General features: G+C 36.4%; 13 protein-coding genes, 1 non-coding gene and 5 pseudogenes across 16 annotated transcripts; 7 read left to right on the forward strand and 12 right to left on the reverse strand.

Annotated features, from left to right (window-relative positions):
* Nucleotides 1-259: 259 nt before the first annotated feature.
* LOC114736246 (cyclic nucleotide-gated ion channel 4-like) lies at nt 260-4,863 on the reverse strand (annotated as a pseudogene).
* Nucleotides 4,864-12,551: 7,688 nt separating this feature from the next.
* TRNAF-GAA (transfer RNA phenylalanine (anticodon GAA)) lies at nt 12,552-12,624 on the forward strand. The gene has a single exon. It is a non-coding gene; the product is annotated as a tRNA-Phe (tRNA).
* A 265-nt stretch (nt 12,625-12,889) lies between these two features.
* LOC114736245 (myosin-2) lies at nt 12,890-22,472 on the reverse strand. Of its 2 annotated transcripts, none has more exons than XM_028924032.1 (24): nt 21,416-22,472; nt 20,913-21,014; nt 20,673-20,816; nt 20,440-20,590; nt 20,303-20,330; nt 19,992-20,160; nt 19,733-19,796; nt 19,587-19,600; nt 19,423-19,507; nt 18,771-18,874; nt 18,503-18,641; nt 18,054-18,172; nt 17,813-17,965; nt 17,628-17,717; nt 17,301-17,378; nt 16,935-17,093; nt 16,229-16,423; nt 15,773-15,978; nt 15,562-15,697; nt 15,079-15,208; nt 14,760-14,864; nt 14,558-14,673; nt 14,066-14,278; nt 12,890-13,747 (listed from the first exon to the last, which is right to left on the reverse strand). In XM_028924032.1, exons 1-24 carry the CDS (start codon nt 21,881-21,883, stop codon nt 13,274-13,276), a joined length of 3,642 nt encoding a protein of 1,213 aa, XP_028779865.1. In that variant the 5' UTR covers nt 21,884-22,472; the 3' UTR covers nt 12,890-13,273. The 2 variants fall into 2 exon arrangements, with proteins under 2 accessions (XP_028779865.1, XP_028779864.1); XM_028924031.1 differs by having other exon boundaries at nt 12,890-13,750.
* Nucleotides 22,473-27,048: 4,576 nt separating this feature from the next.
* Nucleotides 27,049-28,657, reverse strand: LOC114736264 (uncharacterized). The gene is made up of 2 exons (XM_028924045.1): nt 27,923-28,657; nt 27,049-27,809 (listed from the first exon to the last, which is right to left on the reverse strand). The coding sequence occupies exons 1-2, from the start codon at nt 28,578-28,580 to the stop codon at nt 27,397-27,399; spliced, it is 1,071 nt and encodes a 356-aa protein (XP_028779878.1). The 5' UTR covers nt 28,581-28,657; the 3' UTR covers nt 27,049-27,396.
* Nucleotides 28,658-32,642: 3,985 nt separating this feature from the next.
* Nucleotides 32,643-38,013, reverse strand: LOC114736262 (ADP-ribosylation factor GTPase-activating protein AGD5-like). Of its 2 annotated transcripts, XM_028924042.1 has the most exons (11): nt 37,759-38,013; nt 36,450-36,508; nt 36,146-36,236; nt 35,381-35,435; nt 35,186-35,276; nt 34,825-35,053; nt 34,394-34,622; nt 34,099-34,283; nt 33,648-33,890; nt 33,503-33,558; nt 32,643-33,175 (listed from the first exon to the last, which is right to left on the reverse strand). In XM_028924042.1, the coding sequence occupies exons 1-11, from the start codon at nt 37,807-37,809 to the stop codon at nt 33,016-33,018; spliced, it is 1,449 nt and encodes a 482-aa protein (XP_028779875.1). In that variant the 5' UTR covers nt 37,810-38,013; the 3' UTR covers nt 32,643-33,015. The 2 variants fall into 2 exon arrangements, with proteins under 2 accessions (XP_028779875.1, XP_028779876.1); XM_028924043.1 differs by lacking the exons at nt 35,186-35,276; nt 36,450-36,508; nt 37,759-38,013 and having other exon boundaries at nt 36,146-36,202.
* A 2,556-nt stretch (nt 38,014-40,569) lies between these two features.
* LOC114736250 (uncharacterized) lies at nt 40,570-44,041 on the forward strand. Its single transcript, XM_028924036.1, has 7 exons — nt 40,570-41,031; nt 41,594-41,671; nt 42,505-42,539; nt 42,648-42,703; nt 43,073-43,168; nt 43,304-43,375; nt 43,741-44,041. The coding sequence occupies exons 1-6, from the start codon at nt 40,612-40,614 to the stop codon at nt 43,357-43,359; spliced, it is 741 nt and encodes a 246-aa protein (XP_028779869.1). The 5' UTR covers nt 40,570-40,611; the 3' UTR covers nt 43,360-43,375; nt 43,741-44,041.
* A 491-nt stretch (nt 44,042-44,532) lies between these two features.
* LOC114736265 (uncharacterized) lies at nt 44,533-46,971 on the reverse strand. The gene is made up of 4 exons (XM_028924046.1): nt 46,714-46,971; nt 46,236-46,306; nt 46,016-46,102; nt 44,533-44,724 (listed from the first exon to the last, which is right to left on the reverse strand). The coding sequence occupies exons 1-4, from the start codon at nt 46,817-46,819 to the stop codon at nt 44,695-44,697; spliced, it is 294 nt and encodes a 97-aa protein (XP_028779879.1). The 5' UTR covers nt 46,820-46,971; the 3' UTR covers nt 44,533-44,694.
* Nucleotides 46,972-47,580: 609 nt separating this feature from the next.
* On the reverse strand, nt 47,581-51,161 carry LOC114736261 (transmembrane protein 184C). The gene is made up of 5 exons (XM_028924041.1): nt 50,931-51,161; nt 49,494-49,789; nt 49,246-49,368; nt 48,429-48,719; nt 47,581-48,032 (listed from the first exon to the last, which is right to left on the reverse strand). The coding sequence occupies exons 2-5, from the start codon at nt 49,740-49,742 to the stop codon at nt 47,823-47,825; spliced, it is 873 nt and encodes a 290-aa protein (XP_028779874.1). The 5' UTR covers nt 49,743-49,789; nt 50,931-51,161; the 3' UTR covers nt 47,581-47,822.
* Nucleotides 51,162-52,262: 1,101 nt separating this feature from the next.
* Nucleotides 52,263-53,066, reverse strand: LOC114736252 (1,4-dihydroxy-2-naphthoyl-CoA thioesterase 1). Its single transcript, XM_028924037.1, has 3 exons — nt 52,923-53,066; nt 52,622-52,813; nt 52,263-52,415 (listed from the first exon to the last, which is right to left on the reverse strand). Exons 1-3 carry the CDS (start codon nt 53,064-53,066, stop codon nt 52,263-52,265), a joined length of 489 nt encoding a protein of 162 aa, XP_028779870.1.
* Nucleotides 53,067-54,480: 1,414 nt separating this feature from the next.
* LOC114736263 (50S ribosomal protein L3, chloroplastic-like) lies at nt 54,481-55,237 on the forward strand (annotated as a pseudogene).
* An 8,178-nt stretch (nt 55,238-63,415) lies between these two features.
* Nucleotides 63,416-64,470, reverse strand: LOC114736256 (1,4-dihydroxy-2-naphthoyl-CoA thioesterase 1-like; annotated as a pseudogene).
* Nucleotides 64,471-65,564: 1,094 nt separating this feature from the next.
* On the forward strand, nt 65,565-71,320 carry LOC114736257 (uncharacterized; annotated as a pseudogene).
* A 2,418-nt stretch (nt 71,321-73,738) lies between these two features.
* On the forward strand, nt 73,739-74,866 carry LOC114736248 (uncharacterized). Its single transcript, XM_028924034.1, has 2 exons — nt 73,739-73,964; nt 74,071-74,866. The coding sequence occupies exons 1-2, from the start codon at nt 73,739-73,741 to the stop codon at nt 74,769-74,771; spliced, it is 927 nt and encodes a 308-aa protein (XP_028779867.1). The 3' UTR covers nt 74,772-74,866.
* Nucleotides 74,867-77,310: 2,444 nt separating this feature from the next.
* On the reverse strand, nt 77,311-77,921 carry LOC114736247 (phytohormone-binding protein CSBP-like). The gene is made up of 2 exons (XM_028924033.1): nt 77,741-77,921; nt 77,311-77,648 (listed from the first exon to the last, which is right to left on the reverse strand). The coding sequence occupies exons 1-2, from the start codon at nt 77,919-77,921 to the stop codon at nt 77,389-77,391; spliced, it is 441 nt and encodes a 146-aa protein (XP_028779866.1). The 3' UTR covers nt 77,311-77,388.
* A 1,460-nt stretch (nt 77,922-79,381) lies between these two features.
* Nucleotides 79,382-79,949, reverse strand: LOC114736255 (phytohormone-binding protein-like). The gene is made up of 2 exons (XM_028924039.1): nt 79,769-79,949; nt 79,382-79,668 (listed from the first exon to the last, which is right to left on the reverse strand). The coding sequence occupies exons 1-2, from the start codon at nt 79,947-79,949 to the stop codon at nt 79,382-79,384; spliced, it is 468 nt and encodes a 155-aa protein (XP_028779872.1).
* A 2,207-nt stretch (nt 79,950-82,156) lies between these two features.
* Nucleotides 82,157-82,748, reverse strand: LOC114736260 (phytohormone-binding protein CSBP-like). Its single transcript, XM_028924040.1, has 2 exons — nt 82,556-82,748; nt 82,157-82,449 (listed from the first exon to the last, which is right to left on the reverse strand). Exons 1-2 carry the CDS (start codon nt 82,746-82,748, stop codon nt 82,157-82,159), a joined length of 486 nt encoding a protein of 161 aa, XP_028779873.1.
* Nucleotides 82,749-85,854: 3,106 nt separating this feature from the next.
* On the forward strand, nt 85,855-86,978 carry LOC114736249 (uncharacterized). The gene is made up of 2 exons (XM_028924035.1): nt 85,855-86,080; nt 86,185-86,978. Exons 1-2 carry the CDS (start codon nt 85,855-85,857, stop codon nt 86,976-86,978), a joined length of 1,020 nt encoding a protein of 339 aa, XP_028779868.1.
* A 2,885-nt stretch (nt 86,979-89,863) lies between these two features.
* LOC114736253 (uncharacterized) lies at nt 89,864-90,987 on the forward strand. The gene is made up of 2 exons (XM_028924038.1): nt 89,864-90,089; nt 90,194-90,987. The coding sequence occupies exons 1-2, from the start codon at nt 89,864-89,866 to the stop codon at nt 90,985-90,987; spliced, it is 1,020 nt and encodes a 339-aa protein (XP_028779871.1).
* A 3,390-nt stretch (nt 90,988-94,377) lies between these two features.
* LOC114736254 (receptor-like protein kinase THESEUS 1) lies at nt 94,378-97,255 on the reverse strand (annotated as a pseudogene).
* Between the last annotated feature and the right edge of the window lie 4,893 nt (nt 97,256-102,148).

A 102,148-nucleotide genomic window follows, 5' to 3' on the forward strand; every position in this document is an offset into this window, starting at 1 on the left:
ACTCTCCAATTATTGGGCTCAAAATGGAAGATGGGCCGGGGGGAAGCGAAGACTATATATATACCTGTCGGACCAGTCCAGCAGAGAAAGATGGTACTTGATGTCCCTTCGGAGGCCCTCCGCAGGTTTCTGATCATCTCGAATTCGTCGACCTCCGCGCGTCGCCGCCCATCGCTGTCCGCTCGTAGTTTCGCACGCGCTGCCGGAACCCAGGAGGAGGTGCCTCTTCCTCATCCACCATTCTATGTTTTCCTCATCTTCAGCTGCATCGCTTGCTTCTTTGATGTGGTCGCTGCAGAAACACCTGCCCCACATTTTTTTTCCCTGTCAATTTTAAATGAACCCCCAAGAAAAAGTTGAAATTTTGAAGCTGGAGTGATGACGGTGCATGACTGTGTGCTCGGTGTTTTTCTCTCACCTTGATGTTCCCAATCAACATGGTGACGAGAATAAGGCCACTGGTCAAAACAATGATGTTGAAAACCACTTCTAGCCATTCTGTTTGTGCTCTCTAGGTTCCCGAAAGTGCTAGTCACATCCAACAAATTAATTAAAGATTGAGTACCATAAAGCAAAGGAATCTCAGTTTCGCTCAAGGGGGAAAAAAATAAAAGATACATCCAAGTGCAAAGTAACATTAATGTACATGTTCATCAGGACAATATAGCTTTCTTCAATTCTTATGTTCACATGCATCATGCACTATGCGACGCTTTTTATATTGACTTTGACTGAATCACAGAGAAATTTCCAGACAGCTACTGTAATATTCTAGTCACCGTGCAACCTGCTTTTACATAATTATGCACACGTCTATATTTACATATTCTATATAAAAAATCAAACAGCTCACTTTTAGTGCCATGATGAATTGTACTGGCGATGATCAAATTAAATAAAGCAACGAGGACCGTGACTGTAGGCATCCAAGAAACAGTGATACAAGTAATTAAGAACATGACATATGCAAGGGTGAAGAGAAGAAGGTATGTATATATACAGATACACACACACACACCTGAGAGTCATGAGGCCCCAAAAGATGGGAAAGAGGATCTTTTCGAGTCGGCTATCGTTGGTGACAAGCTGAACGGTCCATTTATAAGCTCCATAGTCGTAGTTGTCAGAGTATCCAAGCAGGTCGACCTGGCTTGCCTGTTTGCTGCCCACGAGAGTCTCGCCCTATCCCTCACCATCCCACTTGTCCCATAATATATTGGTTCCTTACAAGACAGTATTCTTAATCCACACCCACTTGTTTTCCCACACTGCTCTTTTAGACACTTGGATGCCCTCTGAATCCCTAGCAAGTACCAGCATGCCCCTGCTGCCTGTTTCACGTGCTTCTTTCTTAATTATAACATTAATATATAATTAACCTTCATCATTAGTCATATATTACCAATACGTCATCTATGCGTGTTAATCCCTAATATAATCTTTTAAGTTTGTCGAGCACGTCCTCGTTCCACTGGGAATCTTAATTTAAAGAATAAAATACTACTCACTAACTTGTGCTCTCCGCTCCTTGTCGTCTCTTTTCTTTGGGGTTTTCTTCTGTAGGCGTCATTTAGATAATGACAGATTCCTGCTTTTTTGTTCCTAATATAACCAACCTTATTATTGTGACATATGGCTTCCCACTTTTTGCTGTTTCAAAAGTGGAAATGCAAAGGGAGATATGATTCACGTAACATCTTAAAATTATCATCCCAAAACTACAGGAAAAGGAGAGAAGATGACATATATATATATATATATATATTGTTAACCCAGGGGAGGAAATTTCTCACTTTGTTTGTTTGTCTGGTGACTGGTGAAAAAGAGGATGAGAATAATTGAAGTAACTAAAGAGTGAGACGGACACAGGAGAGCTGGGGTCAGTAACTTACATGGGAGGCCACGAAATAGGCGATCATGTTAAGGGCAATTCCCCACCAAACAGTGCCAAAAATGTAGCCAGAAAGGTTTTGCAAGCGTCGCAAGAGGCAAACAGAGTGATATATCTTTGGAAGATATTGAAACAGAAACATTATTAAGAACACCGTCATCACCAATGTCACTGACCCTTTCTCCAACAGATACGGGATTGTCACCCACAGTACAATCTGCAACCAAAAAAAAACCAGTGTGTTCTTGTACATGAGAACTTGCTTACGGGCATCGCACTGATTTCCTAGAAGTTTCATATTCCGATAACATAAAATATCTGATACATGTCCTTCTTTTGTGTCACTTCTTAGGTCTTTCTATGAATTAACTTTCCTAGCCCCTGGTACACAAAAACAAACAGCACAAAAGTTCATATTTTCTTTTCTTTTAAATTTTAACTGTCCCTCTTTTATTTTAGACCATCCGCCCGTGTTTGAACAAAACTGTGAATATCCGGGTCTATATACGCATTTGATGCGATTTGCTGTTTTCCTCCTCCTTTCATATGGAAAAAATGAAAAATGAGTTCAACAAGGAGTCAAAAACATACATCATTTTCATGTCTGGGATCGGTTTGCTGTAATTTTCAGGATCACAGAAAAGTTACGTTGGATTTTTTTCCCGACGAAAAAAAACTCTACTATATCTGCTATATATATTCGGGGACCACTCTTTCACAAGAGGACGAAGAATCAATTTGGTTGTACCTGAAACGGTGGTTCCCATCATGATTTGACCCATGTTGCTGTCGATTTCAGAGTCATTCGGGGCCAGTTCCACATAATGAATCAATGTATATCGAAACATATTTATATACAATAAAATTTTTTTAATACATTATATTATTTATCAATCATAAGCATAATTTTGGTAAAAAAAATCATAAACATAATCATTTCTTAAAATTTTCAGGCAGCTTGAAAAAAAAACATATTTAATTTTCCCCACATAAGGAAACTCAGCTTGTGCTTAGGTCATTCATCCTTTGTTTTGCAAAATATAGAAGTTTTAAAAGCGTTTTCCAATATTAAATCATGATATATATATAATAAAGTAATTAAGAAAAGAGATCCAGTAATAATTAATTTGCAAGAATAACTGTCTTCTTCTTCTTCTTCTTCTTCTTCTTCTTTTTTAAATAAGCAAGAAAGAATATATGTTCTAGCTTTTGGACGTAATTTTTAATTTTTTTTACCTCCTATATATTTCAACTATTTAAAATAGCTATTGTGAAGTGTGTATATATACACACACACATTGTAAGAAGGAAAAATCTCTCTATAAGCCGCGACAAAATCAGTTTAGGATAGAAGCAGAACTTTTGTTATATATATTGAACTTGATCAATGCAAGTTATTAAGATGAACATTTTTGGGGGGGGGAAAAAAAGAAAGAAAGGAAAAGGAACTGATCCGCTATCAAGAGGGTTATTAGTATCCATCATTAAGAGATAATTTACTTGAATAAAGCAAACAATAAGTAAAAGTAAGACAAGGTCAAAAAAAGAAGTAAAAAGTAAGAAGGCCTGGGTGTGATTTCATGGTAATTAATAGAGGCGACATCAATTGGGAAGGAGGGAATCTTTCCTTATTAAACAAATTACTCCTTTAACTCGTCAGAAGTAGCTCTGCGAAAGAATGTATATATGTATGGCTGAGAAAGGAATGCAATTATTATTGCAGCGTGTCCAGTTTTTTGAAGGATCATATCATCAGAAACATTGATGCACAAATAATGAACATACAGACATGAACAATCACATGCATCCAGTTAGCTTCGTAGCAGGTAACCATCATTTTCTGCATGCATCAAAACAGCATCCTCTCATGCACTTGTCCTCTCCTCCATTCCTTCCCCATGCTAGCCTAGCCACTACCTACCTTATCCCCCCGACTGTTCCCACTACTCCCTCCTCTTCCCTTTTACCCTCCTCTTCACCACAATATTATTTTAATTAATCAACTTAATTATCTTCCCAATGTCCCCTATTCAATTTCCCTTCTCACCCCCCTTCCAAAAAAATATATCCACAATTAATTAGGATAAGACGCTCAAACATGACCCTTCACAGAAACCAATAATAAAGCAATTCCTTCGAATTAGCCAGATTTCTTTTCCATATGAAAGAGCATGGCTTTTTTAAGAGATGGGAGATTGTTACTGTTTACTGTCGTGGGAAAAAACAACGAAGAAGATGGGATAGAGATTGTGACCTGCGGTAGAGGGAGGATGACGAAGAGGTCGAAGAAGAAGCCTGTCTTGACCTTGAGATAGCCAAGAGCCACCAGGCGACGGCTAGTGCTCACGGCCAAGCCGCTTCCGAAGTGGCGCTTCCCCATTTTGAACTGCAGCCACATGTTCCAGAGGTGCAGGGCATCCGTCATGCAGCGGAGCGCCGTGACGGTGACGGCGAACCACCCGTCGACGAACAGGCACATGCACGTCTCGCTCACGGATAGGGCGTAGAAGAAGAGTGGGTCCACGAACAAACCCATCGCGCACACCAGCAGGAACACCCTGTTCCATTCTCGAATCCACTTGGCCCTCGGGTCCAACACCTTCCCGCCATAACCGCAACCTCCGGTCACGCCTTTCCTCCTCCAGCACCACCCGGCCGCCTTGTCGCTGTCGTCTGTTCCGTTGGTCTCCTCTTCTTCATCGGTCTCCTCCTCCGCGTCGTCCATGCTGTCTGTGACGCTGTAATCCTCGTCGTCATCCGTCGTGTGGTGGTTATCGTGCCGGCGAGAAGCACGTGAGTAGTCTAGCTCCGCAGTAGCCATGGAGTTGAGAGAACGAGAGAGGGGCGGAGCTGTTCTGGTGCAGAGGGGTCCGCTTCAGTTTGGATTTTCTCTGGCAGAGGAAGAAGAATTGAAGTTGAAATTGAAATGTGGAGACAAATAATTGAAGAGGTACGTAGGACTGACTAGGAAGTTGGGGCATATGCGTTTATGTCTGGAAAGAGAGAGAGAAGGACGAAATGGGGAATAAGGGAAGCGACAAAGTCTGTTGAATGTACAAGATTGCCCTCCTCTTATCTTCGATTGGGCAGTCGATTTTTTTTTTCAAATTTTTATTTTGTTTTAATTATATTCACGAAATGTATCACTGCTAGTCTCCATCTATAGTCCAGGATATTTTTCAAAAATAATACCATAATGATTGTTGATCAATCATTCAGCGTAATATATATAACATCATTTTTCAAATGTTATGCATTCAAATTTAAATTTTTTAGCACTGTACAGATAATATACGGTTGCTAATAAATTATTTTTTATACTGATTAAATAAAAAAATTAGTAAATATTACTACTCAGGTCTTAAATATAAGACTTTTTTTGTAGTATAAATTATAGTATAAAAAAGATTTTATAATTAGAACTGGAAGAGTATTATAATGTTATCATATATTGTTATATTTATTTAGACCAGTTTATAAACAAAATAATATTGATGCTATTGAAAAGATAATAGCCGGCACCTGGCAATACATACTAGTCTTTAATGCCTTCCTAGATTATGTAACACTTGGACGGTTACACACATGATAGGGGGAATGACACTTAAATCCCAAGAAATCAAATTAATGATGGTAAGGTGTTAAAAAATTCTGAAAAATAAATAAATATCAATTTATCAATACTTTTTTTTTTTACTCAACTGTATATAATTTTTTTTGCGAAACAATTGTTTATGATAGGTTTGAAAGTTTTGGAATGTAAGTATTTGCGTATGTCATCTATATAATTATATTGCTTCTACGTAGAGTCAATATAGATTAGTCCATCAAAAAGCAAAGAAAATTTTTGTATGTTTAAAAAATTATAGTGAAAATTTTTAACACGAAACACATGCATAAACAAAATATTTCTAACCAATGATAAATAAAATACTACCTTTGGTTCTTAATATAAGACCTTGTTTGATTTTTATTTTGATCCTAAATATAAGATTCTAATTTACTTCGTCTCTCATATTTATGAATTTTTTTTTCAAGATAGTCCTTCTAATAATGATAGTTCTAACCAAATACATTTGCTTAACAAGAATATTTTAGAAAATAAAACACCTATTTATTACAAATAATTAACTTAACTTCTTTTCTTAGTCTCCTCAAATTAGTCAACTAGCTCTTATAATTACGATAGGAGGTAGTATTTAGTTTTTTGTTCTTATAAAAAAAAGAGGGGCTAAAAATATAATGCAATGCATATATCACAGGATAATTTAACTATGCTAATGAAAAATTAATGAAACATAAGTCCACGTTTACTTTGACTATTTTACTACATATATTTCTTAATATAAGAGCTAGTTTGATATTGAATTTAGTCTCAAAGATAAAATCTCAATCAACTTTGTTTTTTATATTTATCTATTTTTTTAAGTTAGTTCTTATAATAGTTGTACATATTAAATGCTTTATTAAATGATGGTTTTACGTACTAACGGTAGTTGGTCTGAGTGGTAAGCGGCTCAGTTCCGCCTAAGTAAGGTCTCGAGTTTGATTCCTCATGAATACAAAAAACCCCCACTGGGAGACTCATCCACCATACCCAGGTATGCGACGCAGGTCGGATCCGGACGTAATCAAGGCAAAACTTTGGGGAACTGGGTGGGGAGCCAAAAAAAATGATAGTTTTACGTAATATATTTGATTAATAAAAAGATTTTAGGAAATATAAATAACTAACTCAGTTAATTTTTTTTAATCTACTCAAATTAATTAATTAATTCTTATATTGAATATAATATCATTGTTTTAATAATGATGTTTTTTTTTAAAGGTCGTGCATAAAAAAGATGAGCTAAAAAGAGTGTGCATGGGACTTTATCGAAGGGCCGGAACCGCGGCATCCAGCGCAATCTCGGATATCATCCTCCCTGGCCCCCTCCACTGCACGATTTTTTTTCCTGGTTAAACATTTAATTTCGTCCTGAAAAGTTTTTGTTGTATCAGCAAGATCACAATATAATTAAAAAGAAGCAACATTGCCTTGCACTTTGAGCTCATTTTCTTTTAAAATTTAGTCCTTATGTATATATGTGTGTGTATCTTTTTATTGCATTTATAACTGGTTATCTGAACAAGAAAATAACAGAACCACCCCAAAAAAAAAAAAAAGGTGTCGTCCGCAATATCCCACTCTCACCCAATGTAAAAGCCCTTTTACCGGTTCAGTTTGTTGTCAGTATCGGGAAACAGCTTGATGATACTGTTTAAGTACGTGTTTGGTGGGGCGTCATTCTCGAACATTTTTCACTCCCATTAAAACGCACGCACTTTAAAAAAGATCGATGTTACTACATAATACACACACAGTCTTAAGATGAATATACGTCAATATTGTTATCAGCGCAACATATATGATCCTTGCTAGATTATATATTCATGATTCATTTAATTGTATTTATAGTTTCCTTCACCTTGTGACATTTTTAATTTAGATATATAAAGCATTATATAATAATTATATGGATGAAAGTTTTGCATGACATGCCACGTTGCTTAGAAGGAAAGGGAAAGACGGCTTCGGAACTTCCGCCCGTTAAACTTGCCGTGTGTGAGTGTGTACGTACATATTAATTAATTAAATCCGCCCCTTCTCTCTATTGAAAGGCCAACTTCAACGGACTGCAATGGTTTATCATGCATATTTTACATACTCCTGCTCTTCAATTTCACCCCGAAATCAAACATATTTTACATATTACATTATGAGCAAAATATTAATGATATTATATTGATTTGGAAGCCAAACATAGCATAATAGGTTTTGACTGAGAAAAGAATTATTGCTAAATAAACTACAATATTTGTCTGTGTCATTACATACTCCTGCTCTTCAATTTCACCCCGAAAAAACATTGGCAAAGAAACAAAAATTAAAATAGTCACATTATATTGATGACTAACTAAAGATACATTATTAAACTAAGTTAGATGGCAGTGTTAATAATTGGAACTCAAAATATGATTAGCATTTAACATCGTACCAAAGAAAAGGAGGCATGCATGGAGAGGAAGAAGAGAAAAGAACAGGTTAAAGCCAGTGATCCAGAGAGAGGACACGTGTGTGTGTGTGTGTGTGTGTTATTATTTTTTTGGGGGAGGGGGGTGTGGAAAATGGGCATAATGATGAGAAGAATATTATGGTGGGGGGATGTGAAAAATGAAAGGGGAAGGGAGAGGGAAGAGTGAAAATGATGGTGTGTGAGTCGCAGATGTGTCAAGAGCAGTGGAGGTTCGACGCAGCTTCTTGTGTTGGTCTGTTCCTCCTTCATCAATTCCCAGTTTTTTTTTTGTTTTACCATTTCTGTATCATTGCTGTGGACCCCCACTTTGATTTCAATCCCCACGATTAACACTTTCATTATTGCTCCGTCCCATCGTACTATGTCCTTAATCACTCCCCTTCAGCACTTTCTTTAGTTTAAAGGATAACACTCATTAATGGTCACAAATTATTATCAGTGAAATTAAACTCAATCTCATAAAAAGTTGTTATACTACTGCTTCCCATAGTTAATATAAAAACTATAAACAACTACTTTAAAAATATTTAAAAATTATTTAAGTTTATTATTTGTCACATGATTTTCGTAAACTATTTTATTTAATAATGTGCATCGAAGGATTAGAATTATCCCTTTGGTGGAAATCCTTCGCTTGGGAATCAATAAGGATTTTTGGAAAAAAACATAGAAGACAAATTATATTAAGATATTATATTTATGATCAAATTCAACTTTAATTAATTCTTGTATTAAGCATTCTTTTAGTTCTTAATATAGAACCTAATTATCAAATTAGTTTTGGTTCTAAATATAAAACTTATTTGTCATATTTAACAATTTTTTCTAAATTTTTCTTATTGATACTATATCAACCATAATCTAAAAGAGAGGATATTAAAAAAAGATGATTATGATGTTTTTAAAAAAGTTATATTTTTATAATTAACTAATTTATTTAATTTTTTTAATTTAATTAAATTAGTTAAATAGGTATATCCAGAAACTATTAGGTTTAAGATTATTGGCAAGCGCGTTCATCCTTGATAGCCTCTTTCTTACGCATCCTCATCGTGACCCCGTACGCCCACGATACTTTCCTCCCTGTGATTATGAATCTGTCTTCATAATCAATTATCAAATTTAATTGGACGTGCGGTTTGCCAGTGCAGCTGGTCATCTGCTTAGATGACAAAAGCTATCTACGCAGGTCAGGTGATCAAGATTAATTATATAACCATTATTTATTATTTATGAGCAGTGTCCTCTGTATATTTTTTTATATTTTGTATTTAAATTTCATCTTAAAAACTAATTGACTAATTTATATAGAATCTTTGTAAAAAATGTGTAATTTTTCTAAAATTCAGAGTATTATTGACATGAATTATGCATTATATAAAAATCTACCTGTAAGGGCAGTTAAAGGAAAAAAATGTACAATATTAGATATTGAAGTTTTATTTTCAGAACAAAAACAAACATTTTAATTAATTTTTATATTTAAAACAAAAGCGAGTAAGCTAGATGTGTGGTAAAGCTCTACTCAGCAGAGCGTGGTCCGAGGGGTCACATCTTGAGAACCTCGACCATCAAATTATTCGATATTCGAGTTTTTTAGTACAAAAGAAGAGTTTTATACGAACACCATCTTGCAGAATTTTGATGGGCCAGTGGATCTTGTTCATTTAGACATTATGGGCAAAAGGTCATTTAGCGTCAATTAGGCAATTCCATAAAATCATGCGACAAAAATATACTTTAGCTTGTCACTTTAATTTTGTTTGAGTTAAACAAATAAATTAATCAAACTTTGGATTGTAAAAATTATATAAAATTTATAAATGAAAGCAAATGCTTTTTATTAAAAAATGACAGAAGGTTACATCAATTAAACACGGACCTCTATATACATGTGGGCCAGTCCATGAGGCTTGGTTGGTCTAATTTAGTCTTCATATTATCAATATACATATACATATATATATTCTTTCGATTTTTAATATAAGACTTATTTAACTAATTTGATTAGATTAAAAAAGTTAGGTAAATTAGTTGATTATAAGAAAAGTGACATATTTTTCTTAAAACACCATAATCATCTTTCTTAATACCCCTCTCCCTCTTCTATTTGATTATAGTTGAGAGAGTATCCATAGGGATAATTTAGAGAAAATTGATAAATATAAGAAATTGATCTTATATTTAACACCAAAATCAACTTAATAATTAGGTCCTATATTAAAAACCGGAGGATTATTTATTTATAAATTTGATTTCGCAGTCCATGCACATTCATGTTATTATTCCGTGCTCCAAACTGTTGTTTGCAGAAGCTTGGAACTTGAAATTTCTTGACACGAATTATTTGAATGAATATTTTAGATTCTCTGCACAGAAGATATGAAGCATTTAAAAAGAATGAATATATCAATAGAGAACTGAGTCTTCTCTTCTAAATTAAATTTCATTCTTTTTTTATATTATGAAATATACTGAAGCTGCTAATAGTAAACATGATTTTCATCAACGAAGCAATTAATCGAGCATGTGTGTGGGGTGGCTACGTGGTACTACCTCCGGTCCTTAATATAAGACCCTGTCTGACTTTTATTTTAGTTTTAAATATAAGACCCCAATCTATTTTGTCTCTCATATTTACTCAATTTCTTCCAAGATAATCCTTCTAATAATTATAGTTCTAGTTAATACATTTGATTAGTAAGGATATTTTAGGAAAGACAATACCTATTTAGGACAAACAACTAACTCAACTTACTTCTTTAATTTTTTTAAATTAGTCAATTGGCTCTTATAATTAAGACCGGAAGTAGTATTTAGTTGACGACACAATCAAACAAGGAAATCTGATAAGGTGATGGGTTACCTGAAAAAGGTCGTTATGCTTATCCGATCCGAAGGAGTTCATGTGGCTGGAGGCGACAATTTGTATCTAACAAAATTTGTTTGTGTTTATATTATTCCTTAATAATTGTTCATATGCCAGGATCAGCTTCATGTGGCCGGTTTCGATCTCATAATTCCATCAACTATTTGATTCAGAATATAATATTCATCACCCAGAAGAATACCAGCACTAACTATATGTTGTGATTGATTATATATGGTACGGCTTCTCATCTCAATATCACCGAAAAGCTAATCTCTTATTATTGCTTGCCGTGTAGCTTATATATCTTTAATTAAAATGCCACATTACCGAAAGTTAGTAGGCTCTTTTTTTTTTTTGGGGTCTTGCACTCATTAATATCCAAAAGCAAAAGGTAATACTCCTCCGATCCTTATTATAAGACCCAATCCATTTTGTCTCTTATATTTATGTATTTTTTTCCAAGATAATCCTTCTAATAATGATAGTTTTAGCCAATATACTTAATTAGCAAGGATATTTTAGGAATGACAACAATTATTTATTATAAATAACTAACTTAACTTACTTCCTTAATCTCCTCAAATAAGTCAATTGGGTCTTATAATTAGGACCGGAGGAGTAATTGAGGATCAATATTGCTTCAATTCATTAACAAGGGGTGGGGGAATGCTGCAGTTTTGTGCTTTTACATGATATGTGCTGGATCATTATATAGTGAGAGAGATAACTAATAATACAACCACCATCACCGTCAAACCCTTTTAATTTACCAATATAAAGGTAAAATTTAATATAATCTCCAATCATTAATATAAGATTTGCAAACTAGATATTATATTAAGAACTAAAAGCATTGTTTATAATTAGTCTTTATTATTAAGATTTCTCATCATTTCAAGTTCAAAACTCTAGTTTCTCACTGCCCATGTAATGAAGCCTATTGCAAGACTCAAATATAATAATAACTTCATTCATGTGGGTAGATATTTAAATATGAGTCACATTGTTTATACTTTATAGCTACCAGACAATACGGTAGCCTACTTTAATTACAATTTTTATATGACGCGTAGCATTTGACGCCATTCTCCTTATTTTAAGGAAGCCTCAAAATTAAATCTCATTAGCTACGTTATTGTGGTCTGGATTTGATGGAGTTTAGCGGGATTCCTTTTTAACAATTATGCTATTTTGAGAATTGGGACCGAAGTTATTTTTTTTGTTAGGATGTTTAGTCTTATATAAATATCTATCTGGTCCTATTTATGAGTCACTTCTAACATGTTTTAATTTATACAGACAAAAAAAAAACCTTAAACTTTATTAACTCTAATTTAAAATTTAATAATTTTTCAACTTTATCCCTATTTAATATACATTATCCCTATTTATATAGTGAGCTTATTTGTTTAAGATGAAATTTCATTAAAGTCCGAGTATGTCTCCTCCTAATTGAAATTGTAATCAGGCTCGCCCCGTTTAATAAACAAATTGAACTCAAATATTTTTATATATTAAATAAAAATAATAATTTTGGCTTGAAAACAGGTATCAGGACTTACAAGGATTTATCCCAGCCCATACTTCGAGACTTTTTATCCCCGCCACAAATAGTACTCTATATGAGTAGTCAGGTTGAGAGGGAGGCAAACATCAGTATGTATTTATCGCTTGGATTGAGAAAAAGAAACAGAGGCAACTCGCTCATCAAGCGGGGATAGCTCAGTTGGGAGAGCGTCAGACTGAAGATCTGAAGGTCGCGTGTTCGATCCACGCTCACCGCAAAATTTTTTTCCCCAGCCGCACAGAATCGAGCTGCTCCGAAGACCGAAATGCTGCCGTTTTATAAGAAATTCACGCTTACGGCAGGCACTCAGTAAGGCGGATGCATGGAATGGGGCAGATGGGACGTCGCAGCCTGTCAAATCCTCTGTCCCTTGATAGAAACAGAGCTCATGAGGTAATAACGACTTCAATCTTTACTTGAAGACTAGTAATAGTAATCTGCATTCTAAATGAGATTCTATTTCTTCGACTCCTAACAGAACATATACAATCTGAAAATACGGATTCTTTTACCTCAAGAAGATACCAATTAATGCTTGTTGCCTTCGGGACTGTGATTCACATGCATCATAGGATACAACAACATATACACTAGACTCCTCAATACACTACGCCGTCCTAAAAGCCTATCACTGTTTACAACCTATAATTCCCCCACCATGTAAATAAATAAAACACTGCTAGATTTACAATTCCTTTTCCTTCACCAACTTGTCCTGTGGAAGCACCAAACTTATTTTCGTCTCATAATATGAGGAGGAGAAAGCTCCTGAAAAGGCAGCACACAGTCCATGATACTATTCCTTTTTCCCTTTTCTTGCCTTCAGATTTGTTGTACTTGAGCAAAGAGAGTTTACAGAATATGTGCTATAGTCCTCTTGAGCTTATCTTGCCCCACCAGTTTTGACAACTAATTTCTGCTTCTGGACTGCCTGTCTTAGAAAGCCTGGCTTTTGTTTCCCGTAATCTTCCCTTGTATTCTTTCTTCCATCCTTCAAATCGGCGTTTAAGCTGCCGGAGTTCTTCGCTGGGATTCATGTGAGCTGGTTGCCCTGATCTAGCCGCGAGTAGAGCTTTGGCATCATCATCAAAAGTCTGTTTCCGCTGCTCAAATTCTTTCATCAGATTGCTCACTGCGTTGAAAGTATCAGTAGCCTCTTTCCTTGCTCCATTCGCATAAGGAGTGCTAGGAAACTTGATAGGTGTACTGCCCGCGGGTGTTCTGGATTCCACGGAAGTAGCATCTTCGGAGTCATAGAAGCAAGGTGACATAGCATCGCATCTTCCAGGTTGATCAGTGGAATTCTCAGCAGCAAGGCTCCTCCTAGCAACGGAAAGACTCTTCTGCATTCAAGCAGAAACTGCTTTCTCAGTATCGGTTCTTTTTTTGTATGATCAATGACAAATTTAAAGCTAAAAGCCTTGAATCATCTCATAATCAAAACCAATTCATTATTAGGAATTCTAGTGCACAGGTGTCTTTACAATGACAGGGACGAATGTGCAATTTTATTCGGTGATACAGGGGATGGTGAAAGAGAATCATCATCACAAGTAAAGGTGTGATTAGATTTAAAAAAAAAAAACGCATCCATTTAGACGACGGTATTATGGAAGCGTATGCCAAAACTTGAAGACTTGCATAGGCTTTAAACTTACTTGTAAAGATGTCATCTGTTTTTGCCACATCTGTTCCATTGATTTCATCTTCATCTCGTACTCAATCCACCTCGTCTCAAATTGTTTTAGTTGTTCCTTCAACGCAGTATTTTCCTCTTCCTTTTGCTTCAGAGTTGCTTCGGCTTTGACAACCCGGTTCTGGAGTTCTGTCAAAGTTGATGGCAGATTCTGAACTTGCTCTTTATTCAAATCCTGTCAAACCAATAAGGAGATCTTTTATCAGCTTGAGTAGTCCACAGCTATTTGTAAACCATCATCAACCAGGATATACGATTTGCATAGCCCAGATTCTTTTAAGGGGCCAATGACGAAGACATGATTATGTGAATCTTTTGATTCTTTCCAAGAAAAAGTGGGATAGGTTTGAAAAGGAGATATAAATGTGGACCATAGCTTCATTGAAATTACATCGAAGGAAAAAACCGGAATTTAGTGCATTTTCAGGAAATATAAGAGTGCAGAACAAAGTACCTTCACTTCTGACATCTTAAAACGTGACTTTTGCTTAGCTTTAGCGTTTTTACTATCTTTCTTCAACATATGGAGGAGACTACTAGCACGCCTTCGAACCAACCACCCCCGGATCACTGCGTCAAAACGAAAAGACTGATCATAAAACCATACGCAACCCACTTCCCAATTGTAACTTGAGAATAATCATAACTACACTAACCAGATTGTAAGCGTGTGATTGCCTGCGTCTGCTGAAGCTTTTCAGAAGCAATAGATGCAGACTTCATCGAATGATATGTCTTTCTCACAATCTCTCCACGAACAACTGCAATGTAACCCAATCAGCCATTACAAAGTATAAGCAAGAATGTGGAAAATGCTAAAACGAAAACAGATCAATTGTTTGCAGCAAGAATTTGAGCCATGGATTCAGGCAGAGAGCTTTTAAAGAATAACTAAGGTCTTCAAAAACATCAACCCAGAAATGAACATAAATAATTCTGATCAAAATGAAATTATTGATAATAGACTTTTATTACTTGATTGTAAAGCTATTGCTCCATTCTTGAGGACATGAAAGTTGCGGCGAGCTTGATGACCACGTAACCATTTTTGAACCCCAAGTATTCCCAGTATAATCTGTTTCCTCCTATCCTCCAGGACACCAATCTGCAAATCCAAAAAGCACACAAGAATAGTTAAATGAGGGATGCTGGTACATGAATGAAACTGTTTTGAAATCAAACACATTCATGATTCATAACAGATGCATGATCGGTGAAACAAATAGTTTATAGCTTTTTTGCATCATGTCAAATGGAATGTCAAATCAACCATGATGATCAGCTCATGGTACTCTTTGACTTTCAATTCAACAAAAAGTCTACATATTTATCTCTTAAGAACAATTTTCAGGAGCGACAGCATGAACTTTACATTTTATCGACATGATTCAGGAAAAGTTCATAAAGAGAAAAAGAACAAAGCAGTTCTTCCGACCCACACATAATAATTGGACGTACCTGCCCGGTTCGGAGATACAGTTTTGTGTAGCCGACTTGGTACATTTCAGGAGGGATGTTAAATTGTTGTAAAACGGAAACTGAGATGCTTAATGGATCCTGAGATACGCTGGCCTCGGAAAGCAAAAACCCATACCTACATAAATTCAGGAATGTAAATGCACCTGTCATTTAACATAATCTAGAATACTTAAGGAGGTTTATCCAATACCTTCTGGCAAACTCTTGATGCATCATACGAGTGGGATATCCAGCCCTTGAAATTCTAACAACCTCCAAAACTCCACAACACCTGAGCTGTTGTAAGACAAGGTCCTCATCATATATTCCAGCCAGGTGCTTAGTATTGGGCTTTATGCAGCGAATGAAGTGAGGCGTGGTGCCCTCCAACTGATTCATCAACTTGAATAATTGGCCCTAGGGGAAGAGAGAGAGATTAACGTTATTTTCTTTCCAAAAAGTTGAGAGAGTTTACTTGTTTAGTTTTAATATTCCTAAAATCCTTACAGTAAACGTTTTCAAATGATGTGCAGCATAGACTTCATTTTTTGTTATGATCTCCCACTTTATTAAATGATTGGTGACTTCTGTAATAGGTGGAGACACGATATATAATCTCCTCAAATATTACTGTATATAACCAGCTTAAGGAATACCATAATGCTACCTTGAACTTTGTCCCAACACTCTGCTTTTGTGAACCCGAGGCACCTACGTGGGAGGAATTTGACAGCTTAGATTGATCAATCATTTTGGAGAACAACTGCAGCAGTTGACAATTACATGATGACAGGAGCTTGAGGGAATCTGGAGGCAGCGGATCTCTGTTCTTTTCTAGGAATCCATTTGTGTCGTACGAAACCTAAGTGAGGTCCAGGCGCCAGTAAAGTCATTAAAAATTAGTATAACACTGACTTCCACGGTCCACATTCTACATATATCAACAGGCCCGGGGAAAAAGTAGAGTATATTTACAGTTTGTAAACTTCTCCCACATGTATCAACACGTCAAACATCTAAATATATTTGGGTCCAAATCTCTATGTGTAAGTAACCGTTATTAAAAGAGTCCAAATATTAAGTTATATACAATTCGACTGCCGGTAGGGAGAAAAATAGCAGACAATCGACGTCTTTTGAAGCAGACTCAATAATAACCATGTTCGGGAATAACTGAGTCATTTGCAAAACATGTGCCGCGTAAGATTAGATTTCAGATCACATAACCATTTTACTAATCTTCATATCAAGCAGGCTTGCTCAAATGCATGATATTGTAGTCCTCTATGTGAAAATTTCTAATTTGTTGAACAAAAACTGTACAACTGAAAACGACAATATACAAAGATTCTAAAAATTGAGCAGTAACTAACCTCCCCAGCATAATGACGAACGCGAAAAGCTCTGCCTCTTTCCCCTTTGAAACAAGGATTAGCATTCAGGTGCTGTCTAATTTTGTTGGCGAATGTTTGATCAGTAGCCTTGGGGAAATTTGATTCCTCATCCAACAGAGAGATCAGCCCCAGCGGTTTCTGCACCGTTCACAACAAATAATAACTAATACTAATAACAAACATAATAAGGTAAATTACAGCCAACGTTGGGATCTGAACTCATTTTCGGGAAATAATTTAATTTCTTAAGAGATTAATGCATGGAATTGAAAGTACTCAAAATCATAACAGCTGTTCTCTCCAGTAAAAATGGAGACTTGTGGTAAGATTGAACTGTAGCAGTACCTTCTCAAAAAGATCCAAGCACTCTTGATTGTCCTCAAAATCTACTTTGTTCCAATCAACGCCATCCAATTCATAGTCCTGAAACATAAATTGAAATTTTGCTATAATGTATTGATCAATAATTTTCAAGAACACACCAAACCACATGCTTCACATGCAATCTTAACCTTTTTTCTTAAACAGCTAATTCACAGATGATAAGGCATTGAAAGTAATTTACAACAGTACAGGTGCTATATTCTTATTATCACAATTCGGTATTTAACGTTTCTAGGGCAAATATAGAAGTTGGAAAGAGAAATCTTAAATAATAACACAATTACTTACATCCTGCTCAAGTTTGAACAGATGCCGATTGAAATGTTGTTGAAGCCTCTCATTGGCGTAATTTATACAAAACTGTTCAAAACTGTTTTTCTGAAATGTAAAAACCATTAGAATTTATAACATATGTACAAACGTTTTTTCCCAAAACATCAATAAGCAGTAACACATTTATACAAATCAAATACCTGGAACGACTCAAACCCATAGATGTCAAGGATACTTATGGATCTCCCAGTGCAACGTTTGCCCACTTCAAGTGACTTGTTGATTTGTTCCACAAGCCAGTCAAACAAGCTTGCATATATGAACTTTGCCAATCCATCCCTTGTGTCAGTTGCCTGCACAATAAGAAAAAACTCATGGAATTTAGTGCATGTGGGAGCTGCAGAAACTAGATTCATTGAACTGTATGAGTAATAAACAGACCTGCCACAACGTTAATCTTTTGGAAATAGTATCTTTGCCAGCTTGGATTTTCCGAGTAGATAAAGTTACCATTAAATCCTGGGAACTGCAACCCATTAGCTGGGCAGCATTGGCAACAGCTGCCAGAGCAAACATATAAGCTCATGTCATTTTTTAAATTGTAATTGAGAAATCATATTTATCCCCATATGCTGCATGTTTGTCACAGTCAATATGAAATTATGAACCAATTCAAAAGTTCCCTCCTATAAATTACTGAATTGGACATGATTGAGCCTGTAAAGCATATGGTAGGGTGGGTCTTGAAATTCACCGCAAAGGTTCAAAGAATGATCTAGTTAGCTTTATTCTTAACTAGTCATTGCCACCGTTGGTATAGCAAAGTAAGAGTAGAGCACAAGGTGAAAGAAGTCCATCAATACGCATGATACCAAGACTATGAATCTTACCTTCATCGTCTGCAACCTCAATGTGATTTTCATTGTCAGTTACTCGGAATGATATATTTCCCAGCCACAGTATTGCGGCAATCATCTTGAAGACTATCTCTTGATCCTCTTTGCAAATTCGAACATCATCCAGTGCTTTCTGGGGAAAAAGTATTTGACAAAAAAGTGGGTAGAATGACAAGAGACGTTTGTTTCATATGAAGCTATAAACGAATTAAACAGTAATGTTCAATAAATGAATCGTCAAATGTTACAGTTTATAGTATACCATTAGCTTATGAAACTTCTTAGTATCGTCAATACCATCAATTTTCATGCAGTCACTTTGATTGAGATACTTGTATTCACTAGCACCTTTAAGATTCAGTCTCCCTGCACATAAAAAGATAATTCCGGTTATAAGGGAGTTTATAGCAATTTAAACTAATAAAAAATCATGCAGAAAAGGTTATTTCATTTCTAATTAACATGCAAAAATTTCTGTTGACAAATTTATATATAAAAACAATTCTGCTTTTAAACTCATGCGTCTTTACTCATTGTCAACGATGCAGAAGTCTTTACTCATGATACAGGAACGACCAAACTCACAAGTCAGAAGTTCTATGACTAATTTCTGACAATTTTTATAGCATAAACCTGTCATTTAAAATAGAAAATTATAGTAATAGGTCCCGTTTATAATGGTGAAGTAGGACAAGAAAATGAGAATCCTCAAGCTGAGAACTGGATGTTCAAAACACTGAAGTTCTATCAGTCTAAAAAAAAAAAAAAGACAAAGCAAAACAAAAACATAAGAACACGGGACATTGTTGTTGGGCTTGAGCCACTGGAAACAAAAATAATTCAACTGAATAATAATTATAACTTAAACGCATAAAGTTATACACAATTTAACAGATTGCTTGCAAATACATCACCTTTAAGATCAGGCGAAGAACCAGCACAAAGTTGATAAAAGATATGATACGTCCTCTCTCCGCTGGCCAGTTGAACAACCCTTGACTGCTCAAAGCGTTAAAAATATCTCAGAAGTGACCAAGGCAAATTGTGGTTTAAGTTCAATTAAGGCATCGTGCATTACCTTTTCTAACAGAACTATTAAAGCATGTGGGTTTCAGCAGGTGACAAGCAAAGGGACACAAGGATATCAAGTCAGTAATCACAATGAAAATAAATGTACCAGGATGACACAATTGCATTTAAAATATTTAACTTGAACAGCCTTACAGGTTTGAATTTTGGCCCCACATATCCTCCCCAGCGTGCTGAAATGAATCTCAATCAACTTCCCCTGCACTTAGGGAAAGAATAATTTCAGCCAATTGCTCAGCCTCTAGGATTCATCGACAATGTAATGCTTAGCCTTTAAGAGAGTTAAAATTGCAGTTTATGGGCAGATTTGATAGAAAACCTTACAATGTATTGAAATTTTATACACTAAAAGCTCCAGAAAGTTCAACTACAATGAAAAGAACCACAAACTCACAAATCTGCTAGAGTTGTCATTCCTAGATGTTTTCGCATTCCCAAAAGCTTCTAATATACAATTCGTCTGGAGGACTTCCTTTTCTACCCCGCAGCTGCTGCCACTTAGAGCCGCTAAGTATTTCATGGCAAACTTTGCCGTCTCTGTCTTCCCGGATCCACTCTCGCCACTATAAACAGAAGTCTAACAATCAATATTTTCGATCAAACACGTCATGATATTTTACCTCTGCTATAAGCGTTAAATGCTACTGACTTCAGGAAAATATCTTTTAGATTCGTGAACAAAACAGAAACTGAGACATGGCTGACCTTATAATAATTGATTGGTTCACTTCGTCTGCAGAGTATGAAAAGCAAACAGAAAACATTTAGAAACATATCGTACATTTATAGCATACATATCTCAAAGAAGGAACAAAGAGGAGGGAAGAGATAATTATAATCACCTCTCATCATCTCATTAAAAGCCACATCTGCCATAGCAAAAACGTGTGGACTGTCCGTAGTCTTCTGCCTATAAGCCGAGATATAATCATTTCCATATATCTGGATCTCTTTGAAGGGGTTGAGAGCAATTAAAACCGGTCCTGCCTTATTCTACATGCATAAAGCACCAGTGGCATATGAGAGAAAAGGGGTGATAACACGAGAAGAAGAAGAAGCTAGAATAGACACGTACATATATCATGTCCTGAGAATATCTAAACCGGAGATTATGAAGAACTGAGGGCTCATTTAAGTAACTAAGCTGTATAAGATCATCCACACCCTCTAGAATATCTGGATTAGCTGGTAAAATCTCTGATCTTGCCACCTTCATAATCTACAGTAACAACCCAGTGGCACAAAATGTAAATCATCCTGCCCAAGTTTGTACTAATATTTTCTTTCAAAAAACATAGAAAGCTTAGAAGCTTACATCTCCATGCGAGAGCGAAACAAAAGCTTCTCCTCCTGAAGTTGATTGTATCTGTCCTAGTGCCCACTTTCCACTGGGCGGCCTACACCAAACACTTAGTTTCTGGAAAACAACCAAAAACAGAAAGGAAACTTATCAAATGCACACTCGACTAACAATGTTATCTATGCAAATAATAGATAAAAGCAGGAAATATACATCTTTGGCTCTTCGGTTTGAAGGTAGCATGTGTTAAGAATCTGTACTTTCTTAATGAACTTTTTTTATGCAATCAACATCGTAGTCAGCACATACTGCTGGATTACCCATACAAAAATGGGAGCCTCTTGATAAAAAACACAAAAGCAGAAGGGACATATGAAAGCAGGTATACAGTGGAACCAAACACCAAGAATCGTTAAAATTTTGTTCATGAACCAAGAGATTGCAACGCCATGCATCAAAGTTCGAACGAGAGGTAAATAAATAATAACTATTACAACATCTTTGCAGTGCCAGGTTACCGTTTTTATGTAATAAGCAACGTTGTCATCACCATCCAATTCCTGAATCTTCCCCGATGTTGCTGTGGAAGCAGTAGATGCGGAAACAGGGTCCTCTGATGATGATTGGCTTATATTCTCTTCCGATGTCACGATATAAGGAGATTCCATGTCTTGCTTCATCTTTTTGCTCGCAAAACTTCCTTTTCTCCTATGTCCCACATCCCCTTCTTTCTTCTTGGTCTCTTCTTTTGCCTTTGCATTGGAATTATTTTTGGACCTTGTTGTTGCATTCTGATCACCTTCAATCCTAAATTTATTCGGCAACGACCGTCTCGCTGAGGGAAGCCGTGCTCTCGACGTCGGACGAGTTGGCAATGCTGGCGGCAAGTCCTCCGGCTTCTCTTCTTCTCCTCTCCGCCGGATTGATTCAAGCATTTCTTCCAGCGAGCTCCTCGCTATCGCAGAAGGCGTAGAAGATAACATCATTTTCGGCTCCCAAAGCCCCAAAAATTCCACACGGATATTCCCAGATTCCTGTCTCAAACTCTCATACCGACCTCAATATTCATCCCTCTCTCCTCGTATTCAACCAGTACATTGCCGATGACATGAAAATTTAACCGACCTCTTTTGAGATTTAACGTCGAAATGATAGTCCCCTTCTTTGAGTTGGAGTTACAGATACACCATAGAAGTAATAAAATCAATAGGCTCTAAGGGGGTGAGAAGGAATAGTGTGAATTGGTTTATCTCCTCGATTCAAAACAATCTCCTGGATCGTTTGCCAAATCGAGGAGATGCAGGGGTTTTCAGCGGTAAAAGTTACAGGGTGGAAAGCAAGGGAGAGGGAGGTTTCTGCAGAAAACAAACCTCCTCTCAGAGTCAGAAAAAGAAGGGAAGAGATGAAAACAGAAAGAATTTAGGAAAATTGCAGTTGCAGTGTTTGTTTTCGTTTCTGTTAGACAACAAAGACAAACGATTCTCGTTCTCCTCTGTTCCTCAAAACAAAAACTTGCTTACAAAGAAAAAAATTTTGGTCATCGTCGCAGAGTTGTTTTGCTTTCTCCGTTTTGGCCCGAAAGTTCAAATATTTCAGGAGAGAAGACAAGACGCCATAGGCATTCGTTGTTTAAGAAAACCGTTTGAATATTTTATTGTATAAAGAAACAGTGCAGCCTTCCTTTTGCATGCATGATTATTCTCATGCTATCCTAATATGAATTATATTAATATTGTTAAGTTTCCAACATAAATGGATTATTCTTTTGCAGAAAACGGCAAGACTTTAAAAGAGTATTATGGCCGTATGAGAACGACCACGGGCCATAACGTGGCGGGAAGGGTGACACGGGTTGTATTCAAGAAGCAGGTTGCTCAAATGGCCGTCGTATTTCAAATTATTACAAAACTACCATCCTCCGCTCGTTCGGTCGTTTGCCACCAAACTCAAACCTGCTATTTTTTTAAGTTCTTTTTTTTTTCATGAGATTTATTTCCGGTGCATCAAAAATTTTTATTGTTTCATGAGATTATATTGAAGTAATACTAGTTTTTTTTTGGGAGCAGAGTGAAGAATTAATACAGGGAGTTAATAACGATAATCCCAACTTCATTGTTTTTAACTTTTTCCAATTGTTACTTTCAGTTATTAATATAAGAACTAGTTTGATTTTTAATTTGATTCTAAATATAAGATTCTAATCTATGTTGTCTCACATATTTATCTATTTTTCTCAATATAGTCTTTATACTAGTTGTATATGTTCAATATTCTATTAAATGGTAGTTTTAGTTAATACACATAATTAATAAAGATATTTTAAAGAAATAATACTTATTTATTATAAATAATTAACTTAACTAATTTTTTAATATATTTAAATTAGTTAACTAGTTTTTATATTAAAAACAGAACTAGTATAATTTACATGCGTTCTACTTTCGTCTCTCCTTTCAAAAGTAAAATTATTCATTTAGTGGTTGATATAAGGTCATTGAAGGGGAGGAAAGAAAAATTAATTCCCCCATATTTGACTTGTAATTTTTTTACGAAGTGCATGCCCCCCAAATTCATTCACATCAGATAACACATTATTGTTTCATGAGATTTATTTCCGGTTTATCAAAAATTTATTGTTTCATGAGATTATATTGAAGTAATACCAGTGTTTTTTGGGAGCATAGTGAAGAATTAATACGGGGAGTTAATAGCTGGTCCCAAAAAAAATACAGGGAGTTAATAATGATAATTCCTACTTCATTGTTTTTGACCTTTTCTAATTATTACTTTTGATTCTTAATATAAGAATTAGTTTGACTGTCAATTTGATCTTAAATATAAGGTTCTAATTTATTCTGTCTCTCATATTTTTTTTTTAAAGACAGTCCTTGTACTAATTATATATGTTAAATTTATTAAATAGTAATTCTAGCTATTATACTTAATTAGTAAAAATATTTTAAGAAAAATAATACCTATTTATTGTTAATAACTAAATTAACTATTTTTTAAATATATTTAAATTAATTAACTAACTTTTATATTAAAAACTAAAGCTAGTATAATTTACACGCCTTCTATTTTCCTCTCCCCTTTATTCAGAAGTAAAATTATTCAATATAAGGGTGTTGGAGGGGAGGAAAGAAAAATTAACTCCCCCATATGTGACTTGTAATTTTTTTAAGGAGCGCGCCACACACACATATATATAGGGGGACGAATTTGTTCGCTTGTTTGGCTCAAATTATTTTATGAAAGTGAGAAGAGTTACATCAATAAAATATAATAATTATTAGAGGAAGCATGTTGAAATGGAATATAAATGATGACAAGCATATACATCTAAACCCTTGAAATTAAATTTAGCGAATTAAGTGAATGAATGAGTATGGATGGTGGGTACTACAAATTTATATCAGCGTCCCAAATGGTAAATTCAAACCCGTTCATAATAAATGTATATGTTTGGGGAACACATATCTAATGACAATTGTGAATATATTGACAGGACGTGACACACATATTTTATAATATACTCCTCCGGTCCTTATTATAAGACCCAATTGACTTTTTATTTGGTTCTAATTATAAGACCCATCCATTTTGTCTCTTATATTTATGCATTTTTTTCCAAGATAATCCTTCTAATAATGATAGTTTTAGCCAATATACTTAATTAGCAAGGATATTTTAGGAATGACAACACTTATTTATTATAATAACCAACTTAACTTACTTCCTTAATCTCCTCAAATAAGTCAATTGGGTCTTATAATTAGGACCGGAGGAGTATTACTTTAAATTATGAACCTCATTCACTTGATAGAGAAGGTCCCTACGTGTCCTAATAATCTTTTCAATTCACAAGTCTCTTTCATTTTCTTCTTACTTGTCCTTTTTTCCTTTTCTCTTTGTTAATAGTGAAGTCAAACTTCAGCAGCGATTGGCTCATTAATGCTTTGCAGAGAGTTTTATATGTAATCAAATTGATCATCTTCTCCAATTGAAGGGCCATATATACTTCCAGCAAGTCAGATCGACGAAGCACTATGAGAACCATGCGTATAATATGAAAATGTAGTTATGGTAATTTACATTTACAAATGGATTTATATATCAAATTATAAAGACTGAGTGTCCGTTTTGAATCTCTTTTTTTTGGCTTCCCCGAGATGTTGCTCTCGTCAAAACTCAAAACCGCGTTTTGGGAGAACCAGAACGTAGATTATTTTAAAATACAGCTTTAATCAAAATTATTGTGTAACGGGCATACGTTATTATATATATGTAATTATGTTTTGTGGGTTTTCGAAGATGGCTTTTTAATTATTTTCATGTTCACGTGGGTCTGAAGTAACAAAGAAAACCTAATGAATATGGGTTTTTAATGGTTTTGTTGTTTTCCCGTTAACGTTGCCTTGATTTTGTGCTTTTATGTATGGCTAACGCGATTCTCGATCAAGTGCCGCTTTTCCAAGGCTCTGTTTGTTTGGTCGCACTCAACTGCATTCTGTTCTATTCTTCTTGTTGCCCATTGTCATTTGTCAACATCAATTATTACTTATTCCACCCCCCAGGCTGTGCTTGATTGAGTACCTTCTCAATCAAAAATTACTTTATTCAATCAACATGCCTATTATTTTGCTTCTAAGCTTTGGGGTCATCTCATGTGCTATTGATTAATAAAAAAAAAAAATTAAGTGCCGCCTCCAGTGCTAAACCTAAATATAAAATTTAGTTTTAGGATAAATTATCTTACAAACTAATTTTATATTTAGGACCGGATGAGGTAGTATTATTGGATTTAAGTGGGAAATTTTTTTCCAAGTGTGGTTCCCCCGTGAAGTAATGTCAGTGATTTTAACTTAACCCGACTGACTATTATTGGTTTATGTAACTTCACTAGAGTTGTTAGGACAATTCGTGCTCATATTACAGTACATTTCAAGGAAAAAATTGATGGAAGTAAGCCCCCAATGATGAGGGTTTTAAAAAAGTGTAAAGCGATCTTAGACCTTAGATCTCGGAACTTAAAATGCAGACTCAATCATCAATCTCATAAAGTGGTGATTGGGCATCATTGCCTACTGGGGTTCTAATCATAAGATCAGATCCTTCTTTTCTTCCTTTAAAAAAATGTTAGGCCCATATAAACATGGGCGTGAGTTATGGGCCGAACACGTACTTAATGTAGATCTGGCATGATGCAACAATAATAGTTCCCGCTCTTTGCGAGAAAAGTTAACATTAAAATCACCAGTTAGGATTAGGTTTAGTGGAAAGAACTATTGTCTCACAACATGACAAACTAACATTTAAATTATCATTAGAAGGAGTGCTCACATTTAGTGTCCAACAATACCTTAAATAGGATTGTCTCTTATAGGAGGATATCTTTTATTTAAAAAAAAAAAAACTATCACTATGATGTTGGAGAGGCAGCTTGGTTTGGGTTGGGTTGCTAATAATTCTGCTGAGGAAGGAAGCTTACTAAACAAGAAGCTGAGCAATACTCAAAATGAAGAAATTGACTTTCATGTTTCTTTCAAAATTCCTACGATGCCGAAAGTTGAATTACAATCTTGTCATTGGAAGGACATTGAGAAACAAACCATGTTATAATCTGTCCCCCCCCCCCCCCCGGGGAGGGAGTATCAGTCATGCTTCAACTTCTGAGTCGACAAGCACATTCACTCATAAGTTATAATAATGCCCCACATTCTGAAGAAGATCGTAGCAGCGTTTGACCCCCCCCCTTTACTGTCTTTGCTCCTAGTTCGGCCTAAAAAGGAAGCAACACTGATTTTAACGATTGCTAATCCGATCGAGGATTGGAAGCAATGCCAAACTTTTTTTTTTTTTTAAAGAACGGGTAAAGATGAGCAAATTGTCCCCCCCCCCAATTGCTTGAAGTATACGCAATATGTAGATTTAACGTTACATTTAGTATACTATACCAAAGTCAACCATTGCAGAGAAGGCGGACGCGCAACGGCTCATAAATACAGGAGGGACACTTTCATGCACATGAACAAGTTATCTACTTGAGGAAGCCACTTTAGGATTTATATATAAAAAAAAACGAAGAAAATAAAAAGCGAAAAGGAACTTAGGTGGAGCACTATGATGACAACATGAGAAGATCTTGTTTTGAATGATGTGGAATCTTCTCTAAGCTTCCAAAACAAACGCTTTATCATCCTGCCAAGAAGCCAAAACCTGGTCCCTATCTCAGCTTGCAGCATGAAATTCATTACTTTTTATTGAATTGAAGTAATTTAAATTTTGTACAGATCGAAGACCCACCCTTTGCTAAATTGTGAAACAAGAAGAAATCATAATGTTAGGATGTGTACGTGTAGATGTAGCTATAATTGAGCTTAATATACCATTTGCTGTAAACTGGGAATCGGATTCTTTTACCCAATGAAAAAAAGCAAACTTTACACCCCGAATGATGGATCGTCTACCATTGCCGACCAAATTAGGCAAGCATTTCTCAGTGAGCCCCACGTCTGATCATCTCATGGTACTGTCTCAACGACTCCTGCCTCTGCAACCTCATTTCCTCGTTGAACTTGTTGATGAAAGCCTCCACACGCCGGTTCAACTCGTCCTGGCCCAGCGACGGTTCTTTCTTCAGCTTCCCTGAACCCGAACTCGGTGTTTGGCTCGGAGACTCGTTCTCACCCGGGGCTTTGCTCCTTCCGTTGAAAGTCTCAGATTTCTTCACCGCAGGTGTGCCGTTCTGGTCCGTCCGCGGAGAATTCCGACGCAGCTGCGAGTCCCACGTGTCGGACTTCTTCAGGTGCCTTGCTAACGGCATCGCACGACCCTCCGTTATCATCCTCCACGTGCTCTCTAGAGTGTCCTGCCGCTTCGCCTTCATCACTCCCAGCGCCGCCTTCCCTCCTGGGACCACAGATCCATTCACCGTTCCTTTTCAGATTGTTTTTCCTTTCAAACATCAAATTGAACAACAAAATCGAAAATCAAATTCATATCACAGAGAGAGAGAGATATACCATCAGGACCAGCTTTGACGGCTTTTCGGTGGCCGAATCTGGCAGAAACCGGCGGTTTCTCATTCTCATTTTGAAACGACAAACCCAACGAGTCCATTCTCTGCATGCTTGTCCGCAGCTGAATCTTCGCTTCATCGGAGCCACTCACGACTTCCTTATGATCCTTCAGCTTCGGTGTCTTTGGTTCCTGTACACTTGCATCATAAACTTGTGACTCAGAAACGAGGCCATCGGAGACAGGGTACTCCATCCTCACATCGCGGGTGATCATGATAGGCTCCTGCGTTAGATTCTGAGAAGGCGGAAGGACCACTGTGTTGTACTCCGTCGGCAGGCCCTCAGAGATCTCGACCGGTGCCGTGGTGAGCGTCTGAATAGACGGAAGGAGCACTGGGTCGTCTGGCGAGTGAGTATGATCGAGTTTATGCTGGTGTTGGAGTTTGGAAGAGGCGACGATGCTGATGATGATGCAATTCATGAGTATGTAAAGGTAAGGAGGTCTGAGGCAAGTGAGCATGAAGGTCCAGATCGAAGGGCATTCGGAGACGATGAAATCTGAGACGACCGGAACTGTATGCTTGAGGGCCAGTGCTACAGTTAAAACACCGGTGGAGACTAGTATCATCTTGAGGGTTGAACTTGTCGAGAATGAAGCCATTAAAGTTATTTTCTTCACAAGAAGATAACTGTATAAAAATCCGTATCACACTGCTTTGTATATCTCCGGACCTTACCTTCTCCGGCGATTTCTGTTACCTTTCAGATAGGGGCGTGCCTTGAGAGAGGTATTTATAACGCCGGCTCCAAAAATCAAGTGCGTTTGCGATGAAATGTGGACCCTTAGATGGAGAGCGGGACCCACAGCGGGTGTGATTATTGAATTATTCTGCGTTTTATCCTAACTCGGTAAATGGGATATACTATACTAGTATTTTTGTGAGGAAATTCTTGAGTACACGATAGTATATTTGGACCTTTTATTTACGTAATAGGTATTAAACCCTGACTCGGTGTAAGAACGGGGGGCAAAGCTTCATGAAATTTTTGTTGGTCTAAAAAAATATTTTAGAAAATGTAAAATTTTTAAGATTTAGAGAGTTTGTCGTCAAATCATTCTATGATGTATAAATTGAAAGTCCGAGTAAAGGCTAGGTTAGGTGATAATATTGATTCTTGTTTTTAGGTCTTTAATTACCTTGCTACTGGAGTTTAAAAAAAAAAAGCATCTAGTTACCACCTTGATGCTAATGATGAGAAATTAGTCTTTTCTTAGCATTATTTATAACTATTATATTTTCTTGCTCCATTTTTGAATGAAAAAGTTCCCTTTTCCATGCAAGGATGGTGTGTACTAGCTTTGTACCTTTCATTTTCATTTCACATTACAACTGAATATTTATATATAGTTACATGTCGGGTAAAATTTAGTAAAAATATAAAGACGATAGAACAAGTGGTCGGTGAGAGGAAAATAATTGATAAAACAAGACTTATAATGAGTGAAGAGTATAAAGGAAACATAAATTAAATGAGGATGGGAGGTGTTGTTAGAAACAAGGGTAGAAATATACTCTATGAAATAAGAGGGTGAAGATGGGTGTATATTAAGGTAGTAGCCAGAAATGAATGAAGTCGGCATGGACGGTTTGGTTACAAATGAAGTAAACTATGATTAAAGGTTTGATTATTGGAATTAGGATCCACTGGGCTCGTGCACAATTACTATAAGACGCAACACTCTGCCACTCACTCACTCCATTTGTTTCTGGATCTTCAATTTAAAATGTGCTTTTGACTTGATGATTAGCGTGAAGTGGTGTTGCAGAACTAACAATTATCAAATATGGTAGTAGTAGTATTCTGCTGTCAAGAATAACAAAAACCAGTTCCTTGGGGTTCGTTCGTGGGTGGTGACAGTGAGGAGCAAAGCACATGATGGTTCGTATATTTAAATACCACGATCGTACCATTCCTCAACGGCTATATATTATAGGAGTATTTATATTGTTTATGTGAGCGTTAAACCCGGAGGGTCTCATCCATAATGTTCTGGGTCCTCCGCTCACGCCCCGTTTCGGCTCTTTCGGACCCTCTCTCCACGTGCTCCTTTCCCCATCTCGCAACTTCTCACCGACCCTGAGTTTTATTCCCCAGCAGTATTTACAAGCATGGTCGGATGGAAAACAAAGAGGGAGCAGACAAATTTTTTTTATATACATTACAAAGATGAAAGAAGGAAAGAGTTTCACACTGAAGTATTGGGTGTCTGTAGAAAAGCATACTAACAAATGCAGATGGACCCCCCCCAAAAAAAAACCAAAACAAAAAGTACTCCTCCAGTCATTAATATAAGACCTATTTAACTAATTTGATTAGATTAAGGAAGTTAGATAAGTTAGTTAATTATAAGAAATGTGACACGTTTTTCCTAAAATACCATAATAATCTTTTTAATACCACATCCCCTCTTCTACTGATTATAGTTATGGAGTATCCATAGAGGTAATTTAGAGAAAATTGAAAAAGTGAGTCATAGGACCAAAACCAACTCAATAAGGATCCTATATTAAGAACCGAGGAGTATTAATTTAGTGTTAATTTGAGAAAGAGACCGACGTACGTGAGACTAACGCTATTAGTTAGTTGAAGAAGATTACTCTCCCCGGTTGGGCAATGCAAAGGGATTGGCTCATGATAATGAATGGCTGAAAACACCTTAGCTTCAAATGCCTTTACATTGGAAATTAAAAGAGTACATGATGATGCGTGAGTGACCTCTTCCATCTTCTCTCGTCAAAGGAACTCACAAATGTGTCTTTGAAAATGAATGCTTTTGTATGGCCATTATTTGAGGCAGTGAGATCAACTTGCTCCGGCATGACTCTCCTCTCCCACTTGGCCACACTCATTATTCTCCGTATGGCGGTGTTTGATTGTGGTTTTGTCGTGTCAAGGAAAGGAAGCGCCACCCACAACCTATATTGTTTGAATTTGCAATGATAAGCAGTGTTCAATATATATCAGTTCTGATCTTAATTATAAAATAATAGTTTATATACAAATAATTTTTTATAATTAGGACACGAGTAAGTATATGATGTATGATGATCTTTGTTCAAAAAGTAAGTCAAAGATATAGACATTAACAAATTGAACATGTGTGCGTGAGTGAAAAGGATATCAAAACGCATCACGGAGCGGACCTTATCTGATTATGTTGTTGTTTCTCATCACTGTTTTCTTCCATATGGGCGGCCTATGTCTGGGAATCTTCCAGGTCTGCTCATCCGATTACCAATTTCTAAACGCAGTAGCATCATTACTAACTGTGGTAGCTCCTTTGCACGTTAATCCACAACATATGATTAGCTTACGGTATCTTTCCCTGCAATGTTTTCTTTTCTTTCCTTGTCTTTTGGGTCACTTAATTGGAGTAGGTTCAGCCACAACAAACCCCGCCACATCGTACTTTCTCACTTTTGGGATACTTTGATGGTGACGACAACTGAGAAGTTGCATTATTAACCTTCATTGTTCATACATAAAATTTATGAATGACAAATTAAAATATGTTGTAAAGTTTGACTGCAAATTTAAAAAATGAATACACCAAAAAAATCATAATTTGATAGATAAACTTGATGTTATAAGTTCTATGCTCTTGTCGTGTATTAAAGGCCAAAAAATAAGGTCATTTTTTTTTTGTAACAAAAGAGAGAGAGAGAGAGAGAGGTCCTTTGGAGTTGCAAGGTCCTTTGGAGCTGTTTGCGTATTGGGAGTAGATGATGAATCACAGGAGGTGATAGGCTGGCAGTCAACGAAATGATGAGGATAGGTATAGGATAACAGGAATCATTGCGACGCCACTGGATGGCACCGTCCTCTGCAGCCAAGGTGCGACACGTGTCAACCATGAAAAGGTCACGTCTCCTTTAAATTTCCTGCGACGTCATCTTCTCACCCATACGACCTACCCTGCACTGTTAAAACCTTTGCGTTTTGGACTCAAAGCCTCGTTTACCTCCCCAGAAATTCGCGAGTCGTGAGCAAGTTTGGTGTGGAAAATTCTAGCAAGTCCCACATCGTTTTAACCTAGCGGACCTGAGTTTTGATAATGACGTCAGACTAATCGTGGCTTCTTTTTCTACTAATCATAAGTTTTGAACTCATAAAAAAATATGAAGGAAGATAATTGACGCCAGTTAAGTTATTATAAATTACAAACTGTTTGGAAAGCAGTCCAAGCAAACTTTTGAAGGTAACTTCGTGGTGTCATAAATTATAACTTGGTGTTGTTTGAGACCCGAAATTAACTTTTGAAGATAATCCAAAAACAGATGGAGCTTTTGAGGGGGGGGGGGGTGGAATACCCAATAGCTGTCAAATCTATAAGGACCCCTCCAGTGAACTAAAGTTTAAATTCACGTTAGAATGAGAGAAATATCCATATTTAATAACTGACAGTGCTTTGAATAAAATTGTCTCTAACAGAAAAATACTTATTCTTAACCCAAAAAAAAAAATTTACAACCAAGCATACCCTAAAGTCTTCTGGTATCGGTTTCTCTGCAATTTTAGTTTTGCCAAAATAACATGCAGCAGTATTGGTTCTCGGCAGGCGTAGGAGCACTTTGTTATTTTCAACTGCATTAGCGCAACAAATGTGTTTATTCTCAATAAACTGAAATCGTTCCGCTGAAAGAGCCAAGTAATTCATCTGTGTTTGTATCCCCGAAGACAGGAAGTTACAACATAAAAATAAAATATTTAGCAACATGGTGCACTGTTCACACGACTCGTTTCTTTAATTTCATACAATCCGGAGGCCCACCTAACAAAGATTACATCTGAAGTGAAATATTCATAAATGGAGTGAAGGGGAAAAAGCTAATATCACTAGATTTATTATCATGAATGGACCTACACATCCAAATGAAGCAATCAAACAACACAACAAAAAATGAAATGGCTCTACAAGTGGCTTACAACCGCAGGACAGCTCAGGTGAAATGACAAAAATTAAAGGGCGTATTCTGTAACTTGAACTAATCTTTCTATGTGGTATGTGCTGGCAATGTCTTCCGAAAGACCGATCAGTGTTTCGAAAACATTCCTTGTGTTAGAGAGGAAAAATCATAGTCCTTTCCTGATGACTGTGAAGGGGCTGATGATGCCGGGGCTGCTGGCTGAGGTTTACTCCCTCCACTTGTGGTCGTCCCATTAACTGGAGCGCCTTGTCCCATCATATAGAAACTGCAATAAATGGCAACCAAATTAACACGAGAATCTGAATAGAAGTGGTGTTTCAAGGCCACTGCAAATCATGCAGAAGCAATATGCAATATGGATGCGTTAGATCAGTGAGATCATATCCACGGTTGGAAACAGAAACCCTGGAGAGCCTTTTAGTGCAGCATTTTTACAAGCAATTATCAATTATTTTGAGAACCATGGCGTTTTCTGGTCCATCCAGCATGAATAGATATTATTTCAAAAATTGTTGGACCTTCATTGGTCAAACACACAAGAGTCAAGCAAATTGAACACAATTGGCTTTATTTACGTTAACTAGCGACTTACCCAGACGGATATTGAACAGCACTTCCTGCAGGTTGTGCTGGAGTAATGTTCCCAGTCTACATCATCAGAAGGAAAATAACTAAGTTGGTGGACGGAAGAGAACAGAACAATAAATAATCAAGTAATGTCTTAGTTGAGTCAGAACCTGCATGAGTTTCAATAGCTCAGACTGACCAGGCATTGGCACAGCTCCAGGGATAGGGTAGCCAACACCTGGCCAACTTTGTGCGGCAATATCGGACCCATTCAGTCCAGATTGTTGTAAACTACCGGGATTCTTGGGGTCCCCACTGGCAGATTTAGCTGCAGCGGCCATCAGAAGGGACTGTTGCTGTGCCAGCATGGCAAGTTGTTGTTGGTGCATTGCAAATGGAGACACCATATTGGACTGCACGCATACATTTCACTGTGTCAGATAAATAAACATACATAGAGGACAAAAATAAAATCCACTAGATGCCTTTGTCTGAAACTTGGATCCTAAAATCATAAATGAACTAAAGGTGGCAACGTTTCAAGTAAAACAAAGTCTTTATTTCTATAAATATTAAGTCAATAAAGTAGGACAATGCATAACAAATTTTTTGAGTGCACACCTTCTCAAAGAGGCTCATTATATCATTTTTTAAATCTTTCTGTGGTTTTTCTGGAACTAAGCTTGGTGCCACCGAAGGTGAGGATGAATCCTTAAATAGATCCTCAATTCCAGAAGCTGACGGAGTACTCTCAACTGCTTTTGTGGGACTAGTCTTCTCTGTTGCTGATGCCTCTGTAGCAGCAGCTGAAATTCAAAGTGGACTTAGTTTTCAGAAACATCTTAAACAAACCATGTCCCGCAACAACTGCTCTTGTAAGCTCGGGGAAAATGGAAAAAGGTCATGCAGAACATACACTGAAAACCTGCCCAGTTATTATCATCAGCCGTAGCAGCAGCAGCAGCGCCTGAATCATTTTCACTTGGGCCATCCATAGACAACATGTCGAACAGATCTGTAGCAAAGTCAACTTTTGCAGGGGTACTCTGAGGCGTATCAGTAGATGGCTTTGTTGTCTCAGCTTGAGGTTGTGGTGCCACCGCTTCCACTTTCTCAACATGCTGAGGTTTTATGACAGGTATTGCCTATTCACAAGTTCGCAAGTTCATTAAAGTTAAAGGCACTGATGGACAATTCGCAGAAGTTCCAAAGGTGATGAATGTTCTGTACATTTTATCCTTCTACATCACATTGATTGCGCAAAAAAACATTGAACTAATTCATTACAGGAGAAGAAACAAATGGATTAGTATAAAATAGAATGGCAGTGCAAGGAATAAGATATACCAGCTGAGGTCCTTTTGGGGGAGCGGAAACAGTAAATTTAGCAGCAGGAGTTGTATTTGATGGCTGAATTTTCTTCCTTTCCTCAAAAGTATTCTCAGAAGCAGATGCATGAGAACCGTGCCCACTTCTTTCTGCAGGCCTCTGCCAATGTGAAGAAGATTTATCTCCCTGCAGGCTAGAAGGTGATTTTGGTTTCCCATCCTTCGCCACCCACCTCTTCTCTTCATATCTTGAATCACACAAAATTATTTCAGCCAAGGGAAGGTAATTATCACCAGGTGCTCAAAACAAGAAACATCTAATTCTAACTGTAAGGAGAAAAATATAACCCTGATTGAAGGAATGTATTTTTTTCACATACTTTGCGCGAATGAAATTCTCAATTCCAACTCTATCATAATTTGGGGGTAACTCTGCTTCCCAGTAACTATTTGCTTTCTCATTTCCCATTGCTATGCAAGACAATAAAACCAAATATTTTGAGAACAATATACAACTAATGCAACTAAAAAGTTCTGCTATAGGTGCAAACTAATGACTCATCAAATTCCCTTACATTGAATGAAGGCAACCTGCTCTGGTAGCCAAGTGTCCAAAGTTGCAGACCGCACCTGCAAAAAGCCAATAAGCAAGTAAATAATTGAACAATGCTACTAGTGAATCAACAAGAACTTATATTTAGGCTGTTACGAATCCATGACTAAAGACTACTTTAAGAAATCAAGAGCTGGGTGCAACATTATAGTGATTTGCACATCGTAATTTGCACATCAATGGAATTGATATTAGCATTTGATTTTAGACATAAAAGAACATACGAAAATTAACTATTTGTGAGAGCCAAAATCATAATCAAGAAAAATGTTCTTAGAGGAAGAACAAATTAAAACTGCATACACATCATCAAAGCCACAGTCGGAATTCAGAAGTAAGGAAAGCCCATTCTAACCTATGAAGTGCTGTTTAAACATCTACACTTAACGTTAGCAAATACCTATGGCTTGAAAATCAAAGTCAGAAGGAAAATTATATACTACAGAAGGCATTTTTTCAAACATCTATGTTTATTATCAGCAAGAAGTAGTGCAAGAATCATCACAATACTAAATTTTCTATCAAAAAGTAAGATTTGGTTTAGACTACTGAAAGTTTTTCCCTGTATTCTTCACCATAACACCCAATTTTCCTTTTTTAATTTGTTTTCTGATTAAACTTAGATTAGAATAGCCATAAAGCTAAAACACTTAAAACAGACTCAAACTGCTTCTACTTCTGAGATGTTATGGTAAACTGAATCACTATCCAAAGGAAATAGCATCACCTTTGATATATGTACTCCTAGACTTCGATGTATTCCTGAGCATTGCATGCATATAAAGATGCCTAGGTTCACACTAGCCCATCTCGGTCCTCTGCAAAGCAAGATTACATAAAACAGTCGATTTGTTGAATCAATAGAAAGTAACAAGACAGTTTTCCGTCGTATAAACAAAAAAAAAAAAAAAGTAACAAGACATGTAAGATACAGGACTATCTACTTTTATGGATCAATATGTATCTTTTTTACTTGGTTTCCAAATCTCAAGAGATACTAATCAGAAATTAAGAGGCGACCAGATACATACTTAGCTTTGCAGTCAGCACACTCCCTATTTTCTGGTAATTTAAGAAGTCCTTCCAGTATCTGCATGTTTGAATAAGGAAAAATTATAATCAAATAAAGGAAAGTATAATGTCAAACTAAGAAACACTAATCTAAATTGAACTTCACATGTACAAAAATAAAGAATTGTGAATGCAAATCATAAAACTCACATTAAATTATGGATGCCTCAGACTGAAAAACTTGTTTCCAATCAGCAGAATAGAAAACAGACCAGGTTTACACAGACAAATACCAAACATCCAAAATTCAGGCGAATAGAGATGTATCAAATTGGTCTCTTTGGCCCGAAATATTAGAATATTAAAACATATTACCTCCCGTCTCTAATATAAGATCTTGTTTGCCTTTTATTTTAGTCCTAAATATAAGACCTCAATCCACTTTGTCTCTCATATTTAAGTATTTCTTTCCAAGGTAATTCTTTTAACAATGGTAGTTCTAACTAATACATTTGATTAACAAGGGTATTTTAGAAAAAACAACACTTATTTATTACACATAACTAATTTAACTTATTTCCTTAATCTCTTCAAATTAGTCAACTAACTCTTATAATTAGGATCGGAGGTAGTATATTTGTAAGATCCAAGTAACATCCTCACAATGTCTTTAAGATTCTCACAACAAATCTATTGACTGCCATCCTTTTTATGGATTAAGTTATCCCCGAAATTAGAAAATTAGAACTACTCAGATAGCTTTCCATACACAAAAACTATAGAAACTTGTAAATCAAATCGAGGCAAGCAAAATATGAAATTTTCTGCAGACTAGGACGGATAGTGAGATTAGATAACACAGGCACAATGAAATTAACAATGGGTCCTACAGATCCATTGTAGATCATAAAGCAGGCAATCAACGCAACTCCAAAAAAGAAAAATGCAAGATTTAAATGCATTAAAAAGACCAAGACTACAGAAAAACTATCCTAAATCCCCAGAATTCTTTAGAATAAAAAGATCCACCAACAACCACAACAGCCCATATCAATCAGTAAACATAGCGTAAACAAGCAGATCAAGCTCTCACAAAACAATTATCCGCAACGACATCTCTAAGAGCTAATTGTTCCATAAGCTTACACGCGGTAAAAATAATAATTTGTACCGACGATTAGCTGATATATCATGCGCGCGCGCGCACATAGATACATTAGACTACGATTAATCTCATATCCAATAACTATTCGATCCCAGTATCATCTGACAACGGGTTCGACAAATTTTAAAAATTTCAAATTTAACCAAAAAAAGATGAAAGTTAACCTTTTTATGCTTGGCGTTGAGCTCCTTAGACACGTTAGCCTTCTCGTTCATGGTGGAGCGCAGAAACAACAAAAACGAAGACAATCAAGAAGATAAAAAAGAAAAATCTAAGAGAAGCGAGAGGGGGGAAGATGAAAACGAAATGCAAATGGGTGGTTTTCACCCTTTTCTATTTCCTCTCCCTCCCACTCCTCGGCGTCTGATTATTAAGCGACCAAAAAACAAAACAGGACAACGATGGAGAGAGCCGAGAAATCACAGTGGAGGCACCCCTCCTTGACTTTTATTATCCGCGTTTCCCCCAGTATTTTCTCGCTTTTAGTTTTATTGGCGCCCTCGCTTCTATTTCTATAATTGTTCATTAATTATTTTTAGTTTTTTTCATTCAAACATGTCTTCAACCACACACATATATGTTGATTATATATAAAGGTTTTTTCTTCTGAGAGGAGTGATTAGCTGTGTTAAAGACATGTTTGTGCCTATATAAAATAAGGAAAATAAAGGAAGAAATAGTAAGTGAGTGAATGAATGGGGTACCTAATTCTGTCCTGATGTGGAGCCCATGGATTATGAATTATGAACAAATTTATTATTACAAATACAAATAATGTTAATATTTTTGTTTTCAATCGTCAATAATAATGAAAAACAAAATGAATCAATCATCTTTTTCTTTTGTTAGAATTGTGTTTTCAAACACTACTCGGCCTCTTAATGTTATTTTATTTTTTGAAGTTATCATTTATACGTTACTTATATTGATACGGATGATTGCATCTTAATATTGCATATGTTCTTTACTAAATCATTCATTTACTTTATCTTTCAGAAGCTCTCATCTAGTTACAAAAGTCTTGCGTTGTTCTTTATTATTGGTTAAGGTTTCTAATGTTAAACTGTTTATTAAAAAAAAAAATCTTGATTGTTTCTGTGGATGATGCTGCGAATTAAATTACGTGCGGCTGAAGTTGGAGACAACATAGTCTGTTGACCCTATTATGTCCCTTTTCTATAAGAACATCGATGCATGTATGGTTTGAAGTGAAAGCCAAGAATGAACAAAGCAAAATCTTTATAGTGTATAATTAATTTATTCTTCAAAGTTGAAAATTTACAGTGGCATAAATGATAAAATAATGTTTAAAATTGATAGTTTTATCATGACATATATTATTCAAAGTGGGTTAATACTTAACCAAAATAATGGCCGAATTTACGCGATCTAATGCTGCATGTAAAACGGTTGAAGCTTGAAAATTAGTTTTTTAAAAAACCCAAACACTACTTTATTCTCAGATGTTTAATTAAAATTTAATTAAAAATGACTTTGTTCTTACACAATTATTTAAATTTTTATAACTAAAACATGCCGTTAAAAATGTGATGATAATATAATTTTCCAATAACAGCGTTATAAGTAATGTGATTTTGATTAAGAAAAACGTATACCTATGCATACAAAGACAAACGTGTGTTGAAAAATAAACAGGGGAGTGTCTTTCAGATTAGGAACCAAAATGGGATTTTGATGAACCAAAACGAACGCATTTGGTAGACATGGGGCCTAATTAGACACAAATTGTAAATAAAGAACACATTTGATGGCTTGTAGACATATTAGTGGAGGGGTATGTGATATGATAATGATATGACCCTCACATGTGACAAGATCTGTGTTGGCCTAATGCCATTTGGTTCTATTTGAGGAATAATAGTACAGGGAAAAAAAAATCACAATCATGGAGCTGTTATTGTATAAATTAGATGAGTTTTACAATTGGCCAATGCTTAGCTGGTGTGGCGCGTGCTCTGAGCCTGAGCTCTAATTTAAGCCTCTTTTCAGAGAGTTGGAGGAGCACAAAAATGGGCTTATCATCTTTGCACATGTCCTCTGCTTTGACTTCTGTAAAGTTTCTGATATTTAATTGGCTATATTAAAGTGTTTGAGATCAAACATTCTGAGAAAAAAGGGGCTTTGAATTTTACCTCCGCCAAGATCACCTGATCTAAAAATTCAACAGCCACCGCTGGCAAAAGTTCCGGCCGCCGGTCGGTGCTTTGGCGATTGGTGATGAAGAAGTTAATTTTTTTTATAAAAATAAATATATCATGGTAATTAAGTATGAGAACTTATTTTCACGCAGGAGGTATGATTTTTTTTTTTTGTATTTAGATTTTATTAATGGGGGGCATATAGATTCGACAATAAACAGTGAAACATGAGACCTTAATACTACTTCCTTCCGATTCTTAATATAAGAACTAGTTGACTTATTTAAATATATTTAAAAAGTTTGTTGAATTAATTATTTGTAATAATTACGTGTTGTCTTTCTTAAAATACCTTTACTAATAATGTATTAGTAAAAACTACTATCTGATTGAATTTTTAACATGTATAACTATTATAAGGACTATTTTAAAAAAATGAATAACTATTAAAAACAAAATAAATTGAGATCTTATATTTAAACTAAATTAAAAATCAAACTAATTTTTATATAAGAACAATATTAAAAACATGAAGGAGATCATGGCTTCAAGACAGGGGTATGGAACATCGATGAGTCTTGGCTCGCACTCATCAATTAAAACAGGATCGGAGTACAAGTCACAACTCATGTAGCAATGACCGAAAAAAAATTTATAAGGTTTTTAAATGCCGCCTGATATTTTCCCTTTTTTTTTGTGACTCAATAATCGAATCAAAACGTGTGGCTACAAGAAGGAGGCTCGCTTGATGGTGCCTACGTGGCGGCTGACACATACGCAAGGAGTGCCCAGAATTATATCCTCCCTCGTCTGCAAAGTCGGGTGGCCAGCACTGAATTTCTGGTTTCCTCCTTTCCCATGAGCACACTTTTGCAAACCTCCGTGAAATTGTCAACCTTCAAGTCCTTCTCCCCTCATGACGACTTACACAAGAAGCAGACTTTCGATTTCTCCCCATTAGTAGCAAGGCTTGCTTCTATTCATGACTCTGGTTTCAGTTCAAGAGTGTACGGCGAGAGATGGCGCTTCCTGGGTGAAGCGAGAAGATTCAGAAACGGGGTTTTGGCGGAAGAGAGGATATGCTGGGGGAATAAGAAGAAGAAGAAGAGGACGGTACTGGTGAAGAACAATCAGGGTTTTGGGTTCAACGGTGGTGGTGGTGGAGATGATGGTGCTACTGCGAGGCTTTTGGCCAATATTGGTTTAGCTATTGGCTTAACTTATCTTTCCATGACCGGACAGCTTGGCTGGATATTGGATGCTATTGTCTCCATTTGGGTGATTCTCTCTTCCTAATCTGCTGCTCTGCCTTACCTCTAGAAACGTACACTGATGAAACTGTAGGCAGTATATCATTCTATTTCATCTTTTTTACGAGTAGGCCATTCCATTGAATCCTTCGACTCCTGTGCATGGTTTCAGATTTTGGCATTCTCCCAATCCTCTGATTGAACGTTGTTATCAGTTCAGGTGTATTTCAAAAACTCCAAAAAGCAAGAAAAGGATAGAAATTATTGTAGTAACTGAATAAAAGAAATAGGTGATTGAATTGTTGCTAGTTCTCTTTAAGCATTCAGCTCCACCTTAATGAATTAAAAATTCCATGCCTTTCGTTTGACATCTCATAGAAGACCGAAAAGTGGCCTGATAGAATCCACTTCTGAGTCTATGTTGCGTTATTTTCAGTTTTCTCCGGTCGAAACACTTAAAAGTGAAAACATACGTGGATCAACTTTTATTTCCTCGTTGATGTTATATTTGTGCAGACTTTTTACTCTAAAATCAGTATATGTATTTGGATTTGGGAAGTATAATTTTTCTTTTCTTTTTTCTTTTGCAGATCTTTGCGGTGCTAGTACCAATAGTAGGTATTGGTGCTTTCCTCTGGTGGGCAGGACGAGATATAATGCAAGGCACTGTGAGCCATCTTCAAATTTTCACTTTGAAACTTCATTTGTAAATTCATATTATGCAGGATATATTAAAGATTTAATGCTGTTCTTTTTGGCCGTGTTTATTTTCCCTAGCAAATTACCTGGTCATATGTGATTTTCGAATAATTAACTGCAATGATGAATCAGTTAATGATTATATGATTATACTACTGTTTTGTCGGAAATATTGGCAGCCTCTCTCCTCTGCCTAGGCCCACATAGATGATACGGCTTGAGTTTCAGAGCAGAATCTATTGTCTCCGGACATAAAATGCTGTCCTGTTTTTGTGATTTTGTTCAGAACTTTTCCGGTGTGATCTGATGAATTTTTAGTAGCGATTAGAACGCGGATTTGTTTAGCACGTTTCGGAAAAAGGAATCTGTATCGTCTCATAAGGAATTTCCAGTCTGATGTATGTATGGAGACTCTTAAGAATATTCTGCATTTATCAAGTAAAGGTGATTATCCACAAATGTGACAAATATTATGTATAAGCGACATGTTTCATGGTCTGAGGTCGAACCTGAAAAAACTCTTGGATCTATAATCCCTCTTTTGCAATTCATGTCCCTTTCAAGCCTTTAGACAGTGCATTTTGAACTGTGGTTATTAATGTCATTGTTTCCCAATTGAATAACTGTTAGGAAATTAATTGAAAAGTTAACTTATATAGTGTCTTTTTATCCAAGAAACCTTTTTTATTTTCTCATACCACTTTGCTACTTTCTTACTGTTCAATTGTTATGAATGCTTAGTATGCAGAGACGTAATCTCTGACATCTTCACTGAGTGTTGCTTTTTTTGTTGTATATGCAGTGCCCTAATTGTGGAAATCAATTTCAGGTTTTCAAGTTAAGATTTGCTCAGAACATGCTATTATTTAAGCTTATAAATGATTTTTTTCTTTTTAGTTTCCAATGATCCCTTTGCATTATCGTTTTTTCATTTATCTGTAGCAGATCCACTTTAAATGAAGAGTTGCAGCTGTGTCCTTTCTGCGGTCAACCTTTTTCTGGTAAAAGCCTTCTCTTGGATCTTTTTGCCTTCTCTTGACGGCAATCTTTTCCCTTACAACTGGTGCTTTAACATGCATATAAACATCATTTAGTTCTTTCAGGCTATAGTTTTGAAATTAATTGACCGATATCCTTAATTTCCTCAATTCTTTTATTCACCAAAGGAGAACCCTTTTCATCATTGATTGAGACATCTTTACCAATGTTCGTGATACTTCAACGCTACTTCCATTTGATGGTTTTGAAAGCAGGAAGAACATTAAGACTGCTTAATGCCTAACGTTGTCACATAAATAGAGTAATATTCAATTAATGAATTGAAATATGCATGTTTCTCACTGCTGAATAAACTTACTTTTTGATATCAGTTGTTGGCAATGAGTTTGTGAAGGACTCTGTGAAGTTTTCAAACCAATCTACAACATTTGGACAGGCATTCAAAGACTTCACTCGTTCTAGAAATGGTAGTCTTTCCACCAGTTGCTTTTTAATCTCCTCCAGCACATATTCCGTTATTGTAAACATGCTTTCTCCCCTTTGTCTAGATACTTTCTGATGATTGTTGATAATATCTAGTTTTGCTGTGACTGACGTAACAGGAAAAGATTCTGGTGGAGCGATTGATGTTGAAGCAGAGATAAAAGATGCAGACTAACTCAAGACTTAGAAAGGTGAATACATTTTCGTGTAGGATTTGTTTATCTACTTCGACATGTCTATAAGTCATTCCTCCAGCTCCACAGCACACGCATGGTTAGCAGAACCAGTCTCTGAATTTCAATTGGCAAAGTAATGTCTAGTCCTCACCTAAGATAGGACCACTTAAATATGTTCTGTTTGCAGTGATTTGGAATGAATAACACGGGGCATTTTGGAATTCAGTTCTGACAAATATAGTGATATTCTGGCAATTTGCACGCACATATAAGCATGGCTTGGGCATTAGAAATTGGATTACATTGTGGTTTTGTTTTGGCATTAGAATTTGGTCTCTTTGGCAACTAATAACTTGATGAAATTTATATTTTATTATCACGGTGCATGTAGTGGAGATTTTTGAAATTTTTATACCCCGAAGCGGAAAGGCATCATATTCAGCTAAAAGTGGTGTACATACAAGAGAATGGAATGCAGAGTAGAAGTGCAATTGTCGCAAAAGTTTTTCACACTGATGGTTCTCATTATGTCACTGCTCTGTAAATTATCTTGCTCAGTGATTATTTACTATCTTAGATGTTAGTTTATGTCTTTATGAAGGGAATAGAAATTTGTATCAAAATTGGATATCCTACACAAATAAGCGTGGGAAAATTCACTGCTGACTTTTATATAATTTATCTGGTCCTTATCATTTCACTTTCAAATAATTCACATACCCCTGGAAAGAAAGAATAATAAATGGAAAATGTCTAATGGTTTTTATTCGAATATGATGTGGCTTTCACGTTGTAAATCGTTCATTATTTAACCCTCAGAAATTCCCAATTGAAGAAACATAAATCGGAGCTGAAAAGTTTGTCGGGTTAGATGGATTTTTCGACGCTTTTTTCAATTCACTCATTGAAGGGCACACCCAAAAAAGAGGCAGATATTCCTGTATGCCGTCCCCCCTCATTTTCCCCACCTCAGCTAGCTCGCAAGATTAAAAATTTCAGACTTTGGGAGTTAAAGGAATCAAGGAAAAATGTTCGCATCAGTCTGGAGAATGAAAAGCCTTATTAGAGTTCCAAAGGGATAACTATTTCAAACTTAAGGAGTGTTTGGAAAACTAGAAGTCTGCAAATTTAGACAAACCTTTTTATATATTTACTTGGTATACTGTAAAATCGTTTTCAAAATCATGATTTTGTTCTCACCCAAACACACTCTTGTTACTTTAGCGTCACGTACAACAGAAGCTGCCACACAAAGTGGCGTCACAATACAGAAATATCACAATCCTGAGAGTTGGCGCCTAACAAATAAACTATTTCCAGATGTGATAACAACTTCAGGCTTTGTGTGACGGTTCTCCAGCTTTCTGCAATGAGACATAAAATTTGAAAAGGTAAACAGAATGCCATGCTAAAATTTTCGAGACACAATAAGGCATCCCACATAACTCAAAACTCCAAAATCGCCAAAACATGAAATGACGCACTAAGAATAACTAAATTGTGAAGTTATGGATGACATATACATATATATATATATATATATATTATAGAAAGCATAAGCATGTGGGAATATCAAGCCAATTACATGTTGTGCATTTGATTTTATCATACACGCCCATGACCATTACTAGTACAGGGATGCTCTGTAACACTTCGCTTTTGCATGCATGTGTCTGTTTCGCAACTTGAACATAGCATGGCTCCCCAAACAACCGCTGGAGTAAAATGCTTAACGATTTCATTATAAGAATAGAATTAAGATTTTAGATCATGGAAACGAGTGAAAACTTTGTAGAGATTTTTATGTAGGCAAAAAAAAGAAAAACAATGTTCCAAGCAATTATGAGTTGCCTTTTTAACGATTTACTTGTAGACATTTGGAAATAATATATTGGATGCTATCACATGCTTCATAGAGATATATACCAACATAAGCATGAGATTTGTAAAATTAAAAGATGATAGGGACTTTGTATGGGCAAAGTCCTACATCGGATAGTATGGGCTGCTTGATGGGGTATTTAAACCAATGGCTCTCCCTCCCTAACAGCTAGCTTTTAGGGATTGGCTCTCCAAAGGTTTGGGTACCTATCAATGGTATCAGAGCCGGTGGTCGACGCACCGGAAAGGGCTACTTGCGGAGGGGCTGACCGGCAAGGGCCGAGTGAAGCGTCGTAGAGTGGAGCCGCCGGGACGTCGGCTTTCCGGAGAGGATGTATTGATAAGGACTTTGTATGGGCAAAGTCCCTAAAAAAGCTAGCTGTTAGGGAGGGAGAGCCATTGGTTTAAATACCCCATCAAGCAGCCCATACTACCCGATGTGAGACTTTGCCCATACAAAGTCCCTATCAATACATCCTCCCCGGCTCCACTCTACGACGCTTCACTCGGCCCTTGCCGGTCAGCCCCTCCGCAGGTAGCCCTTTCTGGTGCGTCGACCACCGGCTCTGATACCATTGATAAGTACCCAAACCTTTGGAGAGCCAATCCCCAAAAGCTAGCTGTTAGGGAAGGAGAGCTATTGGTTTAAATACCCCATCAAGCAACCCATACTACCCGATGTAGGACTTTGCCTATACAAAGTCCCTATCAAAAGATAAGAAGAGTATAAGCACAAGACAACAATTGATTTCCTTTAACGGTGGATTTAGGTACCTCTTCCTTCTTGTCATTGCCTCCGGTAAAATACTTGTATCCACCATAGCAGAGTAAGCCGCATCCAGTTAAAGAAACAATGGCAAACTGCAACGGCATAAAACTTGGTGAAATATTCAAGTTTTTACCATGAATAAATCTTGGCAGTCAGTATATCATTGTATTAAATCATGTGGTGATCAAAACACATACGAGAGAGCTTTAAAAATTCTAGACTTACGTGTTCTTCTTTCCACTTAGACGGATGCATTGGGTCCTGCCAAAAATTCACCTTCGGAGTTCCATGGTGATCTGCACCCAGTCAGCGTGATGCCTCAGAAATGCAAAAAGTCCTTCCACTTTATTAGTCATATCACACGCAGCAATAGTTTATTCAATTTTAAACCCCTTTAGAACAAGTTTTGCTCGGTACAGAAGGATGCTAGATTGCAGATAAGGAAGTTGTACGTGTGATCTTAGAATAGAATGTTAAAATATTATATTCATTCCGGAAAATAAAGAAGCGAATCAAGTATCAACGAAACGTTTGGAAAATAAGAAAACCATAGCAGGGTATGTCACCATACTGAAAATAATGCGTTTTGTTCCATAATCACGATGAGTTCATGTATTTTCTTCATCAACTAGGCAAAAAGAATAGAATATAGTAAAGAGAAAGAGGTCGTAAGGGGAGGAAAAATGTAGGAAAATATATATACCGCCGCCACCAGCCAAACCGCGCCGGTGAACAAGAGAAGCCGATCTGGGAGAAGAGAGACGACCAAGATTCAAGGCTTGGCGAGACACAGTTGTCCATGCCGCCATGCTTCTGAGCGTCGGTTCGGAGCGTCGGAAACTAACAGATAGCTGGTAACAGAGATGACTAGACGAAGAAGATGAACGAACATACCAGAGAGCTTTTTATGACTCTCTCTAGGCCATGCTCTTTCCAATCATCACTCACACTATTGTCCCTCCGAGCGCCAAGTGTTCTATGACCGAAACGACGGCGTTAAGTTCACAGCACCATAAGATTATTCAATTGATCGACAGTTCTAAAAATCATGTCATTGGGTTAATGTTTAAAAAAGAATTATTCACATTTTAATAATTTGGTCCTGATAAAATTCCTTTTTTGGCCAACATTTGGTCCCAATAAAATAGGAGTTAACTCATTTTATTCATGGTTATCCAATATTTTATAATTAAATACATGCACATATTTACAAATAAAATAATTTTGACTTTATCAACATATTATTATCTGATTTTTCCCTCTTTAATGAGGTGTGAGAGCCAACAAAATCGGAGTGAAAAAAATTTTTGGGTCTGAATTAGGTTCCTTTGGTATGAGATTGGAAATGAGTAAGAGAAATTTAATTTTTATACTTAACAAAATATGTAAAAAAAAATGAAAAGGTCTAAATACCTTCAGCCAAGAAAAAAAAATTTCCTTGTTTACGAGTAGCTTGCAACAACTCAATTGAGAAAAAAACAAAAAAGAGCCCTAAAATTGATTTCAAAAGATTACTCGCAAGTCGCAAGTCGCAACCCAACAATTGCCCGCGAAATAAAACTTAATCAGATTATATTCAAAATCTTAAACAAAAATCGTATTATATGTAGCATTCACCATATCAAATTTTATATCATTTCTATGTTTTTTTTTTTCAATAAATCAACTTTTACATAATGACTCTCCGCAATCTGACTTGGCTCAAACTGTAAGCCAAACATACCCTTGGCATCTTAACATAGTATGAAATTTTATTCCAACCTGTGACAAAATAAAGCAAAGCAACTTTGGTACATCCAGCTACTGCAAGAATCACTTTGCCTTCTTATCTATAGCTTCACCACTTTTGTTACCATCTTTGTAAGGTGCGGCACTGTACGCATGTTGCTGATAAGCGGAGAAGAAAACCATTTCAATACAGACCAACATGTTTTGGTAGCCTTCCTCTATACGCTCCACATCCAGCCACGAGTAACGGGATCGGATTATTCCCAATTTTGCCAGCATTTCAAGTACTATGCCCTGTATAACCGAACAATCTTTATAGTCAGAATAAATACTTTCATCTTTCATGCATGCACGAACTGAAATTGTGCAGAACCGTTGATGTTAGATTTATAAAAATGTTCAGTTTCATAGTCTGAATCTAGATCCCAGGAGTTCAACAATTTACAGAGCTTTTGGATCCCAGGAAGTTGTGCGTTCAATGAATTTATAGAGCTTGCTGCATAATCATATCAATAAGTATTTAATTTTTTCTTCTTCTTCTTCTTCTTCTTGTTTTTTTTTTTGGGGTTGCCTAATGACGGTAATTATCTCGTATGGGCTGAAAGGATGGTGCATAAACCCAAATATTAGTTACTCCATCAGCAACGATGATTGAGAATAAAGGAAGAGCAGAGGATGATAGGAAAGTACCTGCCAAAAGCAGAAAAAGACGATTCCTTTTATGCATAAAAACTTGGCAAGAGGGTTATGGGGTGCCAGCTCTTTTGAAAACACATGATAGAACACAACAAGAGAATATAGTGCCAGCGTCACTGAAACATTTAGAATGATTGTGAATGTCCAGCTGAGCCAACTGGGATATATTCCAGCATACTGCAGAGCTATCATCACGATGGAGCACACAGGGCGGATCACAACAAATTGCCAAGTCCAATACTTGAGAAGCTTCAGCGAATGCTGGTTCAGACGAGTTGTATGGCGCTGAACATGATGGCAATGATGCATTAAAATTCATATTTATATGTTGACATATTCATGGTAGTAAAATAAAGACTGTGATTAGCTCAATCGGCTAATTGATTCATCAAGTATATCATACAACGGAATGCAGCAGAAAAGGGAAATAGAAATCAAATTGTCAGTGGGTGACTGGTTGTTCTGCATGATGACTTCCAAAGGCCATGAAGGACATTGGCATTAAATGAAAGAGAAAAAATCTGATCTGGTACAAGCGTCATGCTATTGGCATTAATTTGACCTCAAATGTCCAATTATTCGAATGGATCTATACTGGCTGATTATTAGTCACAGACAGCAAAAGGAAAAATTGCCGTCCAATGCACTACAGGATAGAGCGCCCTCTTCCCGTGAAAAATGGTCTACGAGACCATAAATCCACAATTCCCACATTTGTTTTCTTCAGTGCAACCAAACGATGGTCATGACAAAAGGCATAAGAGATCACATTGCTGATCGGAGTGAATAAAGGTTGGTGAGGATCACTCACCACAAAAAGGGTCATTGGAAATGAATGATGAATCTCTCGTCCTTTGATCTCATCTGGCACAACGTTCTTGCTTAAAGATATGTCCAGGTAGCTGTACATTAAGGCCAAGAACTTAGCAATCACCTGTAGGAAACAGAGTGAGATGCAATACTTCAAATTACAAACACCTAAAAAATTTGTGCAAAAATTTAATACCAAATTAAAATCTGGATTTCCCAGAGTAAACAATCCAGGCATAAAAATCTTACCAAAGCCTCATAACACTCTTTGATCGAGTCCAAGATTGTAAAGAATGCCTTGCTTCCAAAAAAGTTTATCAAACCAACATAAGAGTCTACAGCATATATCGGGGCCATAAGGATGATTATTACTATGGCTTTCTGCTCCTTTGCCTTCTTCCAGTTCAGAACATGATCTGCGAGTAGCTTCATTGAAAAGTGTACGGTCAGCATGACACAGATAGTTGATCCCAGCAAAACGAGCTGTGCTGGATCCATTCTTAATTTTCAGCGCTGTTGACCCTGGTGGATTTTTTGATATTGGCCTGCAGAAAGCTGATGAAGCTTGTCGGTTTATGGGAGCTTAACTCAAGGCAATAATTTCTAAAGATTTTAACATGTAAAATCGTTCATAGAGAATATCAAAGTTCTTCCGGAGAATAAATAGCCAGATTACAGGTTTTATGGGCATCTCTGCTTCTATAGGAATTTATTAATCGTTTCCCCCCCATCTCCTTTTTTTTACCAGATTCTGAGTTTAACTCATTGACTTTTTATCATTTTAAAATGAGTGCAAGGGAACTTGCGAATCATCTGATTTAGTTGTCCTTTTTAACCATTGCAAAAGGACAAGTTATCTGCTTCTTTCAGATGCCTATCACAGCATCTTGTAAGGAAACTTTCTCACTTGTCTTGCAGCCATGTGAGCTAAAAACGAAGAAGGGTTAAGAAAATCACTGCCACGTCTAAATAATTTTGATGTATCGTGTCAATTCCTTGGACAACTTTGACCACCAAATTCACTTTTCTTCAGCACTCTCATAATTCTCCCCGCTCTTCCAACATTTCAAGATTGATTGAACTCAACACATGGTCGTGTATCATGACGGTTTTCCCTGTGATCGTGTGTACATTCTCTTCTAAGTTATATCAGTTTACAAATGTGAAAACAATAGAAGAATTCAGTTCAGCAGCCAGATTGAAATTACAATGAGTAATTGCAGATCAAATCTAAGCAGTGCTCCATAAATTATAAGTGAATGGCTAAGGCAGGACTATATAGATTATTGAATATCATTAACCCAGTGAGGAGGCATAAGCTAGGGAAAAAAACAGATGTTCTCAGAGTATACATTGCACTATTATATGAATCAAAACAGAAGGTAATACCAACAGCGATATAAGGATCAAATCGATCAATAGAAATTACACAATAAGCTTCAACTCGAGCACCTAAATCTGAATATATATATATATATAGAGAGAGAGAGAGAGAGAGAGACCATAGTATATGATTCAACTGAGCGAAGGAATGAAAGAATATCGAAGTCTCTTCGTCATAGCAGTAGAATGGGTTAGTGTCATCGTTAACACTTTCTTGTGCTGGCAAGATGGGTCACAGAAATTCTAGAACTTTAAGTCATATTGGTGATAGAGTAGCGGCTTTAGTGAAGCTCAAGAATTTACCTCGCCTATATTTTCTGGGCACCCAACGCAAGGGAAGATATGAGATTGCAAGAGTTAATGTCGGGGGCGGATCCTATCGTTGATAATCGATTCGTTGCTTGTGACAGCTTACAGATAGGAGACAATAGCAGTAAAATGGAAGCTCCAAAGCGCACAAGGATTTGGTCGCCAAAGACAGCGCTCGGAAAGAAATAGACAGCCCCGCTCGGATTTTATTGCCAGAATGATGATTTGGGTCAGGTTAATAGCTCGCGTCATCGAATCTATCAAATCTAATTTTTATGTAGTTTCTATAAAATAATATCATTCCCACGAATTGATTCATGCAATGATAGAATGGATCTTACAATTAACTGCTCTGCTCTGCATTCCTTTTAATAATTACGTACTTATATATCCTTCCAACTTCCAAAGCGAGAACCTCGTGGTCACTGGTCATCCAAAAACTAATGTTTTAATTTTTAAATATGACTAATTTGTAATATAATTTCTAACAAAAATATATATTTAATTATTTGCCGGGCGCAGACTTTTTCACCTGAATTATTAAAGAAGAATTATAATAAAATCCTAAAAAAAAAAAAAAACTACGAAACAAGTTCTAAAAGTCTTTATTCTTAACTCTAAAACTTATATTATTCAGATTGTTATTAGAATTTTTTGGTAATTATTTTTTTTCTTTGAATTCTCCCAACTATCAACAATGCGTGAAATTCTAAAACATATTATTAATGAAGTCATATTTTTCATATTTTATAAATAGTATAAAATTAACATCAATATAAATAAAAATTTATAACAAAATAGCTTACTCATAATAAATAGAGACATATTAAAATAATTGTAAATTTATTTTTTATATATTTATCTAATATTCTCTTCATTTCTAAATGAAAAAAAAATGTAAGCATTAATTAGAGACTCTGTTTTAATCACAAACGTATTCAATCTGAAATTGACGCTTAGTGTCGGCAAAAAAGGAAAAAAAGAAATTGAAGTTTAACGCTAGAATTTTTGTGTTCTCCAAAAATGCCACCTAAGTACGGAGCACCTAAAAGTCACTCTTCAAATGGCTGAGAGTTTTGGCAACTCCGCAAATGCCACCTTACTAAGTTAGCATACTCATCAGTGTTTCCGTGTGTTCATGGATTATGACCTCTTCGCGGTTTTTGTCCGCAGGATTAACAAGAATCCAAAATCATATAATACCTTTGCATGTTTCTTTATCAGAACGTTATTTGCATTTTCTGAAATCAAATATGCCTAGATTATGCATTCTGAGCTTGCTCTTTAACTGAGCATATGCAGAAAATGTAGCCAGAACAGTCAGTTTCACAGCTTTGCATGTTTCTTTACCCTCAGAACGTTAGCTTTTGCATGCTCTGGTACAGGCATGTTGCTTATTACAGTCAATCTAGAAGATGATACCAAGATCCTGTCCGTCGGCTTTGAAGGATCCGTCTTCCATAGTTGCACCTCCCAAACCTGCCCCAATTAAACATCAAACTCTTCATGAACTACTACATTAATCACATAAGAAAATTTAAAGTAAACTTCCTCCCATGTTTACTATCAAATTCTTGAGCGGAAAGACATTTTCATTTTCCCTTCAACATCCATGCGCACCCCTTAGAGAATTTTTTTCACGTATCATAATCTCATTAAAAGAGAGAGGATAGATGAGAAATTGCCTGAATGGTTTTGCCAATACTGACAGGGGTAGCTTCAGCATAGACAAGGTCACCGAATTGAGCAGGTCTTACATGGTTGGTGCTGAGTTGAATTCCAGCTATCCTTTGAAATCCACTTGCCAAGTGAGCTCCAATACTTGCAAGACCCTCTGCTATCATAGCAGAGACACCCCCATGCAAGAACCCGAATCCCTGTACAGTTCGTACATGATTATTAACAAAACTAAGGAAAGAAAGAAACGTTTCAAAGAAAAAAAAACAAAGAAACGGAAAGCACAGCGAAACTCGGCATATTGTTGACCTGACAACACTGGAGGGTGACAGGAAGACGGCCGGTGACCCTGTGAGCTGATAACTCGTCGATCTCGAAGCCAATTGCATGAAGGGGAGCATCTAGATCGGCGGTCTTTGATGATGCGGCCGACGACGACGACTGGTCCTCCATAATCTAATCCAAGAGAGGTGCTTGCTGGGCTAAGTGTCGCAGTGAATTCCGATTCAATCTGACTCGCCCGCGATCGGCATACTTTAGGTCACCCAAGCAAGATGGCAAATTATAAATTTTTTTGAGCAAGCAAATTATGTAATTTAAAACTATTTCTAATATGATAGGTAAAAAAATTCGTTTTCTATAGGCAACAGTATTACTTATATAAAAGGCAATTTTTTTGGGCTGGGGCTGAATAGACAATTTTATTGGCGGATAGTAAATGCAGACAATTTGAATTTTAATTTGTGAAAAAGTAATCCGTTAGATTCAACCTGAGAAACAATGTTTTTTTTTTTTTAAATACAAAAGAGGCGTAAGCCCAAACACAAATTAAAACCTAGGGGAATCAGATCGCATACACTCCCTGGTAACCAAACTTCTCAACTCCAACGGGCAAGAATCCAATGGTTATTTGGTGCATTGGGCATTGGTTCAGAAACTGAACCTAAAGGCTAAGCCCATTTCGTCCGGTGGTCCAATGATCTCCTTTTTTTGTGTTGATCCAAATGATCAAAGAGGCAGTGAAATCAAATCCAACTTCTACCACTTTTCTTTAATAATTTTTCATAACAAAAAAAAAAAGTCACAAAAAAACAAACTCTACTAGCAACCATCACACTGGTGGCTGGCGGTCAGTCGCCGGTAGTGGCCTACCACCAGGAAGGGATTGAACTTTTTTTAAAAAAGAATAAAGAGGCATTTCGTCATTTCTCCTAAATTTTAAAATTCTAATTTGAGAATAACTTCCCTCCTTGTCATTTCTCACCCTTAGCTTTGTAAACTGGGATATCTTAATTTCGGGCTTCTTTATTTGTTATTTTCTCTTAGTTATTTATAATAATATGTGTTGTCTTTAAAATACTTTTGCTAATCATGTACATTAGTTAGAACTACTATTTGATAAAACTTTTAATATGTTCAACTACTAGAAGAACTACCTTAATAAATGAATATATACGAGTAACAAAATAAATTGAAATTTTATATTCAAGACCAAATTAAATGTTAAACTAACTCTTATATAAAAAACTAGATATAGTATCTATTTGTTACTTATAATAAAAAAATAGCTGACAAAAAAAGAAAATTACAATTCCTAAAAATATATCAACAAACTAATTTACTCACTAAATCCACTTTCACCCGCCGTCTTGTTAATGAAATCATTTACTGCAATGCATTTTTTCCGGTAAAATTAGTAGCGGGTCTGGATGGTCCATTTCTCCCGAATGATCCGTTCCGGACGGGTCGTCTTCCAAATCATCTCGAGCTGCTTTATCTGCAGGGACCGGATAAGAATTTGTCTTCCTGTATTCCGCAAGGTCGCAAGCTTCTAACTTTTGAAGTTTACACTCTCTGGTTCCATTTCTCTTCTCTACAGAGCGCCAAAAAAAAAATCGATGGTTTATCTCTAGATTTCAAAATCCCACAGATACAAACAATAATGTCAACCTTGTCAATTTCTTCACCGGTTTCTCCTTTATTTTCTAGCCACAGTGCCGCTTCTACCTCGTACTTAACGTGCTCTCTCAAAATTTCGCCTCGCCAAATCAAGAACCCATTGCTGAAATTGCAAGAACCGCTTCATTCAAAACTTTATGCAGAGACTAAAAGAGGCAAAAGACCAGTGAGAGGTGTGGCGGTTATGAGCGTGGAGGCTGGCGTAGGAGTAATGGGAACAAAATTAGGGATGATGACTTATTTCGAACCCAGCGGCGAAGTCGTTCCATTGACTGTGGTGGGTTTCAAAGAAGGGAATATTGTGACTCAGATTAAGACCGAGGCTACTGATGGCTGCAATGCCGTCCAATTGGGATATGAAAGGGTGAGGGATCGACAACTGACGAAACCATCTTGAGAAGGTGGGTGATATACCCCTGAGGCATCTTCAGGAATTTCGTCTTCAATCTGTGGAAGGGTTCGGGCCTAATCAGCGACTTGTATTGGATGAAATTTTCAAGGAGGGGGATCTTGTTGATGTTTCCGGCATCACCATTGGCAAGGGGTTCCAAGGTTTTGATTCTCTCTCTCCCATTTGCTCTGTGTTCGGCTGGGAATAATTTCAGTTTGATATTATATTTGACAGTTCAGTGATTTCAACATACTATTATATTGCGTTCATATTATAGTAGAGAAAGGAATACACTATGTTAATCTCAGGATTTTGATAGGTGTTCTCAGCTAATCAAGCGTTCCATTTTACGCTTACTAACTCCTAAGATGCTAGCAGAGATGCTAGCAGAGAAGTTTAAGATGGATACAAGTGATAGACCAAGAAAAATCTTAAATTGTATTAATTCTTCATTAAAATATAGCAACTTTTTAATTTTACCTCTATTTAATAAATACTCCTTTCAAAAAAATATAACTATCTACACTATAATAAATAAAGGATAATATGGTAAAAATTTAATAAAGTAACTTATAAATAAGACAAAAAAAAAAATCTTCTCTCTCTGCCTATAAATAGGACCAGAGGAGTATACCTTTAGGAATTTCCCAAGTAGAGAGGGCAGGATGGATGAAATGCAGAATGTGAGGCTATTCATTCAAGGAATTTTCTTTCTTTTTATTTTTTTTGGTGGAATGTCGTATTTGTGTAACCAAGAGGTGTAATTAGCTGCTTTTGAGTATCATTATTAGCATAGATCAGGTGCAGTTATTTGAATATAGTCTTAGTTGTTTTTGTTTACTGACGTCTAATGTTGTGTGTACTATTTTATGCCTCAGCTTTTAGTGTATAAATTCTGTTCAGTAGATATGTTTGGTACGCAGAATCTTTAGGAAGGAAATTGAGAGGGAACGAGAATGTGGTGGAAGTGACTCTTGCATCTCTACATAGAACTATGGGTTCCAAGCCATAATGAACTATTGTTTCTAAGCTATATTTACTGATGAATCCTTTACTAGTATACTTGTATTTGCTTACAAAGTCTAACCTAGCGCAGGAACTCATCTCAGCTTGAAGTGATTGATGACTGATGAGCACTTGGTTTCATATCATTATGTGTGCCAAACAAGGGGAAGAAGATGCCTGGTAGGATGGGAGGAACAAAGACCAAGATCAGAAAGCTCAAGATTGTCAAGATTGATAAAGATCTTAATGTTGTCTTGATCAAAGGTGCTCTCCCTGGTAAGCCTGGAAACCTCATGAGGATTGCTCCTGCCAAGATTGTGGGCAAGAACATTCTCAAGAATTAGGAGATTTCTTTCTTTCTCTATTGCCTTCATTAGTTTAACTGTTTTTTTTTTTTTTTCACACTCTCTCCCGCCTAGGCTAAAAGCTCTATATTGCTATTATTCATGCGCTTGTAATCCAAATTATTGCTAATGAAGTTCTATTTCTTGCATATATTATTTCCCATATGTCATTCATTGACAGTGATTATTTTTTTATAGGCATCGTGCGATCTATATAGCCGATCCCACCTAGTGGGATAAGGTTTGTTATTGTTGTTCTATAATAAGCAACCAATGTCATTATTGAAATTCGTGTCTTTAACCATTGTGATATGTATCTTTTGTTACATGACATTGGTATTTGTTTTGTTAATTCTTGTGAAAATCATTAAACCTTCAGCAAGAGTAAGGGATCAAAATACCCGGAAGGAAAAGGAACAATATTAACAAAATGTAATTAATAATGTAACAGTAGGTGTTTAAACAAATAAGAAAAGCATACTCAGAATAAGGAGGGTTGGAAGAGAGGAGAGGAAAAGGTAGATGTGGAAGTAAAAAAGTGATGGGTGGGATATTTATAGAGGATGGGTTGTAAGTTGTAGCTGTTTTGTAACTTTTGAAACGGCTTCTTGAGTGAATTTTTTTAAAAAAATAAATTGAATTTAGTGATCTGAAAAAATTATGCGTATAACATAAATTGTTGGAAATTTTAATCATTATCACTTTGTCTGAAAGAAGATATTAAAATAAATAGTTAGAAATAATTATAGAAAATTAAAATGTATAGTTGGTAATTAATTTGAAAAATGAATTTAAAATATGTGTGTGTGTGTGTGTGTGAGAAAGACATAGCTAGCAATAGCTAAGTTATAATCTCGTTTAAGGAGGAAATTTTCAAAATTCGCTGGTTATGAGGGGAAAAGAGAGAAAATCTTTTTAAAAAAATTTCTCGCCTCCTAAAAATTTAGCCACCTAACCAAAAAAAAAACTTGGTTGCCTCTGTCACTTCGCGTCTCGTCCCTCATTTCTGCCTTCACACTTTGCCTCTCAGTCTCTTAGGAGGTGTTTGAATAGAATGAAATCATAATTTGAAGAATAATTTCTGAGAAAAAAATTAATTTTTAGAATAATTTTTGAAAAAATAGATTTTATGAAAAAAAATTCTGATAAAATAAGAGTGTCTAGATAATTATTATTAGAAACACTTTTTCTACGTGTAGAAGTTAATATGATAATTACAGAAAAGATAGATTTTATAATGTATTTTTATTTGAAGTAATAAATTTGTTTATAATATATTTTTTTCCACCATAATAAATAATATATAAAAAATGTATTTAGTAAATAATTAATATATGTATATGTATTTATAAAATATAAGATTAAAAACGTTTTTAGAGAAATGATTTTTTTTGGCCAGCAAAAAAAATGTTATCTTATCTTAAAGATTTTAAACATGAAATTTCATAATATTTTTTCACAATTAGTTTTTTTAACAATATACTATCTTTTTAATCTAAGAGCTATTTTGATATTCAATTTGGTATATAAAATGTCATTTCATTTTATTTCTCATATCTATTATTTTTTTAAAGTAGTCTTTGTAGTAGTTACACATGTTAAATATTTTATCAAATAGTACTTTTAGCAAATACACATGATTAGAAAGGGTATTTTAGGAAAAATAATACCTATTTATTACAAATATCTAACTTAACTAATTTTTTTAATCTACTCAAATTAGTCAAAAAACTCTTATATTAAGGACTGAAAATAATATTACAATGTTAAAAGAAAAAAGAAAAAGACCATATTTTCAAAAAGCAACATTGTTTTGCTTTTCATGAACCATGGTTTTGGAAGCAAAAACCTTAGTTTTGGGTCAAACTAAAGTTTTCTGAAAAATCTGTCTGTTTGGATAATGTCTGACCCAAACTATGAGTCTCACTTCGCATGAAACTGGAGAGGCTCACCCTCTGTTTGGATGGAAAGAAAAACTAAGAGAAAAGAAAATGAGATGAGAGAAATTGGAGAGAGAAGAAAACTTGAAAGAAAATATTATCACTCTTCCTATTTTGATGGACAAAATTACAAAAAAAAATAAGAGAAAAGAAAATAAATAAATAAATATATAAATAACTAAAATACTCTTACTTTTATATCAAAATGTGTCATGATTAAATCTGAATTAAATATTATAATGAAAAACCGTGTTGACATTAACATCATCAAATAATTTAAATCAAATTATTTGATCAAGATATATTATCGTGTTATTATATTTTAATATTAAATAATTTATTAAAAAAAGTGTCTTTCTTTTAGAAGAAAAAAAATGACATTTGTGTAATGCCAAAAAGAACAACCAAAGCAACATCTTTACCATTTTTTTTCCTCTTTGGTTTTTCTTTTAAAAGGATTTTTGCAATTTTAGTTATTTTACTGTTCAATCAAACGAATATAGGAAAAATAATAAAATGAATAAATAAATAAATAAATAAATAGCTATTATTTTGTGGAAAAAAAACAAATGCAAGGCTAGAGAGGAAAGATGTGTTTTCTTCTTATTTTCTCTATATTTGTGGAGAGAAAAGTCGAGAGCAAAATAAAGCGTAAGACCCACCTCATTTTTTTCCTAACTTTTCTTTTTTTCCACTTTTCCTTCCTCATCCAAACAGAGAAAAACTAACTTCTCCCTCCATTTTTTTTCCTCTAGTTTTTCTTCTTCCCTCATTTTCTTTCTATCCAAACATAGCATCAAAGTCAGAGGAAAACACCTTAAACCTAGTGCCTGGGGGGAAGATGAAGTGACTTATCGGGTAAGAAAAAGCTTCTCTTTAGAAACACTCTGTCTAGAGGAACTCCTTCAGATGGGCTCCTCTGGAAACTTCTTCTTCTATTCAAAGGTAACACGAAACGTTGACCTCTGCAAAAATCTGTTGTCATAAAATAAAAAAACTACTATAGGCATTTGTGAATGAACAACTTGATATGCATTTTTTGTCTTTGACTGATTCATGCTTACTTGGTGGCCTGTGTATCCTTTTCCTTTCATTACTTCATGCTCTCCTGATGTTTTCTAAGTACATTCTGATAGATGTATAGATCCAGAAATTAGCACAAATCTGTCTAAAGGAAAAGTGACATTCCATGTTCTACTTGCAGTACTTCTGGTTTTTGGCCATTTGATAATATTTATCAGAGGAGCATACTCTAAAAGAGATCATTGACTTAATTATGTCGTCACATACGCTGTATGTCTATTTATGAATCAAGGAACTTGGAGAGATGCTCTATGAATTTTTGATTGTTTTGTTAGAAAGTAGCTACATAAGTAGGTGTGATAAATATGTCATATGTGTAAATATGTAAATAATAAATTCAAATTATTTGACCAGGTCTTAAAGAGGATTAGCAGCTGAGATATTAGGAGAATATATCTGAAGTATTAGATTATTATTTTTTGTTATCAATATCTCCTCCTTTGTAAACCATATATCTTGTATCGATCATATGAATAAAGATTGTATCAACGAAAAAATCATATGAATAAAGATCTCAATTCCATATTAAGAATCAAACCACACGGTATCTAATTATTTAAAAAATTAACTTTAATAAATTTAATTAAAAATAAAATGATATAAAAAGATTTTATAACAAAATATACTAATTATTTCATATAATAAAATCAAATGGGTTGAAGAGAATACAATCTAATTATGTAGCGATGAAGGCTTTTCAGGCGAGGGGGTAATTTTTTATTTTTATTTTTACATTTTAATATTTAATGTTACTAAATAATTATAACTTTTAAGATTCGTTCTAATAAATATTATTTTTTTAAAGTCCCGGACCTAGAAAAAAAAATATTTACTAAAGAAGATCTTAAAAATTTTAACTATTTAGAAGGATCCAGTATGAAATTAAACATTTGAAAATACCAAATTACCCCATAACAAATACCATGCGTATTTTAAATAAACATATTTTGATTAATTGATTTCAACAAATGCAATTAAAGCCTTTATAAATATTGTCTTAAAATTTTCACATTTGTGTAATTTTTTTAAATTGTGAAATTTTTACTTTTAATCCAATATTTTAAAAAATTAAATATGATGTGGTGTGTTATACTAGTGGATTCTCCAAAACATGTAGTATGTGTGATGCGTGATTAGAGAAAATGTGGGGATTTAGATATGGGTAGTTTAATATTTTTTTTAATCAAAACCATCACCATCGTCGTCATCATTACTTGTTGAATATAAATACAACGTCTCTTTGTATAAACCCTTCGCTCACACCCTATTAGTTTTACATTGCTTGTCTTTCTCCTTCCTCCGCTGTAGTTGCATTGTGTGAATCAGAAGGAGGCACCATGGATGGCCGAGGTTTTGTTGGAGGCTGCCGCGATTTTGAAGCCAGGATCGGTCCGCTCTTAATTATTTCATGCATAATGGCTGCCACTGAAGGGTTCTTATTTGGATACGACGCCGGCGTTTTGGGTCCTCTCTCTCCTCAAACTCCGTCCCTTTTCACTCGTCCGCACTCAGTGTTCATCAGGTGATGAGTATCCAGTACTCATCAACTAATGAGCAATTTAAACCGTCCAGATTTTATTATTTTTAAATAATTATTTAAAAATAAAAAAATTATATTTTTAAAGAATGATAGTTAAAAGATTATCTTCATTTTTTATCCTATACCTATTAAAATAATTATTTTTAAAAAAATAAAATTAAAAATAAAATTAAATCTGGACCGTCCAAATCAGATTTAGACGGTCCAGATTTAATGGGTATTGGGTGGTCATCAAAACTGATGAGCGTCCAATACAAATCCTCCTTTTCACTGCCCTTTTAATTTCTTTTCTTCTTTTTTTAATGTTACGTGGGCGAGATTAGAGTATTTTTGGGATCGGGTCACTCTCGACATTTTTTCTTAATTCCTTTTAATGCTAATTGTTATGGTGGAATGGATCAGGTGGAGTGACGTCGTCGGTACTGCTGTACCTGTCGAGTTTGACAGCGACCTTGTTCTTCGCTGCCGGTGCGACCAGAAAGGTGGGACGGACGCTAACCATGTTGATCGCGCACCTCTTCGTTGTCGGAATCGATTTGATTATCAGCGCCGCGGCCGCTCAAAACCCTATCATGCTTATCATTTGTAGAATCCTCATCGGTTGTGGCGTTGGTTGCGCTTACCTGGCGTTAGACTCCCTTATTGGTTTATTTCAGGATTTCAGGAAGACTCGTGAAACTTCTGGATCTAATAATAATAAGGAAAAATAATTTAAAGTCTTAAATTTTATTGGCAGAAAGATTAAAAGCTTTCTCCTGCTATTATTTTTATAGTTTCTTTTCGCTTTTTATCAAGGCCTTGGTGTTTAGCTCTTGTGCCAGACTATTCAAATCGATTATGTAATTGGAGTCTTTTCTTTTATTATATGGCATGCATATGTTTCCTTTTCCTTAGAATTTCATATCCTAGTTTGAGAATTCTTTTCCTTCCTTTTTCTCCTCTTCTTTTTTTTCTTTACTTCTATTTTTATATTAATTTTGAAGGGTGCATATTTACTTATTCAACATACATATGCCACTGTTTTAACACTACAGTATATATAAATGTTGTAAAAATATATTAGGATTTTGAGGGCGGTTAATTTTTTATTTTTCTTATAATTTTTTTCAATATCTTTTCAGTCAAGCTAAGAAACCCTTTTTGGTTTTATTAATGACGGTTTAACTCCAATCTAATTTGACTCCACCATATAAGCAGTTTTTTTGTCCAAATTGAGTTTAGCTGGTCGGATCGTCCAGTCCAATCCGTTTCTTTTCTTTAATCATTGTACACGAGTTAAAATTAAATTAAGATGTAATTGGGCTAAAACTACTAAGGCTAAATGATTATAATAAGGGTTTAGGTACAAAATTGTCATATTTTTTTAGCTTAATGTCACGCTGGAAGGTTATCACTCTAACTATTATCTAGGTTAAGTTTCATCGTTAGTTGACCTATGTGTTGCCAACGTCATTTTCTTTTTTAGGTTAAGTATAAATTATAGCATATTAAGTTTGACTGTTAACTAACCAAATATACTGAGTTGATAGATCCACATATAATTCACTTCATTTTTTCTCCCTTATCCACTTTATTCATGGGTTCATAACCTTAATATCATTTTTCCCACACAAAAATAACTCTTTCCACGCATATATATTATTTCGCCATTCACTATTAATTTAGTACTTTTTTTAGAAAAACAAAAGTATAGCATAAACATATAGTAACCAATATACGTAGAGGATAAACTTATGAAAATTCTTGAAAGATGTAATCAATGAGGTCGATTTCAGGAATAGTCACGGGCTTGAAAAGTATAGAAGCAATAATTTTCCTGAAGTTTACTAAATCCTCACTTTGAAAAAAAATGAAATGGGTCACATGAGGATCTACCAACTCAACATATTTAGTTAATTAATGGTCAGATTTAATTTGGATAACAGCTAGGGCAACATTACTACAATTAAAAAACTTTTAGATACCTCCTAAGTAAAAACTTTCAAGACAAATTGCACTTAACCTAAAAAAGAAAATGACATGTATGACACATGCATATGCCAAGTTAGCATAGTTAGTTAACTAACGGTCAAACTTAATCTAGATAACGGTCAATGTGACCTTGAATCAAAAAATACTTCTGAATACCCAATACTTCTAAGCATAAACTTCCATGACAAATTTGCACATTAACCCATTATAATAACAAGAACAAAAACATTTCGTTTTGGAAAAAAGAATTGGGCAAAGGTGAACATAACCAATCCAACCAATTTTGGTATTTTTTATTTCTACTGATGAATTACGGGGGTCGACTGAGAAAAATTCCTCCTGAATTAGAAGAACAAAACAGAAAACGAAATTCCCAAAATACTTTAAAAGCAAAGAAAAAGTCAATCAGACAGGACACAAGTTTGGGTCACTTGTATAGCACTATCATGTTAGATCTACAAGTGTTAAACACTACCGCTAACAAGGAACTCATGAAGATCCAAGTACAAAAGTAAACCTTGTAGATACTAACTTCACACATCAAGATTTGACTTCAAAAGGCAAAGCCTTCATTGAACCTGTCTGATCAAAAGTTTGGATTGAACTGGAGACGCCGCTCGTAGAAGTTGATCAGCTGGAACAAAAGAACGGACATTAAATCAAGGTATACAAGAAGGACAAGGCATATTTTGAAGTAAAGTGTTAATCCACCAATTGGCAGATTGATATTAAATTACCAGAAGTGGATTGTTAGCCTTAAGATATTTGTTATCCGCCTCAACTTCTGTTCCATCAGACCTGTAAAGCTAATTGCATTAGTATTAACTTCATTGTGTGAAGAACCATGCTGCTCTGGTGCAGGAATGTTGCTTATTACAGTCAATCTAGAAGATGATACCACTATCTTGTCCTTCGGCTTTGAAGGATCTGTCTTCCATAGTTGCACCTCCCAAACCTGCCCCAATTAAACATCAAACTCTTCATGAACTACTACATTAATCACACAGGAAAATTTAAAGTAAGCTTCCTCCCGTGTTTACTATCAAATTCCTGAGTGGAAAAGAAATTTTCATTTTCCCTTCAACATCCATGCGCACCCCTTAGAAAAGTCTTTTTCTCATATCATAATCTCATTAAAAGAGAGAGGATAGATGAGAAATTGCCTGAATGGTTTTGCCAATACCGACAGGGGTAGCTTCAACATAAACAAGGTCACCGAGTTGAGCGCGTCTTACAAAGGTTAGTGCTGAGTTGAATTCCAGCTATCCTTTGAAATCCACTTGCCAAGTGAGTTCCAATACTTGCAAGACCCCTCTGCTATCATAGCTGAGACACCCCCATGTAAGACCCTGAATCCCTGCACAGTTCGTACATGATTATTAGCTAACCTAAGGAAGGAAAGAACCGTTTCAAAAAACAAAAAACAAGAAATGAAAAGCAAAGTGAAACCCGGCATGTTGTTGACTTGATAACATTTGAGGGTGACAGGAAGACGGCCGGTGACCCAATGAGTTGATAACTCGTCGATCTCGAAGCCAATTGAGTGAAGGGGAGCATCTAGATCGACAGTCTTTGATGATACAGCCGATGACAATGGCGACGACAACGTCGACTGGTCTTGCATGATTTAATCCAAGAGAGGTGCTTGCGGGGCTAAGTCTCGCAATGAATTTCGGTTCAATCTGTTCGTCTCATTTTCATCGAGTTCCTTAATTTTTTTGCTTTTTGGGTAATGATGTCTTTGCTCTTAAAAAAATTCGTTTTTTATAAGCAACACTATTACTTATATAAAAGGCAATTTTTTTTTTGGGGGGGCTGAATAGGCAATTTTATTGGCGGATAGAAATACAGACAATTTGAATTTTGATTTGTGAAAAAGTAATCCGTTAGACTCAACCTGTTGAAAAAGTTTTCTTTTTTTCCGGTGCAAAAGAGGGCTAAGCCCAAACACAAAGTAAAACTTAGGGGAATCAGATCGCATACATTCTCTGGTAACCAAACCTTTCAGCTCCCGCGGGCAAGAGTCCAATATTGAAGAGCCTGAAAGCCCAAATTTTGCAAAATAATAAAAAAATATTAAACAAAAATAATCTGTATGTCTTTATTTCGAGAGTACATTTAAAAAATGACAACTGAATAAGACAATAACAAACGTATAATAATTTATCACTGTATGTATTTCTCCCAACCTCATGTGTTCAATTAGCAACTCCCTTGACCCACGTTCGTTTTCCCATTTTTCCCTCTAGATGCCCCCTAGATTCTTTTCATTATCATTTATTATTTTGCATTAAACAAATGACCCACTTTCTATTATTGTTGTTTTCACAGGAAGCTATGCATCATCAACTATCAACTATGCTGCTTGCCATCCCCAGAAGCATGCCCGTCCCAACTGAGAACTGATTTCGCAATCTGTACGTATATCCCGCAAATCCGGCCAATACTTTCTTCAATCCATCTAACACCTTCATGTACCCTTCCATAGCAATAAACTTCATGCATGCTTAGATTCTTTTTTATTCTTCGTTCAATCGGGGAAACCCATGTTCATACTTTGAGTTTGAGCCAACTCTGAATTACATTACAAGTTTGCCCAAGCCTCCTTCACATTTCAGAAGCAACTCCCTTGATGATACCCCTATATAATGCAGGGGCAAGATTAGGTGGTTGCATCATCAACTGTTTCATCCATACTCTGTTAACGGAGAACACAATATGGAGATCGCTAAAGGTAGTTCCATCTTGATTATCCTTCTGGTGTTTGTCTCCGGTTTGATCCAAGCCCACGCTTAATATGCACTTTACTGTGCTCACACAACCAGATGCTCCGGAAAGTACATCAGATGCCCATCTGAATGCCCAAGCAGTGAATCAAATGATCCTCATGCTAAGGTTTGCTTCATTGACTGTGACCAACCTGTTTGCAAGGCTGTCTGCAGAAGTAAGCATTCTTTCATTGCGCAAGCTTGCTTTTAAGATTTTATCACGATCAAACACTCGTCACTAGATTGTTAGCCTAATTGATTTCATGTTTTGATGCTTTAGAACGGAAACCCAAATGCAACGCACCAGGATCAGGATGCTTTGATCTGTGGAATTTTAGGCCCAATACTGATACAGCAACGCACAAAGAAACTGAATGGAAATTTTGTATTACTGAACTAGAGTAATGTACAACACATGGACCCCTCTAACTAAGACTCAAGGCCCGACTCCTATTTATAAGAAGCAAAAGATAAAAATAAACCAAGAAGGTTAAAGAACCTAAATGTCGTATTGAGTAATACGACAGATTATTAAATTACAAATACTCCTATTTTAACACTCCCCCTCAAGTTTGGGGCTGTACAAATCTATAGTCCCTAACTTGACTAATAATTTCCTTTGAACATCTCCCCCAACTGCTTTGGTCAGAATATCAGCCTGTTGATCAGCAGACCTCACGTGTTTTAAATCAATTTGCTTCAGTTCCCACTTTTCTCTGATGAAGTGACAGTCTACCTCTATATGTTTAGTACGCTCATGATAGACTGGATTTGCTGCTATATGTATCGCCGCTTGACTATCATAGAAGATACTCACTGGTTGCTGGTGCTGAATCTTCAGATCCTTAAGCAGTCCCAATGCCCAGACAATCTCAGATGTAGCCATGCTCAATGCTCTGTATTCAGCTTCAGCTGAAGACTTTGAGACTGTGCTTTGCTTCTTTGTCTTCCACATGACTAAAGACCCAGCAAACTTAAGCAAGTATCCAGTAACTGAGCGCCTTGTTAAACTACATGAAGCCCAATCTGAGTGACAGTAACACTCCAATTGGAAAATCCCTTCTGAGCTAAGGAATATCCCAAGTCCAGGTCGTCCCTTTAGATATCTCAATACTCCTCGTGCAGCCCCCATGTGTGCTTTGGTTGGACAATGCATAAATTGACTGAGGGTCTGCACACAAAAGGAAATGTCAGGTCTGGTCATAGTTAGATATATTAACTTACCAACCAACGTTCTGTAGCTTTCTGGGTTCTCCAACAACTCCTCCTCTTTGCTCTTACCCTTTTCATAAGGCATAAGCTTGAGCTTTTGTGGAAAAGGGACTGCTAAGGGCTTGCACCCACTCATTCCTGTTTCAGAAAGTAAATCCAAAACATATTTCCTTTGGGATAACACTATCCCCTTTTTAGATTTAGCCACTTCTATACCAAGGAAATATTTCATTAATCCAAGATCCTTAATTTTGAAAGTATTATGCAGAAAATCTTTTGCTAGTTTAATCCCCTTTTCTGAACTTCCAGTTATTAAAAGATCATCAACATAAACTAGAATCAAAACAATACCATCATCACAGTTCTTAATAAACAAAGAATAGTCATTCCTGCTCTGTTCAAAACCTCCTAATTTTAAAGCCTGTGACAGCTTTTGATTCCACTGTCTATAGGCTTGTTTCAACCCATAGAGAGATTTTCTTAATTTGCACACCATATTCTCCCCCTTAATGTCAAATCCTTCAGGGATTGACATATACACTTCCTCATCAAGGTCTCCATATAAAAAGGCATTATGTACATCCATTTGGAACAAATTCCATTTATTTAAAGCAGCCAATTTCAATACTAACCGAACTGTAAACATTTTAACCACAGGAGAGAAAGTTTCATGATAATCTATCCCTTCCTTTTGATTGTATCCTTTTGCAACTAACCTAGCCTTATATTTATCTATACTCCCATCAGAATTATACTTAATTTTATATATCCATTTGCATCCTATAGGCTTTTTACCCTTAGGCAACAGAACTATATCCCAGGTATGATTGCTCTTAAGAGCCTCTATTTCAATTTTCATTGCCCTTATCCAATTTTCATCTTTTGCGGCTTGCTGGTATTTTGTTGGTTCAGATACAGAGTCAATGGCATTGAGAAAGCATATATAATCGGGAGAAATATTAGAATAAGACAAGTAGTCATGAATAGGATATTTACATTGCTTCTGTCGCTGTTCCTGTTTAGTTCCAGAAGTAAGGAGGGAACAAACATAATCATTTGACCAAATGGGGGGTCTTCTATCCCTAATGGGCCTAATTGGGGTAGATTGATGTTGGTTGTTTATTTCATTTTGCCCATGAATAATATCTGTTTCATTTCTGCTTGTTAGCTCATGGTTCTCACTGTTAGCTTCATTGTTAACTGGAATTCTTGTACTATTTTGTATCTGTATACTTTCTGGTTCAAACCAGAACATTTCTCTTAAGTCTTGATTAACTCCCCTTTGCTCTTTTCTCACAGCATCTTTAAAGGGAAACTTATTCTCAAGAAAGTTTACATGTCTACTTACCAGAACCGTTTTTGTGTTTAAATCAAGGAGAACATAACCCTTTTGATTTTCAGGGTATCCTAGAAAGACACAAGGAATAGCTCTAGGCTGCAATTTGTCAGTAACTCTAAGATCTGTGACATAAGCTAGAGAACCAAAGACTTTCAAATTATTCAGATCTGGTTGGGTTCCATAAACCTTCTCATAGGGTGATTGGTATCCTAATACTTTGGAAGGAATTCTATTCACCAAATAGACAGCCATTTTCACACACTCACCCCAATATTCTACAGGCACATGTGACTCCAACATCAGACTCCTAGTTACTTGCATTATTGTTCTGTGTTTTCTTTCAACCACTCCATTTTGTTCTGGAGTATAGGGACAAGAGGTCTCATGGATAATGCCTTTTTCTTGTAAGAAACTTCTCAATTCATTGTTCTTAAATTCTGATCCATTGTCACTTCTAATTCTTTTAACATTCGTATGAAATTGAGTTGATACATAGGCAGAAAAATTTTTAATATGTGTAACAGATTCAGATTTATTCCTCATTAAAAATATCCAAGTTCCTCTAGAGAAGTCATCGACTATGGTCAGAAAATACTGGTATCCATGATGTGTTGGAGTCCTATATGGACCCCAAACGTCAATATGCAAAAGTTCAAAAATTTGCTTACTTTTTATACAGCTAACAGTAAACGGGAACTTTGTCTGCTTGGATTGAGCACAAACATCACAAACTTTATTCATCAAGGAACTATCCTTTATTACAAAATTTAGATGCTTCATAACAGAAAAAGGGGCATGTCCCAATCTTTGGTGCCAAAGACAAACATCAGAACTATTAACAATTTTATGATCACTTTGAACAGCACTAGCAATATGACCAGATCTAGCAATTTTCAAGTAGTATAATCCACTAATCTCTTTACCAATCATCCTCATCTTCCCATCCTGAAGGCCCTGCATTACACAGAGGTCAGGAAAGAAAGATACAACGCATTTATACTCTTTTGTAAATCTAGAAATTGATATGAGATTGAATTTCAGAAGTGGAGCATGCAGGACATCAGATATAACTATATCATCAGATATTCTAGCCGTTCCTATGTGAGTTACAGGCACACGATTTCCATCAGGTAACCTAATTGATCGAATAGGACCATTATAAATCTTATAATTCTCAAGTAATTCTAGGCTTCCTACCATATGTATTGTAGCTCCAGAATCAAGAATCCAATTGACATAAGCTACATTATAAGAATTAGGAATCGCCAAACCTGTACCGGTCAAGGCGTGAACGGTGGTCTCTGACTCCTTCTTCAGAAGCTCTAGGAGTTTCTGATATTGCTCGTTGGTGAAGCTTGGTGCTACCGTGGTTGCTTCATTTGCATATGCCTCTGGATCATGAGTTGAATCGGACGCAGCTTGTCCCCCCTCTTTGATCTGCTTGGTTCGAATTCCTCTGAAATTGGGAGGATATCCCACTAATTGGTAGCAATTCTCCCTCAGGTGTCCTTTTCTTTTGCAATGTGTACACTCAAGATTACTCTCCCCTCGTCCGCGGCCTCTTCCACGACCACGCCCCCTGGCGGCCATTGCAATTCCTTCTCCTGGGGACGGCCTATCATTACTGGCGATCGATTTCTGAGTCTCATCTTGAATTATCATGGCGTAACCTTCGTTCACTCCTGGCAGAGGGTTCATCAGGAGGATTTGGCTTCTTGCGTGATGATACGAATCACTGAGGCCCATCAAGAACTGAAGAAGCTTCTGTTCTTGAACAATTTGAGCATAGCTTCTTGAGGTCTCGCATGTGCAGGAGGGCAGAGTGACTAGCGCCGACTGTTCCTCCCAAAGTTCCTTTAACTTCGAGAAATATGCGGCGACTGAGAGGGATCCTTGTCTCAGGGAGGTGATTTCTCGGTGAAAGGCGAAAATTCGAGCTCCATTCTTTTTATCAAACCTCTCCTTGAGATCAATCCATACGTGGTGTGCGTTCTGGAAGAATATAACCCCATTGCGCGAGTTCCTTTGAGAGCGAGTTGAGGATCCAGGACAAGACCACGGCATTGCACCGCTCCCACTGGTCGTGCAGTGCCTCGTTGTGGTTTTCTTTCTTGCAAGCTCCAGTGATGAATGCGAGTTTATTCTTCCCCAACAGAGCGATCTTCATTGCTTGACTCCAAACCGTGTAATTCTCTGTGCCGATGAGAACGTGGGAGATGATTGAGGCCCCTTGCGTGTCCGATGGATGGAGGTGCAGGGGATGAGTGAATGGTAGGTTCTCGGTCGCAGTCTTTTCGTCCGCCATGGAAGACTCTGTTCGTGGGGTTGAGAAAGATTGAATCTCGGTTTAGGGAAGAAAACGGGCTTACTATTCGAAGAGAGGGAAAACCCTCGGCTCTGATACCATGTGGAATTTTGGGCCCAATACTGATACAGCAACGCACAAAGAAACTGAATGGAAATTTTGTATTACTGAACTAGAGTAATGTACAACACATGGACCCCTCTAACTAAGACTCAAGGCCCGACTCCTATTTATAAGAAGCAGAAGATAAAAATAAACCAAGAAGGTTAAAGAACCTAAATGTCGTATTGAGTAATACGACAGATTATTAAATTACAAATACTCCTATTTTAACATGATCCTCGATTCATAGGCGGGGACGGCAGAGTGTTCTACTTCCTCGGAAAGAGCAACCAACACTTCGCCTGGTCTCCGACTCCGACCTCCAGATCAACGCTCGCTTCATAGGACACAGACCTGCCGGCTGAAGCCGAGACTATGCTTGGATGCAAGCCCTCGGTATCCTCTCCAAGTCTCAGACTTTCTCACTCGAAGCCAGCAAGGAGGCACAATCGAACGACGACGTCGACCTTCTCAAGTTCAGCTACAATGGCAACGATGTTGTCCTCCCAGAAGGCTCGCCCTCCAAGTCCACTCTCCAGAACAAGACAACAAGGTGGAGAGAGTGGCTAATAAGAACAGCGTGATGGTTACAATCAAGGACGTGGCGGAAATTATGGTGAACGTGGTGCCGGTGACGAAGGAAGATGACAGGATTCACAACTACCAGCTGCCTTCAGATGACTGCTTTGCCCACTTGGAAGTTCAGTTCAGGTTCACCAAGTTGTCTGATATTTTCTCCTTCAGATGACTGCTACCGTCGGCTTCTGATATTTTCTCCTTCTGATAACTCTCCCCGGATCCCCCTAGTGGTTGTGAACAACAATTAAATATCAAAATTAACTTAATTCATATTCACACCATGCATTTGCAGACTTGTTTATTACTTACAGGAGGAAGGAATGAGTGATGAGACAAGGATCGTGCCAGCGCGTCCGTCTCCTTCAATATCTTCCACAGCTTTCACCTCTGAGAATTTCTTTTCATCAAAATATATTAGGTCACCCTTGCAAAATAGTAAATCTCTTAATTTAAAATTATTTTAATATGACATCAAAAACTGTTTATTTTACACTAAAGTAGAGTTTCCGGTCAAACCTTGGGTTAAAATAAAAACACTGAACACAACACTAAGCCCACTTTGTATTTGTATTAGATGTTTTTGGATAAGCATTTGTATTAGATGTTGATTGTTGAGTTCGCGATCAACCCGACCTAGGCTTGGCAAATGGGCATGATTTTTTTTGTTTTGGGCCAGAATGGACAGATTCATATACAGCATATTTCGTAATTATCACAAAAATACTCATTTGAACCAATAAGTGTAGAGAATTAAACACCTTAAACATTATAGCTTAAGTTCAATCCTTAGGATGATGTATATAGAAAAAAACATCATTAGAAGGGGTCTCCGTTACGGTGCTTGACAGTGCCCTAAAAGATTAGTCTCTTATCATTTGGGTAAAAGGATAATCTGGGAAAAAAAAAAGCTCATTTGAACCACTTAGACTAATTTTAATCTTAGATGGTTCAAATTTAATTTAAATTTTTATATGTTTTAAATATTTTTTATTTTAATAGATACAAAATTTGAAATAAAAATAGTCTTATGACTAACACTTTTTAAAAAATATAAATTTATTATTAAAAGAACTTAAATTACCAGCATTAACATGGCAAATATTAACATATAATTTTGAAAAAAAAACATGATAAAAAATAAATAATTTAAATATGAAAATAAATAAATACATAAATGAAGGACAAAAGTAATTTTGTAAATAAAAACAATGCATGATAAACAAGAAGTTTAATTTATTTTTCCTTCTAACTTTTTTGGGCTTCTCGGCGCCCGTGTCATGAGTTCAATCGGCAACACCCTCTGACCCATGTTCTTCCTTTTTTCTCTCTACACGCCTCCCATAATTTACGTTAAACAAAGGACACACGTTCTATTAAAAGTCAATGTCGGTTTCATCACAGTAATTTCATCAAATCTCAACCCTCAACTGTTCAAACTTAATATGAACAATCAAAATGTAATTTTATATTTTCTACGGCCCTATTTATAAGGTTCAAATTAGAGAAGAAGTATAGTCTATTTTATGAGCTTCACTTTAGATTCGTCTTAACATTTAATGTATTTTTTTAATATTATTCTTAATTATTTCAGAACTAGTTTCGGTACTCTAAATTTATTAGATTTGGATCATCCATATTTTATTTAAATGGTTTAGATTTGGTTTTTTATTTATTTATTCAAAAAAATTATTTTATTATGTATAGAATATAAAATAGAGATAATCTCTTAACCATCATTTTTTTCAAAAAATATTTTTTTATTTAAAAATAATTAATTAAATATTTTTAATCTAGGCCGTTCAAATCAGATATACACATTTCAGATCTGATAAGTTTAGAGTACTCATCAAGGCGATGAGCACTGAAACTAGTTCCAATTATTTCTCTTTTGTCACATTTTTTTTACACATATTCTCTTTTATTTTTTTCTCATTTATTATAAGGCATATTTAGAAACAAAAGTATTTTTCTACCCTATTTATTATTTTAAACTAATTATTCATTATCTATGAATTAGTTATTTGAAACTTATAATAGGAATGGGAAGGAATATATTTTTGTTTTTTTAAAAATGTTTTCTGTTTAAAAGTTATTAGCTGGAAAATTTACACCCTTATACCATTAAAACTATATCTCAATGATGTAGATTTCACCGGTCCGTTCTATTATTGTTGTTTTCATGCTAAGCTAGGTCTCATCAACCATAGCTGCTTGCCATCCCCATAAGCATGCGTGTCCCAACTAAGAACTGATTTGGCAAGCAGCGTGTATCCCGCGAATCATGGCAATACTGCTTCAATCCATCGAATAACATCACCTTCACCGTGTACCCTTCTACAAGAATGAACTGCATGCATGTATCCAATATCCAATATCCTTTTTAATTCTTCATTCAATCAGGGAATCCCATGTTCATACTTCCAGTTTGAGCCAACAATGAATCACGTCACAAGTTTGCAAAAGCTTCCTTCACAATTCAGAAGCAACCCACTTGATGATTTTTCCTCTATATAATGCAGGGCAAGTTTGGGACACCCCCATCATCATCAACTGTTTCTTCATATATTATTCGCAGGGAACATACGATATGGAGATCGCTAAAGGCAGTTCCATCCTGATTATCAGTCTGGTGTTGGTCTCAAGTTTGATCCAAGCCCAGGCCTATTATGCACTCTACTGTGGCCACAAAACCAGATGCTCTGGAAAGTACATCAGATGCCCATCCGAATGCCCAACCAGCGAATCCACTGATCCTCAGGCTAAGGTCTGCTTCATTGACTGTGACCAACCTGTTTGCAAGGCTGTCTGCAGAAGTAAGCTCTCTTTCATTTCGCAAGCTTACTTTTAAGATTCTATCTTGGTATCGAACACCCATCACTAGATTATTAGCTTAATTGATTTCATGTTTTGATGATTTAGAACGGAAACCCAACTGCAACGCACCAGGATCTGGATGCTACGATCCTCGATTCATCGGCGGAGATGGCAGGGTGTTCTACTTCCACGGAAAGAGCTTCGAACACTTCGCCTTGGTCTCGGACTCTGATCTCCAGATCAACGCCCGCTTCATCGGACACAGACCAGCCGGTCGAAGCCGAGACTATACTTGGATCCAAGCCCTCGGCATCCTGTCCAAGTCTCAGACTTTCTCTCTCGAAGCCAGCAAGACTGCACAGTGGAACGACGACGTCGACCATCTCAGGTTCACCTACAATGGCAATGATGTGGTCCTCCCAGAAGGCTCGCTCTCCAAATGGAACTCTCCGAAACAAGACATCAAGGTGGAGAGAGTGGCTAATAAGAACAGCGTGATGGTGACAATCCAGGACGTGGCTGAAATCATGGTGAACGTGGTGCCGGTGACGAAGGAAGACGACAGGATTCACAACTACCAATTGCCTTCAGATGACTGCTTCGCCCACTTGGAAGTTCAGTTCAGGTTCACCAAGTTGTCTTCTGATGTTGACGGTGTGCTGGGAAAGACCTATAGGCCGGATTTTGAGAACCCTGCGAAGCCGGGAGTGGCTATGCCGGTGGTGGGTGGCGAGGACAAGTATAGAACTGCATCATTGCTTTCTGCAAGGTGTGAGTCATGCCTTTTTAAGAAAAAATATGAATAACGCCTTGAGAAAACAATAAAGTCCAGAGCTGGGTAAACGTCAAATATTGCGATCTCTTCTTACAAAATAATATTCAATGGTTGCTGTTTCTTTACTATTCGCACTACGTTGATGTAACTTTTCAATTTGATTTGTTATGTGAGAGTCATACTTTCACTGTATGAGTAAGAATTAAGTTTATTTGAATAAAATATTTCCATGTTTTTTTTATCATTAGGGCTTCCGGCTTCCGCATCTCTATGAATAGCCAATTCGAGATTATTGGCGCCAAACAATACGGAACCAGTTTCTTTCTTTTTATTAACCGAGCCGCGTAGTCAGATATTCTATCCGTGTATGTATCATGTAGTGACAAAAAATAGAAATTAAAGCCTCCCGCATATCACTTCTTCTGTTCTACACATAAATAAAATTGATTTGTACAATAAAATTAAAATCTTTTTAAAGACGATATTATCTCCAGTCCTAATTATAAGAACTACTTGACTAATTTGATGATATTAAAGAAATAAGTTAAGTTAGTTATTTGTAATAAATAAGTATTATATTTTCTAAAATATTCTTGCTAATCAAATGTATTGGCCAGAACTACTATTATTAGAAGGACTACTTTGAAAAAAAATACATAAATATGAAAGACAAAATGGATTGGGATTTTATATTTAAAATTAAAATAAAAATAAAATAAGGTCTTGTATTAAGGACCGGAGGTAGTACTATTATTTTTATACTATATATATAATATGAAACAAAGAAAATTCAAAATACTCTCCCAATTAGGAATGGGATAGTTGGATGCTGAGTCTAGAGCTGGTAATATGGGTTGAACCCGCAGGTTCAACCCGCCAACCCGCCAAAAATGGCGGGTTAGGGTTGGCCAAAAACCAACCCGCCAATAAACGAGCCTTTTTAACCCGCACCGCAAGGCCCGCAACCCGCCGCGGGTTAGCCCGCCAACCCGCGGGCTAACCCGCATTTATTTTTTTTATTTTTAAAATTTTTTTTAATTATTATAATTATATTATTATATAGTATATCCTATCTAAAAAAATATTAAAAAATACTTATATAATTTATTTGGTACTTTTAATCAAATATTTCAAGAAAAAACAAAAAATTTATTATTATTTTTAAATATTATATAAGAAAAATATATTAAAAAGTAAAAAAAATATTTTAAAAAATAAATAAATAAATGTTGGCGGGTTGGCGGGCCAACCCACCAACCCATCTTGGCGGGTTAGGGTTGGCTAAAAGCCAACCCGCCTTCAAACGAGCCTTTTCAGCCCGACCCGCCATGGGTTCAACCCGCCACAGGCCAACCCGCAACCCGCGGGTTGGCCCGTATTACCAGTCCTAGCTGAGTCTCTGTCACTAACAGTAATGGATTGTGTGGAATGCTCAATTTCAGTATAAAGTAAAATGCTTGAACTTTGTAATATAGGTATATTACGATGGGGGCATCTTGACCTAACTAATTATCACGATTTTTTTCTTTGAAAAAGAAAAAAATGAGCAAGCCTAAACCACTCTATTGCCCAATTTGGGGGGATCTGATGTGTTCGAGGTCCTCATTCTGCACTAAATAATGGAACGGTCAATATCTAAGGAACGACAAAAATAAATAGTAGAGGATATGGATAAATTATTTTCGGCATTGAAATATTCTTGATTTTTTTTTTGATAAGATGTCCCTCGGAAAAGTCAAAGAAATATGTCACACCAAGTGTGGATTTTAGGCTGCATGCGAAAGGCATTCTTAAGGAATTTTTGAATTATCATCACAACTGTGTGTTATTTCTTTAAATAAAAGAAATTATCAAAATGCAAGCGGAGCTAATATTAATGGCATTAATTCATTAAAACAAGATAATGTGGCTAAATATGACTGGAATAAAATCCGGATATGATATGAAATGATTTCCATCAAATCACGTGATCAATAACAAGACAAAGGCTACCAAGCCATGCAATGCGACAAATTTTACTGGAGACGGGTAGCAGAGAAATTCATTAATTGACTATTTAAAGATCAAACTAACGTTCTAATTAATCCACGGGATAAAATATATATCTATGAGCTTGCTTGCAATATTTATATTCGTACCGTTATTCCAAACAAACATTATACAAGTCTGTTTTAACCATCTCATACAGATAAAATAAATTTATAATATTAAATACTTAACAAATTTGTAAAAAATTTTAAATATATATTTAATAAAATTTAATATATACTGCGTTGATTATAATGAATTAATTACTTATAAAGTTTATTTTGTTGTTATTTAACTTACGGAAAGAACTCACGCATTTACATAGGGGCAAACAAAGCAACATCTTGTGTTTAAGCAGAATTTAAGAATGTCTTAAGTATCAGTATCAGTTAAGTTAAAATAGATCTAACTAACTACTTAGAAAGTTTTACTGCACAGAAGAATAGAAAAATAAACATTAAATACCCTAAATATTAGTAAATTGAATTTATATTTTCAATCAAGCTAAGGTGGGAGAAAAGGAGTTATATCGTAGATTGGAGGAGCGTTTTATTTATGAAAAAGAACAAAAGGACTAAACTGATGCAGAGAATAGAGGGACTGAGCCAGGCTCAAGATGATCAAGCACCATTTAAGAGATATTTTTGCAGGCAGCTAAGGTAGAATAAAGTAGGCTCCGCTGACTTCAAATCTTCCTTCTCAGATTCATAACTTATCTTCACGTTGACTTCGGTTTGATCCTCACCTTTTGCACATAGCTGAAAGGTCGTCTTGTAGAACGAGAAACCACGATCCAGATGGCCACCTTCAATCACTTCTAACCCTATCTCATGTGAACTCAAATCAAGCTCTGTAATTCTCTCCTTCTGATAACTTCCTTCTGATGCATCAGTAAAATTAAACAACTATCAGCACTTAAAGATCAGAATCAATGAACGAACTTGATTGATTCAGAGGGTTTTGATCACTCACCGGAGCAGAAGTTGAAGACGAGGATGGTGCCGAGGCCTCCGTCTCCTTCCAGCACTTGCACATCTTTTACAATCTGCGGGAGTACCTTTGGGGCTATGACAATGAAGTCCTTAGACAGAGCTCGCCATAAGATTTGCAGCCCCACGCTCACTACTGTTTGGGTCTTGAACTCTTTCACCATCTTGGTGTTTCTTATCGCACGACTTAGAGATTTGTTGGGGGCATATATACAGGAATTAGGAGCTATAGCGCATACCTCGTGTGGCATGCGATGTAGGCTCTGATCAAGTTTGAAAAGATTCCCTTTTTCTCGAAGTCCTCCCTTATAGAATATGTACTCTAGATCTAAATCAACACGCTCTCACACAATGATTCCGCCCCATAATACTGTCCCACGCTACAAATTTTGGTCTATCTATCGCTAATAGCATCTACTACCTCCGCCTTTAATTATATAGTAATATAATAAAAAATCGCAGTTATTACCAACTAGTACACTTATCTTAATATTTATTGGGAGCTAGACAGCTGATTCTTTTACTGGCCATTAAACGACTGACAGAGAGATGCAGAGAAAAAAATATAGGGGGCAGCGCACCAGCCCCGACAAGCTAGAGGAATTGAATTCAATGGTAAGGATAATGTTTGGAAAAGATAGAAAAAGAGGGGAAAGCGGACAATATTGAAAAGATGGATCGAAGACTGACGGAGTCTTGTGAAGAAAAAGATATATATATATAGAGAGAGAGAGAGAGAGAGGATTACTTTTATACAACAAGTTCAATTGATGTATTAGTGTACGTACTTTCGTCATCAACTACGTTATAATTGTATCGAAAATTGCAGGAGTATATCAACATGGAGAGATAATAAAGTGAATTTCCTTCGATAATCGGAGCGGGCAATGAAATAAAAATCAGGGAGCGGCGTGACTCGAGTATCAATATAGACTTCTTTTAATATATCCGCATCTAATCATCTCTTTTCACTTTTTCTTTCTCCTTCTTTGGGGGCCTCTACTTTTTCTTTCAATAATCATGAGAAGCGATCTGGATCTATGATCTCGCAAGCCACACAGGAGCATGGAAGCTTCAAATCGAGCAAATTAAAGCTTCCAAGCTTCAGGATCGACCTCTGGTTCTAGAGATTCGGTAGTATTTTCGCTGAAGCAGGAGCTCCTGGATCTTTTCTTAACGCTGCCATTATTCAACTCCAATCAAGTTTCAAAAAATCTTGAACTCTTGATCTGTAGCATGCGCATTGGCGCGTGATCCACTTTTTTTAATATAGTAGCTAGGTATCAGTTGGATTCCACCTTTCAATCTCCAAACTAATTTTTGAAATTAGCAAATGAACCGATGCTTCCTCTTCAGAGACAAACTCCGAATTGAACACAGAAACAAACAAACAAACAAACCAAAAAAAAAAAAAACAAGTAGGTGGGATATTCGAGTATAGAGAGAAACAAAAGTGAATTCCTTCTCGAGAGCTCACTTACAGATTCATGCTAGCTACATATAATGATCCAGAGAACATACTGATCGAACACTCCCCTATATTAGGCTCGGGATTTCATCTATTTCTATATATTATCCAGTATGTACACACACAAAACAAAGCAAGACGAAATGGCCAATGTATTCAAGCACCATTGAGCAGATATTTTTCCAGCTTCTTGAAGAAGCTTAAATAAGTAGATTCCGCTGCCTTAATTTGCTCGCTGATTTCTTCACTTTCAGATTCATAATAAATCTTCACATTGACCAGAGTTTGATCCTCTGATGGTTTTGCAGATAGCTGAAACATTGTCTTGAAGTAGGAGAAACCTCGATTCAGATAGCCACCTTCAACCACCTCGATCCCAATCTCATGTGAAACCACGTCAAGTTCTGAAATTCTCTCTTTCTGATAACCTACAGTGGATGCACCTGTACGTAGTGAACAACTCATCAGTGCAAGAAAATTAGCATCAATTAAAGATCAGAATCAACTTCATTTCACAGCATGCATTTTGCTGGTTATACTGACGGGGACACAGAGTGAAGAGAAGGATTGTGCCGACGCCTCCATCTCCTTCAATCACTTGAACGTCTTTGACAAGCTGAGGGTTTACGTTTGGAGCAATGGTTGCCAAATCCTTGGACAGAGCTTGCCATAGCGTTTCCAACTCAACGCTCACTGCCGTTTGTGTCTTAAATTCTTTCGCCATCGCCTTCCTTTTTCTCGCGAGTTTTAACTTTTAACTTACTTGCTTTCGTGTGTGTATATATTGGCCCTGATATATATATATATATATATATATATATATATATATATATATTGCTCTTGGAGAGTTTGTTTTTTTTTTTTGGGTAGAGTTTAATGATATAAATTATATCTTAGTCATTATTTTTTTGAGAAAATATTTATACCATTAATGGTGGTGATTTTCCCCTTAAATTATTTGAGGTGTGCTTTGGATTTTAAGTAGATCGGAGGAAACAAATTTCAATGAATATGAATATACATCCAGTCTCAATATACATTTTAAACGTGTTCTAAAGAAGAAAATTATTAATTGCGCTTGAGATGTGAGTGATATGAAATCATCAGTACGTCACCAATATGAAAATAAATTAATTATTGGTCAAAGAATCAGAAAACATATCCAAAGTAATTAATACTCACCGTCTCACTCATTAAGAATATAAATAATCGCGAATCTCCGATCTCCAAATATGGATCGTTAGCCAAAAACGTCGTCGATGAAGCATCAATGTATCTTTTTCTTTTCCTTTTTACCTCAGCGCATCGTTTATTTTAGTTTGATAAAACTTAAGAGTTATGGTTAGTGTATTCTTTTGATGCATCTAATAGCCTAAAGTCCCGTTTGGTACGAATCACTAAAAATAAGAGATAGGGATTGAAATTGAAAGTATAAAACTATATAGTATGAGTAATTGTATGATATTTAGGATTAGACAAACCCATATATGAGATTGGGGAATAACATGAGAGGAGATGGTATTATCCAATCCTATCTATATCGGATTGCCTGATTCCATGTGATAAGAAATCACTCATGCTAAGCGTCTTTTTAAAATATGTTTTCAACCCCAATCCTAATTCTTATCTCTTATTTTTAATATTCCAGACCAAACATAACCTAAAGGATTTTGTGATGCATCCAACACCCTGAAATTTTTTTAGGTGTGTCCTATACCGTGAAAGTTTTTTTATGCACCAAGCATCTCCAACTATTTTTTTTAGGTACATCAAGCATCTAAAAATACTTTCTGGTACATTCATGACTAAGACAAAAAAAAAATTATTTCAAGATACCGAACGTATCTAAAAAATATTTTGGGATGTTAGAAAATATTCCAGAATGTTGCATCCAGCTTAACCGTAAAACTTATTAAAAGTGCTTGGTTATCAATAGGATAAGAGAATGCTAACCAAACCGTGCATCTTCGTGGAGGTGCTTCCTTGTTATGCGTGACAATCAGAGTCAAGAGCATTAAATTAAATTAAGGATCATAACTCATCATAATCAAATGCAACGCCCAGTGGGCAAACAAATTAGGACTCCTACAATACATGACCACGGAATAAAGCACGTGGCAGAAAGTCTAATGAACGCTAGTTCCCCCAAAAAAAAATGCCGGAAAAACATAAAATTTACTTTATCATTAGGCAATTCAAAAATTAATATTGTTAAAATACATTACATATTACTCTAGTAGGCTCACTTCCAACATATTTCACATAAATTAAGAAAAATATTAAACTTTATTAACTCTCATTTAAACTTTAACAACTTTTTAACTTTATATCTATTTAATATACAGAATACCTCATGTAACAACACAATAATAAATAAAAAGTAAAATTGTATATTCATACAATTTTTTTTTATATCCTATAAACAAAACTAAAAAAAAAATCTTCTCTCTGTTTCTTATAAATAGAACTAAAAGGGTATCTCCGAGTATACAATATCCATGTTCATTGTCAGTTAAACTTGTCCTCTCAACTGAGCCGCGTGATTGTCATGACTCATGTCTAGATTTTTCCCCCAAGAAAAACAATGTTAAGTCTATAATGACTTCTAATCACACCGGTGGGTATCATTTTAAAAAAATTAATTACAACAAAAGTATAAGCAATGGACTCGTTTAATTTTTAGTACTGAATTTATTCATGAGTTAAATATCAACGCCATTTCCAAGGTAAAAGAGAATAGCAAGGGAACATATTAAACGAAGTTTTTCAAAGCGCATCACAAGTGAAAATAAGAGAAGGCTTTATCGAGCTGTAAGGTGAAAAGGGAATTTTATTATCGGGAGGCAGGTGACATATTATATCATTTATTTGGGCATGAAACTGAAGGAAGATTCATCAGAAGAAATGGGTGATCGTCTTGACGATAACGATCTAGGCGGCGGCGCCGGAGAGACGCTTCTCAAGGCCGCTTAAGAAGTTCAAAGCAGAAGACACAGCGGTCTTGGTAAGGCGGTCGGTGGATTCTTCATCAATATAAGATTTATAACTGATCTTCACGTCCACCTCAGTCTGATTCTCTCCTTTTGCAGATAGCTGAAGGTTTGTCTTCATGTAGGAGAAGCCACGATCCATAAACCCACCTTCGACGTACTCAAACGCAATCTCATGTTTGGTGGCGTCAAGCTCTGAAAGTTTCTCCTTATAACTCGCCCCAGCTGATCCAGCTGTAAGTGGAATATGATTAAGCAAGACAATTAGTATTATTAGTTAAATGTCAGAATTAAAAGCTTAATTCACTCTCACAGAAATCAATGGTGTTTTTCTACTGACGTAATATGGACCAAGGAGTGGTGAGAATGACGGTGCCGACGCCTCCATCTCCTTCAATAACTTGCATCTCTTTGATCTGCTCTGGCACTATCTCTGGAGCTATGGCCGCAAAATCCTTGGGACTGGACAGAACTTGCCACAGTTTTTCCAGCCCAACGCTCACTTCTGTTTGTGCCTTGATTTCATTCACCATCTTGCCTTTGTTTTGTCTCTGAGGTTTCTGAGACGTTCGTATTTATAGGATGTTGGCCCCCCCGCCTGTTTAAGAAGCTAATAACTTTGATGGTTTTAAATTATATTATATTTTTATTCTAGAATTAAATAGTAGTTATGAGTTATGAATTTGACTTGTTGGTGGATGTTCATGACCTCCCAATGCTCAATAAATATAATTATGACTTTCATGAGGCATTGTCTAATTAATTACCCCATTCATGAACATGAGGTATTGAGTGTAGGAACATTCATGGGTATCAAATACATTAAAATTAATTGATTTTGGGAAATGTACATCATAATGTCTCTAGAGATTCAATGTCATTAATTTATGTATTACACCCTTTGGTCCTTATTATAAGAATTGATCCATATTTTTCAAAAACACCAATTGAAGCTTATAAAATAAAACACAACTCCTCTCAAATTTGAAACTTATAAATAGAACTGGAACAATGGCATACAAAAATTGTAATGAATGATAATTAAGACACGCATATGAATTGGAATAAATGAGATTATGAGGAGACTTCTCCTCCATCTGATCCCCCCTCTAAAATTGTCTTTTGCTCTTACATTATTGCTTATATTTTTCATTAGCCCTTACGTCTCTTGTTATGAGAAACAATCTCTCAAAGTGATGTCTCTAAATATAAAAAATAAATTCTTCGTCTGAAATTTTAAATTGATCTTTTTATTTTTATTTCTATTAAATATATGACACTTATTAATTATCTCTCTGCAATAAATTTTCACTCATGATCCCTAATGTATTTTGTTTACAAATAAGAGTATAATTGGGCCAAAAAAACACATAAATTTTACATGTTTATTATTTTCAATTAAACTTAATTAACATTTTGAACATGATGATTATAATAGTTGTTTTTTATAATTAAAAAAACAAGAGGTAGCAGTTTTATACGATGTTGGCCCCACGCCTTTTAAGAAAATAAAGCTTTACTTATTTTAAATTGAATTAAATTTTTTTATTTCTGAATAAAAATGGTTAGCACAAAGTGGTGTGGATAATTTTATCCCTAAACTATTTCTTGTGGAGTTACAGGGCTTGATGGCATGCTATGCCTCCAATTTTGGGGAGGCCATTCTTTTGATTCCGCGTGTGTATGGGGAGTCCTTCCTACGGGAAAGGTAAGGGCGTGTGTTATTGTGTAAGGGCAAAACAATGACAGGTTTTTTTTTTTTTTTGGGACTGAATGACAGGTTTGTTTTAATTATTTTATTGGCAGGTAGGTAATGATATGTGATTGGGAGAAGAAATGATAGAGCGATGATAATAGGCTGAAGCTGCTTTCCATGAAAAATTTCATTTAAGGATTCAATCATCTGCCTTAAAGATTTTCTCCATAAATACTAATAATAATAATAATTAATAAATCAATATTTTGTTAATTATAAGTTGTCTCAGTAACAGCGATATCTGTTATGCTTGGATAAATTCCGAGCATTTTTCATAGGCAACTTTATATATCACATGTAACTATAAGGCAGATGACAAGAACATGATAAACACTGAAGATTGAGCACTACGACTTGGTTGGGGTACTGGCATGCGTTTTGCCTCTCCCAAAACCATGTTCTGACCCAAACTACTTCTACCACAACGTGGTTTATTGGGGAAAGAGAGGAAACGACATCGCAAACGTGCAATTCGTCTTTTGAAGCATGGACCTTTCCCGTGGTCTCCCACGCAGCTTTTTGTTTTTGTGAAGAAAAAGTGAGGACCCAATTAGATGAAACGGGCCAAAACAATGGGCCGGTTTCGTGGGCCTGTACGATTATCTAGGAATTGCTACAGTTTTTTTTTTGACCAGCGGAATTGCTACAGATTAAACACTTTAGCCAATAAACATTCTTTTGTTGAATGGAAACATCCAGAGGCAATAACGATTTGTGTCCACACTCCACAGGATTAAAAAGTCTAGCAAAAAGCCCAAAATTACAAACCTCTTGCAGTGTGACCAACCTAATCAACTTTTGAATTTTCATTGAAGAATATTTATATTTAGTATTTCGAATAGAATTATTTTTAATAAAAAATATTTGTGTGCTAACAAAAAAATAACTTGTTTGTTGAAAGAAAAAATTTGAAAAAAAATTGCTTGATCCATATGCCCCAATTCATTGGGTGTGGTTATTCCATGGATTTCACGTATTTAGAATCAGAATTTTTCCAAAAATACGTCATTTAAATTTTTGTGCAAGATGCGGCTTAGCATTTACATGCAGCCATAGTCATGCAGGGCAAATATAATCAATATATTGTTTTTGAAAAAAAAAATAATGAAACACGTACGGGATTCAATATATTTAATAGGAAGGCATAAAATTAAGGGGGGAAAAACAGGTGAATGAAAGACTGGCTATGACTTTAATTTACACACAAATATAGGTATATTTATATTATGCTTCATGAAATTTCGAACCGAACTGGTACAACAGGGAAGGCTAATAATGTACATGGATTCTCACAACGCAAAGCAAGAAATTTGACTCCGTGCGTCCAGGGGGCTTCGTGTGCCATTGCCACCCATGTCTTGTGACTTCAATTCTCAACGTTCACTCAGCCCCATGTTCTTTTTCCCTCTATACGCCTCCCATATTCTATTCCTTCAGTTTGTGTGCGCGCGCGCTTCCCTTTCTACATTAAACAAATTCTATTATTGTTGTTTTCTTCCTAAGGCATCGTCGGCTTTGGGTGCTTCCCGCTTTGCCATCCCCATAAGCGTCCTTGTATCCACCTTAGAACTAATTTATTTGCTGTGTTTCTCCCAGATATGCTGCCAAAACTTTCGCACTTCAATCCAAATATCAGAAACCACCTTCATGTACCCTTCTGTAACAAGAAACTGTATGAACCATATTTATTTCTTCATTCAATGCGGGAAACCCATGTTCATACTTCGAGTTTGAGCCGACACTAGATTACATCACAAGTTTGCAAAAGGCCCCTTCATAATTCTGAAGCGACCCACTGCGTGACACGTCTATATAATGCAGTCTAAGTTTGGGTCGTTGCATCATCAGCTGTTTCCTCGGACTCTATTGACAGAGAACGCGATATGGAGATAGCTAAAGGCAGTTCCATCTTGATTATCAGTCTGGTGTTGGTCTCAAGTTTGATCCAAGCCCAGGCCTATTATGCACTTTACTGTGGTCACACAACCAGATGCTCCGGAAAGTACATCCGATGCCCTTCTGAATGCCCAAGCAGTGAATCAAATGATCCTAAGGCTAAGGTTTGCTTCGTTGACTGTGACAAACCTGTTTGCAAGGCTGTCTGCAGAAGTAAGCTTTCTTTCATTGCGCAAGCTTGCTTTTAAGATTTTATCATGATCGAACACTCGTCACTAGATTGTTAGCTTAATTGATTTCATGTTTTGATGTTTTAGAACGGAAACCCAACTGCAACGCACCAGGATCTGGATGCTACGATCCTCGATTCATAGGCGGGGACGGCAGAGTGTTCTACTTCCATGGGAAGAGCAACCAACACTTCGCCCTGGTCTCCGACTCCGACCTCCAGATCAACGCCCGCTTCATCGGACACAGACCTGCCGGCCGAAGCCGAGACTACACTTGGATCCAAGCCCTCGGCATCATCTCCAAGTCTCAGACTTTCTCTCTCGAAGCCAGCAAGACCGCACAATGGAACGACGACGTCGACCTTCTCAGGTTCAGCCACAATGGCAACGATGTTGTCCTGCCAGAAGGCTCGCTCTCCAAGTGGAACTCTCCAGAACAAGACATCAAGGTGGAGAGAGTGGCGAATAAGAACAGCGTGATGGTCACCATAAAGGACGTGGCTGAAATTCTGGTGAACGTGGTGCCGGTGACAAAGGAAGACGACAGGATTCACAACTACCAACTGCCTTCAGATGACTGCTTTGCCCACTTGGAAGTTCAGTTCAGGTTCACGAAGCTGTCTTCTGATGTTGAGGGTGTGCTTGGAAGGACTTATAGGCCGGATTTTGAGAACCCGGCAAAGCCTGGAGTGGCCATGCCAGTGGTTGGCGGCGAAGATAAGTATAGAACTGCATCCTTGCTTTCTGCAAGCTGTGGGTCATGCCTTTTCTCGCAGGAAAACTCATGGACGGAGAAGAAAGCTGAGAGTTCGGTGGCAGAACATGCAACTCTTGACTGCACCAAGTTCTCCTATGGTCTTGGAATTGTCTGCAAGAAATGAATAATGCCATGAGAAAACAATAAAGTCCGAAGCTGGGTAAACGCCAAATAATATTAACGCGATCTCTTTGTTACAAAATAATATTCAATGGTTACGTTGCTGCTTCTTTACTGTTCGCCCTGCGTTAATGTGACTGTCCAATTTGATTTGTTATGTTAGAGTCATACTTTCAATGTATAAGTATGAATTAAATTTGTCTAAATAAACTATTCTCATGTGTTTTATCATATGGACTTCTGCTTCTCTGTGAATTGTTTCGAATAAGATATGGGGGAAAAAAAACTAAAGTAATGTTTATTTGATAGCCAATTTAAAATTAAAATCAAGGGCATGTTTTATAAGATCTACCTCTTGAACGGAGCTTAAATTTAAATATATATTATCTCTCATCCTATGAAACAAAGTTAACTAATTTATATGGATTATTAATATAAGAGTTAGATAACTAATTTAAAAATATTTAAAAATTAATTTAATTAATTGTTTATAACAAATACATGTTGACTTTTTTAAATTATCATATCTAATTATGTGCATTTAAACTACTTTTTGTTAGGAAACCTTTAAAGTTAATAAGGATATTTTAAAAGAAAATTACAAATTTAGCATACAAAATAAATTAAAATATTATATTTAAGATAATATTTAATTTTTATATGAAGAACCGAAGATAATAGTTAATGTCGCCCAATCTAGAAGTGAGCATATGTCAGTTCAGTTTCTTGCCCATTGCTCAAACTTGATCGATCCAACAACACGTTATTACGTGGATCGAATTGAACTGAACCGTTTAATCAAACCTCTTGGGTTTTTTTTTTTTTTTGATAACAACCTCTTGGGTTTTATTTGGTCTGCCCTGAGTAGATTATGTTAAGTTCAAGCCCATTCAAGCAAATTGAGCTTGGGAAATGAATAAATAAAAACCACAGGTTGTAAAATATGATATATTTTAGGAAGAAAAGGAGGTGCCGGCTTTGGCCAGAAAAAAAAACCTCCCCAGTGAAGAAGTTTACTTCCAACTTCCAGGTTCTGCATTATTCCAGAGATTACTTACTTCTTTCCCAGAGGACTTTATCTCCCTTCCCCTGGGGTGTGAGGAGCACATTCTTTCTTTATAGAACAGATAAGTATGAAATACTCATCCCACAATAATTTTAGAGGATCCCAATTTAATTTTTTTATGCCTAAAATTGTTTTTTATTTTACATTTAAAATAAATATAATCTTATAAGTAGCCCAAAGTTACAAATTAAAGTTTTAAATTGTGAAAAATTTATATCAAATTTCAAATGGTCCAGATTTTATCATATTGATAATTAATAAGCACTCGATTTGTTGTGATGAGTACAGAATGAAAATAAGTGTTTTTGCTGGGTAACAGAAAAAAAATTACAAAATTCGTATAGTGACTGTGTGCCGCATGGATTGTCTACGTGCATAATTGGATTCTGGGTACGTTCATTTTCCTTCCAAACCTAAGTGGGATCAAACAAAAGTATAATGGTTTTGTTCGGTTAATTAGTTTATATTGGGCTCTAAATGGGTTATTTGGACTTCTTTTTTTTTTTTTTTTTTTTTGGTGAATTATTTGGACTTCTTTTGTATTGCACATATCGTCCACTACATTTTTCTCTAAAATCAAAACTGACAAAGGGATTTACAATGTAAGTATGATGGACATTATGAGCCACATACATTAAGATGAGTTCAAACATGAGAATGGCCCATTTTAATTTGTCATACGTGCATTTGCACATACATACCGACACATACATATATAAAAACAAAATTCATTAAATTGGTAAAAAGTTAGCTTATAACCCATAAAGTTATGCCCTAACTCTGATAATTTCTTCAGACCCAACTCATCTAAACTTTGTTTTACTTAAAAAAAAATTATGCAAATGGAAGAAGACGCAAAACAAGAGTAAACATTACCGCAACCCACCAAAACATAATCATGTTCAAAAGAGCATTTTAGTGCTTGTATCAGAAAAGGTATTTTAACGCTACGTCCCCGTAACTGTAACACTATAATTTGGTCGGTTTTGGATCAGCAATTTCAAGAACGAACGGAACTGATCAAACGAATTTTTTAGAGACAACAAAAAAAATCGAATTGCATGAACAAATTAAATAGAGTAAAACAAATAAATCAAACTCAATTTAATTGGAAATGAACTTATGAACAAAAATAATCGGTTTGGCAAAAAAAAAACACTTTACGTCTCCATCTTTGAGAGTATAATTAAAAAAAGAACAAAAAACTGAATAACAATAATAAATATATATAATTATCACCGTATATATTTTTGCCAGTTTCATGAGTCCAACTGCCAGCAGTCCCTTCCTGACCCATGTTATTTTTCCCTTTTCTTCCTTCTACACGCCTCCCATATTTTATTCATGAAATCATTATCATTTATAATCTTAATTTACATTAAACAAGGGACACACTAACTATTATTGTTGTTTTCATAGTAAGCTAGGTATCACCAGCTATCAACTATGCTGCTTGCCTTCCCCATAAGCGTGCTGTCCCAACTGATAACTCATTTGGGAAGCTGTATCTGCCGCAAATCCTGCCGATAGCCCAATACTTCTTCACTCCATCTAACATCACCTTCATGCATGCGCTCTTCTATAACAATAAACTGCATGCAATGTATCGATCCTATTTATTTCTTCATTCAACGGGCGAAACCCGGCCATGTTCATACTTTGAGTTTGAGCGAACTCTGAATTACATTGCAAGTCTGCTAAAGCCTCCTTCACAATTCAGAGGCAACCCACATGATGAGTCCTCTATATAATGCAGGGCGCCATTCGGTTGTTGCATCATCACCTGTTTCATCCATATATAGTCTGTTAACAGAGAACACAATATGGAGATCGCTAAAGGCAGTTCCATCTTGATTGTCCTTCTGGTGTTTGTCTCGGGTTTGATCCAAGCCCAGGCCTATTATGCACTCTACTGTGCTCACACAACCAGATGCTCTGGAAAGTACATCAGATGCCCATCTGAATGCCCAAGCAGTGAATCGAATGATCCTCAGGCTAAGGTTTGCTTCATTGACTGTGACCAACCTGTTTGCAAGGCTGTCTGCAGAAGTAAGCTTTCTTTCATTGCGCAAGCTTGCTTTTAAGATTTTATCATGATCGAACACTCGTCACTAGATTGTTAACTTAATCGATTTCATGTTTTGATGCTTTAGAACGGAAACCCAACTGCAATGCACCAGGATCCGGATGCTACGATCCTCGATTCATCGGCGGCGACGGCAGAGTGTTCTACTTCCACGGAAAGAGCAGCCAACACTTCGCCCTGGTCTCCGACTCCGACCTCCAGATCAACGCCCGCTTCATCGGACACAGACCTGCCGGCCGAAGCAGAGACTACACTTGGATCCAAGCCCTCGGCATCCTCTCCAAGTCTCAGACTTTCTCTCTCGAAGCCAGCAAGACGTCACAGTGGAACGACGAAGTCGACCACCTCAGATTCACCTACAATGGCAATGATGTGGTCCTGCCAGAAGGCTCGCTCTCCAAATGGAACTCTCCGAAACAAGACATCAAGGTGGAGAGAGTGGCTAATAAGAACAGCGTGATGGTGACAATCCAGGACGTGGCTGAAATTATGGTGAACGTGGTGCCGGTGACGAAGGAGGACGACAGGATACACAACTACCAGTTGCCTTCAGATGACTGTTTTGCCCACTTGGAAGTTCAGTTCAGGTTCACCAAATTGTCTTCTAATGTCGATGGTGTGCTGGGAAAGACGTATAGGCCGGATTTTGAGAACCCGGCGAAGCCGGGAGTGGCTATGCCTGTGGTTGGCGGCGAAGATAAGTATAGAACTGCTTCCTTGCTTTCTGCAAACTGTGAGTCGTGCCTATACTCGAAGGAAAATTCAGCAACTGAGAAGAAGTCTGAGGACGCAGGGGCAGATTCTGCGACTCTTGACTGCACCAAGTTCTCCCATGGTCTCGGAATTGTCTGCAAGAAATGATTATTTCTACATGCTACCATCCCTCGAATAATGGGCAGAAGCTGCTTCTTTGTTGGTTGTTTATTTCACAAGGTTAATGTAACTTCTCGTATATGATGTGTCATGCGTCTTTTATGTTTTCGGGACATAAATATGTTTTATATGATTGAGTATCGATGAAAAGAAGTGTACTAGAACGCTTATTATTGGAATAAACTTTATCACTTTTATATTTTCTTCACCTGTTTGTTTCATTTCAAACGAAAAAAGTCACTATATTATAAAATATTAAAGCTCACTTTCCATTCTAAAATTGCTAGTAATCACTTCGATTTAATGCAATCATTTAATTAAAACATGATATATAAAATATTAGAGTATATAGTTATGCAGGAGAAGAATTTTTACTGATGAGAGCTAGGTGAGTGATCCTTCAATTGTGAATTAGACCGGGAGGGAGCCACCCATTTAACAGATATTGATCTTGGCCCCTGATGAAGCTTAAAGCCAGCGAGTCGTGCTTGATCTTCATGCCCTCTCGGACATCTCTTTATTGCCAACATTCATAACATATCTTTGAATTCCCATTGACCACAGTTTGATTCTCTGCTTTTGCTAATAGCTGAAAGCTGGTCTTTTAGTGAGACGAACCATAAGTCCGTCACCCACCTTCATCCAACCCGAACCCTATCTTATCTGCAGCGGAATCAAGCTCTGAAACTTTCTCCTTCTGGTAACTTACTGCTGACAATGCACCGGCACAGTCAACAACAGAGTACAAGAAAATCATTATTAAGTAATTAAAGATGAGAAACTAACAAATTCATTGAGAGGATTGGATAAGAGTGAAGAGGAGGATGCCACAACCCACAGTTCAGATTAAGAATATTATATGCTCCAAAACTCAGTCTTATTGTTCAAGTTGATGAGTGCTACAATACATAGGAGTTGTATCCAACTAACTATACTTAAAGCTAATCAGATGACTAATATAGAGGATTGTGGCGGGGCCTCCATCTCCTTCAATCGCTTGCACTTCTTTCACCATATATATCTGGGATGGCCTCCCGGAACGATGACTGATAAATCCTTGGACAGATGTTGCCATGGGATTTCCAACCCAAAGCCCGCTACTTCTATTTGGGGTCTTCAATTCTTTCGCCATGGCTTTGTTTTCTAGGGTTTTACAGAATTGGTTGGGATATTATGATTAAAGAGAGAGCAACAGAAGCTATGGCCAATTGATGCTCCTGCATGAAAGATCTGACTCTTGCTCTTTCCAAAAGTCCTACCTATGTCGACACAATGAACACTTTATTGGGCGCAAAAACGGTTAATTTTATCTCTCGAATGTCGGCTATGGTTTTTAACTTTGTGTACTTCACAGTAAATTTTGTTTAATTTTATTTGACTAGTTCATTATTTCTGCTTTATTATTGGTCTGAGTTCACTGTTTAACATAATATTTCAAGAAATTTACGGGAGCACATTCCATGCTCATTATAGTGATGAGCATGGAGTGCTTATCATAATTTGGACCATCCACATCAATTTTAGATGATTTATATTTAATTTAATTTTTTTTATATATTTTAATCAAATTTTTGTTTTAATAGATACAGAATTTAGAATAAATATAATATCATAACTAATATATCTTTAAAAGTTAAATTTATTATTAAAAAAATTATATATTAAAAATTTTAAACCTAAATTATCCATACATTACAATGACGAGTACATGGTACTCACTGAATAAAGATCCGAAATTTATACGTGCATGATCTAAAACTAGAAGGTTAGTTGGCCCTAAAAAATAAAGGGTTACCTCCATACAATTCTAAGTGGAAGGAGATCCATCATCATTATATTAATGAATCACATTTTTGCAAGAATAAATGAAACATACATTAAGAAAAAATTATTTAAATTTAGGATTCCCTGTTTTTCTTTCCAAAAAAAAAAACTGAGACCTGCTCGTCATACTTAAAATAATTGAAGAATTATCTTTTCATAACTCAAAAAATTTAAGAAAATTTTGAACAAATGTAACAAAATAAAATTATAAAATTGAAGTTATTTTACGCATCAATATAATTATTTAATGACATCACATCTGGCCAAAAAAATAATAATATCACACAGTCCAGTTGGAAGAAAAAGGCCGTGGTTGCGGGTTAGTGCCAGTTGTTGCAAGTGACCATACGAGAGAGAAAGGGTAATGCTGAGCAAGATTTAGTGACAGACTGACAGGTATGCCCATGGTTGTAGGGCAGGCCTATACTTGGTAACATCAAAATTAAAATTTTCATCTTATTTGAAGTTAGTATAGGGTTGACCAAGGAGTGTTCCGAGCTCATAATTCTCCATTTATCTATTGCTTGGTCAAGAAACGCGTGAAACTGGAAACAGCTATCAACTTAGTTTTTTTTTTTTTAATTATCCCTTATTTTAAAAAAGTGAATAAAGTTTATTTCTGCTTACTAGTAGATAACAACTACTCAAACCAACAAGATTAAGTTCAGTAAAAAGAATTTGTCCGTCATAACATGATGAATTAAATATGTTTGAAAAAGAGGTATTAACATTTAATACTTGACAATGTGTTAAATAAAATTATTTTCAATAAAAGAACACGTGTGTTTGAAAAAACTACACAACCTAAATGTTCGGCCAAAACAAAAACAACTGTACAGATTAATGAATATCATTTATAAACAGGCCGTGGTCCATACCTTCCATTCTGCAATGAAGGGCTGTCCACATGAATAAAGGAAAACAATGAAAAACACAGGGAAGTTGCAAAAACTGGTTTCTGGAAGCTTTTGGAAGCCCAAAAAAAACACACACAGTTTTTCTGGTTGGTGGCCCCACAAAATACTGTCACTGATTGCCACTTGCGACAGCTTCTCATTTGCTGTGGCCCAAAGAGAGAAAGGACTAACATGAACCACGAGAAAGTTGAAGAGAATATCTTTCAATTCAACGTCTCTTGTCAAGGCCCAACGAGCATGTGCATGTTAGGGTAAGATGCCGAACATTACTTTTGAGGGGGAAAAAGAGGGTTTTTGCGATTTCGCTGCATTTTATATGACAAACTACTTTTGAAGTAAAGTGGTTTCTGTGATTTTGTAGCACTTGACATGACCTAAATCCGATCAGTATCCACCCATTAAGGAGAAAATCACACAGATGTCGCTCTTTAATTTACAGACACTAAAGAACTCATCTGCCTCACAGATACCTTAAAATCTGCTGCTTACAACAAAGACAACGGAACTACTCGACTTGAAAATGGTGAACATGGTTAAACATAAGGGCGATATGAAGCAACTTAGCTTGTGACAAACATCAGAAGCAGTAAGATACTTTCTGTATTACTTTTTTGAATCAAAACTAGTAAGGCCCATATATGAAACTGAAGCCTGATATTAATTTATATAAATCAACAACAGAATCAGAGTGATACCTTACATTTCATATCTAAGGGCTAATTTGTTCTCAGCATTCAACTATATTAACGGAATAAGGTGAAGACAAGATGACAGAAACAGACTAAGGCGGCCTGAATGACCACTGTGCTCCATGGTTGGACGCACTGGAAAAAATTCTAAGGTAAACCTGTATGAACTACCCCAAGCCTATAATCAAAGGTCACATACTTGTAAGATATAACTCCCACCAAATGTCCACCTTCCCATTGGATTGGTGTATATATACACCAAATGTACTTACAAATCTCTCATGCACCAGAACAAATCACCTTCCACGAGGATTTACAATTTGTGAGAACACGGTACTTGTGGCTCCATCTTCTATATCATCATCTTTTCCAGAGATGCCCCCTTCAATCCTACTCACACTATTATCCAAAGGCTCGAGTGAAGTCAACTGAATTCCAGTTATGTGATTTGTGCTGTTGTCTTCAGGTTCCATGAGTGCTGATGAGGTCTCTTGAAGTTGTAGAGCATACTCGAGATTCCACAACACATCTCCCATGGATGGCCTATCCACGCCATGCTCAGCCAAGCACTTCTCGGCTGTCTCCCCAAACTTCTTCAGAGAAGCAGGATTCACCTTCCCCACAAGATTCTGATCCATGATTTGGTCAAGCATTCCCTTTTTCTGCCAAGTCATTGCCCATTCGGCTATATTAACCTGCTCCCTTGGAAGCACAGGGTTTAGAGCAGGTCTTGTGCATAACACCTCCATTAGAACCACCCCAAATGAATACACATCTGATTTATCCGTAAGTTGTTGCCTCCTAAAGTATTCAGGGTCAAGATAGCCAAAACTTCCTTTAACTGCAGTGCTTACATGGGTCTGATCAAGTGCAGGACCCGTTTTTGAAAGGCCAAAGTCAGCAACTTTAGCAACAAAGTTCTCATCTAAGAGTATGTTTGTTGTCTTCACATCTCGGTGGATTATGCTTTGAGCTGCTCCTGTGTGGAGATAATGAAGGCCTCTTGCTGCACCAATGCAAATTTCAAGCCTCTGCTTCCATGATAGAGGTGGCAGGTCTGTTCCATATAAATGGCTCCTTAGGGGCCCATTAGCCATATATTCATAGACAAGGATCATTTCTGACCTCTCATCACAGTAGCCGATGAGAGACACAAGATGCCGATGGCGAAGCTTGGATAACATTTCAATTTCCGTTCTGAATTCTGCAAGACCTTGTTCAGATCTGGGATTGCCCCTTTTCACAGCTACATTTGTCCCATCTTCCAGTGTTCCCTTATAAACCCTCCCAAACCCCCAACACCAAGAAGCAACTTTTCATCAAATTTATTGGTTGCATCCAGGATTTCTTGGAAGCTGAAGAATCGTCCAAGATTTGAGGAAGCTAAAGAAATGCAGCTTGCAGTTCCGCTCTTCTGAGAAGTTGTTGACACTTTTGTCATGGTCTGAGAGTTTCCATACAGAGGTAAAGGCAGCCATGAATGCCCTTGTTGAGCAGGCTTAGCCTTGCGCCCTACGAAGCAGCAATAACACAATCCAAGCAATGCTAATGCTGCTACAGCCCCAATGACAGAACCTACTATAATTCCTATCTTGCCGATCTTTGAAGGCGAACTCGGAAGGAGACTCTCAACTGAAGCATTCTTGTCGAAGCTCTTCAACTTGTTGCTAATTTTCATTATCTCCAAACCATTCATGGTGGCATTCCTAGTGTCTGCCATATTATCTGGACCAACACTCACAGTTAAAGTGTTTGAATCTGCTGAGGCACCAGAAACGAAGTCCCTATAGTAAGGCACATTCAAGTTACCAGTTAAGGTTGAAAGGTCGACACTTCCAGAAGCTAGGTCAGAATTTATGTATAGATTGAACACCAAACTGTTGAGAGACTTGCTCATAATATCACAGAAATGTACTCGTACAAAATAGGAGAAGCTTGGATCCACAGAGAAAACCCAAGTGATGTTGAAATTTGTATTTGGAACATTTGCATCACCCATTACATCAGCAGTGGCATAAACCCAATTTGGTGCTGTCTCAGGAGTAACACCTTGTGCTTGTGGATACTTGATGCTCGAAGGGTTAACTGAAACATTGAGGACAGAGCTATTCACATGGAGGTAGTTCAGGTCATTAACCCAAGTTCTACCCAGTGTGTCATTTTGAGCGGTGACCAAAGGGCCCCCAATGTTTAATCGATAAACAGTTTCAAAAGCCAGTTCAGAAAGGCCACTGACTGGGGACGGAGGGTGTAGACCGAATGCCTGATCAGCAAACAGATCAGTCGGAATGGACACAACTTCAATTGCATTGACAAAAGCTTCTGAACCATTTGAAGGGATGAAGGTGAGAGTCAAGGTATCAGAAGTAACATTGATTGCATACTCCTTGAACATATGAGCATCACTGTACTTCCTAAAGGTGAAGTTGTTCAAAAGAACAAAATCATCTGCGACCACTGACAGAGAAGCAGAAGTCAAGTCATGGCCAGAGTGGGAAGAGGGCAGAAATAGAGCCGCACCCAATGCCGACCCTGTTGCTTAATTTTGAATTTGTAAGAGGCTTTAGAGGTAAAAATCCGAGCTGACTGGTAGATAGGAGAAGGAACACCAGATTTGGAACTGGCCACCAAAGAATTCCCAGTTTTCAGAGTTAATGAAGAGTGCTGTGAATCAGGAACAAAAGAACGACTTTGAAAGGTGATGTTTTGGGAAGCACCGCAGGAAATAGAATAATCATCGGGAGGAGTGAATGAAGAAGATGACCCATCAATTAAGAACAAAAATACAACTGAAACAGAGAGTACCCACTTCAAAAGCCTCATCTTCGCCATTATACCTCCCACGACTTCATCAACCCATAACACGGGTTAGCGGACGCCATAACTGGAAATCTCGATCTCAAGCTACCTCAAAAATCACGTCGAATGAACCAAAAAATGCTGCAAATCGTATTCCCAAACAGAAACCTGAAACAATATCGGATCTATTACCAAAGGAACAGATAACAGACAAAGAATACAGAGACATGAACTTTATTGAGCTAATGAATCTAATATGGTACAGTGTTGGGACGTAACAGGGTAGGAAGATGAGTTTCTCTGGAAGAATTTACCTTGCGGAGGAGCAAAATGTGTATATTGTATAATATGATGGCGAGTAAAGAGGGCAAATGACTAAATGCCATTACTAATACTGGAAGCCTATGGAGATCAGCTTTTTAGCGGAGCTGCAAAACACCTTTACAGGCTGTTTGATTGAGCGGTCAGGCTGTTTTTGAGCGGTCATTTACAGAGCAAAAAACATACAGAGAGGACCCACTCGACAAGAGGCAAATTAATGGGGAACTTCCCGGTTTCTCACTGTGCCATGCCACCCCAGCCTGCAGTCACAAATTGGTGAATTCTTAATATTTAAATTTAAATTTAAAGTAAAACATTACACTGCAGAGGAGCTTTGGAACTCAGCTTCGTAAATTTAATAATATTCCAAGTAAATCGGTGTTCATTGTTATAGATTGTTCCCATTTCAATCTCTCACGCGCGCATTAATTTCCATCTTTTGTCCAGCCTTTTTATAAGCTTGGGTTTATTAATTGATGAGTTGTTTTCATTGTTAATGTGCTGGATATTCGCTCTATATCATTATTTGGTAAAAAGTTTGGATAGTTTATCCATTTTGACATTTAATAAAAATAACACGTTATGATGTGTCGTAATTATAAATGTTGGGAGATTTCCTCATTTCGTACCTTTTTATTTTGTTTCAATTTGCGATGGCAATGCTTGCTGAGCGGAAATAGAAATGATGTTCACGTGGACTTTATTTCCAAAGCCACGTTAAACGTTTTTTTAAATAATATAATCACATATATAAATACTTATCAATAAAAAGTTTTGATTATTTAGGAAACCAAGCACTTGGAGTCCAGAGGTAAAACATGAGAATGAGCAGGCAAGAGGGTTTTATTTTGTCTGAAAAAGTATGCAGCAGAATTATAAGCAAGAGATAAGTTCAGATGTCTGAGAGGAGACTCAGAGAGTGAATAATTTGATTTCAAGTCAACCAGATATATATAACCTTCTACTAAAATTAAATATTACTTTAGATTTCAGAACTCAATTATTAAGTCTTAATGACGACAGAAACCTCGAAGCTCTTTCATTGAAGGGCGAAAGAAGAACACTCTTAAATTAGAGCTCCATTTAGTTTTGGATTGTATTATATTCTCTGGTGTAGTTAATTTTTTTAAATTATGATGATATTAAAAAAAATATTTATTAATGTCCATGAAGTGACTTATAATATAAAAAAAATGATGTGTATTTTTTGCTAAAACTGGATATTGATCCAACTTGGGTGCAGTGGCCTTGGGCTGAGAATAAATAACAAGTGTGAAATGGAAGTACACGGGTCTCATGTTGGGATGATACTCCATGATCTCTCCCATCAATGTCCCTATCAGCTTCTGCCCCTCCACACATTTTCATTTATTCTCTTCTTCCCCCTTTTTACCTTGTCAAATTTTCAGTTCACGTCCTCCATCTTCCTCAAATTTTTCTTGCTTATTTCTCATGCTTTGCTTTCCAAAATTCTTAACGACAAAAATGCTTTTCTGAAAACGGAAATAATAAAAATGAACATGTAGACGCGAACTTTTCAGTGACAGAACTTGGGGAGTGAAAGGCAATGAGGGGGAAAGCAAAACGTGATGTGCTTTGGATTTGGGTGTGTATCTGCTTGTCATGTCCATCCATAATAGAAATATTTTACTATTCATATTCACTTTCATAATTTGTGTCTCACATTCATGCTTCGTCACTTCTCATCAATGACGAATCACATCTTATGAATACAAAATAAATATCGAGCAACGTTGGTGTCCTAAAATAATTTCTCATATTTATCAATCTAAATACTTATAGATATCCATCAACCACAATCAATAGAGAAAGACAGAAAGATGATTATGGTGTTTTAGAAAAAAGTGTCACATTTCTTATAATTAACTAACTTAAAACTTCCTTATTATCAAATTAGTAAATACCTATATAAGGACCAAGAGTATGTAAGAAGAGTTTTATTTTAATTTATATAAAACTTGCTTATAAATACCCATTACTGCTAATCCAAACAGGTGTTTTGTAAACTAGAGAGAGTGATGCGGCAATCACGCTGCGGCTGATGCGGGTAATGGTACATTTGTGAATTGTGAGTTGTTATCCAAAATCCCAACTACTGACAACCACCCATCCAGCTTTTCGGTTAGCGGAGGAGGTAGGAGCCAACTCTCCTTTTAAAACCCTCCATAATATTTGCCCCCTCATCTAATCTACCTTGTCCTGGACCATCCATATATATGGCTGGGATCTCATTTTCCTCTTGAGAAGCCCACCGTCTGTTTCATCTCGTCTCACTGCGTCTGATCATGGGATGGAATGGAAGCTGATCAAGGGGAGAGAGGAAACTTCGCCCAAAAAAAAAAAAAGGAGGGGAGAGAGAGAGTCGGTCATAATCTTAGTGCAGATGTGATGAAAATGGGCCGAACAGGTCCATCGAGGGGCCTCGCCTCAACTAGGCCTGGCCCGGGCAATTGTTATCATGGCTGGGCCTCGCCCCAACCGGTTAATGAACATTCGCCATGAGGGCTGTGATGAAGAGCCCTGTGAAGGCTGTTATCGTGCCCATATCAATTCATGAACTCTCTCCAGAAGTTTGTTGGAGAGCTCAAGTTGCAAATCTCCTCCCGATTCCGGTTTTGTCACCGTCGCCGGTTCAGAATCTCTGGAGTGGGCAACAACCTTTTAATTCATGCTTCATCTTATGCCCATGTATAGCATCAGAGGGGAGTAGCTAGCAATGTGTTATAGACTGTCTTCTGTGGGAAAAAACAAAGAAAGAACGGACTGTCTTTTTTTTTTTTTTGGTGCTCAAATAATAATAATAATAATAAGTTCTTGAAAATGTATCGGTATGTTCAGAGCCCACACAGACACAGCGCGCGCGCGCATATAAACCAGCTTGACGGAAATTACATTGGGCTGCACACCAACGTTGGGCTGGGCTACTGTGAATGAGGCCTGCGAGCCCATTTGATAAATTTCTATGCCACGGTTCCTGTCGAAAGTGCATATTGAAGATAATACTCTTTTATTTAAAAAATTACCCAGGCGGAAAAAATAGAATAATTTAATAACATGACAAAATCTTGTGTGTTGTTTATAAAATAAAAAGTTATAACAATAATAAATATAATATAACATGATAATGATTTTAGGAAAAAAATGAAGAGGAAGAGAATAGTAAAAAGGTGAGAGGGGAGGCGGAGCAAAGAAATGGGTAAGTGCTTTCTTTATGGCTTTGCCCCAAACGTTAGGCTGCAAGCGCATCAAGTGACGATCCAACTGGAAACCAATAAAGAAATTGAAGTTGACTTAGCTGACAATTTCCACTTCAATTCCGCATAGAGTATACAATTTCATGTTGACAAATCCTGAGTATTTAATTTTATAGAGCGTATAAAAAAGACAAAGCCTCTGGCTTGAATAAGATCCAGGCCTTCATATAATATAACGCAGCTGATCAACCAAAGTCAAAAGCTGAGATTTACTAACGGGTTCTTCATCATGGATCATTGATTAGGTAGCTTCCATGAAACCATGCAAGCACGTTCTTCTCTCTCTTTGTCTACGACTTTTCCTATATTAATTGCTATTATTCCTTAATTACAACTTGCCATAGTCCTTTCACTTGGATGCTACTTAATTACACAGTTGAATGATCATCCCGTCCGTCTTCTTGATTCCTACGATTTCATCATCATCTCATGAGATTTGAACAAAAGTAGGACAGTATACAAGGACAAACACATGCGCACATTTCCGCGTGGACTTTGACAGAGCCGTACACGATTAAAATGGATGGCCGTGGATTGGGTAGCCAACCTTAATAAACTCCTATGACGGCAGAAATGAGAATAGGTAGAGAGATGGGTGGCATCTTCTTAGGATGGACTATATTATTAATTTATGAAATACTAATTTCTTCCATCTCAAAAGAAAAAAAAAAACCGGGTCTTCGACCAAATTAATCTCTGACTGCATCTAAGTCAGTGCTCTCGATATTTTTTCCATGTACTTTCCTCTTTGTATTGGACACGCTAATTAAAATGGATCTTCAACCAAATTAAAAGAAAAACAGCAGGATAATAAAAGTAACCTGTATGACTTGGCGCCAAATCAATTGTTTCCGCTAATTCGAAGCCTGCCATAATTAATCTCGTGCGCGCGCGCGCGTGTTTGTGTGTTTTGCCTTCTCGTAACCTCTCCAAGCTACATGCAAGATATAGTTTTTGGGTAGCTCAGATTTGATCTTTTCTATAAAGATGTTTAAAATTGTAGTTTCATCTAATTGATTTTTAGTTTTTTCCCTCCATTAATTATGTTACTACTGTATATCACTGCATTGATTACCCATCTATTTTTTCTATTTATTCGTGAGTATCTCCCTCTAAGTCACCCTCTCACCGTAAATTACACAAGGATATTTTTAAAAAAAAATACACTTCAAGTGTATATATATTCAATTATTTATTGACTTTAACCTATCTTTACCAGTTTTTATTAATCTACATAATTTGATTATTTGTATATTGCCCGTAAATTAAATTGGCGGGAAGGAGTGGTAGCTCCCCCCCCCCCCAAAAAAGGAACGTAAGGGAA

The sequence above is a fragment of the Neltuma alba genome, unplaced genomic scaffold (genome assembly GCF_004799145.2).
Source record: "Neltuma alba isolate B1F8T4 unplaced genomic scaffold, ASM479914v2 tig00013323_pilon, whole genome shotgun sequence".
In the NCBI taxonomy this organism is placed as follows: domain Eukaryota; kingdom Viridiplantae; phylum Streptophyta; class Magnoliopsida; order Fabales; family Fabaceae; genus Neltuma; species Neltuma alba.

What these genes read in the sequence shown, in the direction of transcription:
- LOC114736248 (XM_028924034.1), top strand. Translation starts at nt 73,739, where the DNA reads ATGGAGATCGCTAAAGGCAGTTCCATCCTGATTATCAGTCTGGTGTTG. An exon ending in TTGCAAGGCTGTCTGCAGAA is followed by an intron (nt 73,965 to 74,070) that starts GTAAGCTCTCTT and finishes TTGATGATTTAG; the next exon opens with AACGGAAACCCAACTGCAAC.
- LOC114736245 (XM_028924031.1), bottom strand. Translation starts at nt 21,883, where the DNA reads ATGATGTTATCTTCTACGCCTTCTGCGATAGCGAGGAGCTCGCTGGAA. An exon ending in TTTTAATGAGATGATGAGAG is followed by an intron (nt 20,331 to 20,439) that starts GTGATTATAATT and finishes CATACTCTGCAG; the next exon opens with ACGAAGTGAACCAATCAATT. An exon ending in TGTTCAAACTTGAGCAGGAT is followed by an intron (nt 17,379 to 17,627) that starts GTAAGTAATTGT and finishes TTTATGTTTCAG; the next exon opens with GACTATGAATTGGATGGCGT.
- LOC114736249 (XM_028924035.1), top strand. Translation starts at nt 85,855, where the DNA reads ATGGAGATAGCTAAAGGCAGTTCCATCTTGATTATCAGTCTGGTGTTG. An exon ending in TTGCAAGGCTGTCTGCAGAA is followed by an intron (nt 86,081 to 86,184) that starts GTAAGCTTTCTT and finishes TTGATGTTTTAG; the next exon opens with AACGGAAACCCAACTGCAAC.
- LOC114736250 (XM_028924036.1), top strand. Translation starts at nt 40,612, where the DNA reads ATGAGCACACTTTTGCAAACCTCCGTGAAATTGTCAACCTTCAAGTCC. An exon ending in GAGATATAATGCAAGGCACT is followed by an intron (nt 41,672 to 42,504) that starts GTGAGCCATCTT and finishes TTGTATATGCAG; the next exon opens with TGCCCTAATTGTGGAAATCA. An exon ending in CTGCGGTCAACCTTTTTCTG is followed by an intron (nt 42,704 to 43,072) that starts GTAAAAGCCTTC and finishes TTTTGATATCAG; the next exon opens with TTGTTGGCAATGAGTTTGTG.
- LOC114736264 (XM_028924045.1), bottom strand. Translation starts at nt 28,580, where the DNA reads ATGGCTTCATTCTCGACAAGTTCAACCCTCAAGATGATACTAGTCTCC. An exon ending in CGTCAAAGCTGGTCCTGATG is followed by an intron (nt 27,810 to 27,922) that starts GTATATCTCTCT and finishes CTGTGGTCCCAG; the next exon opens with GAGGGAAGGCGGCGCTGGGA.
- LOC114736247 (XM_028924033.1), bottom strand. Translation starts at nt 77,921, where the DNA reads ATGGTGAAAGAGTTCAAGACCCAAACAGTAGTGAGCGTGGGGCTGCAA. An exon ending in CGTCTTCAACTTCTGCTCCG is followed by an intron (nt 77,649 to 77,740) that starts GTGAGTGATCAA and finishes CTGATGCATCAG; the next exon opens with AAGGAAGTTATCAGAAGGAG.
- LOC114736255 (XM_028924039.1), bottom strand. Translation starts at nt 79,949, where the DNA reads ATGGCGAAAGAATTTAAGACACAAACGGCAGTGAGCGTTGAGTTGGAA. An exon ending in TCTCTTCACTCTGTGTCCCC is followed by an intron (nt 79,669 to 79,768) that starts GTCAGTATAACC and finishes CACTACGTACAG; the next exon opens with GTGCATCCACTGTAGGTTAT.
- LOC114736265 (XM_028924046.1), bottom strand. Translation starts at nt 46,819, where the DNA reads ATGGCGGCATGGACAACTGTGTCTCGCCAAGCCTTGAATCTTGGTCGT. An exon ending in CTAAGTGGAAAGAAGAACAC is followed by an intron (nt 46,103 to 46,235) that starts GTAAGTCTAGAA and finishes ATGCCGTTGCAG; the next exon opens with TTTGCCATTGTTTCTTTAAC. An exon ending in GCAATGACAAGAAGGAAGAG is followed by an intron (nt 44,725 to 46,015) that starts GTACCTAAATCC and finishes GTCTCATTGCAG; the next exon opens with AAAGCTGGAGAACCGTCACA.
- LOC114736261 (XM_028924041.1), bottom strand. Translation starts at nt 49,742, where the DNA reads ATGGATCCAGCACAGCTCGTTTTGCTGGGATCAACTATCTGTGTCATG. An exon ending in AAGAGTGTTATGAGGCTTTG is followed by an intron (nt 49,369 to 49,493) that starts GTAAGATTTTTA and finishes TGTTTCCTACAG; the next exon opens with GTGATTGCTAAGTTCTTGGC. An exon ending in TCTTTTTCTGCTTTTGGCAG is followed by an intron (nt 48,033 to 48,428) that starts GTACTTTCCTAT and finishes TCGGTTATACAG; the next exon opens with GGCATAGTACTTGAAATGCT.
- LOC114736260 (XM_028924040.1), bottom strand. Translation starts at nt 82,748, where the DNA reads ATGGTGAATGAAATCAAGGCACAAACAGAAGTGAGCGTTGGGCTGGAA. An exon ending in CACTCCTTGGTCCATATTAC is followed by an intron (nt 82,450 to 82,555) that starts GTCAGTAGAAAA and finishes TTCCACTTACAG; the next exon opens with CTGGATCAGCTGGGGCGAGT.
- LOC114736253 (XM_028924038.1), top strand. Translation starts at nt 89,864, where the DNA reads ATGGAGATCGCTAAAGGCAGTTCCATCTTGATTGTCCTTCTGGTGTTT. An exon ending in TTGCAAGGCTGTCTGCAGAA is followed by an intron (nt 90,090 to 90,193) that starts GTAAGCTTTCTT and finishes TTGATGCTTTAG; the next exon opens with AACGGAAACCCAACTGCAAT.
- LOC114736262 (XM_028924042.1), bottom strand. Translation starts at nt 37,809, where the DNA reads ATGAACGAGAAGGCTAACGTGTCTAAGGAGCTCAACGCCAAGCATAAA. An exon ending in TGTGCTGACTGCAAAGCTAA is followed by an intron (nt 36,237 to 36,449) that starts GTATGTATCTGG and finishes CTTGCTTTGCAG; the next exon opens with AGGACCGAGATGGGCTAGTG. An exon ending in AGCTATTGAAACTCATGCAG is followed by an intron (nt 33,559 to 33,647) that starts GTTCTGACTCAA and finishes CTGATGATGTAG; the next exon opens with ACTGGGAACATTACTCCAGC.
- LOC114736252 (XM_028924037.1), bottom strand. Translation starts at nt 53,066, where the DNA reads ATGGAGGACCAGTCGTCGTCGTCGGCCGCATCATCAAAGACCGCCGAT. An exon ending in TCACCCTCCAGTGTTGTCAG is followed by an intron (nt 52,814 to 52,922) that starts GTCAACAATATG and finishes CGAACTGTACAG; the next exon opens with GGATTCGGGTTCTTGCATGG. An exon ending in GTATTGGCAAAACCATTCAG is followed by an intron (nt 52,416 to 52,621) that starts GCAATTTCTCAT and finishes TAATTGGGGCAG; the next exon opens with GTTTGGGAGGTGCAACTATG.